At 37.0% G+C, this 117,526-nt stretch overlaps 2 protein-coding genes across 11 annotated transcripts; one reads left to right on the top strand and one right to left on the bottom strand.

Moving 5' to 3' along the window:
- Positions 1-14,693: 14,693 nt before the first annotated feature.
- Positions 14,694-25,794, bottom strand: Hepacam (hepatic and glial cell adhesion molecule). 3 transcript variants are annotated; one of them, XM_076843599.1, is made up of 7 exons: positions 25,710-25,794; positions 20,274-20,615; positions 19,089-19,370; positions 18,735-18,834; positions 17,845-17,918; positions 17,485-17,555; positions 14,694-16,956 (listed from the first exon to the last, which is right to left on the bottom strand). In XM_076843599.1, the coding sequence occupies exons 1-7, from the start codon at positions 25,792-25,794 to the stop codon at positions 16,654-16,656; spliced, it is 1,257 nt and encodes a 418-aa protein (XP_076699714.1). In that variant the 3' UTR covers positions 14,694-16,653. The 3 variants fall into 3 exon arrangements, with proteins under 3 accessions (XP_076699714.1, XP_076699715.1, XP_076699716.1); XM_076843600.1 differs by having other exon boundaries at positions 18,741-18,834; XM_076843601.1 differs by having other exon boundaries at positions 17,485-17,552; positions 18,741-18,834.
- A 21,822-nt stretch (positions 25,795-47,616) lies between these two features.
- Ccdc15 (coiled-coil domain containing 15) lies at positions 47,617-114,890 on the top strand. Of its 8 annotated transcripts, XM_076846209.1 has the most exons (15): positions 47,617-47,797; positions 48,121-48,309; positions 53,532-53,681; positions 54,694-54,885; positions 64,437-64,550; positions 67,878-68,000; positions 68,240-69,010; positions 69,236-69,391; positions 69,886-69,999; positions 72,461-72,583; positions 83,122-83,214; positions 84,982-85,085; positions 112,904-113,080; positions 113,404-113,552; positions 114,630-114,890. In XM_076846209.1, exons 2-15 carry the CDS (start codon positions 48,130-48,132, stop codon positions 114,749-114,751), a joined length of 2,568 nt encoding a protein of 855 aa, XP_076702324.1. In that variant the 5' UTR covers positions 47,617-47,797; positions 48,121-48,129; the 3' UTR covers positions 114,752-114,890. The 8 variants fall into 8 exon arrangements, 7 of the variants coding, with proteins under 7 accessions (XP_076702324.1, XP_076702330.1, XP_076702328.1 ...); XR_013090375.1 differs by lacking the exons at positions 113,404-113,552; positions 114,630-114,890 and adding an exon at positions 89,063-89,210 and having other exon boundaries at positions 112,904-112,927; XM_076846215.1 differs by lacking the exon at positions 68,240-69,010.
- Positions 114,891-117,526: the final 2,636 nt, after the last annotated feature.

The raw sequence follows: 117,526 nt of genomic DNA, 5'->3' as shown, positions 1-117,526 counted from the left end.
GTTTTCTTTCTTTGAAGTGTCTTTGTCTGGTTTAGGAATCAGGGTGATGTTGGCCTCATAGAATGAATTTGGAAGTTCTCCCTCTTTTTCTATTTCCTGAAATAGCTTGAAAAGTATTGGTATTAGTTCCTCTTTAAAGGTTTTGAAAAACTCTGCTGTATACCCATCCGGTCCTGGGCTTTTCTTAGTTGGTAGTCTTTTGATGGTATCTTCTATTTCCTCAATTGATATTGGTCTGTTTAGGTTGTCAATATCTTCCTGACTCAATCTGGGCCAATCATATGACTTAAGAAATTTATCGATGCCTTCACTATCTTCTATTTTATTGGAGTATAAGGATTCAAAATAATTTCTGATAATCTTCTGTATTTCTGAAGTGTCTGTTGTGATATTGCCTTTTTCATCCCGTATGCTGGTAATTTGAGTTCTCTCTCTTCTTCTCTTTGTTAGCGTGGCTAAGGGTCTGTCGATTTTATTTATTTTTTCAAAGAACCAACTTTTAGTTTTGTCAATTTTTTCAATTGTTTCTTTCGTTTCGATTTCATTAATTTCAGCTCTGATTTTAATTATTTCTTGTCTTCTACTTCTTTTGCTGTTGTTTTGCTCTTCTTTTTCTAGGATTTTGAGTTGAAGTATTAGATCATTTATTTGTTGGTTTTTTCTTTTTTTAAGGAATGAACTCCAAGCAATAAATTTTCCTCTTAGAACTGCTTTCAATGTGTCCCATAGATTCCGATATGTTGTGTCTGTGTTTTCATTTATCTCTAAGAATTTTTTAATTTCCTCCTTGATGTCTTCTATAACCCATTGATCATTCAGTAACCTATTGTTCATTCTCCAAGTGATGCATGATTTTTCCTTACTTCTTTTATCGTTAATTTTCAATTTCATTCCGTTATGATCAGATAAGATGCATGGTATTATCTCTACTCCTTTATATTGTCTAAGAGTTGCCCTGTGACATAATATATGATCTATTTTTGAGAAGGATCCATGTGCTGCTGAGAAAAAAGTGTAACTGCTTGATGTTGGGTGGTATATTCTATATATGTCAATTAAGTCTAGGTTATTAATTGTGTTATTGAGCTCTATAGTTTCCTTATTCAACTTTTGTTTGGAAGATCTGTCCAGTGGTGAGAGAGGTGTGTTGAAGTCTCCCATGATTATTGTATGGTGGTCTATTAGACTCTTGAACTTGAGAAGAGTTTGTTTGATGAACATAGCTGCACCATTGTTTGGGGCATATATATTTATGATTGTTATGTCTTGTTGGTGTATGGTTCCCTTGAGAAGTATGTAGTGTCCCTCTTCATCCCTTTTGATTAACTTTGGCTTGAAATCTATTTTATTTGATATGAGTATGGACACTCCTGCTTGTTTCCGAAGTCCATATGAGTGATATGATTTTTCCCAACCTTTCACCTTCAGTCTATGTATGTCTTTTCCTATCAAATGCGTCTCCTGAAGGCAGCATATTGTTGGGTCTTGTTTAGTGATCCATTCTGCTAGCCTGTGTCTCTTAATTGGTGAGTTTAAGCCATTAACATTCAGAGTTATTATTGAGATATGGGTTGTTCTTCCAGCCATATTTTTTTATTTATGTTACTAAACATGGTTTGTTTTCCTCTTTGATTATTCCCCCCCACCTTTACTGTACTACCTCCCGCTGTTGGTTTTCATTGATATTTTCCATTTCCTCTTCCTGTAATATTTTGCCGAGGATGTTTTGAAGAGATGGTTTTCTAGCTACAAATTCTTTTAACTTTTGTTTATCATGGAAGGTTTTAATTTCATCTTCCATCCTGAAGCTTAATTTTGCTGGATACACAATTCTTGGTTGGAACCCATTTTCTTTCAGTGTTTGAAATATGTTATTCCAGGATCTTCTAGCTTTCAGAGTCTGTGTTGAAAGATCAGCTGTTATCCTGATTGGTTTACCCCTAAATGTAATCTGCTTCCTTTCTCTTGTAGCTTTTAAAATTCTCTCCTTATTCTGTATGTTGGGCATCTTCATTATAATGTGTCTAGGTGTGGATCTCTTATGATTTTGCACATTCGGCGTCCTGTAGGCTTCTAGGATTTGGGATTCTGTCTCATTCTTCAAGTCTGGGAAGTTTTCTTGTATTATTTCGTTGAATAGATTGCTCATTCCTTTGGTTTGGACCTCAATACCTTCCTGTATCCCCATGACTCTTAAGTTGGGTCTCTTTATGTTATCCCATATTTCTTGAATGTTCTGCTCATGGTTTCTTAACAGCTTTGCTGAGCTGTCTATGTTCTTCTCCAGTTGAAATACTTTGTCTTCATTGTCTGATGTTCTATCTTCTAAGTGTTCTACTCTGCTGGTGGTATTCTCAATTGAGTTTTTAAGTTGGTTTATTGTTTCCTGCATTTCCAGGATTTCTGTTTGTTTGTTTTTTATAACCTCTATCTCCCTGTATAATTGATCTTTAGCTTCTTGGATTTGTTTATGTAATTGATTGTCAAAGTGGTCGAAGTGGTCTTTCATTGTCTGATTTTGCTGTCTAATGTCTTCCTTGAGACTCCAGATCATCTGAAGCATGTATATCCTGAATTCTTTATCTGACATTCCATCTGCTGCAGATATTACCTCTTCTAAAGTTGAGTTGACCTGCATTGCTTGTGGTCCTTTCTTTCCTTGTCTTTTCATACTGATCGCGTTTCTTTCTGCTTGGTGAAACTGTTGTGTTATTGATTTTTCCCCCTATATATTTATATTGCTCTTGTATAGCTGCAAAGTCTCCCTCGCAGGCTTTGGCGGTGGCTCTGCCCCTCGTCCAATTGAGGAATGTGCCTACCACGCCAGGAGGCCGCTGTACCTGTACTTTCGATGGGCCTGTTCTTTCGGTGGTCACCGGTCCGCCTACCTTGCAGGCGTGAGCAGCGGCTTTGCCCCTCCGCTGGCCACTAGGCCTGTTCTGTCTGTCGGTTGCAGGTCTGTCTACCTAAAAGGCGCTGGTGGCGGCTCTGCCCCTCCCCCGACCGGGGCGATGTATCTGGCGGGCCACTGGGCCTGTTTTGTCGGTGGTCACGGTTCCGCCTACCTTGCACGCGCGTGGAGCAGCTGTGTCCCTCCGAGAGTTGCTGGGCCTGACCTGCCGGTGGGTGGCAAGTGCGCCTACCTTGCAGGCGCGGGGGTGGCTCTGCTGTTCCGCGGGTCACTGGGCCTGAACTGCTGGTGAGTTGCAGGTCTGCCTACCTTGCAGGCGCCCGGTGGCTCTGCCCCTCCCCCAATCGGGGCGGGGCGATGTGTCTGGCCGGCCGCTGGGCCTGTTCTGTTGGTGGTCACAGTTCAGCCTACCTAGCAGGCACGTGGGGCAGCTGTGCCCCTCCGCAGGTTTTTGGGCCTGACCTGCCGGTGGGTCGCAGGTCTGCCTACCTTGTAGGCTCGGGGGGTGGCTCTGCCGCTCTGTGTATTGCTGTGCCTGTTCTGCTGGTGGGTAGTGGGTCCGCCTACCTTGCAGGCGCCCGGCGGCTCTGCCCCTCCCCCAACTGGAGCGATGTGTCTGGCGGTCCACTGGGCCTGTTTTGTCGGTGGTCACAGTTCCGCCTACCTTGCACACGCGTGGAGCAGCTGTTTCATTAGTGCCTGGGCACACTCTCCTTGTTTGCCTCCCTCAGACCCTAAGTTTGTAGAGCTTGGGGCTGAGAACCCCCAGCAACTTTGCTTACCTTCTGGTAGCCACGCCCCCGTATCTGGTGCAAGAGACCTCAGTTGTCAGCACTGGTGGGAGCGGTAGCTGGGAGACCCGCGCCGCGCGGCTCCAGCCGGCTCCTGCGTCAGCGCCGCCTCGGCTCCCGTCGGTTCCCGTGCCGCTGCCGCGGTTCCCGCCAGCTCCGGCCGGCTCCTGCGCCGCTCCTGCTAATTTAGAATCCGCTGCGAAGGAATCTCTTTGGCCGATCTTTGGTGACTTCCCCTCTCTGCTATGGCGGGCCCCTGGCTCCTTGCAGGAGTGACCGAAGGGAGAGGTGGAACTGGCTTGTCTCTTGTCTGACACAATCTCTGGTTTTAGATCCCAGTTCGCTAATTCATAGAAGCTTGGTTAGATTTCCTTCCCGTCCTCTCAAGGGGGGGAGCCCTTTCCCGGGTGGGCAGGGCCGTTAGCAGAGCCGGAAGGGCACGGGCCTTCTGTCGGGCCAGGCGGGGACCCTTCTGGCTGCGCTGGGCCACCGGGGGCGCCCACAGAGCCAGGCAGACGGCGCCCGCGTGGCTAAGAGCCGGGCGAGGTGACCCTTCGCAGAGCGGGTGGGCCGCCAGGAGTGCCGGGATGGTGGGAGCTGTCTGCCGGCCGGGCAGGGACCCTTCTCGACGAGCAGGGCCGCCGGGGGCGCTTGTAAAGCCGGGCGGCTGCAGCCTCGTGGCTAAGAACCAGGCGGGCGGGGTGGCTGTTTGCAGAGCAAGAGCGGGATGGCTGGAGCTGTCTGCCAGCCTGGCGGGGACCCTTCTCGCCGAGCAGGGCCGCCGGGGGCGCTTGTAAAGCCGGGTGGCTGCAGCCGCGTGGCTAAGACCCAGGCGGGCGGGGTGGCTGTTTGCAGGGCAAGAGCGGGGCCGCCAGGGTACCCGGGATGGCGGAAACTGTCGGCCAGGCAGGGACCCTTCTCGACGAGCAGGGCCGCCGGGGGCGCTTGTAAAGCCGGGCGGCTGCAGCCTCGTGGCTAAGAACCAGGCAGCGGGGTGGCTGTTTGCAGAGCAGGAGCGGAATGGCGGGAGCTGTCTGCTGGCTGGGCGGGGACCCTTCTCGCTGAGCAGGGCCGCCGGGGCACTTGTAAAGCCGGGTGGCTGCAGCCACGTGGCTAAGACCCAGGCGGGCGGGGTGGCTGTTTGCAGGGCAAGAGCGGGGCCGCCAGGGTAGCCGGGATGGCAGAAACTGTCTGTCGGCCGGGCAGGGACCCTTCTCACTGAGCAGGGCCGCCGGGGGCGCTTGTAAAGCCGGGCGGCTGCAGCCTCGTGGCTAAGAACCAGGCGGGCGGGGTGGCTGTTTGCAGAGCAAGAGCGGAATGGCGGGAGCTGTCTGCCAGCTGGGCGGGGACCCTTCTCGCTGAGCAGGGCCGCCGGGGCGCTTGTAAAGCCGGGTGGCTGCAGCCACGTGGCTAAGACCCAGGTGGGCGGGGTGGCTGTTTGCAGGGCAAGAGCGGGGCCGCCAGGGTAGCCGGGATGACGGAAACTGTCTGTCGGCCAGGCAGGGACCCTTCTCGCCGAGCAGGGCCGCCGGGGGCGCTTGTAAAGCCGGGCGGCTGCAGCCTCGTGGCTAAGAACCAGGCGGGCGGGGTGGCTATTTGCAGAACAAGAGCGGAATGGCGGGAGCTGTCTGCCGGCCGGGCGGGGACCCTTCTCGCCCAGCAGGGACGCCTGGGGCCGCTTGTAAAGCCGGGTGACTGCAGCCGCGTGGCTAAGAACCAGGCGGGCGGGGTGGCTGTTCACCGAGCGAGAGCAGGGCCGCCAGGGTAGCCGGGATGGCGGGAGCTGTCTGCTGGCCGGGCGGGGACCCTTCTGCCGCGCTGCTCTGGGCCACCTGCCGCTTGCAGAAGCGGCCGGTGGCCGCGGGATTGGACTCTGAGCCCGCGCTGCCGGTCAAGTTTCACTTGTCTGGGGCAAACTGTCACGTCTAATAAACTTACTAATTCTCGGCAGGTCTCCTTTCAACGGAATTTTGCTAGAAGATCCTCAGTAGGTAGAATGTAGCTGTTTTAATGGGTGTTTCTGATCCCGTTAATGTGGAGATATTGAAAGTGCTGCTTCCTCGCCGGCCGCCATGTTGGATCCCCCTCCTTTATATTTTTTAATATTTATTTTTTAGTTTTAGGTGGGCATAATATTTTTATTTTTTAATTTTATGCTGAGGATCGAACCCAATGCCTCATGCATGCCAGGTGAGCACTCTACTAGCGAGCCACAATCCCAGCCCTGCTTTTTATTCAGAATATTATTTATATTTGTTCCTTCTTTTTTTCCATCAATATTGCCAGATATTAATGTTTTAAATAATCTTGTCAAATAAATAACATTTGGTTTTGTTGATCCTCTCTACCATCGCTTTTTCTAATTTTACTAATTTCTACTTTTATCTCTATTTTTTTCTATTCTACTTCCTTTGGCTTTGTTTGGTTGTTGTAACACTACGTTGGATGCTTCACTTTTAAATTTGCAGCCTTTCTTCTTTGTTAACATAAGCATATAAGGTCCCAAACTTTCCTCTTAATGACATTTTTGCTGCATCTTACAAATTTTTTAATCTTATGTCATGATACATAGTATTTTATTATGGTTTATTTAAATTTAAAATTTTCTGTTGTGATTTCTTCTTTGACATATAAATTATTAAGACATGTGTTCTCATATATATATGTGTGTGTGTGTGTGTGTGTATATATATATATCTATATCTTTACTTCATTTATTTATTTTTATGTGGTGCTGAGGATTGAACCCAGTGCCTCACATGTGTGAGGCAAGCGCTCTACCGCTGAGCTATAATTCCAGCCCCAAAGATACATATTCTTAAATACAAGCAAATTTAATTGAATTTTATATGAATTTTTAGTAATTAATTTCTAATTTAATTTGTAGTCAGAAAATATAGTATGTATGATCTTAGTTCTTCAATATTGAGCCTTAATTTGTGTCCTAACAAATGGTCTAGTTTTGGAAAATGTTTTATACATTTTTCAGAAGAATATATGTTCTTTAATTGATATTGATTTTTACATATTTTTAGAAAACCAAGCTTGTACTTTGAACTATTAAAATCTGGTTAGTCTTTACTATCTTTTTAAGTCTGTTTGACAAATTGGTAATTGAGAGAGAGACACTAAAACCTTTCACTGTAAAAGTAGGTTTGTAGATTTTCTTCTACAATGCTACCTAAATTTTTTCATATTTTTGAGGCTAATTACAGTTGCCTCTAAGTATCTATGGGAAACTGAGTCCAAGAACCCTTTGGGCTAAGAAACTTTGAGACTGCTCAAGTCCCTTATAAATTTTTTAATAAAAAATTATAGTAAATAGATAGATAGTCCCTTATAATATTTGCATATAACCTACACACATCCTCCTATATGCTTAAAATTATTTGCTGATAGCTAATGCAATGTAAATGCTATGCAAATAGTTTTTATGCTGTATTGCTTGGAGAATGATAACAAGGAAAAAGTATATACATATTTAGTACAGATGTAATCTTTTTTCTGAATATTTTGAATCTGCAGTTGGTGAAATCTGCTGGTTGTGGAACCCATGAATGCAGAGGGCTTGTGTGTTGGAGGTCAAGTCCTCAGTGTGGTGATGTTGGCAGGTGAGATCTTTTAAGAAGTGGAACCTAGTGGAAGATCCTTAGGTCTTTAGAGTTATTGCCTTCACATGGGAATGCCGGTCTCCTGGACCGAGTTCTCCTGAGTGCAAGTTGTTACAAAAACCTGAGCCTGACCTCTGAGTCTCTTTCTGGCTTCCTGTTTGGTGATATACTCTCTCACTCCTGCAAGCACTGTCACCATTGTGATGCCATCCATCATGAAATTCTCACCAGTGCTGAGCAGATGTTAGTGACATGCCCTTGAACCTCAAGAACTGGAAGCTGAATAACCTCTTTTCTTTATAAAGCTTTCCTCAGGTGTTTTATTATAGTAACAAAAGCAAACTAATGCAAAAGGCATGTTAGTAATAATAATGGTAGAATGATAGGAGTAAGCCAGCACTTTCTCAGACAAAAGAAGAAATAAGGTCATGCTGCTTCTTATTCTAAAGCCTTTTTGTCTTATTAGTAGTTATCTGAGCTTCCTTTTGTTTAGTATTTTCCTGGCATATCTTTGTCCATTACTTTATTTTCAACTTTTCCAAATCATTTATTTTAAATGTATGTCATTCAAATAACATATGGCTAGATTTTAATAAATATAATCTGACAGATCTCTGCATTTTGATTGGCAAATTTAAGCCAGTTGTAATTTAGCCTTATTTCTACCATTTCATTTTTGGCTTTGTATTGCCCCACTTTTTCTATGTCTTTCCTTTATCTTGACTTGAAGATAAATGGATTGAGTTTGTGTTTGTTTCCTTAATCTATTTTCCTCTATTGGTTTAGAACCTATACATTTTCATTCTATTCTTTTAGTGGTTACTGTACTAATTTCCCCTGAATATTTAATAAAATATAAAGTTAACATCTTAACTACTTTCTTCCTTCCCAAAGAATTCAAGGACCTTAGGATAGTTTAATTCTGAGAGTGCCCCTCCCAATATAAGTCTTATTATTTTCCTGTCTTTTATTTCACATGTTTTGAAAAATCATAAATTAGGTGTTATTATCATTTTATAAGGTATTATTTAGATTTGCCTACCTATTTACTAATTTATTTGGTTATCATTCTTTCTTGCACACCAAGCCTTTCTTTTTTTAATTTATTTTTTTATTCTGATTTGTTATATATGACAACAGAATGTATTACAATTCATATTACATATATAGAGCACAATTTTTCATATCTCTGGTTGTATAAAGTATATTCACACCATTTGTGTCTTCATACATGTACTTTGGATAATGATGTCCATCACACTCCACCATCATTTCTAATCCATGCCCCCTCCCTTTCCCTCCCACCCCTTTGTTCTAACTAGAGTTTGTCTGTTCCTCCCATTCTCCCCTTCCCTACCCCACTATGAAACAGCTTAATGCTGGTTGTTTTGATGAATCATAATAATAGCCATTATTTATCAGGTGGTTAGTATGTGCCCAATACAGTTAAAATACTTCATGAACTAGATTTCTTTTTAAAGTCATGTTTGTTGAGATATAATTTATATATGGTACAATTTGCCCTATTTAGTTTTACAGTTATATGATTTTGATAACACAAATATAAAAAATGACAACATATAAATATGGATATATAGTACTACAGTGAAGATGCAGAATATGTTACTTTGTTCTCCTTTACTTCTTTTTTAAAATAAATAGATAAATTCATTTTAATATATTTTCTTTAAACCCAATGGATTGCCAACATAATTTGCAAAGAAAATAATTGTTAGTAAGATATGTTCATTTTCTTTGTCCTAGTAATTCTTTGGAATCTACTGTCTATTAAACACATAACACACCTCAATTCAGGCTAGACACATTTCAAATACTCAGTAGTCTCATGTAATCAATGGCTGCCATATTGGCTCCTTTCTCCATCTTTCACTTTTTGGTGAGAAATATGCTGTAGGCTGCACGATAAATCCCCTTGTTATGTGGTTTCTCATTGAGTTCCATCAGAAAGGGTCACCATAGAGATGAACTTAGAATATACAAGAGTAGAGCGAGGTGTTTTATTCCTCCCTATAAGACTTTATTAGACTGTGAGTTGGTTTCTTTTGTTTGTTTGTTTGTTTGTTTTTAAAATAATTTTTATTTTTAAAAAGTAAATTGTACATTAAAGGAAAAAAAAACACAAGCAAAGAACAAAGTCAATCAGTCACAAGAAGCTTAGTTGGACATGTTCCTCTAGGTTGTATGCATACATACACAATATCCCATTTTGTGTGATTGAGATTGTCTGAGAGTTGGTTTCTACATGCTTTTGGTGGGAATAATTTCAGTTAGATCACCTTCTCCTACAAGTTTTTCATAATGGCTCTCTCTTCTTTCATCTCCTACCTCTCCAAGTTTACAGAGGAAAGGTGCTTCACAAAATTTGTTAGTTTCCCTCAACCTTGCCCTTACCTTTATAAATACCTTATTAAACAATTTTTACTCTGATTGATCTTTTTAATCTTTGAATCTTAAATAAAGGATTTTTAATTATAAGAAAGTAAGATATACCTCATCTCATATCACAGGCAATGTATGTATACATATCAGATTAATTATGTATTAAAATATAATGTATAAAATGCTAAAACTTTTAAAGAAAATATTTGTGTAACTTTGTGAAGAGAAATGGAAAACAAAAAATACAAAATAAACAAAAACCAAAAAATTAGATGATATTGTAGTTAAATTTCTTTTGTGTAAAATTTTATCCAAAAGAGTTGAAAGAGACATGAATTGTGTTGCCAGTCATTTTTGTTTATTTTTGGCATTTAGCTTGACTTGGATTCTCCTTTGATTGGATTTTCATTTATTGAAGTTCTTCCCTTTGCAGCTTTTCATTGTTGTTTTTCATTTCCTCCTCATGGAATATTTTGCCAAGAATGTTCTGTAGTGCAGGCTTTCTTGCTGTAAATTCTTTTAGCTTTTGTTTGTCATGGAAGGTTTTTATTTCATCATCAAATTTGAAGCTTAATTTTTCTGGATGTAAGATTCTTATTTGGCATCCATTATCTTTTAAAGGTTGGTGTATGTTGTTCCAGGATCTCCTAGCTTTGAGAGTCTAGGTTGAAAAATCTGCTGAGATTCGAATTGGTCTTCCCTTACAGGTAATCTGATTTTTCTCTCTTGTGGCCTTTAAAATTCTATCCTTATTCTGTATGCTAGGCATTTTCTTTATAATATCTCTTGATGTAGATCTGATGTAATTTTGTATATTTGGTGTCCTACAGGCCTCTTCTATTTGATTTTCCAGTTCATTCTTCATGCTTGGGAAATTTTTGCTATTATTTCATTGAAGAGATTGTTTCATTCCTTTATTTTGAATCTGTGAAAATTCCTCTATCCCAATAAATCTTAAATATGGTCTTTTGATGGTATCCCATAATTCTTGGATGTTCTTTTCATGGTTTCTTACCATCTTCACTGTGAGGTCAACTTTATTTTCAAGATTGTATATTTTGTCTTCATTGTCTAAGGTCCTGACTTCCAAGTAATCTAGTCTGTTGGTGATGCTATCTATTAAGTTTTTAAATTGGCTTATTGTTTCTTTCATTTCAAGGATTTCTGGGTTTTTTGTTTGTTTGTTTGTTTTCCCAGTATCTCTATCTCTTTCTTGAAGTAATCTCTTGCAACCTGTATTTGTTCTCTTATCTCTTTGTTAGAATGATTGATTTTTGCCTGTATCTGCTCACTTAGGTTGTTCTTTAATTCCCAAATCATTTTAGTTATGTATATTCTAAACTTTTTCTCTATTTCACCTACTGAGCTATCTATGGATTCTATTATTGTAGTATCTTGGTTTGTTTGGGGCACTTTTCTCCCTTGTTTTTTTTCATGATGTCTATGAGTCTTCCTCTCTTGCATTGTAGATCCAAGGTATTACAGCTTCTGCCCTATTGTCTTATGGTGTCTCTATAAGTTACCAATATCTCACTTTTAAAGGAGAGATCAATATTACAGCACTCAATGTACGCAATGTGCAGCCATATATCAGTTAGCTTCTATTTTTACATTTACAGTTTTGTCACTATAATCAGAAATGATGAGTTCAGTTATCTTCTACCATATAGTCAATAGGTTTGTGTAATGGTAGAGGGGGCTACCTAATGGTAGAGGGGGCTCTGGAGGGTTGGCTGAGATGTTTATGAGGTAGGATGTGAGAATATGGAGGTATTAGATTATACGAGTAGTGAGAGGGTGATCATAAGAAGTTGGCTGTTAGTGGGAGAAACAAGAGATAGGAAACCTCATGCAAGATTCCCTGTTTCCTCAGGAACAGAATAACTGTTAGTACCCCTAGTAGAGAAACCTCTGGTGCAACCAGGCCCATAGGTACCTTGGTGACATCTTACCAAGTCTTTATTGTTGTCCCTTGATAGAAGCAGCGATATCCCAGTTTCGTGGCAGTGGCAGCCTCAAGCCTATACAAACCTTGATGTTGGGCTGAGGAGCCATGCTTTGGTGAATAAGGAATCCCCAGTGTGGGGTGGCTCACCAAATATATCCGGGGGGAAGGTGGGCCTCTTCTCTGGATCTCTGGGCAGCCGGTGGAGTGGACAGGCCTCTCTTCCAGAACTCCCGGCCTCAGTGTGGTGGGCCCAAACCTTTTTTTTGGAATTTTTTTTCTTGTTCTTGTCATATATGTCTAATAGACATATATGACAAGAACAAGAAAAAAAATAGGAAATATAAATTCCTAATTTTTAAATATTATCTTTATTTTATTCTCATATTTGAAAATTTGTTTTGTTAGTACAATACCAGTTATTTTTGCTTTGAAGATATTATTCTTCCTGATGACTATCTTACTTTCTTCTTCCTGATGACTATTTTACTTCCTGATGATTTTCACCATTATTGTCCTCTAAATGTACAAGATCCACTTTTCTGTTTAAGATTTTTCTTTTTGTGTTTAATATAACCTAGTTTTAGTACATGTTGTGTAGATGTGGACATCATTTTATATTTCTTGTTTGTTAACCTTCCTATATATGTATTTTTGTTTGTTATGAGTTCTAGCATATTTTCATTCACTAAATTTAAAATATAGCCTTCCTTTAATTATTTCTGTTTCCTCCTTGGAGATCTTGATTAAACGTACAACTTTTTCATTATATATACAATACCCTTAACTTCTTTCTAAAAGTGTTTTTTATTTCCTTGTCTATCTGTGCCTTATTCTGAATAATTTCTTCAGACTCATTCCAGTTAACTGACCTCTCTTTAGCTGTATTTATAAAATACAGCTAAATGTGCTATATATCCTTTTCAGTTACATTCGTATTTCATTATTTATATTTTAATTTATAAAGATTCATTATCATTCCTTTTCAAACTTGATCACTTTTTATAGTATCTTATTGCTTGTTTATTTTTTGTAATTTTGTCTTCTATTTCTTTACGTATTCCATAATTAGTTTCTCTGATATTCAATATCTCAAGGCTTCAAACATTTAAATCTATTGCCTCTTATATCTTCTGATGCTCATTCATAGTGATTTGTTTCCTTGTGTGTTTAATGACCTTTACTTGTAACTTATTTTTGGTTGGTCTTAATCTGTGAAAATTTTACGAGTTTTTCTTCAGGGAGGGTGTGTATTTTTATTTGTTAAGAGTGTGAGATGATGCCAACTAGGGACCCCTTTTTGGATTCCATCTTAATCTAGGAGACAGTTTGATTCTCCCACCTTGCCATTATACAGCAGGGAATGTGGCTAAGTGGTAGAGCATTTATCTGGCATGTTTGAGGCGCTGTGCTCAATTCCCAGCACCACTACTACCATTAAAAAAAAAAATTAAAAAACCCAATTGCTTTGCCATCTTGCTATTGCTAAAGTCTAGTCTTTCATTCCAATGACAATATGAACATATTCCCCAGGTGAATCCCACATTTAAAAAATACTTATTTATCTTATTTTTTAGTTGTTGATAGACCTTTATTTTATTCATTTATTTTTATGTGGTGCTGAGAGGCAAGCGTTCTACCACTGAGCCACAATCCCAGGCCCTGAATCCCACATTGTATAAATACAAAGTACTCTGAACTTGCTGTACTTCTTAATTTTGTTTTGTTTCTAGCCTCTGGGAAATATCCCCCATCTCTCAAAGGTCAATAATACAAAACAAATTTAGTTTAATCAAGACTTTGAAACACAAAGACCTCTCAGGTATTTAGCAGAACCACATATCAATCACTTCTCACCTATTGCAATCTAGTTCTAACTCCCACTATATGACTGAAACTACTTATTGATCAATTGATCAAACTGCTAAATTGATCAATGATCCCCCTTGCTGATAAATTTAATGTGGTAATTTTAATGTGTGTGTCTGTGGTGATGGGAAGCAAACTAGGGGCCTCCTGCATGCTGGGTAAGCACTCTACCGGTTAGCTATATCCCTTCCTCCTAATGTGAACACTTTTAATTCCTTTTCATATGTGACCCTCCTCCCCACACTCTGCAGTCCTGAATGCTCCTTCTTTCTGGAAACCCTCTTCTTTGATTGTGTGATGCCACTATCTCCTATATTTCCTCTTATCTCAGGGGCTATGCCTTTTTAGCCTCATTGGTGAGGTCCTTTTAACATCTTCACATATGATGTCTTTAGAGAAATATATTCAGCCTTCTTCACTTTCCACTTTATACAGCCTCATAAAAGAATCTTATCCACTGCCACAGCTTAGTACCCTAAATTCTCCATGTGTCTTATTCCCCCTCCCCACCCCGCAACTTTTTACCCTTTTTGGTACTAGTCCTTTTTATTTTTTATTTTGAGACTGAATCTCACTAAGTTGAGATTGACCTCAAATTTGGATCTTCCTGCCTCAGCCTCCTATGTCACTGTGATTACAGGTATGCACAACCAGACAGTTTCCCAAGCTTTTATATTTGCTTCCCCCTTTGTTTGAAATGTGTCCTCTCATCCTTTTTAATTAATCTGACTGGCTAACTAATCCTTTTAAGACTAAGCTCAGACTTGTTTTTCTCCAAGATATCTTTGCTGACAACACCTAATGTGGGTAGAATGACCTTCCCACGTTTGCAGAGCAACTTGGATCTCCTTGTGTCATTGCATCTTACACACTTTATTATAATACTCTACTTTCTTATCTGTCTTTCTCCAGGAGATTTTCTTATGGGTAAAGGCCATGGCATAGTTATGCCATTTTGCCCTACTCTGTAGTACAGGGTCTAGTCCATGCTGGATAAATAAATATTTGTTGAATAAATGAAAAACACATGAATGAAAGAATGAGTGATAATTTTGAAGTAGATAATTTGGGATTTAAAAAGAGGGTAAAGGATGATGAAAGAGAAGAAAAGAGAAAAAGGAAATATATGTTATTCATTTTGTTCTCCTTGATTACGCAGAATAAAGTCATTTCATCAAAAGTTTATTGAGCATCCAGTATGTGCTAGGCACTCTGCTAGATGCTAGTAATACAAAGATGAAGATCAAAACAAAACACAAACACAAAAACAAACAAACAAAAAAATACTTCCTTACTTATCCCCCTCCCAATTTAAGGCAGATTTGGCTTGAGCCTGGCAAGCCAGCCCCTCAAAGATTCAGCACCAGGGTGTGGTGTGCTCTCATCCCATCCTAACCTCCATCCCTGTGTCTCAAGGCTGACCAGCAGGTACCCCCTTCTTCAAGTCTTGCATTTCCCACCTACCTAAGCAATTTTCCTCTACATGCATTATCTCATGATGGATGAGGCACTGGGGAAGGTAAAAGGATGGGTTCTGGCTAAGGAAAGCTGCAAAGACACACTGCTCACAGGAGCCCGGGGAAGTGCACAGATACAGAAAACTAAGAGGAACCCTGTTGAGGTGAGAAGTGAGGAGCAAGAAATCTTATTGCCCTTGGGGCTAGGGCAAAGTGTGCCCCTGGGTGAAGGTCGTGGGTATAGGGATCTTGGGACTGGGATGGTGGAGAGTCAGAGCTGGATTTTAGGAGTTGGAAGGGGCAGAGGATGCTAGAGCCCCTCAGGTCATTAGGGAGGAGAAGGCAGAATACCCAGGAGAATGCCTCCTTCTCTTTCAACTTTTTCACTGTCTTCTCTCCTCACACAGTAGATTATTATTGTCTCTCTCTCTCAAACTGTTCTAAGAGACAGTGGCCTGGGCACGGCCTGGCTACACAGTGGCTCAGCTTCTCCATATTCAGATGTTAGTATAATTAAGGAGTTTGCCTTGTCCAGTGACTGGGATCTGAGCATCTGGGAGCCAGGTAGGCGGGGCAGGAGGACAAAACTTGGATCGCTGTTGCTCTGACATGCCGGGAAGCAACAAGCTTCTCCTCTTCACCCCTCCTCACCTCCTCCCTGCCCCGTTTTTTTCTGTAGATAAAAATCTTATTCTCTAATAGTTGGAGAGAGCTCAAGAACCTTCCTGGATGATGATTGTTTGAAAGGCTTGTTTTGTAAGGAAGTCAGGCAGAAGGCGGAGTGTGAAGTGTTAAAAACCCCACTTCGTATAGCTACTGGGTCAGAGGAGTGAGCATGTACTTATCTATAGAATGAACCCACCCGTCTCCTATTTTCATGAACAAGAACAGAAAGAATGTTTGGCATGGCATTCTGCTGAGGGAGGTTTGGAAAGAGGCCAAGCACGCAAGGCTTGAGTGCTTTGCCTTTACTAAGCCTCAGGTCCGGGGTCAAAGGAGTGTACTTGGGCTCCTCCACTCTTCCTCACCAACTTCAGGGACCCAGGAATCAGGCACCCAGAGGCCGTGCTCTAAGATGCTACCTTTGCAATGCTTCCTCCGTGCTCAGAGTTGCCCTTGTACACACCAGGAACCATCATCAGACTCCCTGCCCCCCATCGGACTTCTTAATTAAGGACTGTCGTGCGTTTTGGGCAAATTGCCTCTCCAATCTGGGCTGGTCAAAAAAAGAAAAAAAAAAAAAAGCGCGCCATCAGGCGCTCTTTTGGAGGAAAGGGAGGTGGGTGGAAATCAAAAGATCTCCCTAGAAATAGCACAGGACAGTCATGAGGGATAGGTTACTGTTGTTAGTTTTCATAAGACCCTTTCGGGAATTGGGCCAGAAATGTAATTATCTATATGGTCCTAAGAGGGCACAACTCACACCCACTGAGAACACAGCCAGTGAATCCAGAGCAAACGCAACCGAGTTTTACCCTCAGATCAACCTTCACCGTTCTGCGCCGACCAACCCCCATCTGCGCATGCTCACGTACCTCCGCACCCAGTACACCTGCCTCCCCGCCCAGCCTTCCCTTTTGCCCTGGCCCAGGGCACCTGGGCTTCCCGGCCCCGCACCCCAGGCAGTAAGCTTCAGGGGCAGGACGCGTTGCCGAGGTCCCTGGGGGGCTCAGGCGCTGATCTCCACCTGGCCGGCCTCGTCTTGCTCGCGGATTATGTGCACTCCCGCAGTCCTTAGAGTGCGCGAGGCGCTGCGCGAGCGGCCCGGCGAGCTCGGAGCCCGCGGTGGCGACGAGTGTGTTCGGCCCGCGGCCGGGGAGCGCGCTGGGGAGCGCGGGTAGCGGCGGGCTGAGCGGATGGGCATCCCTGGCGAGCGGCCCGGCACGGGAGGCGACACCGAGTAACCCGGAGGGCCGGGTTCTGTCGCGCTCCGAGGCTCTGGAGAGGGAGTCTCCTCGGGCTCCGGGGAGTCCTGCAAGGACACGCGCTGCAGGAGTCAGAGGCCAGCTGGCCCAATCTGGGAGTTAAGAGGGCTTGGGGCTACCAAGATGGAGTCTCAGTTTCCTCCACACTCCTAATCCCTGGAAGGCGGCATACATGATTTGGTTTTTCTTGGAACACTTCACACTTAGCATGGGATCTGGCACATCATAGGTGCTCAGGAAATGTTGACGTGCATGAATGCTTTGTCCCTTTAGTTTCCCCTTTCCATCTGCCTTGGACAGCCTGGGGCGTAGTCATGGAATAATGGGGAAATCTCCAGAAGTGGTGTCCAAAGATCTAGGTTTGAAAACTATAGCCCCTACTTAATTTACTTGTTTAATACTGTGTACATCATTTCACCCAGTTCAGCCTTATTTTTCAGTCTCTAGAACAGACATGACACAAAGATTTCACAAGTATTCCAAGTACTATAAAGGTATATGAATATGGTAAGGATCTCGAGAATGTGGTAGGAGTTCACTGCATGGGATGGGGCAACCACCCCAGAGCTGCTCACCTTGTCCTTCAGAATATAGAGGGCCATGGGGTTTTTCCGTTCCTGTTCTCCACTTCGTGGGAGGGTGTCTGCTGCACAGGGGAAAGAATGGGGTGGCTGTCCAGGTACAGACCCTCTCCACCAGCCTGCACCTATGCTCTTTGCTCCTTGTGGCTTGTCAAGACCCACCACAACCTCCACCAACATATCTGAATACTTGAGGTCCTACCTTGGCTGTGCCTCTCCCTACTCTGAAGTCTTGGAGCAGTTGGTGGAGGAAGTTGTGCAGAGCTGGCTTCTTGTTGCTCATTTCTGCCTTCTCCCAGCACCCTACTGCTCTGAGTGCCAATGGCATTGGTGAGTGAGTGGCTAGGAACTCACCTTCTGGTTTTAGGCGGTCATCATTCTGATCCATGTATTCCAGGGAGTTTTGCTTTTCCAACTTCCTCTTCTTCCTATGAAGCAGTCCAACCCCCACCAAAAACAGAGGTATTGAATAGGAGCAGGAAAATATGGGGAGTACCAAAAGATGGTTCTGAAGGCCATGAAAGAAACCTTATGACAGGAAGATGGGTGTGGTGGGAATAGGAGGCAGTCCATGAGCTTTCAAATGGGTCACAGCTAGATTTGCATCTTGAGGCTGTCACTAGCATTCTGACTAGGCAAGCCATTAGTCCAGTCTGAGTCTTAGTGTCTTTATCTGTAAACTGTAGGTAATTAAACTTAAAAGGTAGCTTGCTAATACCAGCCATAGTGCCTGGCCCAAAGAAGATGCTCAGCAAGTGAAACTATTGTGAATAGTGCTGGGTGGTCAGAAGTGGTGAGCACAAGATGCAGATCCATGCATAATAGAAGAGCACATCTCCTGGGAAGAGGTGCACAATCCTGGTAGGCAAGTCATGTAGAGAGACTTAAGAAAATAGGAAGGGAGCAGTGGCCTCTCCAGAATAAAAAATAAAAGTAGGGCTGGGGAAGTGGCTCAATGGTTCAGTGCCCCTGGGTTCAATCTCAATAATAATAATAATAATAATAATTACTATTATTATTATTATACATTACCATTTCCTAGTCATATCAAAACCTCCCCTATCCTTACCCCAGACGTATGGAGTATCTTCCTAGACCTTCCAGTGCAGAACAGTCCTGCAATTGGGTCAGTAGTTTGGGAAATTCACCCAATAATAATAATTATTATTACATAAATAATAGAGCTTGAGGTTGGAATGGACTAACGGACCAGGGAGCTCAGGGTGTGGAACTTGAAGAGTTACCTAGACTTTTTGGAGGGTTTCCAGCAGGCACAGACTGTCACCAATGTCACAAGGAGGAAGATGCCGCCTGTAGATAAGATGATATACAGGGAGCTTCTTCCTATGTGTAGACAGAAGAGGAGAGACTTCAGAGGGGCAGCAGATGTGGTACAGAGAGCAGTGGAAGGAAAAGAGACGGACCCTCAGGTAGCATGGTTAGCTGGTAGTGGTACTTGGATAGAGCCCTCTTCCCACCTGTTGTTGTTCTCCATGGATAGCTGACCCAATCTCTGTTCCCTCTCTCTCCCTCCAGGATCACTCTCTAGGATGTTCTTTGTCAGTGGGCACCTGCCTCTGGGGGGCAGAGAGACTCACTGTACACGGTGATCTTGACAGGCAGACTGCGGACCTGGCTGATGGGGTTCTCCACCACACAGCTGTACAGGTCGTCATCCTCCATGAGCACGCGGGTGATAGTGAGCACCTTCTGGTCGGGGGACAGGAGCATTCTCGAGTCATTGAGGAGAGGCTTGCCATCCTTCAGCCACGTGTAGCTGGGCTTGGTGCCATTCTCGTGGGAACAGTTCAGGGTGAAGGCCTCACTGAGCTCCAGCACAGTGGTTGAAGCCACTAATACCTGTGGCCTTGAAATGGGCACTGAGCCCCAAAAGGTGGAGGAAACAGTAATGGGTTAAAAAGTTTTTCCATTTTCCTTCTATACTCTCTGTCTTCCAACACACCATACCATAACTCATTCTGTGGGCTAAGTAGACCTTTCAGGAATCATCAGTCCAGTTCTCTTCCATCATTCATTCATTCATTCATTCATTCATTCACTCACTATTAGATACCTAGTAGGACCAGGCAAAAACAATGCTAAATGAGGTAGTCATGGTGTCTGCTTTTATCCCTGTTTCCAAATACATTTCCATCACCACTGGTATTTTGTGTGTATTTGTTTTTTAGATACTTGAGATTGAGCCCAAGGGCACTCTACCACTGAGCTATGTCCCCAGACCTTTATATTATTGTTTTGAGACAGGGTCTTGCTAAATTGTCAAGGCTGACCTTGAACTTGCCATCTTCCCATCTCAGCCTCCCAAGAAGCTATAATTAAAACCCAGTGGTGGCTAGATGTGTGCCACTGCATCTAGCAACCACTGGGTTTTCATGTCTTAAACTGACTCCACCTGGAAAATATTTTATTAGAATAATTGAGGCCCAACCAACAGGGTTCAAATTTTGGCTCTATTAGTTTTGTTAACTTGGGCAAGTTATTCAACCCTTCTGTGTCTTAGTTTCCTCCATCTGGGAGAATGACATTAACTATCCTTAGATTTTTATAAGCATTAAATGAGTTGACACATGCAAAACACTTAATATAGTTTCTGGCACATGGAAGGATTCTATCCATGTTAGCTGTGCCTGTGTTTAACTTGTAACATCCAGTGGCTCTCTCAGCTCCTCGGGACCTTTTGTGTTGTTTTTTACTGGGCCTAGCTAGTGTGCTGCCCCGTCCTAGTCTCCTGCCCTGCCTCCTTCCCTGCCAGAATGCTTTACCGTCGACAGTGAGGTTGATGGTCTTCTCCCCTGTGAAGGTGTCATCAGTGATGGAGATCTCCACTTCATAGGTGCCCTCATCAGCCAGCTGCAGGTCGCTGAGAAGCAGGGAGCCATTTTCAAAGAGCCGGATCCGGTCTCGATAGTCAGGCCGTAGGGTACCAATGACCTCTGTGCCAATGGACTGCACCACAGTCACAGGCTTGTCCCGCTTCAGTTGCCACTTCACTACAGGCTTGTCGCTGCTGGTGCTGCTGTACTGCACGGAAAGCAGCGCTGACTTCCCCACTGTGCCATGGATCAGACGCACGGGGCTGGTGATGTTCACCCCCTCCAGGGGGTCTGTGAACAGAGGCCATGGTGAAGAATACAGAGTAAGGCCTCCTCACTTTCTGGCTTCTCTTCGTACCATGTGATCTCTCCCTCTTGCATATACTCTCTGATTTGATATGTTATGATATATGATATATTTGGGGAGGGGCAGCTACCAGAGCTGGCACCTTGCTGTTTATATTTTCTGTCTCCAAAGTCATGAACTTTGTAAGATACATAGCCTCACTTATTTTATTACAGCAATAGAAAACTGACTAATACAAGTCTCAAGCATCAAACTTTGATGTTTCTTATTTCCTTCTTCCAGGAGGCCGGGCAATGACATTCCCCGTCTCAAGGACAACTGGAAGGGACTTTTATCTCTCTTCTGTAATCTCTGGCCTCCCTTGAGTTTCCCTGGCTTCTACATTTTTCTATCCCATTTCAAAGTTCCAGGAACCCTTTTGTGATGTTTTTCCCCCCTCAATTCTGATTTTCCCCCCCCAATTTATACTTGATTTACTCTCGGCGGGGAAAAATAGGGGGAGCTGCAGCCTAAGGATTGCCTTAGTCCTTACCCTCATCTAGGTGGGGTCCTCCATATGCCTGTAAACATGGGGGTACCCTTGAGTCAAAGGGACGCATGCACACATTTGTAAGTGAATGGAGCAGTCTTTCTCAGACACTGACAAACACTGTTTTGCTGAACAAACACTGTTTTCCAAAAGCTCTAGCCACAATCAAAATTCTATTAAGTTCAGGGTTCCACAACTTTCAAGGGACACAGAGAACTGGGACAAGAGCCAAAGCAGGACACAGAAATGAGGAAATGGCTAACAACTCCCATCCAGAGTGGAAATAAAAGAGACAAGAACTATTCAACCTGTAGAAGCAATTAACTTTCAATCATTGTCTCTGAGGCATCATTATGTAGAAAGTCTCCCGTTCCCACCAGAGGCTGAACAAAGGGAAATTAACATCTCAGCAAGCTGTTCCTATCAACATAAACAATGCTGTGCTGGCTTAGGTCAGAGGCATCCCCTCAAGTAGGATTTTGACCTGCTGTGACACGGAGGAGTGCCAAGCTTCAAAATATATAAAAAAGTGTGTACCTGCACAGAGTTCCCTTTTTAGCTTCTTCCCCTACGGGAATCAGCATCTCCTCTATTTTATGGACTCCCTTCGTTTCCTTTTACCAGCGTTTGTCTTAAATTTAACTTTTAAGAAAAGTGCCAGTGGGGGTTTGTTCTCTATACACCTCATCCATACTAACACTGACGACAGCAGTTACGTCCCTTTTATCAGAAGGATTTTTTGTTTGGGTCTATTCTCCATGACAAAGTCCCTCAAACCCTTTAGCCATCATAGATATTCTTGCTTGGGCTCTTGCCAACTATATTATCTTCCTTTTAAAGTGTAGTAGTTCTGGGCCAAAACTGTACATAATAATCTAAGGCAGCACATGGCTCTGTCTTCTGAAAGGAAAAATATGTTGTTTCTCTCTCTCTCTCTCTCTCTCTCTCTCTCTCTCTCTCTCTCTCTCTCTCTCTGTCTCTCTCTTTCTCTCTCTTTCTCTCAGTACTGGGGATTGAATCCAGGGACACTCTGCCACTGAGCTACATGCCCAGTTCTTTGTATTTTTTTTTTATTTATTTTGTGACAGAGTTTCTCTAAGTTGTCCAGTCTGTCTTTGAACTTACCATCCTCCTGCCTCAGGCTCTGGGATTACATGTAGCTGTATCCCTCAGTAGCTGGGATTACAGGTGTATGCACTGTACCAGGTTCTGCTTTTGGTTTTTAATATCCTCACTAATTAATGATGACCTGAGAAAACAACCTCCCTCCTCTATTATTACTGTATAGGTGCATCACTTATTTTGTAAATGTTTTGTGTTATTCTTAGGTCATTATCCTGTTGCAGCCTACAAGGGACCACAAGAATGTGAAATCATTTAACGTGTCAATCACTGAGGGATGTAGGAGAAATACAGGGAACAGAAACTATGAAGAAGGACTTTGAGATCCAGAAAGAGTAAGGCCACGGTTTTTAAAATCTATTCCTCAAGAGGAGTAGTTGTCCAGGAGTATGTATCTGGCTGATATGTACTAAGATAACACATGGAGGTTTACTATGTTTGTGGATTAAAACAATCACTATTGTTGTCTCCCAAACTGTTCTATAATTTAATACAATACTAATCAAAACCCATGAGGTTTACTTGGTAACATGGCATCAAGACAGATAATGGAACAGAATAGAGAACAGACTTAAATATTATTTCTCAACTTATGGCAATTTCTCTCTCAATTTATGACAGTGTTGTGCAGTAGGAAAAGCCCCTCCCTCCCTAATAAATAGTTCTGGGCCATATTGAAAAAAAAATGAACTTGATCATTACATCACATCTTATACAAATATCAATTCTAGATGGAATGTAGATCTAAATGTGAAAGGGAAAACAACACTTAAAAAAGAAAAAAATAGGAGAATATCTCCATTACTTGAGGGAAGACTCAGATCTCTTAAGACACAAAAGTAAAAGAAGCAAATGATAGACTGGGCACATAAAATTAAGAGCATTTGTTCATTAAAAGACATAATTTCACCATTTAGGAAGTGAAAAATCAAGCCATACCACAGAAGTTATTTTCAGTACATTAGTCTTATAAAAGGACTCATACTAAAACTGTATTTTAAAACTCCTACAAATCAATGATATTTTTAAATTCAGATAAATCCATAGAAAAATGTGCAAAAGACTTGAAATAGACACTCACAAAAAGGATATCTAAATGGTAATAAAAATATGAAAAAAATCTCAACCTGATTAATTATCATGGAAACACAATTTTAAGCCATAAAAGTACCATTAACATAACTAGGATGGTCAAAATGAAAAAGAGTAAATACTATTGTTAGTGAAGATATGGGTCACCTAAACTCTCATATATGTAGAGGAAGTGTAAATTGATACCACCACTTTTGAAAATGTGCTATATCTACTAAAGCTAAATTTATATATACTCTATGTTATGATTTGGATATAGTTGAAGAGCATTCCCTCAAAGGTGCATGTTTTGGAGGCTTGTTCCTCAGTGTGGTGATGTTAAAGCAGTATTGAAGCCTTTGGGAGATCCTTAGGAATTGGGGGTGTGCCCTTGAAAGGAATTAACATGATTCCCATGGGACCTCCAGTCATTTTTTTTTTTTTTGGCTTTCTGTCTCACCATGTAATCTCTCCCTCCTTATCCTCCCATACTCAATGATGCCCTCATCAGGGCTGAACTGATGCTGAAACTATGAGCTAAACCAACCTATTCATTTTATAAAGTTACCCAGCCTCAAGTATTTTGTCATGGTAATGGAAAATGTACTAATATACCCTAGAAGTCAATAATTCTACTCTAAGGTATATCTCTAGAAGAAATGTGTATACCAAAAGACATATACAAGAATGTTTTAACAACTGTATTCATAAGTCCAATGGGACTGAGTTGGTTGGGTTGGTTTAGAAACAACCAAAGTGTTTATTAAAATTGAATAGATAGCTGAGCATGGTGGTACATGCATGTAATCCCAGTAGCTCAGGAAGCTGAAGCAGGATAATTACAAATTCAAAGCCAGTCTCGGCAATTTTGCAAGGACCTAAGCAACTTAGTGAGACCCTGACTCAAAATAAAAAAAAGGGGGGGGCTGGGGATGTGGCTTAGTGGTTAAGTGCCCCTGGGTTCAATCCCTGGCACCAAAATAAAACAAAACAAAAATCCTAAAAACCCAAACTGAATAGATAAATAAACAAATTGTGCTATACTTTTACAGTGGAATAACATCACCCCATGTGGGAGCATCACCCCATCAATACCTTGATCTTCAATTTCTGGTTTTCAGAACTCCGAGACAATGAATTTCTGATGTTTAATCTATTCAGATTATGGCACTTATTATAGCTGCCATAGAAAGCTAGTAATAAGCTTTCTTTTTTATTTGCTTCTAGTTTCCCCTCCAATGCCCCCTGAAGATCAGGTAATATACCTGAAAGGTATATATGACCCAACCCATCTTTTAATTAAAAGCCACTTAATTCCCCTGCCCAATCCATCATTTGTAGATTTTATTCCAGGCTTCTGAATATGGTACAAAGATTTTTTTTTTTCTAACTAATTTCACACTTTTCTCTCCAGCATGATGAACTTCTAGTCTGTGCCTAAACACATGATGCTATTTCAAGTTATTGCCCTTTGCCCATTTTCCCTATAATAATATCCACTCCCACTCCCACCCATTTTTCTCATCCTTTAAAATTCAGTGCAGACATTCCTTCTACCAGGAAACCACCATGATATTCCCCCACCCTCATCCTGCGCCACCAGCACCAGCTTCCTGCATGGGAGTGACTGACCTTTTTGATTCCTGTGCATCATCTGTATATCTGACTCACAGTGTTGCCTGCATTTGATTAAAATGATCTTTACATCTGTTCGCTCCACTAAGTTGTGCATTCCTCGGCTCTTTGGAATTGTGCGTGTGTGCGTGTGTACACATAAATATATCTACGGTATTTAAAATAAGATCAATTCTCCAAGGAGATGGTAGGGGGCACTACAGGAAGTAAGTGTCTGGCCAGGAGTGAATTACGGATAGACTGGTATTTCTATCCTGAAGCAGGAGGCTTATTATCTCCAAAGCTTCTTTCATCTTCCATGCTGTTCTATACTCAGAAGCTAGAGTAGGGGTTTCAGGAGGCTCAAAACCAAGATTTCCCCTGCCCCTCCCTCCAAGCCCCACCATAATCCCTTGGAAAGAATGTTGGACTGGCCCACGCCAGAAAGTCATCCCATAAGAAATGGCAGAGTGCCCTCCATCTAATGCATTGAATGCCGTGGGAGCTTCAAAGTCATGCAGCCTTTGGGGGGAGCGGGCCAGCGAGGCTGTGCAGGAGGCACAGGGAGTGAAGAAATACATTCAACACTAATGCCTGAATTCACTGGGCTGCTTCCCACGACCGCTGAGCTCTCTCCCCTCCTCCCACCCCAAAGACATTCAGGCCCTTCACTCTCCCCTCCCTCTCCTTTCAAAGCCCCAGGGTCCCTTCTCCAGACCTTCTTACCCTTTGGGTCTCCTACCTGGCTGAATCAGAAGTAGGTAGACAAGAGGAGCGAGGTGCAGGGCCCTGGAGGCGCTGGACAGGGCTCCCCTTTCTCTCTTCATTTTGGGTGGCGTTCTTCAGCTCTGGTGCAGACAATTAGCATGATTTCTCCACTCTGGGCACGTCCCTTTGTACCACTCGGAGTTTCTCTGCCCGAGCACAACCCTGCCAACTTCCCTCTGAATACACAGAGCTCTGTGTATTGCTGGGCTTGTTCTTTCCTCTCTCTCAGACCTGGCATTTTCTAGTTTCCAGGCCCTACATCCCCAGTTTGGATGGGGGTTTCTACTTAGGACATAATCTCCAGCGCAGGTTCCATTGTGGGGGTGCTGGGGGGGCAGCAGTATTTTTGCTTGTCTGCACTGAGCCCCTCTCCCAGGGCAGACAAGGATCTGAGCTCTGTGAGAGCACTGGGCTGGAACACACACTCAGCTGGACCTTGTGTCCCAACCTAGCCTGTTTCCACCTCGTACTTCTTGTTCCTGAGGAGGAGGGTCCATGGAGGACAGACCTCCAATAAGCTCTGAAAAGGGAGGGAGAGGAGTTTACAATGCTGTGAAATGAAAGACTCCACCAGATTGCTGAAGAAATGGAAAAGCCCTGTTCTACCCCAAAGGAAGATTGGAAAATAGCTTGAATTCTGTTACTTTCACCCCTGTCCACGTCCTGCTTAGGATTCTCTCTATCATAGAATCACATAGATTCTGGGGAAACCTTTCCAGAAGCTTCTCTGTTTATTCCTCTGCCTTCAGCCAGTGTTCTAGAACATGTCAGAGCAGAGATGAAGGTAATAACCCTACAGCCTGCTTCCTGGGCATCTGTTACCAGTGCAACTGCCTCTCCATGCCCTTCTTTCTCAGAGCTGTACACCCTAGCTCTATCTTAACCCCACTCATGTGGCCACCTTCTCCTGAGGGCTTCCAGTGAAACAGATGCTTAATAAACCGTGCAATCTGGAGATGGGCTTATGCCTTTTTGAGCCTTTGATTTCACATGTATAAAATGGGGGAATCAATAGCCTCCTTGGAGGAATTGTTGGATTGGTGAATATTTGTATTGGAGAATGCCTGGCAAGTTTTTTTTGTTGTTGTTATAGAAAAAACATTTAAACACTTTTAAATTTATTTATTTATTCATTTAGCAGTGTTAAGGATTGAACTCAGAACCTCATGCTTGCTAGGCAAGTTGTCTATTACTGAGCTACACCCCTAGTCCTTTTTATTTTATTTTGACTCAGGCTCTCAATTAGTTGCCTAGTCTGGGTCTGAACTTGTGGTCCTCCTGCCTCAGCCTCCCAAGTAATTGGGATTACAGGTGTGCACCTCTACCTGTTCTTTTTATGCATCAGACAAAGCTTGACTGGTCCAAGTTTCTGGGACTGAAGCATCATTGCATAAACCATCTGTGCTCAAGCCGGGGGAGAGGAGTTGGAAGTGTTGATTTTGAACTTCATGGAAGAACTCCAAAAAGTATTCTAAAATCCACCAATAAGATTTTTCTTTTCATTTTGAATTTCCTTGTCTATGACTTTCCCCTAGACAACTCAAGGCACCTGTCTGCCTCTGGAAGACTGTTGTTACAGCAGGTACATAGAGCAAAATTAAAAGTCAGCATTTAGCTTCTGACCTTTAAAATCATATTTTAGAGAGAGTAGCAAGATGAAAGGCTTAAGAGCCAGTCTTTGTAAAGGACAAAAGGGTATTCAAATTTCTTCTGTCTTTCTCTTTGACATATTGAGGAGCAGCCTGTGAATTAAATCAGAGTTCTTCTATGGTATAGACAAATGGACACTTGCCTGTAATAGGTGGGCCTTGAGAATTATTGACAGGGGGTAAAAGGTAGATATGATCTTTAGGAAGTAGAAAGCCTGAAGTCTACCTGTTTTAGCCTGAAGAGCTGTGGAAAATTAATGTGATAGAGGGAAACCAAGAAGGATCTAAGTTCTCTCAACACCGCCTTTCCCCATCCTATGAGTGATACTTAGGCTCCTTATGCCTGCACAGAATTTGCAAGTATCCTCATGTGCCCACAAGCCCTTGAGAGACTCAGAGGTGCTGAGAGGGTAAAGAGCAAAAAGCAGAAGATGAAGCAAAGGGCCACAGTATCCAGAGATTTAGATGCCAGTGGTGATGGCTGGGAGGCAGCAAGGAGCAACCTGGTGGGAATCCTGAAAATGCCACATAAGTCTGTGGACACTGTTCTTCTTGTTACAAGGTCTTCTTAGTCATGCCACTCACCCACCTATTCTCACAGAACTGGGGTTGGAGGTAGAAATTGGGAAGTCAGCTTAAGCTGTCCTAGTAGAGACTGAGCCACCTGGAGGAATGCAAATATGGTTGGACTTAGCAGGTTGGATTGACCTTCAGTTTTCCTCACAGGAAACTGAATAAAAACAGAAAGATACTACCATTCCTTGGTTAAGTCTGAGCATAGAATGAAAATTTTATGACCCCTTTTCTGGTTGGTTTTGAGATTGGTAGACTTGTAGAAGCTTATAATCATCAGCTATGTGCCTGTCTCTCTTAATAAAGAGAGGGCTCTTTGATTTAAGGGCAATGTTTATGTCAGCTGTCCTGACTTACCTTGGGTTATCCTTCTGTGTGTTCTTTGGGTTTTTCCCTCTGTGTGTCTGTTGTTGATGTTGGTGATGCTGGCTATTTTTTTTAAAGGGATATCCTGATTATAAATATTATATATGTATTTTTTTCTCTCTCTTTTTGGCACTGTTGAGGATCACACCCAGAGCCTTACTCATGCAAGTATGTAAGGCCAGCACTCTTATTATTGAGCTCTACCCCCAGCCTCAATATTACCCTGTCTTTAACCTCAAAAATATGCTTACACTTGTTAGTTTGCTTGTCCAATTCTCGGGTCAGGTATTGCAGATCATGTGGCTGTCTCCTCAGGCTGGGTGGTTCTCCCAGGTAGGGATTGTAATTCTTCCTCTGGGTCTCCTCATAGGGCCCAATTTTGAGCTCTGAATAATGTGGCTTCCAACAATGGAGTAGACTGCCTGTCTTGCTGATGGCAGTCAACCCTTACTTAGCCAAGGCCATGGCCCCAGCTTCCTGTAAGCATTTCAGCAGATTCATTTCCGATGGCATTGTCCTCTTCTGAGCAGCACGGCCCAGTTTTCTTGGCTTCTGTGCTGAATGGGGTTGCTTCAGGCCCCTCCTCATTTGGCACCACCTCTGGGGCCCTGGGATCCGTATTCCTCACCCTGTACCAATGGCTGCCCAGGCCTGCCTCAGATAAAGCTCTGCCCTGTGCTCCTACGTGGAGCCCCTGCAATATGTACACACCCACCAGCTAAAACTCAAAAGTGTGTGTTTCAAGAACAGGAGAACTGAGTCACCATCCTAAATGGCTGTTTTGGGAATTGGAAAACAAACAAACAAACTGAAAAGCAGGCTGGGGAATTATAAAAGCAAGATCTGTCTTCTAAAAGCCAAAGGTCTGGTAGGAGTGGTAGGAAAATCACAGAGCAGTAGACTCACTCTACAGCAAGAGATGGCCTTGTCCAATTTCTCCATTTTTGTAAAGAAGGACAAGGGACGGGCAGTTTAAGTAATGGGCCCAGAGTTGATCTGCTGTCTACAGATGGATCTAGACTCTCAAGTTACTAAAAAACAAACAAAACTATAAAAGAAAAGATAAAGTTACTTAAAAGTAGAAAGCAAGAAAAGGTGAAACACCACACCAATTTCTTTTTTTAAATTTTTATTTGTTCTTTTTAGATATACATAACAGAAAAGTGTATTTTGACATATTATACATAACACAGAACATAATTTATTCTAATTAGGATCCCATTCTTACTGTTGTACATGATGTGGAGTTACACCGGCCAACACACACCAATTTCTGATAACTACCCTCAGATGTAAGAGCATCCCCAGCGAAGTCTGTTTGTCCAAATCTAGGCCCTGGGAAGAATGATAATACTACTAGAGAGGTTTTAGAATTGTACTTACTAACACCATCACATCAGTAGTTATTTTTATATTTAGCACTCTCCCCTTCCTCCCCTTCAGTTACTTCCTGCTATTATTTGAGTCATATCTGTCTCTTTCACTAAATTGTAAATAATCTTTGGTTAAAAAAAAAAAAAGAGAAAAAAATCTTTCAAAAAGTGACACCGAAATTCCCGAGAAAGGAAATTTTCTTTAGAAAAAAGAAAAAAAAATCTTTTTTTTTTTTTTTTACAGATAATAAAAAGAAAAAAAATCTTGATATGCCAGATGGAGAAGGTGAGGCCTTGAGCGTAAGGAGTAAAGGGATAAAGTAAAGGAAGTAAAGAGAGACAAATTGTTCTGCATTAGAAATAAATGATTTGGGGTTGGGGAAAGAGCAGAGAGGAGAGAAATGAAGACATTTGATGAGAGAGCAACAAGGTAGAGAGCTGAAGAAAATTTAAGAACAGTTTCCATCTTGTTTAAAACTTTCAGATAAGTTTATTACACTCAAATTCAGTAGGTGTGCATGCTTCTGGCCAATAGAATATGACCACAGTAACAGGCTAGACACTCCTTGATTGCATCATGTTATAGAAGATCAGACCAGAGAGAAATTGTCCTGCTGGCTTTGAAGAAGTACACTGCATGGTGGTGAGGGCCACATAGCAAGGAACTTGTGGCTGCCTCTAGGTTGAAAGCAACCTATAGCCAGAAATAGAAGAGGGATCTCAGTCCCACACCCACAGGAATTGAATTCTTCCAAACAACCGTATGAGTTTAGAGGAGAACCCTGAGCTCCAGACAAGAACATGGAACCGGTTGACACTTTATTTGGAGTCTGGTGAAACCCCTGGTAGAGGATAGATCTAAGGTGTCCTGGGCTTCTAACCTGGAGAAAATGTAAGATAATAAATATATGTGGTTTTAAGTTGCTAAATTTGCGATAATTTGTTATACAGCATAGAAAATTAATACAGAGTAGTGTGCATGTGTGTGTGTGATGCACGTGCTCATGCACATTTATACTGAGACAAAGGACGGTTTTAAGAGTCTGGTTCAACATGGTACGAAAAAGGGATAACATGTAGTACAGTAAATGATCTCTAAAATGTATTTAGCTGAAGCAGCAGTATGGTGTCAGAGGCAGAGGATCATGAATTCAAGGATAGCCTAGGTAACTTAGCAAGACCCTGCCTCAAAGAAAAAAAAGATAGTATATCAAACAAATTATTATAATGGATAGCTTAGAACTTAATCTTTCTGAGAACTCTGAGAGGTGGTAAAGAATATGCCTCAGAGTATCCCATCTGGGTCATGGTTGCTGGGATACTTATCTATGAACTTCCCTCAGATATGGACTACAAGCTTTTTTCAGGAAGTATGGGGAGGTTTGTATCCCAGACCTGTAACCTGACCCTCACATGGAGGTATCCTGCCCAAACCTTTGTCTAATTGATATGTATTTCTGTGGGTGTAAGCTAGTCTTTGTGTGTGTGTGTGTGGGGGGGTGGTATTGGGGATTGAACCCAGAGATACTTTACTACTAGGCTACATCTCCAGCCACCCTCACCCACCATTTTTTTCTGTTTTGAGAGAGGTTCTTGCTAAATTGTTGAAGGTCCTGTTTAATTGGCCATGCTAGCCTTGAACTTGGGATCCTCCTGCCTTAGCCTCCTAAATTGCAGGGATTACAGACATGTGTCCCCAGGCCCGATGGTAAGACACTCCTTACTTGACTTTGTCAGGCACTTTACATATATTTGTCCATTTAATTCTTCCAATATCCATTTTAGGTAGAGATTATAGCCCCATTTTATAAACAAGAAAATCTAAGCTTTCAGGAGGTTAGCTATTTACTAAGATCACAGAGCTACTAAATGGCAGGTTAATTCCTGGAACACAAGCTGATTAACAACAAATGTTTGACCACCCCCTAACTCACCCTGTACAGGAAGTCCTCCTCCTGTGTGCTTGAGCCTCAGCCCTGGTCCAGCCTTTTACCTCCAGCACCTACTCTGACTAAATTCAGATGTAAGGTGGCCCTCTCTGTCCACTCCTTTTGTGCCTGCTATTGCGGAAGGTATTTTTGCCTTTTTTTGTTTTTTGTTTTTTTGTTTTTGTTCTAAAACCTGTATATAAAGATGCTGGAGCTGTCCCTACCATGAGTTCAACTGGCCCTAATGGAGAGAGGTAAAAACCAGTCAGAGGATTTGTTGAGCTGTGGATCATTGCCTGGGAAACGAGGAATTTGTATGAAGCTTTGTGTTGTGAGGAGGCAGGGCACAACTCCTGCAGCAATTCTGAACAAGAGGCTGGAACAAAACAAGCTATTTTGTGGGCCTGACAGTGAGAAATAGCCCTTGTTGGGGACATTTTTTTCTTTTCTTTTTCTTTCTAAAATTCTTATAGGTGGTCCTACTTTGAGTTGCTTATAAGAAACATCAAGTAGAAAAAGTAAAGATAGGGGTCAAATGGCACCTACTACATTTCCAGAGACTTCAAACTGAACTTGGTTTTCTGCCTGGAGATTCACTAAGAGGAAAAGGGTTCCGTGAAGATGTGTGTTCCCAAAATGTGAGGTTTATTGGAAGAAATCTGTGGTCCCTGGGATGGTGTGGGGTCCTGAGTAAATTTTGAGGGGGAAGGGAGGAAGGGCTCCCATTTCCATACTTTTAAATGAAAAACTATCAAAGCCTTTTATGCTGAGAGTAAATATTTGATTTCTAAATAGAATTCTCGCCCCCTCAGAAACTGAGAGGAACTCAGGCTGTGTCCATGGTTGTTAAACGTGCCCTATTCAGCAACTCTCCAGAGGAACAAAGAGGAGAGATTAATTGGCCTCAAAAGGTTGGAAAGATCCTGCTTTTACTGGCCTATTTAAGATGCCATGAAGGCATTCTAGAGAGCATCTCTGAAGTTCTGTTCTTATAAAGCTTCAGTGCTCAAATACAAACAGGTTGGGAAATCACAGGGAAACCACAAATGACCTAATCTTGAAAGGCTCCATTGTTTCCCTCCTCCTAGTTTCTCAGATGGTGTCCACCCACCAGCTATGTCCCAGAGAGGGATTTGCTCTGGTCCCCCTGCCCCCACCCTCTTCCCAAAGAGGGAGGCACAGAAATGGAAATCAGCTGGGCAGCACCCAATAATTCCCTACTGTGTGAAGAGCACTCTATGTTCCAGACATTAAGAATGGTGGCATGTGGAAAAAGGGGGAAAGCGGTATGTTCAAAAGCAATGGCAGGGCTGGGGCTGTAGCTCAGGGGTAAAGCACGTGCTTAGCATGCGCAAGTCCCTGGGTTCAATCCCCAGCATCAAAAAACAAAAAAGTCCCTGGGTTCAATCCCCAGCATCAAAAAACAAAAAAGTTAATAGTTAACTCCATTCAGTCTATGCGCTTAAATAGAGTCAGGAAAGCTGCATCTATAAGCAAATGTATAAGCAAGTATTATTGATAGTACATTTGCATTATCCTTTGCAAATTATTATTATTATTTTTAAAATATTTATTTTTTAGTTGTAGATGGACACAACACACTGCCTTTATTTTTATGTGGTGCTGAGGATCGAACCTGGGTCCCGCCTGTGCTAGGCAAGCACTCTACCACTGAGCCACCATCCCAGCCCGGCAAATTATTTTTTTAAATATTATTTTATTTAGTCTTCTAACTATTCTGTGTGGGAGGATTTTCCTTCATTTTTCGTGAATACACATGAGGCTCAGAGAGTTTAAGCAACCTACTCAAAGTCACATGTTTTGTAAGTTGACAACTTTAACCAGGCCCAGAAGAAGGCAAGCGGGAAAAAGAAGGCTTGGGACAAAATGTGACAGAAAAAAGAAAAAGGTAGGTAACAAGATCTTAACAAACAAAGCTTAATCATTAAGAGAATGATCAGACTCTAATAGTGAGACCAGGAACACTAAGATTTGGATACCTAGAGTCAATGTAAAGGAAAACAATGTTTCTATGAAGAACCCAGCTAAGTTGGTAAGGGAGGTTCCCTTGCAGACAAGTCTTAATTTTTCACTCCTGTGGCAGAACTTACAGGATTCTGCTTTGACTTGCCTTCGGTTCTGGTCACAGTCAGACCTCTAGGATTCTGCCACTAATGTGCTATGCAAGAAGCTAAGGAACACAATTTATCAAGAGCCTTTGGTTGCAAGTGATAGAAATTTAACTTGAACTATTTGAAACAAAAACAGAGGAATTTCTTGCCTTGCTCAACAACATTTTGGTGAGAGCAGGAATAATTGGAAATAAGATACTTAAGTGCCATCATGGCTATCACTCATTTCTTGATCTTGGTCAGCTTATTTCTCAAACTTTCTTACACTTTTGTGATGGGGTTCATTGGTGAAGGTGTTCATGCCCCTGCTTGCTGTCTGACAGGGTCATAGTGTGGGGGATGTTGCGGCAGCGCTGACACATCTGGAAACCAAAACCATGGGGTGCTATGGCTGCTCTGATCCTGGGAATATTAATGTGGTAGCAGGAAGCATGTCAATACAAACTAAAAACAAGTTGTATGGGAAATTTCCCAGAATGAGACTAAGAATATGACAAAAAAATGCCCTGAGATTTAAGACCAATATTACCAAGAATATAAGTAAACACAAATACATAGTCCCAGACCAGGATTTTTGGGAAAATCTTAGATTACAAGAACTCTTTGCTCCACAGTTGACATTTTCTACTAGGTCTCTTGATCCAGAAGCGCAATCTGTGAGTAAGGCTAATTACAGGAAAAGAATTGTTGTGCCAACAGTGCAAGGCCCACTATTTATAACTCATTTAATTAAAGGAAGACTGTGGTACCCTCATAGGGCCAGGGAAACTAATAAGAATATGTTCCCTTCACCAACAGACCCTCCCTTGCCATTTACAGGGATGTATGATGAAAATGGAAGACATATAGTTAATGTCAATGGAAAATGGACTGACATGCAGAATCTGCCCTTTAGTCAGAGGTTACAAAGTTCAAAAATTGGTGTACCTTGACAAAGGAACAAAGACACTCTTTAGCAGTTTAAAAGGTTAGTCACAGTTTAGTAAAAGATCAAAAGGAAAAGCAAAAAATAGAAGCGTGGTCTATGTTCCATGTAAAAGTAGAATGCATGCTAAAAGGTTGTGTAACTCACAAGGAAAATATGTAAATCAGGAAAATCAGGCCATAAGGCCACCTGTTAACCATCTGAAAAAGTGTATTTAAGAATAAAAGTCTCCACAGGGAGCAGGAGATCTTTCTGAAGACTGCATGAAGTTGCAACCACCACAGTGTTTTGTCTTGCTTCTTTCGCTGACGCCATTCTTCCTTCAGGACTCCCTGGATCTTGCTGGGGCAGGACCTCGGCAGGTCATGGTTGCTAGACACTATGGTAACAGTGCTATTTAATATAGATTCCTGAGATAATGGGAATATTCTATATCTGTGCTGTCAAATTTGGTAGTTGTTAGCCCCATGTGGCTAGTGGGACTGAGGAAATAAATGATAAATGTTGCTTTGTTTTAAATAATTAAAATTTAAGTAGCCACATATAGCTGGTGATTAATTTATGAAAGAGTGAAACTTGTTATCCAGGAGGAGAAGACTCCTGATAGAGCTAGTTAAATTTTTTTTTTTTTTTTTGCAGGGGAGGTGAAGGACTGTGATTGGCTTAGCTTGGGTTATAAGCATAGTTTCGTATCAAACACTGAAGCCAGGAGAATAGAATACTGCGTCCTGTGCCTAACCCCACAGTACAGGTACAGCCATTACTATAAGATATGGGAGAAACAATACTAGGTGATTAAAGGGTTTATACATATATACATCTATATACATATAAAATGTATAAAAATAGATCAGTATATCAAGTATATTTATAAATGTTATATTTAGATTTGCATAAGTACATAAATATATGTATAAACATATCAATGCATATTTGTATATTATTTCATAATTAATATATTTATATACAAAATAATATGTTTGTTTAATATATATATAAATTACTTTTTTTTTTTTTCAGTGTTAAAGATCAAATCCAGGGCCTCACTATTGCTAGGCAAGTCCTCTACCACTGAGATATATCTCCAGTCAATGCCTTCTATTTTGCTTCCTAAAAATAACATAAGTAAGCATTTACTGAAAATCTATTATGTGTTTTGCTATTTAGATATGTACCTTAACTTTCACAACAAACAAATAAACCTTGAAAAGTAGTTATTAGCTCCCATATTGTCATATAGATGAAAAGACTCAAAAAATGTGACTTGATCACAGATAGTAAAGTCAAGAGTATAAATCCACATTTTTTTAAATATTTATTTTTAAGTTGTAGTTGGACACAATACCTTTTATTTACCTATTTATTTTTATGTGGTACTGACGATTGAACGTGCCAGGTGACCGCTCTACCACTGAGCCACAATTCCAGCCCCCCACGTTTGTTTTGAAGCCTCTGTTTTCTCCACTGTAATATGCTGTCTCTAGTGATTTTAAAAAAAAAGAAAATTACTGTTCATAGTAGATAATTCTAACAACCATAACTAAACATGCACTTGAAAATTTTTAAATAGTTATCTAGAAAGCCTTGATACATATTCTAGAAAACATTTTAAAAATTCCTCTTTTGACATTGCTGTTAGAGTCTGCAATGTATTTTTAAAGTACCTTTGATGATTACAATTTTTATACTTTAAGAGTACATTATTTAAAGTCAAAATTATGGCAAATAACATAAGCAATAAGGCTAAATAAAATCATTTTTACCCAAACTAAAGGCTGTTTCCTACCTTAGTCAAACTTTTGGCTTCAAAGAACAGATATGCCAGTGAGCACCCATCAGAGGAAAGGCATATTGCCTGGATACATAGGATACATAGGACCTAGATCTGGAATTGGAAAACCCAAACACTGAAACAGCTCTTGGAATTAATTTTTGTGGGTAGTTCTGATACTTTTTCCTCATCTCCTTCATTCTTCTATATTTACTGAGTGACTTCCTCTGTCTTGCTCATCTCAGGTCTATGTTACAAGTAACTTAAAAACAAATACAAATTAGCATTAATAATAAATAACTTTATTGACTCTATATTTAGAAAGTCTAGAGGAGGGGATTAAGAGTAAGTTCAATCTAGAGACTCCTATCATCAATAGAGAACATGAAGAACCACCTTTCTTTCTTTCTTTCTTTTCCTTCCTTCCTTCCTTCCTTCCTTCCTTCCTTCCTTCCTTCCTTCCTTCCTTCTTTCATCTTTGCAGTATTGGAAGTTGAACCCAGGCCTCTCATGTGCTAGACAAGCACACTAGCCAACATCCTCAGACTTATTTATTTATTTATTTATTTGAGACAGAATCTCAATAAGTTGCCTAGGCTGTTTTTGAATTTGTGATCCTCCTATCTCAGCTTCCCAAGTAACTGGGATTACAGGTGTGCATCACTGCATCTGGTTAAGAAGGAGTTTAAATTAGTTATACCATCTCCTTGAAATACTGAAGATCTCTCTGATGAAGAAGAATCATGATAAAAAAAGATTTCTACCCTGAAAGTTACATGGCTTGAAAACTGCCAGTGCCTCAGTGTCTGGGACCTACAAACACTCAGACGGTGTTGTAGCTGGATTTTCCCGGCAGCAGACTCTGTGACAGAATTTCATGTTCAGGATTTTTATAAGGGAGTGTTGCTATGGAAAGAAGGTGGAGGACGCAGGAGTAGACAGAAGGAAGAAATTGAGCTATGATGGAAGCCTGACAGTCTCACTCCCAGTGAGCTCAGGGGTTGAAAATGATGGCACATAAGGGCAATTCCAAGCTGAGCCCAAATCACCAGGTCTTTACACCCCCTTACTCACTAATCACTGAATGTAGCTACTCCTCAAAGGAATGGTGAGGCAATAAAATAAAGCTGAGAGAGTCCCTAAAGGAGTTGACAGCTGAAGGGACTATAATTCTCCCCAAAGGTGGGTTAAAGGCCTTCCTTGAAGGAGGATCTAGGCAACAAATCTTTCATTTCTAGATAAATATTTGGTAATGTGGAGATACACTGAGACCCATGTTATTTTTTTTAATCATACACAAAGTGAGAAAAAAAGACTTCTGTGTCCATGATAAAATTAGACAATCTTGTGCAAAATAAACTATAGCAGATGCCCTTGAGAAACTAGGCTTGAAAGGAACAATCTCTGTGTGTGTGTGTGTGTGTGTGTGTGTGTGTGTGTGTGTGTTTTGCTGGGCACTGAACCCAGGGCCTTGTGTATGCAAGGAAAGTACTCTACCAACTGATCTATATCCCCAGCCCTGGGAACAATCTTTTATTGGTGTCATTTACAGTGAAATGCTACCATGGAAAGCTGGTCTGCATAGGCAAGTTGAAGGAGCCCTTTAGATATTCCAGTTAGAAAGGTGATTTTGGAGGTAAACAGGAAGAGGAAGATCAAAGTACTGTGATCTTCTTTTTGGAGATAGCTCAGAATATTGTTTAGCCCTGGAAAACCCTGTTCTAACTTGGAGAAGGGGTAAAAGTAGGTCTGACTCAGTGCCTGTGGTTGTTTTCAACATCCAGTACCCCTGAGAGTAGGGATAGGCAGGTTTCTCACTTTTATACAGGATCTCCTTAGGACAGGCTCTGAGGACTGACATGCGACCAAGTTTTCTAATTTGTCACAGGTGTGGGTCAGCCACCCACAAATAGAAGAGTTGTGACCAAACAGCAAATTGCTCCCTAGTGCTTTACAATCAGTTCTGTGTGGAGTGGACTGCTGCCAAGGATCCAGTGACTTGGGGCTTTGTGCAAACATGACCAGGGATCCCCCAGCCACAGAAAAAGGCTTATCCAACTTCAGTGAGGATAGCTTAGGAACAGGGCCTCTACACTAGGGTGCCAACAACACTCATTAGTTTAACTTTCTGAAGAAGACAAACATTTCTAAGCAAATAGTTCCCTTGCTGAGAAACCAACTTGGGTCATAAAGAATACAAGCCTTGTTGAAGATATCAGAAAATGAGAGTAGGACCTTAGATGTGAATTCTATGGATTTATAGAGAGTATAGATTCTTACAAAACCACTGGCCCAGCTACTACTGGGAAACAGATCTGGAGAGGAAGGGTGGGAGAGAGCAAAGAGCTACATAATAACAATTTTTCAAAGTATTGTGAGGTATGCATATAGATGTGCAATTCAACCTCCCTCTGATCCTCAAATGATGGTTCTTTTCTGTTCATTGCCTCCCTGGGTGGAGTGGGATAGGTTTCCTTCTTGATACTCAGTTGTTCAGTGCTATTTCTAAACCATCTCCTCCCTTTTCCTTAATCTCACCTGTAACTTTGAATCTTACACCATCAGACTATATCATTCACTGCTTTCCAAGTTATACTCATCTACGAACCTCCAAACCTATCCTGTAATTCCTTGAAGATTGTTGTCCTTGGCTGTCACCAAAAATATTCTTTCCCCAAATCAGTTGATATCAGTATCTTTATGGATGACCCAGCTGATGCTCTGATCCTTTATTTCTATGATCTCTTTTTCTCCAGTGACCTTAGTCTTTAACCTACCTCAGCACTGTCTTCATTGGTCCTACCACATGCTCTTTTCCTCTCTAGTTTCTAAACATGACTTTCTGAGTGTGCCTTATTTTGCTTAACATAATGCTCTCAAGTTCCATCCATTTTCCTGCAAATGACATAACTTCATCCTTCTTTGTATCTTAATAAAAATCCATTGTATATATATACTACATTGAACCTACAATATCTTGATCCTACCAACTGTTTTTTACCTCCCACTTGTCTTCTCTTCCATCATTACCTACTGCTATGGTTTTTCCTCCAAGAGTTCATGTATTAAAATCTTGGTCCCCAGTGTGGTGATGTTAAGAGATGGAAGAGCCTTTAAGAGATGTGGTTTAATGGGAAGCAGTTGAAAGATATATTGGGACACTGGATTCTTCCTCTCCTTGTGTCTTAGCTGCCATGAGGCAGCCATTTGCTCCACCAGGTGCTTCCACCATAATGTACTCCCTAACTATAACTCCAAAAGCAAAGGGGCCAAATGACTATGAAACTGCTGAAACCATGAGCCAAAATAATTTTTTTTGTGTGTGTACCAGATGATAGGGAAAAGATACAAGTGGTGGGAACACAAGGTTAAGGTAGTAATGTATTTTTATTAATATTTTATTGTTGTCAATGGACCTTTAATTTATTTATTTATATGTGGTGCTGAGAATTGAACCTAGGGCCTCACACATGCTAGGCAAGTCCTATTCCACTAAGCCACAACCTCAACCTGCAAAGTAGTAATTTATAAACTGGGCTTACTGTGCTGACCTACGCCATTTTTTTTTTCTAAAAAAAGCAATTTATCTGCAGTCCTGCCTGACTCAAGTGGACAGAATATGTCACATTCCTCAACATATGGAATGCAGGAGAAACAGTTTGTTCTCCAAAGGTTCACCTGTTACTTGCAGAAGAAATGCAGGCTGAAATACTTCTGAGAAGAGGAACACAAATTACCCAAAAGGCTGGAGTGACAGAGGGGGGACTTTTGTGATACCTACACAGACCAGATCTCAGAATTCAGGGAGATAATGATAATCCTTTCTAACCATAAAATCTGGTAAGAACTATGGTTAAGAATCCAAATAGAACCAGTCAGCATGGGCCAAAGTAACCTAGAATTTCACGGTAGTGGGGACTTGAAAGTCTCATGTCATCCTGCTATTAGTCAAAAGTTAAGAAGTGGACCTGAGCAGGACTCTCTGGAAAATTTCTCTGGGATTCCCCAATAAAACTAGAATGTAGGAAAGATACACTGTTCCTTTCCTCTCTGAAAGGACCCACTCTCTCCCTTGACACTGTTCCCTTTTCCCCTTTCCCATTTCTTCTAATGAACTCATTGCCTGTAACTCTGAGTGACATGTCTGAAATATTTCTGACTTGATTGCAAGAACTGGGATTTGAAAAGACATCTTCATGCTGCCTCAATTTCTCAGAAGGCTCCAGCCCTGTAATATGGAGATTGAACACAGGAATGCTATACTATTAAACTATATCCCCAACCCTTTTTATTTTTTAAGATGAGGTTTCACTAAGTTGCTGAGGACCTCATTAAGTTGCTGAGCCTGGTCTCAAACTTGTGATCCTCCTGCCTCAGCCTCTTGAGTCACTGGGATTACAGACTTGTGCCAACACACCCAGAAAATCCTTCCTCCTTTTAAGTTGATTCTCTCAAGTATTTTGTATCAGCAATAAAAAGCTAACACAACTGGTCTCATTTTAATTTGTAATTATGAATTTTGCATGGGTCCTAATGCCATCCAGCCATTGTACATGTCTCTAGTTCATAATCCTGTTTTATGGAAAACTGTATTATACCTTCTCTTCCTTACTCAAGTCTCCAACATCTCTTCCTCTGTTTTATTAGCTGGTGAACTTTATTCTTATGTCTTGCTGTGTAACAAATCACCCCCGAATTTAACATCTTAAAATGATAAGTATTATCTCACACACTTTCTAATTCAGTGGACTGACTTAGAGTCTTTTATGAGATTGCAGCCAAGTTGTTAGTCAAGAGTACAGTTCCTGAAGATTTGATTGGGTTATGCTGGATGATCTAGTTCCAAGCGAATTCATAGGGATGTTGACAGGAGACTTCAGTTCCTTGCTAGGTGGCTCTCTTTATAGAACTGTTCATGGAATACATGGCTTCTTTCAAAGTGACTAACCCTCAAAGTGATATGCCATCACATTCTATTCTTTTCTATACATATCCACCCAGGCCCAATGTAGGAAGGAATAATATAAATACCAGGAGATGTATTTGTTCAATTATTAGTATGTATTCTAACTCTACTGCTGCTGTCATAATAAACATCCATCCTACTGTTGAAGTCCAATGCCTCCATTTGTTCACTAGATTTCATTTCCTCCTTTGTACTTAATAACATAACTGCAAACATTCTCCCACCTCTCTCCTGCATCTGTGATCTACTAGATCATTCTATGATCTACTAGATCATTCTCATCAACAAAAAATATACACTGTCTTAAAGAACATGTCGTAAAGACAGAGAAATGATTGGCTGAAAGGATAGGTAGGGTCATGACATATACATGACAGTAGAGTGTATTTTGACTTATTATACATATATGGAGTATAACTTATTCTAATTAGGATCCCATTCTTGTGGTTGTACATGATATGGAGTTTCACTGGTTGTGTATTCATATATGAACATAGAAAAGTTGTGATCACTTAATTCTGTCTTTCCTATTCTCATTCCTCTTCCCTTTCATTCTTCCCACCTTTGTCAAATCCACTTAACCTCTAATCTTCCCATCTGCCTTGTTGTATGTTAGCATTCACCATACATCAGAGAGAACTTCATACATATATATATATATATATATATTTCGGGAGATTGGCTTATTTTACTCAGCATGATAGTCTCCAGATCCATCCATTTACTGGCAAAAGTCGTGAAGTCATTCTTTTTATGGCTGAGTAATATTCCATTGTGTAATTATACTACATTTTAAAAATCCATTCGTATGTTGAAAGGCACCTAGGTTGATTCTATAGCTTAGCTATTGCGAATTAAACTGCTGTAAAAATTGATGTGGCTATGTCATTGTAGTATGCTGATTTTAAGTCCTTTGGGTATAGACCAAGGAGTGGGACAACTGGTCAAATGGTGGTTCCATTACAAGTTTTCTGAGGCCTCTCCATATTGTTTTCCAGAATGGTTGTACCAATTTTCAGTCTCACCAGCAGTGTATGAGTATACCTTTTGCCACACATCTTCCCAGCATTTATTGTTACTTTGTATTCTTGATAATTGCCATTTTGAGTGAGATGGAATTTCAGTGTAATTCTGTCTCTTAAATAAAACTTATTGAGGGGCTGGGATTGTGGCTCAGTGGTTGAGTACTCACCCTGGGCTCAATCCTCAGCACCACATAAAAATAAATAAATAAAGGTATTGTGTCCGACTACAACTAAAAAACAAACAAACAAACAACAAAAAAAAAACCTCACTGAAGGAGTTATATAAAATAATTGTCTTCAATTATTTCTCCCATTCTCTCTTATCTATCTATCCCATCAGGCTTTTGCTCTAATTGCTCCAAAGATACTACTCTTTTTAAAGAGTATGACCTCCACATTGGTGAATCCAATAGTCAATTCCATCATCTTATTTGACCTTTCAGATGGATTTAACACAGATGGTCTGTCTTCCTTAATGGAATTTTTTTTCCCCCCACTTAGTTTTGAAAGTCAATAAACTCCTGGTTTTCTTCCTTGGATTACTGACTGATCCTTTCCAATCTCTTGGCATTCTCCTCTTGGTCTATGTAATGTTGGACTAGGCATAAGAACCTATTTTCTATACTCAGCTTATTGATAATTCCATCCAATCTATTGGTTAATAACTCTCAGATTTATACTTTGGCCCAGACCTTTCTTCCAGACACTTTTCTCTTACTAGTTTCTTGGAAGTTGGTTGAATAAATAAAACTTACTCTGTCCCAACTGAATTCCTGGTCTTCTAAAACCTAGTTCTTTTTAAAAAATTTATTTAAAATTCTCTTTATTATTGAATTATAATTATACATAATAGAAAAATTCATTTTTACATATTCATACATGCACACAATATAATTTGGTCAATTTCATTCCTTGGCCTGCACTCATTTTTGAAGAGAGTAAAAAAAAAAAGAGTCAGTTACTTTCTCACTTTCAGTAAATAAAACCAGTAAATACTTCACAAAAATATAGAACCTAAAGTTTATGTGACTATGAGAGATTGTAAAAAATACAAAAATAAAGGAAAATAAACTCCCACTGCCTTAAACAAAACAGAACAAGTTCTGGGGCAAAGCATTATATTTTAAATCATCAGACTCTTTAATGCAATATTACATTCTCATGTGAAATGTTAGAGTAAACATACTGGACAATCCATATTCAGGAAGTCAAATTTAAAGTAAACCAAAAATTTAAAGGTAAGTCTTGAACTAATGTTATTTTTTAAAATTAAATTTTGCCTCATTCCTGGCCCCTGGATGAAAGGGAAGAGAAAGAAAAGATCATTGTCAGAGTGACCCTGCCTCACACAGTGTAATGTTCTCTGCTGGGTCTTGTGGTATACAGTAAGTGAGCTCTTGGTCTGAGACTTCCTGTGTGGTTTTAGTTCATATACCCCACGTAGCTTCAGCCACTTCTCTTCCTTTGCTGGGCTAGATGTGTTGTTAACCTGTAAGGAAGTGTCTAGGTCTATTTTTATGTTTTATTTTTATAGAGCATTGTGTGGACTGTTTTATAATGGACTTTGATTCTCATGATGTTAAAGGCTGGGATGGCATAGGCAAGTAGCAGGTGGTATAGAACTTGCTCATGTGTTATTTAATTATATTTTATGTTTTACTATTGATTTGAATATGCTTTGACAAAACAATATCAATTGATGGCATATGCTGAGTTTTAACAATGAATATCCAGTAAAAGTAGGCCAAGAAGGGTAAGGTGCCAATGGGAAGCTAGTTGGACATGAAAAAAAAATACTATGTAATTCCACTAAGTGAAGTCTTTGGAATATATCACTGAAAAGGAGTTCAGAGCCACACCTCTTTATAGGCTATGAGTTGACCCCCCCACCAAGTAACTATGCCTACTTGTGGTATTTTTACCTTCAAGTGAGGGGTGATGCTCTAGCCTAGACCTGGAGATTATCTTTTTCAGATATCAAAAGTTGGGATGAAGGCCAAGTGCTGTGGAACATGCCTGTATTCCTGGAGGCTTGGTAGGCTGAGCCAGGAGGATGGTGAGTTCAGAGCCAGTCTCAGCAACATATCGAGACCCATAGCAACTCCTCAAGACCCTGTCTCTAAATAAAATATAAAAAAAGACTGGGGATGTGGCTCAGTGGTCAAGAGCCCCTGGATTCAATCCCTGATACAATAAATAAACAAACAAACATAAAAAAAATAAAAATAAAAATTGGGATGAAGGAAGAAACATATACTTTAGTCTGATTTTCATTCTATAAAAAAATCCTGCTACTTGAGACAACATGGATGAACCTGTAGAACATTATACTAAGTTAATTAAGCCAGGAACAGAAAGATAGATATTGTGTTATCTCACTTATATGTGGAATCTAAGAAAGGTGAACTCATGGTAATAGGAAATAGAAGGATGGGCTATCTGGGGTTGGGGAAAATGGGAGCTATTGGTCAATGGCTAGAAAATTTTAGTTACAAGATGAATAGGCTCTGGAGACCTAATGTTTAGCATGTTGGCTATTTATAATAACATATTATATACTTGAAATTTGCTGAATGGGTTCTCATCACTCACATAAATGGTAGGTGAAGTGATATGTAAGCTTGATTGTCATGCTCATTTCATAATATATATGTATACCAAAACATGCACACTGTAAATATACAGTTTTTTTGGTTAATCATACCTTAATAAAGCTGAATAAAAACAATGAACCATCACAAATATGAGTCAACATATTCCCATTTTGTATTTAGGTTAAGAAAGTATTTTACATCCAGCTACATCCTTACTTCTCAACGAGGTCAACCTCTGATATTTAAATTGATAGTTTCTCAATTTTTCATTTGTTCCACAACAAGGTTTATGTTAAAGTTTGTGTTCTTCACAGCTGTGATTAATTTGCTTCCAGTGCTCATACCAGTGGATTTCTAACTTTAGTTTGCATTAGAAACACCTGTAGAGCTTGTTAAACTACCGATTGGTGGGTCCCTATCTCAGTTTCTGATTCAGCAATTTGCATTTTTAATAGTTCCCGGATGATATTTATGCTGCAGTTATGTGACCACACTTGAAGATCCTCTGGTCTATTTTATTTTTCATTATTTTATAATGAAAGTACTGATTAAACTTACCAATACCCTTTGGTCAATCTGAGAATTCCTTTGTTGGAATTGTTTTCTCTGTCAGGAGATGAGTACTGTTAATTTCCTTGAACTCCTAGTTGGCTTTTTCTTTTCAGAGCCATAATTCCTGGTCAGTTTTTTTCCCAGTAGAATCATCTCTCTTCCCTCATTAGGGTTCTCCCTTCAGATCAGTTCTATCCTGGTCAGGGGCAATTTGTGATTCCCAATCCCACCTGGGTGTCCCAATTTCCAACATTCTCTCCAGTGGAGGTTAAAAGTGTGCAGAACTATTAACTGGGACATTGTCTATGGGTGACAGATAGAAGGTAGGAAATGTGTGACCAGGACAAGTGGGCTGTTTCCTGCTCTCTAGAGGTTCAACTATGTTTTAGGTTAGTCTCTGCTCCCACTTCACCTCATACTCTGCTTCTCTGCTTTTCCTTTCTGGAGTCTCTGGGAAGAAACATCTGGTTCAACAAGTGAACATCTATTCAGACTGGTTTCAGAGGTCTCTGTCCATAGATAGCCAACATCATTCCTCAAGGCTTGAGGTAAGGCAGAACAACATGGCAGGAGACTGTGGTGTAAAAAAGCGGCTGAAGACATCACACCAGAAAGCAGCCTTTAGCATCTCTACCATCTCAGGAGTAAATAGTATACCATCCTTTTGGTTGCTTAAGATGAAGCCACTAGAATTTCCCTTAAGTCCTATCACATGCACACAATACACAGTCCATATCCACACATTCAGCAGATCCTGAAAATCTTGCCTCCCAAATATATCCAGAATCCAACCTCTTCTCACCATCTTCATTACTACTTGCTGATCCAACACTTCATAATCTCTGAATTATTGCCCATAGCCTCCTAATTGGTTTTTCTTCTATCCATACCTCTTCTTTTCTCAATACAGCATCTAGAATATTTTTTTTAATGCAACTCACATTATGGCATTCCTTTGCTCAAAACCTTCCAAATGAATCCCTGTCTCAGAACTTTATAGTGGCTTATAGTGTTCTAATATGTTCCTTAGCCCAGGCCTCAAATTTTGCCTCTTGTCTCACCTCTTCCCCTTTCACTCTGCTTCAGTCATGCTAACCTCCCTCCTTGTTGCTCCTCAACCAGGCAATGCTCCCACTTTGGGGCATTTGTATTTTCTGTTCCTTTACCTGGAACACTGTAAAACCCTCCCTTAAATACCACAGTGGTTTGTTCTATTATATCATTTAATTCTCCACTCAAAAGCACCTTAGTGAAACCTTCTCTAGACATTCTATGTAATATTTCATCTCCTGTCCTCCCCTAACACATTCCCTATCCTGTCTCCTTTCACTCCAAAGCTCTCACTAGAATCTGACACATTTATTAACTTTTCATGTTTATTCGGTTACTTCACTTTATTGTAAATCCCCTAACAAAGGATATTTGCTTGTTTTGCTCGCTATTTATCTTCAGTGCTGAGAGTAGCAGTGGTATATAAAAAGCATGTAATATTTTGAATGTGAATGGGTGACCCACAGGGTTAATGAAGTGTATATATTACACTGCATTACGTTAGTGTGGAGCAGAGAGGGAGACGACTCATGAGACTGCGATGTTCAAATACAAGAAGTATGAAACAGAGCTGCAAACATAATGAATTATATAAAATAATAGTATGAATTATTGTTGACTAGTCTGTTTCTCTAGGAAATCCCGCCGGGCCCTTCCATTCTTTTCCTGTACTTTCCTCAACTGCAACTGTGGCCAACCCAGTCGGTCAGATCACCAGCTCAAAGCTGCCCTTTCCTGAAGGTTTTGGAACGGCTTTAGGTCCACTGATCGGCCGCGCGTTATCTCGCGCGTTACACAGCAACCCCACACATCTACCAGTCGTGCTAGTCAGCAGGACAGGAAGCGGAAGTGACGGACTCCGGCACATGAAAACCCGCCCCTCCCACCTCCCCATCCTCCGGGCGGTGACGGGAAGCCCGGAAGGGGCGGGCACAAGGCTGTGGAGCGGTGGGGAGGGGCATCCGCCGAAAGTGGCGGTTTACTTCAGATGGTTTCCTTAGTGTCCAGCATAGTTTGACTCTCCGTCCGAGCTTAGGACTCGTACTGCACCAGTGCTATCTGGGCTGGAGTGGGCTCCCGCGTCCTCTGAAGCAGGCTTTTATCTGGCCCAGAACTTGTGGGTTCAGCATTTCTCTCCATATCCGGATACCGATTACGGTATTTGGACTCTGCCTCAGACCCAGATTCTGGCCTTCCAGCTCCCCGCGCTGTGTTTACCCCTAGGCACAGTCTTAAATTCTCCGTTTTCGAACCTTGTTTCTCTTTCCTCTCATCCTCATTTCTTCCAGAAGGAAGTTTTAAAACCTTTCCTTGCGTCTTTACTTTTTCCCTCGGCTCTTTTTCTTTCAGATTTCTCTAGAATCCCTAGTTTTCTGCTCCATGCCAGGTTTCTGTTTCCTAGGGCTTCTCTCTGCCCCAGAGATCTGTGACTCATGTATTAGGAGGTTTGAGCTTTTGACGCGTTTCTTTTTTCTCATCAGAAGTCACAGATGCAAGGACGTATGGCTCCCCTCAAGAAATCTCAAAATTCCACAAAGTTACCCCTGGCTTTAAACCCCACGAAGAGCAAGGACGTGTTAGCAGTGCTGGCCGAGAGGAATCAAGCTGTAATCCCAGTTGGGGTATGGGTGGAACCTGCCTCCCCAAATAGTTTGGAAATCCCAGCATCTGTGAGTGATAGTTTGATTCAAACATGATTCCCCCTTTGTTTTTATTAGTCTTTTCTAGTTTTTGGTACTTAAAGACGAACAGTTGGAGGATGTTGTTTCTGTTTTGTTGTAAATAGATTATATTTTTGCGTTAGCGTTATAGATCAAGTATATTTTTTGCCAAAACTTGCTGGAGCTTTAGTTGGTTCAATCAAAATACTATTTAAGTAGACCTACTGTGCAGGTGGTAATACATGGGACAGGATGTATATCAGTTTACTTTACAAACTTGATTGCTTGCAAAACAGTACCTATGTTTTAAAATGGAGATTTAAGCAAAAAGGAGAAAGAAATTAATTGATTGGGATTTTGAGACAGTTTTAACTATAAATTCCCTGAGAACAGCAACTTTTATTTCTTGTTCCTTCCTATTCTTGCACATAGTAGATCATGAGTGAGGAAATATGGTCTATTAGCCCTGAAAGGAGGTGCATTTCAGATGAAGGAAAACTTTTGCAAAATTTACATGTCCATGTTTACATGATGGTTCTCATATGAATTGGCATGAGGACAATTTTATAAGAAGGTTTTTTTAAAAAATCGTTTTTTAGTTGTAGATGGACATAATACCTTTATTTTATTTTATTTTATTTATTTTTTATGTGTCGCTGAGGATTGGACCTAGTACCTCACATGTGCTAGTAGACAAGTGCTCTACCACTGAGCTTCAACTCCAGCCCCATAAGAAGGTTTTTGATAGTGGTTCCCCAAACTGTGTGCCTTAGCTTTTTGTTAAAATTTTATTAAGGTAAATATGAAGTTGTATTATGGTAAGTCGTTATGTATCTACTTTTCCTGATGGAGTATAAGCTCCTTGTTTATAGGTAAGAAATCTTATTTATCATTACCTCACTTTTATCTTAAATAAATATTGCCTAATAAGTATAGGCATTCAGTAAATATTTATGGAATGCACAAAATGTGTAATGATCTTCTGTATAAATAGATTGGGTACTGAACATGTACCAGAGTAATGAGGCAGGAGGGCAGGAAAAGTATAGGTGGAAAAGTATTTTCCCTTTTCACTAAAGTATGTGCACTTTATCCTAGAGGAGAAATGAGACATTTTGAAGTAAATGTTAAATGACAAAGCAATGTAGTATATTTACTAAATTAATATTCATATGTATATGTATACACTAACTGATTTATTTCTACCCTATGTATTTTCTGAAAGAATTTTTAAGAGTCTCACTAGTCCATGATTAAGTGCTAAGAGATGATTGGGTTTATGTGAACCAGGAAAGTTTAAAAAGACTTTGGATAATCTGGGAAGAGAGTGGGATGATTCTCCTAAGGGAAATGGGGAGAGGTGGAAGTAAACAAGATGTGTTCAGGATTCTAAGAGTTGATTCTGTGGATTGACATGGAAAGTTAGGGGAATGGTGATTGGGAGGACTATGGAAAATAAGGGTGGTGAGGAACTATAGGACATTTTGGAGAAGGGATTGACTTTATTGTTTAATATTTCAAATGAATTTCATTATCTATGTTTTGGTTAAATTAATTGCTTCAAACTTTTTAAAGATTAGGGAGAGATTGGATCCAGGGGGACAGGTTAGGATATAATTGTAACAACTTAAGCATGAAGTATACCATCAAAACTTTTTAAAAATATTTTTTAAACATTTATTTTTTAGTTATATGTGGATACAATATCTTTATTTTTATGTGGTGCTGAGGATTGAACCCAGTGCCTCACGCATGCTAAGCGAGTGTTCTACCTTTGAACCACAACCCCAGTCCCCATCAAAACTTTTATAATGCTAAGAAATAAAAAGGAAAAGCCTCAAAAAAGGATGGTTGAAGTGGGGATGAAAAAAGATATATAAGAAATATCCCAGAAGAATCAGTTTTGGTGCAAGTGTCCTTCATTATTTAAGTTATTAATATAGCTTTTTAATGGCTTAGATTATGACATCTTTGTCATGTCACATGTCAGCATTATCAAACTGCCTAAAGTTTGACACCATTAAGCTCTTTTCTAGCTTTTTTTTTTTTTTTTTGTACCAGGGATTGAACCCAGGGGCACTTAACTGCTGAGCAACGTCTGCAGCCCTTTTTATTTTTTATTTTGAGATAGGATCTTGCTAAATTGTTAAGCCCAGCTTTGCACTTGTGATCCTCCTGCCTCAGCCTCCCAAGCTCCTGGGATTATAGTTGTGTGCTGCTGTGTCTGGCTTCTTTTTATATTTTAAGAAGAGTTAAATCTTATCCTGGGTGTGGTTGTGCACACCTGTAATCCCAGCTATTTGGGAGACTGAGGCAGGAAGATTGCCAGTTCAAGACCAGCCTGGGTAACATGATGACACCCTGTCTTAAAAATTAAAAAAAGAGCTAGGTGCTGCAGCACATGCCTGCAATCCTAGTGATTCAGGATGTAAGGCATTAGGAGGCTAAAGGAGGAGACAGAAGGCCAAGGATAGCCTCAGCAACTTAGACCCTGACTTAAAAAATCAAAAGAAAAAGGAGGGCGGGGACTGGGGATATAGCTCAGGGATAAAGCACCACTGGGTACAATCTACAGGACTCCCCCAAATAAAAATAATAATAAACAAAATAAAATACAAATAAATGAGGGGCTGGGGATGTAATGTAGTTCAGTGGTAGAGGGCTTGCCTAGTATTTGTTAGGCCCTGGGTTTGATCTCCAGTATTGGGAAAAAAAAAAAAAATTGAATCTTAAGTTCCTACACATTAATTCAAAATTTTAAGACTGGAACATGTATAAACATGTCTTCTTTCCCTCATTTAAAAAATTCGAATCAATTTTAACTGAAGGAAGTTTGGTCAAGTATCTAATACATCTCTTTATTACTTTAGCCTGTCTAGTTTGGGAATCCACTCTTATTTACAGAATAGCACTGTTGGTTCAGAGTAGATGAAAGTAGTTACTTCTAAAACTTGTTACACTAACATCATGTCTATTCTAAAGAGGAACTCCTATTCATTCCCCCCCCCCCAAATTTCAAGGAGTCATCAGGGTTCCTAAAAATAATGCCAGAGCTTAGATCTCCATTCCCTCCCAATAATTAAATTAGCATTAAGTGACGCTGCTGTCCTATTATCATGTATGGCTATTGCATTACTATATTTTCTAGTTATCTTTTGCTGAGAATCTATTGACAAAGCAAAAATATTGTGTCAGGAATTTAGGCAGAATACAGTGGGATGGCTTGTCTCTGCCTTCAAGTGTCTGGGGCCTCATCAGAGGTAGCTTAATTTGTCTGGGACAGCTTGACTGGGTTCTGGTTGTTGGTTGGATTCTTTGGTGCTTCTTCTTATGATGCTTGATAGGCTGTAATGTCTAAGATGGCTTTCTTGCTCACATTCTGGCACTTAGGCTAGGCTGACTAAAATGGCTGGGGACTGGTTGTATGTCTTTCTTTTTTCAGAAAGCCTATTTGGCCAGTTTGTATTTCCTCATGGCATGGTACTCTCAGAGTAGTGAGAATTCTTATGGTGCTGGTTTCTCCCAGAGTGAGCGAGCACTCAAGAGCTTCAGGTAGAAGTTGCTTTATGACCTTGCTTGGGAAGTCACAAAGCCAACGCTTCTACTTCATTCTATCATATGTTCAGGGCTGGATCAAATTTGGTGTGGGAACATACTAAACATGAGCATAAATACTAGAAGGCTTGATTTATTGAGGCTTAAATTTGTCTAGACTTGGTCTAATCTGCGTCAGTTCAGACTTTATTATGTAAATAATTCTCTTTGGGAATTATTTTCCTCCGTTGTTTCTTGCTATTTGTATTATACATTCCACTCTAGTTGACCATATTCTTGTAGAATAGTTTATGGGATAGGTTTCTTGAAAACCTTAATTTTATTAAAATTCATTTTATTTTTGAGAATTTAATGGGAGCTTATAATATAAACTGAGATACTCTTTTTTTAAAAAAATATTTTATTAGTTGTTGATGGATATTGGTTTATTTATATGTGGTGCTGAGGATCAAACCCAGTGCCTCACACATGCCAGGCCAGTGCTCTACCACTGAGCCATAACCCCAACCCTTGAGATACTCTTCAGATTGAAATCACTGTGGTATAAGAAACAATAGGAAGCAGGTATCATGACGATTTAATTTAATTTGAAAATTCCTTTTGAAGGAAGACCATATAGTCAGGAGAAAAGCAATACAGGATAGATTTAATAAAAGTTTTAAGAGTAACAGAAACTTCTAGCTCTGCTATTAGCCAGCTATAGAATCTCGGGCTTCTGCTGAAGATTAATCTTTCTGAACACGAGTGTCCTCATTTGTACCAAAGAATTACCTTACTACTGAAGGTAGTGTTGAGGATAGAGTGATATAATATAAAGTGCTTGCATATAATAGATCCTTAAAAATGATAATGGCTGTTATTTTCGTTCCTGTGGTTATTCAGAGCACTTAGAGGAGGTGAATGCAAATCAGGAACTCAGATGTGATGAAATATTCTAGATTGCTTAGAATTGTTGAGGGATAAAGCATTTTATAAATATTTATTCAGTACCTTTATAATCAGGGCTCTATACTATATTGTAGGGAAAACAAGTAGATATTAAATGCATTTCCTGTCCTTAAAGAGCTCATAATCTGATGGATGAGTCCATAAATGTTGAACTCAGTAAAATTAGTAAAATGAGAGATGCCATAGCATAAGAGCTCAGCGTGTTAGAGGTACTAGGGATGGATTTTAGATGGTCTTGAAGATTGAGCCAGGCCCTTTACTAGGTGGGTATGAAAGTAAGAACATACTATGTTAAAAATGGAGAATAATTCTGAGTATGAAGGAGTTTTACAGTAGGATATATCTGGTGAGATCTGAGCAGTCTGGTGTATCAGTACCATTTACTCCATTTAGAAAATGTATAACAGGAGTGGGTTTCAATTGGTTCATTAAGAATCAATGAAATGTGGGGAAAAAAGAATGTGGACATCTTTATTTTCAGTTTAATAAATAATTAAAATTTGAGTACTTACAAATTCTAATTTTTAGTTTATGATTTGGTTTAAGTACCTGGTATTTACTATGTAGATCATTGTCTCTGAATACTCATAATTTCCTTACTCTTCTGGCAGTTTTGGGTTATAGAACTGAATTATTTTTTCCAGGATTATATCCTGACTTCTTTGTCTTTGCAACAGCCCTAATGGACAAAACTTCTGATAGGCAAATTAATTCTTTTATCTTTGAAGACTTCAGCACATATGATTGAAGAAGAACTAAAGGAACAACTAAGAAAAAAACAAGAAGCTTTGAAACATTTTCAGAGACAAGTCAAACACCGAGTCAATCAACAAATTAGACTGAAAAAACAGCAACAGCTTCAGAAGTCTTTTGAAGCAGTAAGTTCAAAAGTGAACCTGGGGGCTGGGGTTGTGGCTCAGTGTTAGAGCATTCGCCTAGCAGGTGGGAGGCCCTGAGTTCGATCCTCAGCACCACATAAAAATAAATAAATAAAGATATTGTGTCCAACTACAACTGAAAAATAAATATTAAAAAAAAAAGTGGATGGGAGGGGAGGGGAGGAAAAGGGGGATAGGAAGGGCAGCAGAATAAAATAGACATTATTATTGCTGTATGTATATGGGTGACTGTATGACCAATGTGATTCTGCAACCTGTACAGTCAGAAAAATAAGAAATTATACCCCATTTGATTCAAATGTATGAATTGTCATGTGTAGCTAATAAAAAAAATTAAAAAAAAAGTGAACCTGAATAATGATTGAGTGCAAAGTATGTATACTGTAAGATAAACTATTAGGCACTAACAGTATCACTTTCTTTTAATTTCATGCTTTATATAATCTGATTTTCTAGTGAGTGCACAAGATTTTTATATAGAGAAATCATGTTTTATTGCTGTGTGTTCTGATGTGTTCTTTGCTTTCATCAAATAGTTAAAAACAATGTCAATGGGGCCGGAGTTTTGGCTCAGTGGTAGAGCACTTGCCTATCATGTGTGAGGCACTGAGTTCGATCCCCGGTACCACATAAAAAATAAACAAGTAAAATAAAGGTATCATGTCCATCTACAACTAAAAAAAAAAAAAAATCAAACAAAAAAAACACCAAGAATTTTGGGTTCATACTTGAGTTTGAATTCTGGCTATTTTACTTTTAGCTATGTGACCTTGGGTTACTTAACTTTTATGGTTGTACATATCTATAAAATATGGATATGATGCTTCTCTTACAAGATTGTGTGAGAATTAAGTGAAATAATATAAATGTTATTAATACAAACAGGTGACTGGTAAAAGTTAGTTCCTTTGCCAGCTAATTTCTCCCAACCATTATTTGATTACACTGGATTGGAGTGGCATCTCATATCCCTCCTTTGTCTTTTGTGTAGGCAGAAAAAGAAGGCTCTATAGCCATGCAATCTTCAGATTCAGCACACTTCACTCCTAAAGGGACAAGTATTTTTCCAAGCAATTTGAATGCTGCAGTTGGAAGTTCTGGGTTACCTGCTTCCCAGATGTTTGGGAGTGCAATAAAAGATGGAGAGAATCAGAATGAATTATTCCAACAACAAGCCCAAGCTGTAAGTGCATACTCGTTTTATCTTATATCTGATTTTTCCCCATCCTCTAAACTAAAAATATGACATTGATAGAATATGAAATAGGGATATATTCAACTTTACTTTTTATCACTTTTTTTTACTCTTTGTAAAAATGGAGACCAGTGGAATAATGCTTATTTTTACATGTATTTTTCTAATTTACATTTTAGTTTATTTTTGTATGACTTAGATCATCTAAAGAAAGGTGCTCAAATATTAGAATTCAAAATTCATTAGAAAGAGCTTCAGGCCAAAGAACATAGATTTTCTCAATTATAATGAAATTATATTCTGCATAAGTTACTATTACATTGTAGCATACAGACAGAAGTGATTCTTACCTTTGTTGCAAAAATATTCAGTTCTTCTAAAGAGTATTTCATTTAGTATTTACCTTTATATGTTTTTTCTTTTGTCTTAATCTTGTTATCATAATAAATGGATCTATGGTTGTAGGTAAAGTAATAATATAGGAGTGCCTAAACATATCCAGAATTTTTGTAAAATATGTACTTTTTATTTAATAACTCATTTTATATACCTAATTAAGAATTATGAATAGATTCATGTATTCAAATACTTGACTCCTAGACAGCTCCTTTCTTAGAGTACCTGAACTTTTCTTCATTTGGTATGTTCTTCACCTCTACTTTGGAAGTTGTTCTTCATCTTATTAAAAAAGTACTTTCCTGGGACTGGGGATGTGGCTCAAGTGGTAGTGTGCTTGCCTAGCATGCGTGAGGCACTGGGTTCGATTCTCAGCGCCCCATAAAAATAAAGATTGTGTCCACCTAAAACTAAAAAATAAATATTAAAAAAACAAAGTACTTTCCTAAGGATAGTGAGAGGAGGAGAAAAAATGTGGAAATGACTCTGAGAATAAAAGTTGTATTACTGCCTAAGTTAATGTACTTAGTCATAATCTGATTGGGCTGTTAGTATAAATAGAAAAGCTTTAGAGGTATATGAAATGTTGAAATTTTGTTTTTAAATTTCCTTTATCTAAAATGAACTTTTTGTTTGGTTTGTAGTAATAATTTTCATAATCATTTTTTGTTTTTTAATATTATGAACAGTTTGGCAAAATTTATTGAGCCAGGCACTGTATAAAATACAGGGATAGAACATTTACTCAGACATCTTCAGTCTTTGCTTTTGTGGTACTTATGGCTATGTACTTCATTTGTTTAAAGCATGGATTGAACACATTAGTCAACATGTATTTGAATGCATTATAGTTATTAAGCATTGTGGGGATACTAATGAAATGTGAAATGGAACCTTCCATGGACTCATATTTCCAGGTAGGTATACAAAGCTAATAGTCCCTAGTCTATTAAATAATATTATGAACCCATTTCCTTTATCTGGCAATTAAGTTTTGCCATGGGAGTTAAGAAATATTTAAATTCTGAGGAAATAATAGGGGAAGAATTCATGAAATAAATGGATGGGGTTATATATTTTGAATTGGTAAGCTGAATTGATAAGAGAATTTTGAAATGAGAGAAACAGTTAAAGACTTAGAATCTGCAATGTGGTTGGTATATTTGTGAAGAAAAGAAAAAGGCTTTCTAATTGATAGTTTATAAAGAACCAGAAAATGAAGTTAGATGAGTAAGAAAAATCAGATTATAAAAAGCACTAAATATTACAAAATTTTAAAAACTTTTTATGCCTTGTTTTAATTTTTTTTTTTTTTTTGGAAGAAGATGAATTTTCTAAAGAATATTTAGTGACTTAACTATTTTGGGCATGTGAACTTTTACCCATACAATTTAATAATAGATGCTTTTTAATCTTGCTTTTTTTGTTGCAGTTTTAATCCACTAGATGTCACTATGAAGCTAGGCAATAAAACTATCAGGCTCTAAATCCCTAGTTAACTAGAACTGATTGAACGCATGGTGAACATAATTCATTTTCTAAATGTTAGTGGACTTTTCAGTTTACTAGTATCTTGGAACTACAGAAGCAGAATCTTGTATTGGAAGTGGCTTTTTTTTTTTTTTTTAACTTTATTATTTATTTATTATTTGTATGTGGTGCTGAGGATCAAACCCAGGGCTTTATGCGTGCGAGGTGAGCGCTCTTCCGCTGAACCACAACCCCAGCCCTGGAAGTGTTTTAAAGTTCATCCGACATATGAAATATTTAAGGACAAATTGATTTGTCTTCTGAAGTATACTTCAGAATAATATAAGAGTGAGCCAGAGAAGGAAGTTTATGGATAAATAGTATTAAAACTGGGTAATATAGTCTTCTGTTTATTTCTGTTTAAAGTTTTCCATATGTTTAAAGTTATTTAAGCTTTTAATTAAATGTTAAAAAAAGATATTGGGATGGGTGTGGTGGCACACATCTATAATCCTAGTGACTTGGGAGGCTGAGGCAGAAAGATTGCCAGTTCAGGGGCAGTCTTAGCAACTTATCAAGCGTGTGTTCAAAGAATAAAAAGGGATGGGGATATAGCTAATTGGTAAAGTATTCCTGGGTTCATTCTTTATTATTCCCCTGCCTCCCCAAAAGATATCTGATTCAGTTTTTCTCTCTGTAAAGAGTTCTTTTATATTATTGTGTGTGTGTGTGTGTGTATTTATATTTATATGGGTGATATATATCAATTTAATTTCTGCTAAAACACTTCTATTGGATATCCTACTACTTTTTCAGAATGTTCAGTTCATTTTTAGAAGACTTGGAATTATTATAGCTGTTTTTTCAATATAATGGTCAAAAATTTCCTATCACTTTTTTTAAATAAAAAAATTTTTTTTAGTTGTTGATGGACCTGTATTTTATTTATTTATATGTGGTGCTAAGAATTGAACCCAGTGCCTCATACATGCTAAGCAAGCACTCTGCCACTGAGCTACAACCTCAGCCCTTTGGATCACTTTTATTTGTTGGTCTTAGTTTTGCCCTCTCAAATAATAAAAAATAAAATACTTTCTAAAAGGACTTCAAGTATTTAATTATAGTTATCATTTTTCTTCTTTTGGATTTCTACATTCTTAAAGCCTTTTGATTTTTTTTTTCTAAATGCTGCTTAGTTTTCTAATGTTCTTTTCAAATATGGCCCCCAAATCTGAACATAGTCTTATTATTTCAGATGTGGTTTGACCAGAATCTCTTAATACTTAGTATTACCTACTTATTCAAAGATCAGATACAATTAGGCCCCTAAAATTAGGAGCTGGAGTCATAGAACTGGAAGAAATTTTAGCTCATCACATAAAATAGAAAGAGCCATTTCTTTTGTTAGAACTGATATCTATCCTTAGGAATTGAGTTTCTATGGTGTCCCTTGATTACTTCATTTTGGTGGGGAAGTGAAGAATAACTTACCAGTTTCATTCTTACTATATAATATTTTTTAAATTTATAGACTATTAAGTTTACCACTGTTTCTTTCCTTGTAAGGTTAACTCAGCTTTTTATTTGTTTCTCACTGAACCTTTTATGCTCTTGTTTTTATTTTTATTCTCTCATTACAGTGCTAGTTTTCCAACTTTTTAAAAATACCTTGGGAAAATTATTTTCTGTGAAGTTAAAGTTTAAATGACATGAAACAACCAGCTAAATTTTCCTCTCTTCTACTATTGAAAAAATTCATTTTTCAATTACACTCTTTTGGCTGCAAGAATTTAGGCTAAACAAGCAAGGGGAAGTTTATTTCAAGCATCAGGGGTTAATAAAGTCAGAATCCAAATATTACACCTATCCCTAGTCCTTTCAAGAGTGTATAACTTGAAAGTTTTTCTGGATCTAAGGTAGTTCCAATGGCCCCAAGAGTGTGGAATCTTTGAGCTTTACACTAGTATTTAATTGTTAAAAACTTGAATCAGTTGATCCTATCCTTCCTTCTTTTTTCAGTATTGAGGGTTTTTCCCAGGACATGGGGTTTCCAGTGCTAAAATTGGAACAGTTCCAGGCAAACCAGGATAGGCAAACCTAGGTCATCTTATTTCTACACTTGTGCTTCTCTTATTAATTTATTTTTCTACTACTAACTGGTTTTCACTTATTATAGCTTTGTAATTTTGGCACACTTGAGGCTACTTTCATGTCTTTTCTCCAGTATAGGATTTAGGGCCTTTTAGGCTCAGGTCCTATCTCTGATTTTTCTCAGAATACTTGCTAGTTCATTATCTCTGATAAGGTATCTTTATTGTCCAGTTTGCCTTTTTTGCATTAGATCTAGGTTACTGGCCATCCTGTAGATTGATAGTGACAATTACAAAAGAAAGCTAATGCAATTGATGCATTGCATGGGGGTTTATGGACTATAATAAAGGGCTTTTGTAAGTTTTAACGCTAGTATTTTTGACCACTGTAAAAAAATTTTTTTTTTTTTTTTAACAGGGATTGAACTCAGGGGCACTCAATCACTGAGCCACATCCCCAGCCTGATTTTCATATTTTTTATTTAGAGACAGGGTCTACACTGAGTTGCTTAGCACCTTGTTTTTTTTTGTTGTTGTTGTTGTTGTTTTTTTGCTGAGGCTGGCTTTGAACTTGAAATCCTTCTGCCTCAGCCTCCCAAGCTGCTGGGATTATAGGCATGCACCACTGTGCCAGCACTGAAAAGTCTGAACATTTAAAAATCAGTATGATATAATTTGCAAAAAAGCTACATTGTATTTGAATAGAATTCAATTTTGGGTAGATCTTAGCTGTGCTTTATTCCCATGACCTATGTAGTATTATTGTTTCGTTTATGTAGTTACATAAATTCCACCTTTCTAAATCTTATTTGGCTAAAAAAATGCATGAACATTAAAAAGAACTGAAAAAATAAGAACAATGAAAAGAGTCATAGTAGATTATCTGTCAAATTTTATCTTATGTACTTGCCTGATATTTTAAATTTTAACATAAAATTTTATTTGCTTTAGATTTTAAGATTTAAATCTTGAAATTTGCTTATATAGTAAAATTTTTGTTTATCAGATAAAAGTCCCTTTGCTCATTGTTGAAATTATGTTTCTGTGAGTGGTTCAGACCTTTTGTTGTAAATGTATAAGACATTGCCTCAAGACCTGTATTTATTTGCTAACATCACTGATGTTGTTGCTAATCTAATCAGAAAAATCTAGGGATGATGTTGCCAAAGGCTGTCCCTCTATTAGGGTTTGTGGGGGTGACAGTTTTCCTTAGAAGGTACTATGATTAATTATCTAATATATCTGGGATATTGTCTTTAAGGGTCAGTGTCAGCCAAGTTTTGTTGACAATGATTCTTCCTACTGGATGAAAGAAAATACAGGCGTGTGTTCTCTAGAATATTCCTGAGGTCTGAAATAATTGCATTTATATATGCATTATGAAAACCCAAAATGATTCTACATGCTTATGTTGTTCATGGAGAGGTAGCTTTTTGTGGGAAATTGTAAAGGAATCTTTTTTTACATTTTATGTTTTGTTAAAATTATATATGCATATAGTTTAAGCAAGTAAAAGAAGTAGATATATACAGTATTTACAGTTTAAAAACAAATGTCTTTCACATTTTATCATTCCCTCTTCAAAAGGGAATGTTGTTGTTGTCGTATCATTTGGTATTAACTTTGATATTTCTAAGTAAGATGCTTGTGGTGTTCTTTCTTGATTTTTAAAAACAGTTCAGGCATTTTTATTGGTGTCTCTGAAACACGAAGATTTGGCTCTTTCTATCCCCTCTTGTTATTACACATATACCTTTTCCACCTTCACCCTCTCTATAGTTATGTAGTAATTTTGCTTAGATTGATATTCCACATTTGCATTGTTATGACTATGTAAACAGTACAGTTGAGCTAGGTAGTAAACTGTGATTACTTTTCCTTCTGTGTATGGCTTTTTGTTTTATTTGGAGTTATATTGATTTTTGATTTGCTAGATTTTCTATGCAGTTTTGAATGACTTATCTCTATAAGGGAATCTTTAAATTTTGGTCAGATTTAGTGTTAATCTTTGTTAAACCATTTAAATTCCACTGTCGCAGATGTGGGATACCTATAAAAACTTAAATTGAGCAACAAATATATCACTTATGGTAACTTTTGAAATAAAAATTATGAATTTAGAGTTCTATTATTTTGAGAAAAGTAATAAGTGAATGACTACCACGTTTGAAAAATAGGTATATGAAATATATTTATGTGTATATACATACACACATCAATATAAGCTCTAGATATGGATTTCCAGTCTATTTTTTTAAATATATTTTTTAGTTGTAGTTAGACACAATACCTTTATTTATTTACTTATTTTTATGTGATGTTGAAGATGGAACCTAGGGCCTCACACGTGCTATGTGAATGCTCTACCACTGAGCTACAACCCCAGCCCCTTCCAGTCTATTTTAATGTACTTGTGGCAGATTCATTGGAATAGTTGCAAAACTAAAAACTTGTGACTTAGTGGGTTAATAACAATGGCTATAAGAGAATGAATAGTGTGTCTGAGGTTCTAGTATTAAAAAGACTTAATTAAATTTTACTTTTTGAGTGTTCATACACCCATAGCATGTGCCCATAATACACATGTATTTTTAAACATACACTTATAAATATATGTTGCATGAATTAATATATAAACCACACAAACACTTAAGCATGTAATGATTAGCATCTTGCAGTGAGAGAGGTACACTTATTTTCTTGTTCATTTTATTTAGCACATAATTTTGCATAATTTTATAGTAATATCTCTTTATTGTTTCATTATAATTTTACATAATGGTGAGATTCATTGTGACATTCATACATGCACATAATTTGTTCCATTTTATTTTCTAATACTTTCCCTTTCCTTCTCCTCCTCTCTCCCCTGATCCCCTTTTTATACTCTACTGGTCTCCCTTCTATTTGTTTATTTTTTTTTAAATTGATACATTATCATTATAAATAAAGGTATGATTCATTATGATATATTCACATATATACATAGCATAATTTGATCAATTTATTTCCCCTTTTCTTCCTTTCTTCCCTCCTCCCTCAATCCCCTTCCTTTACTCTACTGGTCTCACATCTATTTTTGAGAGATCCCCTTTTTTAATTTCTTTTTTCTCTTTTGCTTCCACATAGAAGACAAAAATTTTGACCCTAAACTTTGAATCTGACTTATTTCACTGAGCATGATGTTCTCCAACTTTATCCAAATTCTGGAAATTGATATAATGTATTCTTTATGGCTGAGCAGAACTCCATGGTGTATTGTACCACATTTTCTTTATCCATTCATTTATTGATGGACACTTTTGGTTCTGTAACTTGGCTATTATAAATTGCATTGTTACAAACATGTATCACTATAGTATACTGATTTTAGTTCTTTTGGACAAATGCCAAGGAGTGGAAGAGCTTTTTATAAATTCTTATTAATATTAATTTTGATTCTTGCTATATTAGTTACATTTCTGGTAGCTTCTGTAATAAAATCACCACAAATGTAATGGAAATGCATTTTCTTACAGTTCTGGAGGCCAGAAGTTGAAAATCAGTTTCACTGAACCAAAGTCAAGGCATCAATAGGGCCATGCTCCCTCCATAGGCTTTAGGGGAAAATTTGTTTCTTTTGTCTTTTCCACCTTTAATTCTGCTGGCATTCCTTTACTTGTGGCCACAGCATATCAATGTTTGCCTGAATCTTTGTATTGCTTTCTCTGCTGTAGATTGAATATCCCTCTACTACTCTCTTATAAGGACACTTGGGATGGCATTTAATGCATATCTGGATAAATGAGGATCATCTAAAGATCTTTTACTTAACCACAACTGCAAAGGCCCTTTTCCTCTACAAATTAACATATATAGGTTCCAGGGATTGAGATTTGAGACCTGATTTCTTTGGCTGGCCATTGTTCATCCTTCTGTAGTTCTCATAGTAGTCATTGGAAAGACCTTTACAAGACTGAGGTTTGGTGAAGAATTATGGTGAAAAAAGAAATAGAAAAAGCATAAAGTATATTTTTATTGCCTGGCCAGTTGAAATAGCCTACTTAAGGAATTGTAATCAATCTGAATCTAATGGAGATTACGACTTTGATAGGAAATGAAGATTCTGAAGCCCTATTTTAAATTTATTACATTGGAACTTTTGAATCCTGTTTACAAAATGTGGGACAATAAAACCTACCATACATGGTAGAGAAAGAAGCAGGCAATTCATGGCTTTATATTTTTTTTTAATATTTATTTTTTAGGTGTGGTTGGACACATACTTTTATTCAGTTTATTTCTATGTGGTGCTGAGGATCGAACCCAAGGCCTTGCACATGCTAGGCAAGTTCTCTATTGCTGAGCTACAATCCCAGACCCTGTATTTTTTTAATAACTTCAGCTGCATGTATGTCTCTTTTTGCATTGTGAATAACTCTGTCTTAACCCCTTTAGTCATTCTGCAACTAACCTAATTTAGAAGTCCTGCCCTTGGTAAAATAAGGAGTAATGTTTCAAGATGATTTCTCTGGTTAGCAGTATGGATTTCTAGAAGGAAGGACTAAGCAGAGATGATATAATTGTTAGAAAAACTGGGCTAGTAATGAGAGTTTTTCCTTCTTAGCTCACTTTTAGTTAAAAATCATTAAGTATTTGTTACTGACATCTGTTAAGTCTTAACCATAATTTCCCCTCAAGAGAGTATAGAGAGCATTGATCTTTCAATGAATGGCTTACAAATGGTCCTGACTTTGCCAAAATGTTGCTAAGAATATGTAGGTTTGCTTGTTCACCGTGAGTTGCAGCGCTCATCCTAAAAAATGATACATGGTTCATTTGTTTCTTTTCCCTAATGGGGCATACCTTGCAGATTTGAGAGAGGTAAATAGGCTGTACTCCTCTGAAAAAGATATCAAAATAGGTATATACTGAAATTACTAGTTAGAGTCAAGGAATGAAAATAAAGTCAACGTATTTAATATTAATAGTCATTTATCAGAGATTATTTAGTGCAGTTGAAACAAATTGATTCTTTTGAGATGTGTTCTAAGTTAATTTAGGAAGGCATCTTTAAGGAAAGGAAATCTGAGAAAATACTTTAACTTGGTCTTCAAATGTTGGGTGTACAGAAGGGATTTGTATCAATAGGAAACAACCAAGAGTCTTAGGGCAACTAGGAATAGAGTCTTCTAGCAAGGAATGATGAAAGCAATTAGGCATGCAAAGACCAGTTGAAGAAATAACTCCTTATTGAAAAGATGGAATAGAAGGGAGTTAAGAATGTGTTTGTGCAACAATTTCTAAGTATATTGATTCAGACATTTAAGTTCTGATTTTGGCATTCACACTTAATATAATGTATATATTGATTAAAAAATTATGTGAATCACAGCCCCTACATTAGAAAGTTCAGTCTTTTAGAATAATGATAATAATATCACAAAATACTATATAGATCAAAATTTCCTTTTTAAGTAATCCTCTTATATTAGGTCCTTATTTTTAATAATGGGTACCTTTTTTCCTCTTGGAACACTTAGTGTATTTGGTATTAAGACTTTAACTTGTTTTTGTTTTCTTTTTTCCTCCATTCCCTGGCAGCTTAGTCAAACTATGAAACAAGTACGTCACCGGCTGGCATCCCATAAAACTGTGAGTAAAAAAAAGTCATCAGTGTTTCCAGATGGTATGAGGAAAAGCTTTTCTACCCAACAGGTAAATTAATTTCCATTATGTGGTTTTTAAAAATACAAATAAAAAATTTACTTATATTTCAGCATAGCTTAGAACTGTAAAATATTGGAAATAACCTGAAATATCCCACAGTAGGGAATGCTTGAGTAAATTGTGATGCATCCATATACAGCCATTCTAAAAGATAATTATGTTTTCAAAGAAATCTGAAGACAAGAGAAAACGTGAGGTAAAGTTAAATGAAAGAAGTAGGATACAAAATTTTGCATTGTGAATAACTCTGTCTTGACCCCTTTGGTCACTCTGCAGCTAACCTAATTTAGAGTGATTACAATATGATCTCAATTTAAAAATGTATGTATTTGTTCAACAAATGTTTATGGAATGTCTATAATTGGTAGATATGGTTCTAAAAACAGGACTTACAGTGGTAAAATAAAGACAATAAGCCTTCAAGGAGTTTCTGTTCTGGTAGGGAAGTATATAATAAGTAAATAATTATAGAATATAATTTCAAATAAAAAGTGCTATAAAGAGAAGTAAAGCAAAATAAAAGAAATGGCAGAGAATGCTTTGTACTTAAATGAACCCCTATATAAAAATGGCTTGAGAGGCTAATGTTGATTATTTCTGGACAGTATTATTACAGGTGATTTTTCTGTTTCCTTATTTTAAAAATTTCATCTAGTGTGTGTGTTACTATTATTTTTTTTAAAAGAAAATTGTTTCTTAACATAAAGTTAGAGTGAAAAATTGGAGTCTAAATGTGGAACTAGACCTAAAAGGATATTTAAGCCTACAGTTGTAAAATGACTTTTTTTGGTGTCTACTTATTTTAGAGTTCACAAATTTGGATGCTCAGTTTGTGTATCTTCTATGTTTACTTAATTTTGGCATTGATCTCAAGTTTTGTTGGTCAGCATCTAATAAAATATCTCCATTAGTCTTTTTTTTTTTTGCTTTATTATTTTTTTGCCACCATCAACTGTTTCTTATTTAGGTCTTTCCCAGTTTTATTTTCTTATGATACATTGTTTTACATTTTCATGAATCATATACATTCATGTGTTAATGACAGGGATACTTTCAGAGAAATATGTCCTTAGTTGATTTCACTGTGTGAAAATCATAGTGTATTTACACAAACTAAAGAGAGTTATAAAATCCTTACGTGACAGTCTTAAGAGACCACCATCAAATATGTTGTTCATTGTTGATAAATGTCATTGTGTAGCACGTTTTCTTTTTATGTTTTTCCCTTAAATATCTCAACAAACCATTAAAACATTTGCCTTTATATGTTTGCAACTTTATATGGTTGAATACTAAACTATAAATGTCTCCCTCTTCAGTAATAATTTTAAAATTTATAAACTAACTTTAAAAAACAAAAAGTAGATATATCTAAATATGAAAATCCATCGTACATGTAGTCAGTTTGGTTGACTTTTTCTAGCATTGTCTTGTTGTGACTTTTTGAAATACAGTTTCTTTTGTACCTCAGTTATTCTTAGAAGCTTGGGGGTTTTTTTTTTGACAATTTTCATACCTATTATGGGGTATTATAAAAATGATTCCAGGAAACTGTTGAAAGTGGTGATTGAACACTTTCTAATAAACCAGAGAAGAAAGGGTTATCAGGTCCTAGAGAGTGATATTTTATATTGTCTGGAATATGATCAGATCTTATGAAATTGGTATTTTTCCAGAAAGAATGCTGTTCATAGATCTGACTGAAATAGTTGTAAGGGAGGATTAATTCTGAGATAAGATCCTTGTATAAGCCAGGTTTATACGTCAGAGGTGCCATTTAAGTGTAATTCATTATTGTTATGATGATAATGAATTCAAGCTGGCCATTTGCTTCCAATGAATGCATTTGGGGGACAAGAGGTAAAATAGCAAAACAGATTCTTCTGTATAATTGGGAGAAATCTAAAATTCAGAGAAGTATTCTGATCACTTATATCAAATCTTTACCTCAAATCTGAACAGTTTTCTATTCTCTCAGCTGCATGAAGTGGGAATTTGCTCGGAAAAAACAATCTGTAATCCAATTGAGCTCTGCTTTCATTTCTTTGTTAGCTTTTAGCAATTAGACTCTTTCTGGTTGTAATTGTTCAAGGTGAAGAGATCCATGTAGAACATATACTTGATTGACTTCTGTCAGGTTTCCAGGACTGAATTCATGAGTGTTTTGAAATTGTTAGTGGTTAGGATGGTGGAAAGTTGTCATTTACGAAGTTTTTATGTTCCCCTACCAGTCATTTCATTTGTGATTTGTTTGTATATTTGAAATCGAAATAACTATTTTTTTCTTAATTCTATATAGGATTATTTTAATTTACTCAAGATCATTCTAAATCTTTCACAAAAACTCAGTTAGTATTGTGAGGATGTTGCCTTCCCTAGACCATTTATATTTGTATTGATTCTCACCCACCAACTCCCAGGGAGTACTTTGTAGGAAACCAGCATCCATCATGATAAATATAGAAACAAGAGAAAAGTACCCTCTTGAGATCCATCAAAGTTTTTTTTAACTACTGTATATTACTAGAACTTTATGGAAAATCAGATAGGGAGATGAGGTACAAACCCTTATTGCCCATTTGACCTTCTGTTGAGAAAAATGTCTATTCAAATGTGTTGCCTATATTTAAATTGGGTTGTCTTTTTATTGTCAAGCTTTATGTGTTCATTATATATTCTGGATATAAATCCCTTATTAGAGAGTGGTCTTATGTATATTTCTCCTATTCTGTAGGTGACATTTCATTTTATTAATGGTGTCATTTGCAGCATAAAATTTTTAATTTTGGTGTAGTGCAATTTATTGGGAAGAATGAAATCCCCAACTTCTTAATATATTTTTCAAGGATATTTTGTTATTATGGATCTCTTGCATTTCCACATGAATTTTTTCCTGTTAATTTCTATAAAAGAAAAAAAAGTATTTTGGTAAAGATTTTTGGCTCTCTAGAACAATTTTGGAAATATGTCCATTTTTTAAAAAAAATTTGAAATGGGGTCTTACTCTGTTACCTTGCTGGTTTCAAACTCCTGGGGTGACTCCTCAGTACATGGACTAAAAGTGTGCATTACTACACCCTGCCATCATAACAATATTTTCTTCTGATCCATGAATGTGAGATGTCTTTTCACATATTTGGATCTTTTTTTTTCCCAACAATGTTTTATAGTTTCTGTGTACATTTATCACAATCATTTAATACTGTTTGAATATGCTGTCTTCAAGCCTAGGATTTCATTGCAGTCACATTTTTTCTATCTGTAATAGCTACATTTGGTATTATTTTTTATTTGTTTTGTTTTGTTTCCTTTTAGGAATCTGACGGTGAGGAAGTATTATCTATTATAACAAATGAGAAAGGGAGAGACGATTTATTTTGGGGAGACAAGCAGAGTCTCTTTTCTGAAGACAATGATAAGCCTTTTAGCAGAGTTCAGGTAAAGCAATAAGAGTAAGTGAAATAATTGTGATTTGGAATAGGGATTGCCAGTATTGTTATACTGGTTTGGAATTGTAGAGTTAGATTCTTTCAAGTTGGGCAGACTGTGATTTCACATTTTATTTTAGTAATTTGTTGTACACTCTTGCCATTTTAAGATCATTTTAGGAATCTCATGGAAAACTAAGTGTTACTGTTTTATAACATTCTATATTTGTTGTTTATGTTCACTTTTAGAAAGTAAAATTCAAAAATCCATTATTTGTTGTCATAGAAGAGAAAGAACAAAAGCAGTCACATTTTCAGGGCCTTGAAGCCCAGGATTATCCTCTGGAAACCAAAGGTGATTTGATAGAAGTTCAGAGTATTGAGCCTGAAAAGAGTATTGAGCCAGATGTCCAGGCTGTTGATCTGGAGGTTCAAGCTATTGAGCCAGAATGCCAAGCCATTGAACCAGAAGTCCAGGCTTTTAAGACAGAAACTTGGAGTATTATGATAAAAGCCAGTAGTACTGAGATAGAAGATAGGAATATTGAGTTGAAAGCACAGGATTTTCTACCCGAAAACCAGGCTTTTCTGCCCAAATGTGAGGACCAAGATTCTCTACCCCAAAACCCCTATGTTCTCCCTAAAGACCAGAATATTCTACCCAAATATCAGGACCAGAATTTTCTGCATAAAGACCAGGATTTTCTACCCAGAGACCAGGATATTCTACCCAAATGTCAGGACCAAGACTTTCTACCTGATAAAGACCAGGATTTTCTATCTAGAAACCAGCATGTGTTCCCTGAAGACCAGAATATTCTACACAAATATCAGGACCAAGATTTTCTACATGATGACCAGGATTTTCTATGTAGAGAACAGTGTGTTCTTCCCAAAGACCAGAATATTCTTCTCAAATGCCAGAACCAGGATTTTCTCCCTAAAGATCAGTACATTCTCCTCTCAGATGAGAATCTTCTATACAAATGTCAGGAGCAGGATTTTCCACTCAAAGATCAGGTAAAATGGAATGAAAAAGAGAGATAAAGAATAAATAAGCTATTTAGAGTTTGGATTGGGATTTACAAGGATTATATTGCAACTGATTTGGAGGTCCATAGTTGGAGAATATACTTTCTTTCTTGTTTTTTTTCAAAGCTCCAGTGTTCATACTAAGCATTAAAATATTATCAGCATATTTTCCCTATCTGGACAATTTACTTTTTTATTTTTAATCTTCACTAGGAAAAATATATCTGGCAGCCATCATTGGCTTTGACAGTTGAAAGATGGAAAAAGGAGTGGCCCACAAGAACAGAACCATATCTTTCACATAGGTTCCAAGGCCAGCCCTCTACTGGGGATCAGTCAGAGCAAAAGGAGGAAGAGGATCAACAGGAAGTAAATTACTTAGGGTTGTGGTTGGGCTTTTGTGGAATAGAGTAGTTTTTTATTTTATTCTCTAAGATGCCTAGTCATATTCTGACCTCCGTGAAATCCAGAGTTCTCATTGAAGCATAAAATCTAAGTTAACCTGTATTTTTAACTGATATTTTCTGGTTTTTGTTTTGTTTTGTTTTGTTTTTTTAGAAATCAAATTTGAAGCAGCCAGCATCACTTTTGATAGGTAGGCAAGGAAGAGAAGAGTTTCCTGTGGATGTTGTATATCAGGATCTTCTATGCAGTCATCATCAGTCCTCCATCAGGGCCTAGGTAGAATGGAGAAAAGACAAGAGACCAGCAGGAACTGAATGTTTAGGGATTAATTTGGAGCTTCAGATTTTATCCTCAGCTAAACTGTAGAACTGACAAAAAGCCTGGTTTTGGGTTTTATTTCATAATATTTCATATTACTCTTACTGGACAGTTTATAGTTTGTGTTTTTTCTCTTTTAGAAAGTACATTTTCTGGAGCCATTTTCTGATGAGGAAGGGAGAGAAGAATTTTCTCTGGTGGGTTATCAGTGTCTGCCTCCCCAAACCCAATTCCAGGACTTCATCAGAGAACAGGTAGAACAAAATGAAAGAGAGAAAGAATTGGGAGATAAAGTAGCTGGGTTTTTTTTTTTTTCTTTTTCCTACTGTTCATTTTTAAAAAAAAAAATTTTTTTTATTAGCTACACATGACATTACAATGATCTTGGCAATTCATACAAGTAACTGGGTTTTACAAATGCTGAACAACTGGTAACTTAAAATATAGAATCAGAGACTTTGGAGCTGTAAGGACATAATATCTTTGCTTCCTTCTTACATTAGTGGGATTATAATTCTAAGTCCTATCAGAACAATACTTATGCTTCAAGAGGATAGGCATAGAGTGTTAAAGCCCAAACAGTTTGGTTTCTGCTGGTTTCTTTTTTTCTGTTCTGCCTAGAAGCTAATGATAGAAAACACCTTTGTCTACACTGATCAAATCAGTTCTGTCATTCAAAAGATTACTACATCAGTTAGACTCTTAATTTATCAGAATTATTCTCTAACTCTTGCTGAATCCCACAGTATTATCACAAGCATACTGCCCCTACATAAACAATGTAGGAAGAAGTAGCAGATCCTAAATTACTATAAAAGATTTGATGAATTTCTCAAGACTCTTTTTTTTCTGTTGTTTGGGATTAGGAATTAAAGTTTTTAGAGTTGCATTAGAAGTGTAGCATCCTCATTCTTACCAAAACATAATTAGGATATTCTTACTTGATGCTTTTCCTTAGAATTCTCATGAAGCCTGAAGGATTATCACTAACATCATTCTGTTTTAGATAATTTTTTTTCTGTTTTTGTTGTTTCTTCAGAACATGTTTCTCAAGTAACCCTCACCTTTTAGGACAGAAGAGAGAGAGTAAGGGAGGAGTTGCCTCTGAGTATCATTAGTATGTTCCACCTAAGATCCAGGACCAAGCCTCCCCTGGAGAACAGGTGGAGCCACATACAGAAAAAGGGCTATCACTTTCTAAAAGAGAAGACCAGTTACTTAAGATTGGACTGAGGTTTAGCAAGCTAACTTGTGTGGAGGATACATAGACTTAAGGTCTTCAGAGTGAGGCTAAGAGTAAAATGTCTCTAGTTATTTCAAAATGTACCAGAATAATAATTATTATTATTTTTTAATTTTTAGTTGTAGATGGACTATTTTTTTATATGTGGTGCTGAGGATCGAACCCAGTGCCTCACACGTGCAAGACAAGCACTCTACCACTGAGCCACAACCCCAGTCCCAGAATAATTCTTAATTTTCTTTAAAATACTCCTAAAAAAAGCTGGAGAAGAGATGAAAAAGCAAAGTGTTACTGATTGTTAAAGTTGAGTGATGGGTACCTTAGGATTTATTATTTCTTTTTTTTCCCTACTTTGGTGTTTTGAAAATTTTATGCTAAATACATGCACACATAGACCCCCTAACTGTTCTGTTATCCTTACTTAATATCATACTCTAGGATTGTTACTGAAGTCTGTAATGTAACTAACCCTTGATTCTGTTTGGATAATCACTTTTTTCTTTGATTGTTCATTTAGAAAAAGTATATCAAATAACCTGCATCTTTGGAGAAAATGGAGATTGGGAGAGGAATTGCTATTGGAGTCTCATTAGTATATTTCACCTAGTGATAGAAACCAAGCCTTTCTTGGAGAACAAGTAGTGCGAAATACAGTGAGAATAGGTAGCGAGAGTAAATTGTTTAGATTTGGACTCAAGATCAACAGGGCAATGTATAATTGCTTCAAGGATTTTGTGTTAAGGTTGGTAATAATGGGCAAAGAATATAATGTACTCTTGTTCTTAGATGTATCACACACGCATTTCTCATTGGTTTACTTTAGGCTTTTTCACTGAAGCTTTTATTTTTGCCACAGGCATGGTGCTCATCCTTGGGTAATTTATGTCAATGTTTATGTTGTCTTTTAGCACAGTAACTATGGGCAAGCATCACATGATATGACAGATGAGAAATGGAGAAGAGAGTTGCTTCCAGAGTACCACAGATATGGTTTACATAAAATCCAGGATCCTGGCTCTGCCAGAGATCAGGTAGAACACAGTACTGTAAAGAGTAAGCAGCAGAAAGCAAATTAGAGTTTTGTTTGGACTTGTCAGAGGTATATCACTAATGAAGATGATGATAGTGTTATTTTTTATTAATATTAGAAACATTATTATAAGTAATAGCTTGTATTCACAGAGCATTTATCATAGCCAAAATGGTTTTAGAAGTTTGTATGCATTATTCACGATGTCTCTGGGAGATAGATACTAAGATTATCCTTGTTCTATAGATGCGATATAAGATTGCTTTGTGGATAGTTAAGACCCTTAAGAGCGCAAAGAAATATAATATCTACTTTTATGCCATAATATATGAGAACATTTTGAACTACTTAGATTACTTTAGGGCTATTCCTAAAGCCTACAGTACTATCACTATTATTATATCACTGCTCACATAATTTGATATGTATTATTATCTTTTAGAACTTATACTTTAGGCAGCAGCCATCTGTTGGTACAGCTGAAAGATGCCAAGAGGACTTGCTTCTGAATCACCATCAGCATCTTCCACCCAAGCATCAGAGAGACACTTGCAGCAGACGACAGGTAGAGGAGACCATAGAGTATGAACTGTGGAATTCAGGCACCATTATCCATACCTCCTAGGCTGGGATGGTAAAGGTTGATAAAAAGGCAGATTTCTGTTTTATTTCATAGTGTACAAACCCAACCTTAAGATTATTGTAGAGCTTTTACTGAAACCTAGGAGATAGTTAGGAGCATTTTGTGCCTGTTTGGAAAAACTATATTTTATATTGATATTTATAAAAGTCCATTTCAGGTGGCCATTGTCTTCTTTGTTTGAAAAGGGAAGAAATGAGTAGTTTTTTGAGAGGGTTGCTGTCCAGCATTTCCACACAATGACCAGGTCTAGATCTCTGTCAGTAAGTTGGAAGAGCAAATATCATCAAGAAATAAGCTTGTGAAGTTTGGGCTGGAACTTGTTAGGGTTATGTTGTCTAAGGTTTCAGAGTCTCAAATTAAGAATTCTAGTTATTCAAGTCTTTTGCTCTTCTAGCGTTCTGCTAAGATTTCTTCATGACTTAACTGAAGTCTAGTTCATTCCAATTAAAATTTTACCACTCTGCATAATTTCTGTTTTGTGCTTTCATATTATTTTAAAAACAAAGACTTCAGGTAACTAGCACTGTTAGGCCACATGAAAGAGGTACAGAGAAATTTCCTCTTGGCCTTTTAAGATAGCAAAAATGAAGTACATGCCTGTAATCCTTACTGAAGCCTGAGGCAAAAGAATCACAACAAGTTTTAGGTCAGCCTGGGAAATTTGGCAAGACCCTGCCTCAAAATAAAAATAAAAATGAAAAGGACTGGGAATGTAACTCTGGTGGAGTGTCCCTAGGTTCAATATCTACTTACGCACCCTCACCCCCCCCCCAAAAAAAGAAAAAACAGAATGAAAAGAAAAAAGCAGAAAGTAAAATTTGGGCTGAGGTTTCAGGACTGAACTGCTGCTCTTTTATGACTTTTAGTTTGGGTTTATAAAGTTGGCCTAAAGGTATACTGTCATGTTTATTCAACATTGTCATTTATATAACCTGAACTGTGCCAGCATCTTGTCTACCTATTATCTTTATATCCTTTGCATATATTTTTTTCCTTTGCCTGGATAGCCTTCCCTTTTTCCTTCACAAATCTGATCTCTTCCTGTTCTTCAGTTTCAGTTTAAAGGTACCTCCTTAGAAGAGGCTGGCCTGAACACCTTCTCAAAAATAGATTCCCTCCTCTTCTCTGCCTTTCCATTGTTTGTTTTCTTCTCAATGCAGAACAACTTGTAATTATTTGTTTATTTATTTACATATGTTCTTATTGTCTAGATATTTTCCACTGGTCCATAGACTTCATGGAAGACGTGCCACATCTTTTTTTTTTTTTTTTTTTTTTAACTGTTGTATAAATAGCATTTGGCATAGTGCTTGGTACCTAGTAGTAAATATGTTTCAGATGAATTAGCCAGTCAATCAAATATTTGTTAATCACCATTAGGTGTTAGCCATTAGTTAAGTACTAACTAGCAAAGATGCAGCTGGGAAGAAGACACAGCCAGCACTCAGATCTAAGACAATCTGAAGAAGAGAGACTGACACATAAGCAAATAGTTATGAGGCAACATAATAGTGATAGAGGATACATGCATAGAGTATTCACAAAACACGTGAGAGGGGTTCCAACTTGTGACCATTCAATTCATTGTACTGCTTTGATGGTCTGCACCTCCTCCTCTTGTCCTGCCATATAAGCCCTGAAAATTGCCAACTCTGGAACAGTCCTACCCCTTTTGCATTCCCAAATAATCCAACGTTATTGGAGAATACATTTTAAGAGTGTAGATTAATATTGTGTTCATTCGTAGTGTTTTCCATGGCTGGATTCCCAGTACTGCTTAGCATTTTTCTTACTTCTTCCCTGCCAGCTTTCTTTCCAGCACCACATTGTCTATTCTAAACCTTAAACACTCCTGAAACTTCTGCTCCACTTTCATATTCTCAGACTTTCTAAAGAAAATAGAAGCATTCATATCATAAATGCTTCAACCATTTTCTTTCCTTCTTTCCTTCCCTTCTTCCTCCCTTCCTTTTCTTTTTTCTTTTCCTCCCTCCCTCCCTTACTTTCTTTTTTTCATTTCCATTATTACCTATTCTTAACCATCTCAAAGGAGGAATTGTCTCTTAAAATTCTTATCCTGGATTCTCTTGCTTTTATTCTTAGAGCCTTGCTCCATTAAGTGTCTGCTCCACTAAAAAAAAAAAAAAAAAAAAAAAAAAGTCTCCTTGAGTTTTATAGACGGTGATTTTGAACATGTATAATTTCTTCATGACTCTTCCAATTTTTGCTTTTTTCTGGTGCTGAGAATCAAATTTGGAGCTACACAATTGCTAGGCAGCACTGTACTACTGAGCTAAATACACCTCTCACCCATAATTATTCTGTTTTTGATACAAGTGTGATCATGTTATAAATAAAATTTTATGTGATCATTGCCAATTTCTTGAAAGAATAAACCCTGTTTACTATCCTCACTTAACTATTCACTGGTTTCTCACTTTACTATAATCTGACATCTATCCCCACCAATACTCTTGAACTGTTCTTTTTTTTCCCTTGACTGTCCAACATTGCACAGGTGAGGGATTGGGTGTGTGAACTGTTCTTTACAAGGTTACCACAGGGTCTTCCTCATTAATAAAATGAGAATTTTCACTTTTTATGTTAGTGACTTCTCTATATTATTTGAAACTGTTGACTGCTTATTTCTTCTTGAAATGTTTCTTCCTTTCCTTTTTGTAACACCAATCTCCAAATAAATTCTAGACATTCTTTCTTAGCCTTCTCTGCCTAAGTTTCTTTCTTGTTGGTGTTCTTTAGACTGTGTTTTGTTCTTCCCATCTCTTCTAACATTTTCTCTTTTTCAGTGATATTTTCTTTGGTTTCCGCTACTCCTTGTTATGGTGATTTTGAAACCTGTCTTTTGGATAGATCTTTCTTTACAACTCTAGGCTTCTTGCTACCTGTTGCTTCTCTAAACACCACAAATTTGTCAAACTGAAGGTGTTCAAAACTGAACATATCACCTATTCCAAAGGAGTTTCTCTGCCCATTTAATCACACAAGCCAAAATCCTAGGCATTATCTTTACATCCTCTCTGCCTCAGCCTTAAGGTCCTGTGATTATACCAGGTTCTGGCAGTATCTCATCTTAAACCTTTTTTTTTTTCTTGCGGGGGAGGGTTGTACCAGGGATTGAACCCAGGTGTGCTTAACCCTGAACCATATCCCCAGCCCTTTTTTATATTTTATTTAGAGACAGGGTCTTGCTGAGCTACTTAGTGCCTCACTTTTGCTGAGGCTGGCTTGAACTCTCAATCCTCCTGCCTCAGCCTCGAAAGCTGCTGGGATTACAGGAGTGTGCTACCACACTTGGCTGCAAAGTCGACTTTATTGGTTAATTATCTGGTAAATAAGGCATAGAGGAGTGAAGAAAAACAGAAATAGTGAAAAACAGACTCATTAGTGCTAAGAGCAAGTTAATCCATTTATTGGCTTTAGGTTTACAAATACCTGTTCGAGTCACTGCTTTAAATTCTTTTTGAGTATATAACCAACCATATATGAATTATTAGATCAGATAGGAATTGTTTTTAATTTTTTGAGGAATTACCATGTTGTTTTGCATCATGACTGTATCATTTTACATTTCCACTAGCATGTACAATGGTTTTTTTTTTTAAATGTCTGTACATTTTCACAAACTTGTTATTTTCTGAGATTTTTTTTCCTTTTCTCACATAATAGCCATCCCAACAGAGAAGTGATTTTTTTACTGTGATTTTGATTTGTGTTTTTCTAATGGTTAGGAAAGTTGAGCATCTTTTCAATGTTATTGGCTTTGTACATTTTCTTTAGAGAATTTCTATTCAGTTCTTTGCTTACTTGCTTATTTATTCATTTCCCAGTACTGGGGATTTAACCCAGGTTATTATACCACTGAGCTACATCTCTATCCCTTTTTATTTTTTATTTTGAGACAGGGTCTGGCTTTGCCCAGGCTGCCCTAAAACTTGTCATCTTCCTGCCTTAGCCTCATGAGGGCCTACAGGTGTTTGCCACCATGCTCAGAGCCTTGTCTTATTTTTAAGTCAGGTTGGTTAGTTGTTGACATATAGGAGTTCTATATGTATTCTGGATATTAACCCTTTATGAGAAGTATGATTTACAAATATTTTCTCCCAGTTCCTGTGTGGCCTTTTCACTCTGTTTTAATGTACAAAAGATTTCAATTTTAGTGTAACCCAGTTTATCTACTTTTTCTTTTGTTATCTGTGTCTTTGATGTCTTATTCAAGAAATTGCCAAATTCAGTGTCATAAAACTTTTCTCCTGTGTTTCCTTTTGAGAATTTTATAGTTTCAGCTCTTATGTTTGTGTCTTTGATCTACTTTGAGCTAATTTTTTATATGGTGTATGATAAATACCTAACTTCACTTTTTTACACATGAATATCATTTTTCCCGATATCACTCTTAGTAGATTGTCTTTCCCCTCACTGAATGTTCTTGGCTTCCTTGTCTAGAACATTTGACCGTGTATGTCAATGTTTATTTATGGACTTTCAATTCTATTCCATTGGTTTGTCCATCTGTATCATATCAGTACCACCCTGTTTTTATTACTGTAGCTTTGTAATAAGTTTGGAAATCAGAGGTTGTGGATTTGCAGCTTTCTTTTTCAAGATTATTTGGCTATTGGTAAACTGTTGAAATCCTGTATTAATTTGAGGAAGGATTTTCCAATTTACAAGAAAAAAATCACATTGGAATTTTATTAGGGATTGTGTTAAATCTGTAGAGTGCTCAGAAAATTATATGCCATAATATGACATTTCAGGCCTCAGAAGCAAGCCAAGCCCTGCAAAGCAAGTCTTTAATTTTTTCTGTCTCCAGTTTGCCCTTTCTGTTCCCCCAGGCAAACCATAGAAACTAAAATTTCTATTCCCCAATGCAGGTCACAGAAACTAGAACTACCTTTCCCAAAAGCAAGCCAGAAAGCCTAAAATTATTACTCTAATCTTTGCCTGCCTTTCTGTCATTGAGCTGATGACCTCCCATGTCTTACAGTAAATCATAAGACTTCCATTTCAGAAGGGGTTCTGCCCTATACTTAGGAGAATGAAATCCTACAAATGACCAGGAAGAATCTGAGCAGATAGGCCTTTCTGGGTTTCCCCACTCAGTCTGTTAATTTTAGGTCTAGTCATTTCCATACTTCATTGAACCTAAGCATAAAAATTGATGGTTCACCCTAGGTCTTTGAGTCTTCATTCTGAAGGTTCTTGTGCACATAAAACTTTGATTAAATAAATTTGTTATGCCTTTCTCTTGTTAACCCATTTTTTTTTTTAATAGAGGCATTGGCCATGATCCTATGACAGGTGAGAAAAGATATTACCACTTTCCTCCCATCATTTCCTCCTGACATCATAACAATAGTAGTAAGTCTTCTAATCTGTGAAAACAAGTCTTCTTCTTTCAGCAATGTTTTCTAGTTTTCAGTGTAAAAAGTCTTTTGAGGAGAACATGGGGTGCTCTATTACTGAGCTACACTTCTAGCCCTTTTCAGTTTTTGAGACAGGATCTTGCTTATGTCTTGCAGAGGCTGACCTAGTGCTCCTCCTGCCTCAGCCCCCTGAGTAGAGATTTGCTGTTTTTTTTTTTTTTTCTTTAGAGAACTGACTTCTGCTTGGAGGACTCATGAATGGGCTGACAAAAAGGCAAAGCTTTTGTTTTGTTTATAGCAAAATGTTTATGGTCTGAGACTCAGGGCCAGGTCCAAATCCAGGCTCCATCCCTTTCTTTGTATAAATTATTTAACCTCCCATGCCTTTATTTCATCTACTGAATGCTTGTAACAACACTGTAAATATGAAGGGCTATTGTGAGGATTGAATTATTGAATACTGACTGTGTGGCACAGAATTAAATGATCATTATTTCTGTGTTCCCAGCCCTAGAACATCTTACCTTACTTGGTCTGTTGGTGAGGATTGAAAGAAATATTAGCTGAATGAATGAATGAATGATGAGAACAGTCCAGTAGAGAGAACTCTAAATGGGCAAGTGTACATAATTAATACCAGGAGAAATTATAGATAATGTAGATGCTTGGGTCCTTACCTTGGCTTCTTGACTCCTTCTCTTCCTGGTCCTCTTCTACCTTACTCTGGAGTCTATTCTGTTTCTCTTGAGCTCCTCCTTCTCTGCTCAACCTCCTAATATCAGAATGTCCCAGAGATTAATTTCCTAAATTTTTTTTCTCTTTAGTACTATTATAAATGTTCTTCTCTTCTTAAATTTCGTTTTGGACCCTTCATTGTTACTGTATAGAAACAACTAATTTTTTAAATTTTTGTGGTACTGGGTATCAAATCTAGGGTCTCACTTTACTCTGAGCTAGATCCCTAACACCAATATAACTGATTTTTATGGTGATTTTGTAATCCTGCAATTTTGCTGAACTTGTATACTACTTCTAACAGTTCTTTTGTGAAATCTTTAGGGCTTTTATAGGCACATTTTTATCAACCCCTAACCTTTTTGTCAAATGATTAATATACATAACTTTGTTTTATAGATATTTCTGTTTAAAGAACCTTACTTAATACATACCATTGATCCATTAAGTTTGATCTCAGCTAGTAGCACTATTACTCATGCCTGAATGCAGCTTATCTAACACACATTTTCTCTGTAAGCACATCACAGCCTTTGTTGGGTGCTGTGAATTTCAACCACATCACAGCCTTTTGTGCTTAGGAATATTAGTATGTCAGCACTATTTCTGGGACCTTCTTAAAACAGTGGAATCACCCATAAAAAGCAAAAAATACAAAAAACATGGCACTAAGTAGAATGTAAAAAAGGATACTTGTGGCCTGGGCATGTAGCTCAGTGGTAGAGTGCTTACCTAGCATGGGCAAAGCCCCAGGTTTGATCCCTAGCAAAAACAAACAAGAAAAGACACATTTTTTTACAATATGAAAACAGAAAAAGGCAGAACATCTCCTATTGGACTTCAGTTGTCAACATGCTTGTTGGATTACTCAGATTTTCATGGCTATTCATGTCTGCAAAGGTTTGCCTAGCATTCTGAGTACTGGTATTACATATAAAATTTAATGAATAGGAAAAGTTAGCAAATATGCAAAAAATGATGATTAACTGTAATTCATAAACCATACAACTAACCTATTTAAAGCATACATACAGTGTTTTTAGTATATCCACAGGGTTATGTAAATATTTCCACAATCAATTTGGGAACATTTTATTTTTTATTTTTTTTTGATAGTGGGGATTGAACTAGGAGTGCTTTACCCCTGAGCTATATCCCCAGGTTTTTAATTTTTTTTTATTTTGAGAGAGGGTCCTAATAAGTTGCTGAGGCTGGTTTCCAACTTGCAGTCTTCCTACCTTATTCTCCTGAGTTGCTGGGACTACAGATGTGTAACTTGAGTTTTTATCATCTCCAGAGAGTCCAATTCCCAGTATCAGCTATTACACTTTTCCCTTAGCCCCACCTCTAGCCCTCACAACTACTAAGCTATTCTTTTTCCATAAATTTCCTTAATCTGGTCATTCTATTTAAATGAGAACATGTAATATTTGGTCTTTTGTGACTGACTTCTTTCACTTAACATAATGTTTTCAAAATTCATTGATGTTATAGCATATAGCAAGACTTTATTCCTATTAATTGCTGAATAATTCCATTTTGTTTATATAGCACATTTTACTTATTCATTCATTGATTACATTTGGCTTGTTTCTCTTTCTTATGAATAATGTTGCTGTGAACCATTTGCATACCTGTTTTTCTATGGACTTATGTTTCATTTTTCTTGAGTATATACTTAATAGTAGAATTGCTGGGGCAAATGATAATTCTGTGTTTATTAACCTTTTGAAGAACTAGCAAACTTATTTCCAAAGGGGCTGCAACATTTTTTGTTTGCATTAGCAGTGAATAAAGGTTCACATTTTTCTGCATCCTCCCCAGCACTTGTTTATTTTTTTGTTTCTGGTTGCAGAGAACTGAACTCAGGAATCTTGCTGCCAGGCAAACACTCTACCACTGATTTATACTCCCAGTCCCCATATCTTCATTTAAAAACAAATTTATATATATATATAGAAAGTTGTTAGACACAGTACCTTTATTTATTTTATTTTTATGTGGTACTGAGGATCAAACCCAGTGCCTTGCACATATTAGGTGAGCACTCTACCACTGAGCCACAACACCAGCCCCCCATGTCTTCATTTTAAATTATTTTTCATTCATATGGGTGTGAAGTGCTGTCTCACTGTCCTTTCAGTTTACATCTTCCTGATGGCTAATGGCATTGAGCACCTTTTCATGTACTTATTGACCATTTGTATATTTTTGGAGTACTGCTATTAGATACTATATCCATTTTGTAATTGGGTTATTTGAGTTCTGATCATTGAGATATGAGAGTTTTAAAAAAATGTTTTATTAATGCATTATAACTATACTTAATAGTGGGGCTAGTTTTCTCCATTTCTATCCCCAGTACCTTCCCTTTCCTTCCCACTTCCCTCCCTCAATTCCTCTTCCTCTACTCATCTCTTTCCTGCTTATTTTTTAATTGGCATATTATAATTATACATAAAAGTGGGATTCATTGTGATATATTTATACATGCATAATTTGATTGGTTTCATTTCCCAGTACCTCCCCTTTCCTGCCCCTTCACCTCTTTCTTTTATTCTACACTCATGAGAGTTATTTTATTTTATTTTATTTTTGGTATAGGAGATTGAACTCTGGGGCACTAGACCACTGAGCCACATCCCCAACCCTATTTTATATTTTATTTAGAGACAGGGCCTCACTGACTTGCTTAGCATCTCACCATTGCTGAGGCTGGCTTTGAACTTGTGATCTTCCTGCCTCAGCCTCCTGAGCTTCTGGGATTACAGGCGTGTGCCACTGTGCCCAGTGAGAGTTCTTAATATGTTTCCTTTTTAGATTCAAGTTTTGCAATAAATTCCACCATTTTGTAGATTGTTTTTTTCACTTTTTAAAATGGTTTCTTTATAGCACAAGTCTTTTTTAGGTCTAAGTTATTTACTTTGGCAGCTTATGCTTTTGGTTTCATATCTAAGAAACCATAACTTAACCTGGGGTCTTGAATATGTACTTCTTTTTGTTTTTCTAAGAATTGTTTTAGGTGTTACATTTAGGTCTATGATTCTTTGAGTTAATTTTTGTATGTGGTATAAGGAAATGGTTCAACTTTATTTTTTGGCATTTGAATAACTGGTGTTTCCGCATCATTATTGAAACACATTTGTTTAAAAGACTGTTGTTCCCATTGAATTGTCTTGGCATATTGTAAAAAATCAGTTGATTATAAATATACGTGTTTACTTTTGAACTGTCAGTTCTATTCCATTGATCTATGTCTATCCTTATGCCAGTGAAATCTGTCTTGATTACTGTGGCTTTGTAATGAGATGTTGGGAAGAGTCCTCCAGTTTTGTTCTTTTTTCAAGAGTGTCTCAGCTGTTCTGGGTCCTTCACATTTTCATAGAAATTTTAGGATCACCTTGTGAATTTCTGCAAAGAAGGCAGCTGAAATTTTGGTGGAAATTATGTTAGATTTGTTGATCAGTTTAGGGAGTACTGCCATCTTAGAAATATTAAGTCTTCTAGTCTATGAATGTGGAATGTCTTTCCATTTATTTAGGTGTCTTTTTAATTTCTTTCAACAATGTTTTGTATGTTTCAGAGTATAAATTTATATTTCCTTGTTAAATTTATACCTGTTGTAGTCTTTTTGATGGTATCGTCAAGAATGTGTCCTTAATTTTGTTTCCAGATTGTTCATCACAAATATAGAAATTCAATAGATTTTTACATATTGATCTTTTACCCTCTAACCTTGCTGAAAGATAAATAACTTTTAAACTAAAGAGATAAAAATTTTAAACATTATTTCTAAAAGGTTAGAGATCACAGTTTGGCCCATATAATGTCCAAGTAAGTATACTAACTTATAAAGTTTGGCTAGTAAATATGATGGGAAATTAGGCCCAGTGTTCTCCATGCCATCCCAATCAATTGATATGTTTCCAAACTCTTATTCTGAATTCATGCTCATCAAGAGAGTTATGTAGATTGAATGTGATTATACATTTGAGATACTAAGGGATCTGGCTTTATACCTGGATTCAAGTCCAAGCATAATATGATAGTATTATTTCAAATGACCACTTTTAAAGAACTTCTATTCTGAACCTTTTGATTTGTTATTTGTTCATTCATGATTTTTATCTGAAGCCTTTTGTCTATTATTTTTCTCTTTTTTATTTTTTGGTTGGTTGGTTAATTCATTCTGAAACTATTTTCTTTCCTTCCTTTTTGCTTTTACTCTTTTATAGCTTGAAGTTTGAGGAGAAAAGAATCAATAGATAAAAGTATCAAAAGGGTTCGTATGGCTAGCTTTTGGTAATTTTGTCACTGTGTGACTGGATTCTTTAACAGGTTTATAATGATTATCAGTCAGGACTAAGCAATGAATTCCAAACTCCATTGGCATTTCAGTCTGGAATAGATAAAGAGGAAGAAAAGAAAGAGGTATGTAACGATGTTGCTTTTGAACATTATTATTTCTTCAGTGATGCGATATATGAAATTAGAAACAGTTTCTGTATCTTTTTTTTTTTTTTTTTTTAAAGAGAGAGTGAGAGAGGAGAGAGAGAGAGAGAGAGAGAATTTTTTGATATTTATTTTTTAGTTATCGGCGGACACAACATCTTTGTTCGTACGTGGTGCTGAGAATCGAACCCGGGCCGCACGCATGCCAGGCGAGCGCGCTACCGCTTGAGCCACATCCCCAGCCCCAGTTTCTGTATCTTAATAGAGCTAATACTACAATTCCAAAGAAGTTACTTGAGTATGTCAAGCTTGTCTTTCAAGTTCCTAGGATTTAGGGTGCATTGATGTGAAGTCAAAGAGCTGATCCAAGTAAATTTCTCCAGCTATTATATATTTGCCACTATAACTTATTTAAATGAACATTTTAAATTTATGATTTCTTTTTTTTTCCCCCTTTCAACTTAAAGTTATTTTAAACTAATTGTTCTTAACCCTATCCTTGTACCAGAACCAGATATGAACCTTTTTTCCAAATCCTTATGCTTGCTGGGCATGGTGGCACGTGCCTGTGACCCCTAGCAGCTTGGGAGGCTGAGCGGGAGGATTGCAAGTTCAAGGTCAGCCTCAGCATCTTAGTGAGACTCTGTTTCAAAACTAAAAAGGACTGGGAATGTACTTCAGTGGTAAAGCACCCCTAGGTTCAATCTCCAGTAGCCCTCCCCCCAAAAAAAATCATATGCCTGGATTTGTAGATATACAGAATGTAGATATGTAGTATGCAGAATCAGTATCTGAAAAGGTAGGGTTTTTGTTTGTTTGTTTGTTTTGTTTTTAATGTGTTTTAAAAAATACCAATGGTGGGACTGGGGTTGTGGCTCAGTAGTAGAATGCTTGCCTCACATACATGAGACACTCGGTTTGATCTTCAGCACTGCATAAATATAAATAAATAAAATAAAGATATTGAATCTATCTACAACTAAAAAAACTTTTTTTAAAAAATACCATTGGTGATTCTGATGCATCTTCAATTTGAGAATTGCTATTTAAACTTTATTTTTTCTTTCTTTCTTTTTCTTTTTTTCCCTCCCTTTGGTACTGAGGATTGACCCCAGAAGCAGTCTCTTTCTGAGCTACATCTATTGCCCATTTTATTTTATTTCAAGACACAATCTTGCTAAGTTGCTTAGGATAGCCTCAAAAATTTTAATCTTCCTGCCTCAGCCTTCCAAGTAGCTGGGATTATAGGCATGCTCCATCACGTCCAGCCTATTTAGACATTTAATAATTTATACCAAAAAGTTGTACACTGCTCTACCATATGCATAGATATGCTTTAGCCATTTGAGTAGCCTGTATCCTTAAAAGAGAATATATAAATTCAGAGCTATGAACAGATCCACATAGTATAGTAGCACTTACTTTACTAAACTTGTTCAATTTATGAGTGTGATACTCTGATGTACTTCAACCCTTCTATTCCCCTCCCTGCCATGTCACACTGGGCTTAGAGTATGTTTTTGTGATGTGATTCTGATTTTGAAAGGTTAAAGGAACCTTGTTCTGTTACAAAATAACTCCTACTTTCTTTCTGTTGCCCTGCTTTTATGGTACTTAGTACTTGGGAATATAGGGTAAATACGCTATCTATTAAATATATTAAATGTAATCATTTCATTAAGTACTATTAATAAGAAATTGTACTCGTGACAAACGAAATTAGTGTTGCTATCAACTTCTTTTTAGCGTCAAAAGCAGTACCTGAGACACAGAAGACTTTTCATGGATATTGAGAGAGAACAAGTAAAAGAACAAAAAAGACAAAAGGAACAAAAGAAGAAAATTGAAAAGTAAGTTCTTTGATTTGATCCTCATTCTGAGTCTTAAATTACCTGTTAAGATGTTTTTGGAGACTATTTTAGAAATAATCAGGTATAGGTTTAGTGATGTACCTCAGTGGTGGAGCATGTGTTTAGCATATACAAGGTCCTAAATTCAATCCCCAACAACATACCCCAAAGGAAAAAATACAAAGAATTAGGCAATGATATTGCCTTCCGATTCTTACTGGAAAACGACTATTTTTGATCTGGGTAGAGTACTGAAGATGGTCAACAGCTTTGCAGTTTTTGTTTGAGTTTTTGATAGATTTTTTTTTTTTAGAGCAATTTTAGCTCATAGCAAAATTGAACAGAAATAGAGTTCCCATATACCTTCTTTTTCCACACCTGCACATCTTTCTGCACTAGTACAGTTTGTTACAATTGATGAACCTTTATCAACACATTATTATTATTACCTAAAGTCCATATTAGCATTAGGATTCACTCTTGGTTTTATATTTGATAAATATATAATGATTATGTCCATATACATCATACAGAGTAGTTTCCTCTGTGCTCTGCATGTTTCTCCCTGTCTCTCTCTTATATCCTAGCAACAACTTATCTCTCTACTGTCTCTGTGGTTTTGCCTTTTCCAAAATGTTATATCAGAATGTTATAATGGAATCATATAGTATATATAAACATTTTCAGATTGTTTTTTCTACTTGGTAATAGGTATTTAAGATTCTTCCATGCCTTTTTATGGCTTGTTAGCTCATTTCTTTTTAGCACTAAATAATGTCCCATTGTCTGGATGTATCATAGTTCAGTTATCCATTCACCCACTAAAGAATATCTTGGTTGCTCCCAAGATTGTCAGTTAAGAATAAAGCGACTATAAACATCTATGTGCGGGTTTTTCTGAGGCCATGTTTTCAGCTCATCTGGGCAAATTCCAGGGGGTGTGATTGCTAGATCATATGGAAAGAGTATGTTTATGGAGAGAATGTGTTTTAGCTTTGTAAGAAACTGCCCAACTGTCTTCCAATGTGGCCCATTTTTGCATTCCCCCCAACAATGAAAGAGAGTTCCTGTTGCTCCACATCCTTGCCAGCATTTGGTATCATTAGCATTTGACTGTTCTAATAGGTGTAAGAATAGTGGTATCTCATTATTGTTTTAATTTTCACCTGCCTCAGGATCTATGACATGGAGCATCTTTTCATAGGCTTATTTGCTCTCTGCATATCTGTGAGGATACATGTAAGGTCTTTTGCTTATTTTTGTTGTATGTATGTATTTATTATGTGGTACTGGAGATTGAACCCAGAGCTTTGTACATGCTAGTCAGTGCCCTACCATCCACAACTCCCTCTTGCCTGTTTTTAAATTGGGTTATTCGTGTTCTTATTTTTGAGTCTTAAGTTCTTTATATATTTTGAATAATAGTTCTTTATCAGACAGATATTTTGAAAATATTTTATCTCAGTCTGTGGCATGCCTTTTCATTCTCTTGATAACATCTTTTGCAGAACAAAGGTTTTTAATTTAATGAAGTCCATCTTATAATTCTTTTTCATGGATTGTGCCTTAAGTGTTATCTTTCAAAAATCATTGCCATAACCCAAATCACCTAGATTTTCCTCATATATTAATTCTAGAAGTTTTATAGTTTTGCATATTACATTTGCCTATTCCTTTTGGGTTAATTTTTGTGAGAAGTGTAAGGTCTGTGTCTATAATTTTGTTTGTTTGCATATCTATGTCTGTTTGTTTCAGTACCATTTCAAAGATAAGTTGACTATGTTTACATGTTTCTATTTTATAAATCTTTTCTGTTCTATTCATCTGTTTGGCCATTCTTTTGCAATGCCAAATGTCTTGATTACTGTGACTGTGTAGTAAGTCTTTAATTCAGGTACTTTCAGTCCTCTTTGTTATTCTCCTTTAATATTATGTTGGATCATTTGCCACTGGAGATCAACTTGAGAATCAGTTTGTCTGTTCCACAAATTGCTAGGATTTTTATTGGAATTGTATGAAATCATCAGATCAAGTTGGGAAGAACTGACATCTTACCAATTTTTAGCCTTCCTATCAGGGATCATGAACTATCTCTCCATTTGTTTTCTTTGCTTGAGATTTCTTTCATCAGTTTTATAGGATTGTTCATATAGATCTGGTACATATTTTATAGATTCATACCTAAGTTTTTCACTTTTTGGGTACTAATATAAATGATATATTATTTTAAATTCTGAATTTCACCTCCTCTTTTTGAATGTTAACCATGCTGTTATTGTGGGATTTTTTGTTTTGTTTCATTTTTTGTGGTGCTGGGGATTGAACCCCAGGGCTTTGTGCATGCAAGGCAAGCACTCTACCAACTAGGGATATGTATATCCCTAGCCTTCTTATTGTTAATTGTTTTTTTTAAGTCATTCTTTTGGAATTTCTAAGTGGCTATGTCATCTGTAAACAAAGTTTTATTTCTTCCTTCCAAATCTGAATACCTTCTATATCCTTTTCTTGTCCGATTGTATTATCTGAGTCTTCAGCACAGTGTTGAAAAGGAATGATGAGGGGAGGCATCCTGTATTGTTTATGATCTTAGCAGGAAAACTATAGTTTCTCCCCACTAAGTGTGATGTTAGCTGTGAATTTTTGTAGATGTTTTTTATTAAGGTGAAGAAATTCTTTACTCTGGTTTCATTTTTGTTTTGTTTTGATGCTGGGGATTAAACTCAGAGGCTCACACATGCTAATCATGTTGATTATGCTTTATCACTGAGCTACATCCCTAGCCAGGTGTTTTGTATTATACAGATTTTTTGCTGAATTCCTCTCAGAACTCAACCCCAGTTGCCTTCATAGGACAACTTGACTTTGAAACAATGCATAAAAAATTATAATAAAGCTGGGCATAGTGACACTGTCTATAATCCCATTGACTCTAGAGGCTGAGGCAGGAGAATTGCAAGTTTGAGGCCAGTCTTAGCAACATAGTGAGGCCCTAAGCAACTAAGTAAGACCTAAAGGGCTGCAAAGTAGTGGTAAAGTGCCCCTAGGTTCACAATCCCCAGTACTTCCTCTTCCAAAACAATATTATAATAAAATCTCATGGGTTGAATGTGAAGATTCATGTGATCAGATGTCATTCACCTATTATGCATAAGAAACTAAGCAATTGCCAGTATGTGAAAATACTCCGAAGGTTGTGAAGTGCTTTAAAATATAAGATAATAATATTATTATATATAATCTTTAATAGAAATTGCTATTCAGTTTCTTGTGAAGTGTTAGATTGGATTCAAATAGCCTGATAGGTAGTCTTTGGACCTAAAAGTTTCCTAATTTTTTTTAATGCTATGTTCACTCAATGAAAGGAAATTAACCTTTTATTTAGTAACCTTTTTCTTTTCCAGTATTAAGTTTTTCTTCATCTTAGTGGATGAATATTTTTGTAATAGAAGTAGTCTTTATTTAGAAGAATTCTTTTTTAAAAAAGAAGAAGTACTGCCCTTAATGTTGCAACATGGCAAAGGAAATGTTTATTGAATTATTTTTAAGTACTTTCACTTTTATTTTCATTTATTTATAGTTTATATACATGATCATTCAATCTTTCCTCTTAACATTTGTAGGGCTGGGCTAGAGACAAACTGCAAACTTACATAATTACATCTAAGTATTTAAAGGTCATAAACTGAGCCATAAACTGTTAAATGAATTATGTTTTCCTACCTTGACAAATTTGATTTAATTATGACCTGGAAAATCAGGTTTTAATTTGTAATTACTGAAGGCCTCTGAATTACATGCAGGAACATGATAGTATTAGAAAAGACAGCCTCAAGCCCTCCCCATTTTTCTTTCTGCTCATTGCTTTATTTCATACCTTAAAGAATCTTAAATACATGTATGTTAAGCCTAGCCCACATATCCAAGTTCTGAGCACATGTCCTGCAAATATTCATCCCTTAATATTCCACTGAACCTAGGTATTCACATCAGAGATGCAGTCTGCTCTCAGGAAGACCTATGTGGGGAACAGAACTATCTAGGCCTTGAAAATGGAAAGTTGAAATACAGAACTCCAGGGGCCTCAGTACCTGGAGCAGAGTCTAGAAGAGCAGGCATAGGCTTCAGGTAAGCTTTTCCCCCTACCTGATGAGTCTCTGTGGCCTATGTAAAGTAGTGTGGCCAAAGGAAGGCCAAAGCAGGACTGTCAAAACTATGTGCTCCAAGGCAGGTACTCCTTTCTTATCCAGGTCTAAGACTGATTTTGCATTTATTTAGAAAACATTAATTTCACATTTTCCTTACCATAGGCACTCTATTACACTCAGTTGATATAAAGATAAACAAAATATATTTGCACTTCTTGAAATACTCAAATTTTAAGTTTGGTAAGATGACTGAGAAACATGTATGCAAAGAAATAATGTAATTTGTACAGTTGGAGAAGTAGGTACAGGGTCCATAAGCACATAAAAGAAGGAATTACTAATTCTATCTGGGGAGTTAGAGAAGTAATTATATTTCAGCTGGGTCTAAGTAGATAAATATATGTTTATTGGTGATGAGGATAAGATTAGTAGATTAGAAAACCAACAGAGTCAGGGTGAAAGGAAATAACATGAGTATTTCTGCAGTTTTGGAACTTAAAAGGGCCTTTATATGTTATCTTATTCTGTACTTTTCAATAGCAAAAACCTTTGATTGAGAATCTACTACATGCCAGACATTCTACTGTTATTTTGAGAAAATAAAACATGCATACATGGCAAAATAGTGGTTCATAGCATGGATTAGAGACAAATTGACTTAAGTTTGGATGCACCCCTTATTGGCTATGCAACCTTAAACCTTAATATTCTTAATTATAAAATGGGGCCAGATATGGTGGCATGTACCTTAATCCCAGCTCTTCAAGAGGCTAAGGCAGGGGCTGGGGATGTGGCTCAAGCAGTAGCGCGCTCGCCTGGCATGCGTGCGGCCCGGGTTCGATCCTCAGCACCACATAACAACAAAGATGTTGTGTCCGCCAAATACTAAAAAATAAATATTAAAAAAAAAAAAAAAAAGAGGCTAAGGCAGAAAGATCTCAGGTTTGCAGGCAGCCTGGGCAATTTACCATTTCCCTGTTTCAAATAAAAAAATAAAAAGGGAGGGCTGGGACTGTGGCTCAGTGGTAGAGAGCTTGCCTCGCACATGTCGGGCACTGGGTTCGATCCTCAGCACCACATAAAAATAAATAATAAAAAGTATTAAAAAATAAAATAAAAAGGGATAGGAATGGCTCAATGGTAGAGTGCCCTTGGGTTCAATCTCCAGTAGTGCAAAAAAAAATTTTTTTAATAATATTTAAATAAATAAATAAGTAAGTAAATGTATGTAAAGTTCTTAGCATTGTATCTGCATTTAATAAAAATCACAATAAGAAGTACTATTACTACCATGATAGTGGAGTGGGGTGATGATTAATAGGATGAGCACCAAGGGAGAATAGAAAAATGAATATATGTAGGCCAGATTTATTCTACTATTACCTAAAAATCTTTTAGCCATAATTTTGATATGATCTGCATTAAAAAATTCTTTTAATTCTTTATGCCCTTTATAGAAATATTTTCAAGGTCATCAGGTTAAAGAATTTAGTTTAGTTCATTTAAATGAAGCTAATACACCCCTACTGAGGGTATTTTATGTCAAACCTAAATCTTCTCATGACATGCCTACCACATGGCTCAGTCAGTGGGGGATTCTTTAGCAATACTACTGATCTTTGAAAGCTTGTTTGCTTAAGGCTTTTTTTTTTTTTTTATTCCCATTTCTTGCTGGATAATATTTTTCTTTTTAGATTTATATTCTTGACCTCAGAAAAAGGTCTGATTATTACAGAAGGGCTCTGATTATTACAGATGGTATCAGAAGACTTAAAATTTGTGTTTGATAGTTGGCAAATAATTAAACTTTTTACTTTTTCCTTCTTGAAGAAACTAAATCACTTATGCCTTCTTTATATGGAGGTTATATGATTTAATTTGAAAACAAAACTCATTTTACCAGTATTTAAAAATATTAGTAAACAGGAATGATAACTGCTTTACCTCTTTCAGTTATTATAAGAATTAAACAACATGGTTTCATTAGTTTATTAAGTAACTGTCATTGGGTTTTCTACTACTTGGTAGACGTACTAGATTTAGGATGTAGAAGAAATAAAAAGCATGATCCCAGTCTTCAGGGAACTGGTTAAATAGATTTGATTGATTAGTGGAGAAGAAGATAAATAAATAGATAATTATAATACTTTATATTAAAGTCCTAGCTCTGCTACCTGACAGCTATGTGACTTTGGGAAAGCTAACTCTGCAATCCTCAGTTTCCTCTTTGTAAAATAAGGGTAATAATGCTACATACCTCATAAAGTTGCTGTGAGGATTAAATGAAGAAATATGTAAATGTGGTTAATACTATATGTAAATGTGCTTAACTTATCTGGCACATAGTATATGTTCAGTAAATGTTAATTGCTACTCTTTTCACTAGAAGAAAAAAATTCAAGAATATGTGGGAGAATGGGGTTAGAAACCAAATTTGAAGGTACATAGTGTCAGAAGGAAAGGCAAGACTTCCTGAAATGAGTTTTGAGCTATTAATAGGAATGGCATAAGACAAAGTAGGGATTAGATTGAAGAAAGAGTGAACAGAAAATTCTAGGCAAAAGAAATAGGCCTGCCAAAAGCAATGATTTGTAAGAGAACATGACACTTCTGAACTTGATGTGATTAGAACTGAAGAAATGGCAGAAGTGAGCCTTAAGAAATAAGGAAAGAAAAGATCATAAAGAGATTAATATGTATAAAGAAGGAAGTTGGACTTTATACAGAAAAGGTTCAGAGCCCACTAGAAAGCATTGTAGGAATAGATGTGACTAAATGTGAGGAGATTATTGAAGTAATATCCTTAGAGAAGAGAATGAAATTAATTATTTTAAAACATATTAAACCTTTACTGTGTGTCCACTGCTTTCCACAGATTATTCTCATTTAATCAGTACAACCCTGCAAGGCAGTAGTAGCTACCATTTGGAGAATGTTTACAATGTTGAGTCTTCAGAGGCATTAGCCCATTTAATCATTAATTATCTTATAAGGTAGATTTTATTGTTCTTTTTTATTTTATAAATGCGAAAATGAGCTTCAGAGAAATTAGGTAATGGGATTTAATCTCATATTTGACTCCATCACCTTAACTTTTAAAATCTGTAATGTGTCCTGTCACATAAGTCAAGCAAAAGTGGCAAAGAATGGGAAACAGTTTTAAGAGAAGAACTGTTAAGAGAGCTAATAGGATTTTGTCTGAGGAGAATTTAAGGATAAGTCCCAGATTTATGGCTCCTGCCACCAGATAAATGGGGTACTGCTATTAAACAGATTTGCTAGGAAGGAGGTGGAGGTGGAGAGGATAAGTTTAGATTGGAGCATATTGGGTTTGAGGTACTTAAAGGAAATCCAAGTAGAGAGTCCAGTAGAAAATGTTTAATTATTCTTAGTAGTGATTTCTGAAATCACTAAGGAATAATACTGTCAGAATCAGGGATCAGGAGACAGAAACAAGACCAGCAGGCAAAGATTTAGACTATACTAGATTAGGACTTAATCCTATTGTGTTAACGAGGCAGATTTCTTCTGCCTCCTTGAGAAGTCGTTTTTCTGACAGAGCACCTCTTTCACTACTAATGTATATGAATCAGTTTTATATTGTTCACATAGGAAGAATCCATGGAATAAAAAGATAGCCCTCAGTTTTGATTCTAGTCTCCATTTTAGTTAACTTTGGAAAGGGTAGTGTTATGACATTCTATGGAAGATGACTGAAAAACAAGAAGAATTTATAGGTTGTTGGAATTATAGGAATATATTTTTATATTTTTTTATATACAATTTCCTAGTGATGTCATTTTGTTTATAGGATTCTCTTCAAAAATGCAAATATTCATGTCTATTGTTTAATTGTGAATATCTAGAATACTAAGTTTATAAACCAATTTGCAATCTCTTACACTCTTACTTCTCTTTTATTGAAAAATATGTGCTGGTTTCAAAATACCTTTTAGCATAACTAGAGAAGTTAGAATAGTATTTCTATCATTACTCTGAGAGAAACAGATGAATTGACATGTTAATTTCTGACCTAGACTGGTTTCCATTATGTATCAATAGAAGGTATATTTACATAAGAGAATAGAAACTTGTTTTTAGAATAATTATTTGTATCAACTTTTGTAGTTAGAACTGTCATTTTGGATTTTATCGTCCCTTCTGAAACTACTCTAAAAGACAGTTGTTAAGAACAACTTGAGAATATGACCAAAGCTGTGGATTCTTTTCCCAAAAAGTTTCTGTGAGACATTAAGTTGAGATGTCATATTGGCAGGTAGATAAGTAGTTTTGACTCTCATGGGAATGACCTGGATTGGAGTTTAGCTTTATTCGTTAGTTACAGGTGGTTATGTGTGGGAACTGGAACAGAAAGTATATATATTAAGTCACCTATGGAGAATATATAGGTAAGGAGAGGAGAGTGCCTAGAATTGAACTTTGGTTAGATGGGCTTATAAAAGAGACAGAGAAGGATGGTCTAAAGGATATATGAGGAAATCCAGGGGAAAATATTGTGTCACAGAGGCTGAGGAAGAGGAAAATTACAAGAAGGAAGGTGTAATTAACAATGTTAAATATTTCTTTTTCTTTTTTAAAAAAATTTTTTTGGTACTGGGGATTGAGCCCAGAGGCACTTAACCACTGAGCACGTCCCCAGCCCTTTTTTTATATTTTATTTAGAGACAGGGTCTCACTGAGTTACTTAGCCTTGCTAAATTGCTAAGGCTGGCTTTGAACTTGTGATCCTCCTGCCTCAGCCTCCTGAGCCGCTGGGATTACAGGTGTGCACCACCGCACCGGCTTAATATTAAATATTTCTCAGAGGGCAAGTAAAATGAAGACTGAAAAATGCTTCCTCAATATTTCTCAACCTTCATTATGATGCCTTTACAGAGCTTTTTAAAGACTTTTTTTTTCCACATTGCTCCCCTTAAAATTTTAATACACAGATAAAATGCAATTTCTGATTATGTACTGTGGCTTTTTGGAGGGCAGCAAGTTATTTTCATATCTAAGATTCCCCCGTCCTTGGGAACAATATTGTTCCTGTTGAGAAGGTAAATACTAAATGAATTAAATGTTTGTAGTCCACCAGTGACCTTAGAGCTGGTTTGGTGAAATAATGGATCTTAGAGCTATTTTGGAATGAGTAAGGAAGTGTGAAACTAAAGACAGAAAATCTAGATAACTCAATCATGATGTTTGACTACAAGGAGAAGAATAGTTGTGAAGAGAGGAAGGGGAGCTGGAATTGTGGTAAAGCGCTCATCTAGCACGTGTGAGGCCTTGGGTTCGATCCTCAGCACCACATAAAAATAAATAAACAAAGATATTGTGTCCCACTACTTCTAAAAAATAAATATTAAAAAAAAAAAGAGGAAGGGACTTGATTTCATCATTTCTAGTACCTGACTGTCCCAGTACCAAGATTTAAGGTGTTGACACTTAAAAAACAATCCTCTTAGTTTACTGATGTAGAGAGTAATTGGTATAGAGAATTATTCTGGTAAGTAAGAACTTCATATGAAATTGTTTATGCTTTTGCTTGTAGTGTACAAATTAAAGTATATTTTGAATTTGATGGTTCATCTTTTCTGTTGTCATCCACTGGGTTCCATTTATATTTCATTATTGAAAACCTCAATTAGTTCATTACCTTTTTCACAAGGTCAGGAGTTATTAAATTTAACAAATATGAATGTCCTCAAATATTTTTCCTTTACTGGCTTTTTGGGATAAGATCTTTGTGTGTTAGATTCCTAGCAAAGAGTAACTGTGATCTTAGGCTCAGCTTTAAAAATCTGTAGTCTTTTAAACTTTTCCATTTATTCTCTAGCTTATTTTAAGAAAGCAAGGCAAAATATATTTTAAGGTTAATTATAAAATGTATCTGCCTATTTTGGCCTTTTTCCACATTCCCTTCTCACACTCCTAGTACCCTGCCTTATATGCTTTTAAATCTTGATCTTTACTAGCATAAAAAGATATCCCTCTGCCCAGGTTAAGATAATGAAATTTCTCTCTCTACCGTATTATAATGTTATGTTGCATTTGAGTTTGAAATATGCCATAAAAACTGTTTTTATGTTCTATACTCTTTGAGAAATACTCAATTTAGGTTTATAGTTGTAGCTTAGGAAATACTAGCAAGTATGGGGAGGGCAGTTGTAACAAAATCCTTATTTAAGATGACCTTGTTTCTCCCGGAGGTGGCCAGTGATTAGCTGTTGGAATATGGACAGATTTGGTTCCACAGTTATCATAACTTACCTGATCTTTCAGCCTTTGTAGGATGTCTTCCAGATTTTTAACTTATACCTTGTTAATCTAACAAAATGGAAGACTGATTACCCTGGAGTTCATGGCCTGCCACAAATGGATGAAAACCCAGAATTCTCAGTAGTCCATGCCTCATTGAACAGGTATGAATGAGAGTTGGTCTCATAGTATTGTTTAGGAAATAGTAGCTCATTTGTTTCAAAATAACTTTTAGTACTTGGCCTTTTCAACGTGTATTAATAAGTTCTAATCTTTAATCAATTCTGTTTCTTTTTGGTGTTAGGAATTGAACCCAGGGCCTTGTGGATGCTCTCAAACAGCTTCACAGCACTCACAAGGAAATCTTTTGTGAAAGGAAGAGTCAACTGATAAGGCAAATTTCATTATTGTCGTATTTTAAGAAATTGCTACAGCCTCTCTACTATAGCATGCACTCCACTACTGAGTTACATCTCCAGCAAATCATATTTCTTCACAAAAGCTCTTTTCTTATGCCTTTTCTTAATTACTCATTTCCTATCTACTCCTAAGTAGGTATTTTTAATGAGTATAATGAGCAGATACATAATAAACTATATATACTTAAAGTACAGAATGTAGTAAGTTTTGGCATATGTATACACACATGAAACCACCACTAAAGTCAAGAGAGTAAATATATCTAACATCCCCAAAAGTCTTCTCATGCATCTTGCTAACCTATCCTTCCTGCCTCCTCTACTAAGTCTTCTGCAGGCAACTGTTTTGCTTTCTGTCACTGTAGATTGGTTTGCATTTTTTAGACTTAAATATAGGAATACCTTGGAGATATTGTGAGTTCAATTTCAAACCACTGCAATAAAGTGAATATCATAACAGAGAGTCCCATGAATTTTTTGATTTCCCAGTGCACGTAAAAACTATATTTAGGGGCTGAGGTTGTAGCTCAATGGTAAAGCACTTGCCTAATATATGTGAAGCACTGGGTTCAATCCTTCCACACCACAAATGGATACAATACTAAATACAACTAAAAAAATTTTTTAAATACCATGTTTATACAATACTGTAGTCTATTAAGTGTGCAATAGCATTTTGTCTATAAAATGTATGTAATTAAAAATTCATTGTTGCTAAAAAATGCTAAGGTTCATCTGAGCATTTAACAAGTCATAATTTTGCTGGTTGAGCATCTTGCCTCACTGTTGATTGTTGCTAACTGATCAGAGTGGTGGTTGCTGAAGGTTGGAGTGGCTGTAGCAATTTCTTAAAATAAGACCATAATGGAATTTACCACATCAAGTGACTCTTCCTTTCATGAAAGATTTCCCTGTAGCAATGTGATTTTTTTAAATAGCATTTTATCCACAGTAGAACTTTTTTCAAAATTGTAGCCCATCCTCTTAAACCCTGCTTCTGCTTTATCAACTAAATTTGTGTTATATTCTAAATCCTTAGTTGTCTTTTCAACACTGTTAACAACATTTTCAACAAAAGTAGATTCCAACCAGGTGCAGTGACACACTGCCTGTAATCCCAGCAGCTCAAGAGGCTGCAGCAAGAAGATTGCAAGTTCAAAACCAGCCTCATTAATGGCGAGGCTCTAAACAACTCAGTGGGACCCTGTCTCTAAATAAAATACAGAAAAAGCCTGGAGATGTGGCTCAGTAGTTGAGTGCCCCTGAGTTCAATCCTTGGTATCCGCCCCCCCTAAAAAAAGTAGATTCTGGTTCAAAAAAAAAAAAAAACAAAAACATTTTGTTTGCTCATCCATGAGAAGCAACTCCTCATCTTTTAAAGGTTTTTCATGAGATTACAGCAATTCAGTCATATCTTCAAGGCTTCATTTTGAATTCTAGTCCTCTTACTCTTTCTACCATATCTGCAGTTACTTCCTTCACAAAGTCTTGAATCCCTAAATATCTACCACAAGAGTTGTGATTAACTTCTTTCAAGTTCCTGTTACTGTTGATATTTTGACCTCTCCTGTGAATCATAAATGCTTTCAGTGGCATCTAAGAAGGCTTACAGTTTATTTTGCCCCAGTGCATTAGAGAAATAAGTATATATGACAATCATAGCCTTAAAAAATATATTCTGCAAATAATAAGACTTAAAAGTTGAAATTATTCCCTGTGCCATAGAATGGATGTTGTGTTAGTAGGCATTAAAATAGCATTACTCTTATTGTTCGTCTCCATCAGAGTTCTTGGTTAACCAAGTGCATTGTCAATCAGCAATAATATTTTGAAAGAAATATTTTTCTTTGATCAGTAGTATCAACAGTGGGCATAAATTATTTAGTAAACCATATTGTAAACAGACATGCCATCATCCTAGCTTTGTTCCATTTATAGAACTCAGGACTTTCATTGCTAAGAAAAGCCAGTGCCTGGTTTCAAAGCTTCAAAGGACAGGCTGCCGTATCTTGTTAATGGCTAATGCAGCTGGTGACTTATGCTGAAACCAGTGCTCATCTGCCATTCCCAAAATTCTGGGGGCCTTAAGAACATACTAACATTTCAGCATTTTATATTTATATTTTATATTACAGCAGTATATGAGGGTTCAAGTTTCTTTACATTCTCACAACTCTTGTCATGATCAGTCTTTTTTATTTTAGCTATTTGAATAGGTGGTTGTGCAGTGATATCTTATTGTAGTTTTAGTTTGCATTTCCCAAGTGATGAATGACTTTGAACTTATTTCCATGCGTTTCTTTGCCATCTGTGTGTTGGTTTTGGTGGTCTGTTGAAAAATCAAATTTTATTATTTTATTTTTTTCATTAATATTTATTTCTTAGTTTTTGACGGACACATCTTTGTTTGTATGTGGTGCTGAGGATTGAACCCGGGCCGCACGCATGCCAGGCAAGCGCGCTACTGCTTGAGCCACATCCCCAGCCCGAAAAATCAAATTTTAAATTTGGATTATTGTCTTACTGTTGAGGTTCAAGAGTCCTTTACTATAATGTGGATACAAATCCTTTATCAAATATATGCTTTGTGAAGATCTTCTTCCAGTCTATGGCTTGTTTCTTCATCTTCACATTGTCTTTTAAAGAGAAGTTTTTACATTTTGATGAATTCCCGTCCTTCAGTTTATTCTTTTATAGATTGTATCATATTTAACAAATCCTTGCCTAACCTAAGGTCACAAAGATTTTCTTCTATGCTTTCCTCTTGAACGATTATCCTTTTAAGTTTTATATTTAGGTCTGTGATCTAGATTGAGTTAATTTTCATACATGGTGGAAGGGCTATTTTTGTATGGTAAAAGGCTATATTTTTTTCGTACTGCATTGCTTTTGTGTGTTTGTCAAAAATCAGTTGTGGGGGGGCTGGGGTTGTGGCTCAGTGGTAGAACGCTTGCCTAGCATGTATGAGGCACTGGGTTCTATTTTCAGCAGAACATATAAAGAAATAAAAATAAAGGTCCATCAATAACTAAAAAAATATTTTTTAAAAAAATCAGTTGTTCAACAAACAATAAAAAAGAAGATTGATAAATTGGACATGATCAAAATTTAAAAATAAAGTGAAAAGACAACTATGAAATAGTAGAAAGTATTTGTAAATCTATATCTGATAAAGGACATACCTAGAATATATAAAGAACTCTAGCAACTCAATAATAAAAAAGACAAGGCTGGGGGTATAGCTCAGTTGGTAGAGTGCTTGCTTTACATCACAAGGTCCTGGATTCAATTCCCAGTGTCATCAAAATAATAATAAATATAATAATAATAAAAAAGTTAATCTAACTTAGAAGTAGGCAAAAGGTTGGACATGTAGCTTAGTGTAGAGTGCCTACCTAACATCTATTTTTATCCCTAGCACTGAAACAAAAAAAGTGGACAAAGATTTAGATTGATATTTCTCCCAGGAAAACATAAAAATAGCTAATATATACATGAAAAAATATGCTCAACATTATTAGTTATTGGAAGTGGAAATCAGAACCACAGGATACTAGTTTACAACCATTAGAATAGCCATGATAAATAAAAGATAATCACAAATATTGGTCAGGATGTGGAGAAATTGTAATCCTCCTACATCCCTAGTGGGAAATTGCAATAACATAGGCACTTTGAAAACTAGCATCCACATTGTCTGAAAACTGATAAGTAGAGAAAATAACATGTAGCATAGTCATACAATGGGATATCAGCAGTAAAAATAGAAGTACTACTATAACATGGATAGACTTTGAAAACATTATGCCAGGTGAAAGAAGCCAGTCACAAAAGGTTAACTACATATTGGATAATCCCATTTATATGAAATGTCTAGTGAAGGCAGATCTATAGAGACAGGAAGGTTAGCGGTTGCTTAGGTTTGTGGGAGAAAAAGAGAGTGACTACTCATTGGTACAATATTTCCTTTTGGAATGATGGAAATGTTCTCTAATAACATTATAGTGGTGATGAAATTAGTGGTATGTAAATTATAACTCCCGTAAATGTGTTTGAGAATGAGTTGTCTGAGTGTGTATAGGGGGATTATTTCTGACTTTCTCTTCTGTTTCATCAATCTGTCTGTCTCTCTTTATATTAATACCATGAAATTCCAATTAGTATAGCTTTATAATAATGCTTGAAATCAGTATTAGATTTCCAGTTTTTTCTTTTCAGTTATCTTGGGTATTCTAAGCCCTTTACATTTCCATGTGAATTTAATAATCAGATCAGTGTTTCAAATTCCACAAGAAAATCTTCTTGGTTAATTGGGATTGTGTTCAATCTCAAGGGGAAATTTTAATATTGATTTTATAACAATATTGAGTCTTCCATCCCATGATCAGGCATATCTCTCCATTTATATAACTCTTTAATTTTCCTCAGCAATATTTTTTAGTTTTCCATGTATAGGTAATTCATGTCTTTTGTCAGATCTATCCCTAAGTATTACATATTTTTGATCTATTTTAAATGGTACTGTTTTAAAATTTCACGTTATGATAGTTGGTACTATGTAGAAATGCACAGTTGACTTTTGGATATTAATCTTGGGCCATGTGACCTTACTAAAGTTATTTATAAATTCCTCTTGATTTTTACATAGCTGTCAACTTCAGTTAAAGACTGTTTTACCTCTGTCTTTAAATTGTATGTATTTTATTTCTTTTTTCTTGCCAGAATGTACTGGCTAGAACTTCCAGTACAATGTTGAACAGAATCTATGAGAGTAGACAGTCCCTGATCTTGGAGAGGAAGCATTTAGTCTTTCATCATTAAGTACGACATTAGCTGTAGATTTTCAATAAATGCTCTTTATCAAACTAAGGAAGTTCTCTTCTCTTCCTAGTTTTTTAAGAAATGGGTGTTGGAGATAGACATGGGGGGACATACTTGTAATTCTAGCGATTCAGGTGACTGAGGCAGGAGAATTGCAAGTTTCAGGACAGCCTCAGCAACTTAGTGAAGCCCTAAGCAACTTAGCAATGTCCTGTCTCAAAATAAAAGATAAAAAGCATTGGGGATGTAACTCAATGGTAAAATGTCCCTGGATTCAATCCCTCATACAAAAACAAAAAGAAAAGGTTGTTGGATTTTGTAAAATTCTTTTTCTGTTGAGATAATTGTAGTTTTTCTTTTTGTATTTTGTTAATATGTTGAATTACGCTGTTTGACTTTTGAATGTGAAACCAATTCTATTCCTGGAGTTTACCCTACTTGGTAATAATATATTATCCTTTTAATATGTTGTTTGATTTTATTTCCTAAAATTTTGTTTAGAATTTTTTTGCCTTTTTAAATTTTTTTATTTGTTTTAATTATATATGACAGTAGAATGCACTTTGACACATCATACATAAATGGCATATAACTTCTCATTCATTTGGTTGTACACAATGTAGAATCACACTGGTTGTGTAGTCATATATGAACATAGAATTTTTATATCTATGATTTGAGAGATATTAGCTGGTACTTTTTCTTTCTTTCTTTTTTAAAAAAATATTTATTTTGTTGTAGATGAACACACAGTATCTTTGTTTTCATGTGGTGCTGAGTGAGGATCCCAGTGAGGATTGAATCCTTTGCTTTACCACTGAGCTAAAGCCCCAACCCCAGTACTTTTCTTTGTCCAATATCTTTGTCACGTTTTGGCTTCAGGGTAATGCTAGCCTTATAGAGTGAATTGGGAATTATTATCTCCAATTTTATTGAAAGACTTTATATACAATTGGTATTAATTTTTGCATAAGTATTTAGTAGAATTTGCCAGTAAATCCATCTGGTTCTGGACTTCTCATTGTCCAGAAAAATTCTTAGCTATATTTTCAATAGTCATGAATATAGGGCTATTTGTGTTACTAGTTTTTTTCTTAAATGAGCTTTTTTTTTTTTTTCTTAAGTGAGCTTCCAAATAATTTGTCATTTCATCTAAATTGACAAATTTAATATCATAAAATTGTCCTTAGTCTTCTTTTAATATTCATAGAATTTGAAGTAATATCAACTCTTATTTTTTATATTAATAATTTTTATCCTTCCATAGTCCAACTGACTCAAGATTTATAAATTTTATTAATCCTATTATAATGTTTTTTTGGGTTTCATTAATTTTCTTGTATCATTTTTCTGTTTTCTGATTCACTGATTTCAGTTTCAAATCTGTTATTTCTTCTGATTACCTTGGGCTTGATTTCTTCCTCTTTTAAATTTCTTAAGATAAAGGCTAAGATCTTTGATTTGAGACCCTTCTTTTTTATGTTTTTTTAGCAGAAGCATTTAGTACTATAATAAATTTTCTACTAAATATTCTTGAGCAGCATCTAATAAATTCATTTTCATTTAGTTCAAAATTTCTTCTAATTTATGCTTTTTATTTCTTCTCTGATCATGGGTTATTTAGAGTATGTTACTTAGATTCTAAGCACGTGGGGATTTTTATTTAATTTTCAAATACATGGCAATTTTACAAGTATCTGTTTGTTATTGATTTCTTATTTAATTCCATGTGGTTAGAGAGTACTATGCTATGAGTTGAATTCTTTCAAATTTATTGACATTTGATTTATGGCTCAGAATATTGTCCATCTTGGTAAATGTTCCTAGTTCAAGAGCCTTACAATAGAATAATGTACATCCTGCTCTTTTATAAATATAGTGTTACATAAATGTCCCTTAGATTGAGTTGGGTAATGTTAGTCAACTTTATTACAGTCTCACCATTTTCTGCCTACCTAACTCTTTTAGTAATTTGGGGAAGGGTATTGAAAGTTATGCCTGTAACAGAATTTGTTTGTATCTCCTTATAGCTCTCTCAGTCTTTCCTTTATTTTGAAGCTGTTTTCAGGTACCTAAGTGTTGGGGTTGTTATGTCTCTTTTCCTTATCCCTGATAGTTGTTTCTGGTTGAAATCTGCATTTCTGGTGTGTGTGTGTGTGTGTGTGTGTGTGTGTGTGTATGTATGTATGTGTGTTGTGTGTGTGTGTATGTATATATACATACACACATGTACATATATACGTACACATTTATATTATATACATATTTTATATTACATACATATATGCATATATATGTATGTATATATACGTGTCTGATGTATGTGTATATGTCTGGTGTATGTGTGTGATTCTAGCCTTTTAACTAGTATGGCATAATATATCTTTTCTTCTATTCTTTTGTTTTAAATTATTTGTACCTTTACATTTAAAATACTTTTTTTGTCCACAACATGTAGTCAGGTCTCAAATTTTTGCCATAAGTGACAATCTCTGCCTTTAATTAAGTTGTTCAGACCATTTTACATTTAATAGGATTATCAATAGTGTTAGAAATGAGTATATCATTTGCTATTTGTTTTCTATTGTTTTACCTGTTCTTTGTTTTCTTTTTCTGCCTTGTTTTGAATTACTTTTCAATTTTTATGATTCCATTTAATCTCCTTTGTTGTTGTAACTCAATCTATAGTAGTTGTAACTCTTTGTTATGTTATTTCATTGAATATTCTAGAGTTTATACTATACATCACCAACTTTTCACTGTCTGCTTTAAAATGGTATTGTACCACTTCATGCATATAATAATATATTTCCATTTTTCCCATTCTGTCCTTTATATTCATATTTTCATGCATTTTACTTTTTACACATAAACTGCATTGTTATTTTTTTTTTGGCTTAAGCAACCAATTTTAAAGAGATTTAAATAGTGAGAAATATCATAAATATATAAACCCATAGTACCATTTTCTTTTTCCTGAAAGATAGCTTTTAACATTGCTTAAAGTTGTGAGTCTACTGGAGATGAAATTTATTTCAACTTTTGTATGTCTGAAAACAACTTATTTTCATCTTTTAAAACTTATTCATTTATTTATGTGACACATTTTTAAAATTAGGGTAAAAAACACATAAAATAAAATTTTAGGAGTGTTAAGTATACTTACACTATTGTGAAACAGATCTGCAGATCCTGAAGATTTGAAATCTGTTCTCTTGAAACAACTTCTCTTTTCTCCTTTTCCTCAGCCCCCAGTAACCACCATTCTGCTTTGTGTCTCTGTGAATTTGACGTTAAACCTTACTATAAGTGACATCATATACTATTTGTCTTTTTTGCCTGGCTTATTTCACTTAGCATACTGTCCTTAAAGCTCATCCATGTTATTTCATGTGATAAGATTTGCTTTTTTTTTTAAAGGCTGAATAATATTCCATTATATCTATATATCAAAATTTGTTTATCCATTGATCTGTCAACTTACATTTGGGTTCTGTCCACCTCTTAGTTATTATGAATTAGTGCTTCTCTGGAAATGAAAGTATAAGTATGTTTTTGAGACATTCCTTTTAATTCTTTAATTCTTTTGGATATGTACATAAAAGTGAGGTTACTGGATCATATAGTTGTTTTTCATAATGACACACTACTTTATAATCCCAACCATGCACAAAGGTTTCAATCTCTCATATCCTCATTTTTTTTTTCCTTGTTTGTTTTTTTCTTTTCCTTTTTTTTTTTTTTTTTTTTTTTTTTTTTTTTTTTTTTTTGGTGGGATTGGGAATTAAACCCTCAGGGGGCTCTGCCACTGGAGCTTACCCAGCCTTTTATTTTTTGAGACTGGTTCTCACTGTTTGGCCTTGAACTTGCAGTTCTCCTGTCCCCGCCTCCTGCATGGCTGGGATTACAAGTGTGTGCCACCATATGTGTTTTGATAGTAGCCATGCTGGTGGATAGGCAGTGATCATTTCATTATGACTTTGGTTTGCATTTCCTTGATAATTAGTGATATTGAGCATCTCTTCATTGATTGATTATTTTCCTCATTTATGAGTTTTATGTGCCTGGTGGATCATTGATGGGATATATGACATTGTGAATTTTACTTTATTGGTTGCTAGATGTGTTGGTCAACTTCTGTTGCTGTATAAAATAACTGAGATAATTTACTTAACAAAGAGAAAAGGTTTATTTTGGCTAATGGTTTCAGAAACTCTAGACCTTGATTGGTTAACCCTGCTACTTTGGACTTGTGGCAAAGCACCACATTATGGCAGAAGGCTTATGGTGGAGTGCTTACCTCATGGCCAGAGAGTAGAAAGAGAAAATAAGAAAGGGGTTAAAATTTCACAGTCCCCAAAAAACTAAGGACCTCCTATTAGGCCTCATTTCCTCAAGTGTCACCTTCCAAGAGCACCAAGCTGGGAACCAAGCTTTTGTAATACCAGATTCATGGGACCCCAATAGACCTTTAACATTTAACTTTTAGTGTTACAGATGTCCATCCCCATAAGATATAGTTAAATAATTTAATGTCATCTGATCTTGCAAAATCCTTTTACTAGTATGACCTCTGTGTCTAATAGAGAAACCTTTAATTCTGTTTCTTAGGGCTCAATAATCATACTAGCAAATACCATGTCTACCTGTATAGGTTAGGAATATCTGTAGGCCTTAAATTAAAAAATACTCTGGCAGTTCCTCTTGATAGTTTTTTTTTTTTGTTTGTTTTTGTTTTGTTTTGTTTTTGATAGTTATCAGGCATTTCTGCCTAAGAATCTCTTTTGTAGCCTCCAGTCTTACTTCTTAGGGGCGAACACAAGGTATATACCTTAACTATTATTATTTTTAAATGCCCAGGAATGGCTGTGTTTTGGTTTTAACTGTTTTTGCTAGGTGTTTAAGATGAAGCAGACAAGCTGACTTTTGTTTCTATCTATTGTTAATAGTCAGCTGAGTTTCCAGGGAAGTCATTCCTGGGGGAACTTTAGAGAAGCTTCTTAGTTCTGCTAGTGCCATTTGCGCTAGGATGGGACCAGGTCTTGCTTGACCATGTGGCTTCCCTTGGAAGCATCAGGGATGTCTCCCTTCTCTAATGACCTTTCTCTTTATAGCAAATGCACTGATTGGCTTTCTGTTCTCCAAGGATCCCATTAATCTCCCTGATCAGGAGGTTATGTGGCCCAAAAATAACAGATTTGAAACTGAAATCAGTGAATCAGAAAACAGAAAAATGATACAAGAAAATTAATGAAACCCAAAAAAACATTATAATAGGATTAATAAAATTTATAAATCTTGAGTCAGTTGGACTATGGAAGGATAAAAATTATTAATATAAAAAATAAGAGTTGATATTACTTCAAATTCTATGAATATTAAAAGAAGACTAAGGACAATTTTATGATATTAAATTTGTCAATTTAGATGAAATGACAAATTATTTGGAAGCTCACTTAAGAAAAAAAAAAAAAAGCTCATTTAAGAAAAAAACTAGTAACACAAATAGCCCTATATTCATGACTATTGAAAATATAGCTAAGAATTTTTCTGGACAATGAGAAGTCCAGAACCAGATGGATTTACTGGCAAATTCTACTAAATACTTATGCAAAAATTAATACCAATTGTATATAAAGTCTTTCAATAAAATTGGAGATAATAATTCCCAATTCACTCTATAAGGCTAGCATTACCCTGAAGCCAAAACGTGACAAAGATATTGGACAAAGAAAAGTACTGGGGTTGGGGCTTTAGCTCAGTGGTAAAGCAAAGGATTCAATCCTCACTGGGATCCTCACTCAGCACCACATGAAAACAAAGATACTGTGTGTTCATCTACAACAAAATAAATATTTTTTTAAAAAAGAAAGAAAGAAAAAGTACCAGCTAATATCTCTCAAATCATAGATATAAAAATTCTATGTTCATATATGACTACACAACCAGTGTGATTCTACATTGTGTACAACCAAATGAATGAGAAGTTATATGCCATTTATGTATGATGTGTCAAAGTGCATTCTACTGTCATATATAATTAAAACAAATAAAAAAATTTAAAAAGGCAAAAAAATTCTAAACAAAATTTTAGGAAATAAAATCAAACAACATATTAAAAGGATAATATATTATTACCAAGTAGGGTAAACTCCAGGAATAGAATTGGTTTCACATTCAAAAGTCAAACAGCGTAATTCAACATATTAACAAAATACAAAAAGAAAAACTACAATTATCTCAACAGAAAAAGAATTTTACAAAATCCAAAATGCAAAAGCTCTTTAGAGAATTCCTCTATTCCCTAGATTCAGACTGACTCGGAGGGCAAGAGCCAAATATTGATTTTCTTGGCCCTTTTAATTTAACTTTAATTTTTAAGTCTTGATCTTAAACATCTAGCAAATCAGTCTCATTAGTCTTAAATTAAGTAAGTACTGGGCTTTAATGTCTCTCTATCCTGTAGGTGATGACTTATTATCTTAAATTAACCCAGGTTGTGTGTTCTTAAAGCAATACCTCTGCAAACATTAACAGGCAATCTTTAGACCATTTATAAGAAAACTACAAAATAAAATTAACAAGAGTAAAAACATATTTAGTTCATGTAATAGCTGAGTTATACATTATATCCCCTGTTTGATATCCTAGTAATCTTGACAAAAAACAACTTTTGAACACAAGTTTAAATAAACTGAAATCTGGCCTACTTCTTTCGTAGTCATTCTTACATGTAGTAAGATGGGACACAGAGCCTTATCTCAGGTAAGGCGGGGCTCTTTATAAATCTTAAATGCTCTAATTCTGAAGCTGATCTTTGCTTCTTAAATATCATTTTACAAAGTTTACATAAATTGTTTGAGGTCACATGAATATTAGCTAACACAATATGATATCACATTTAAAACATGAATTAAAGAAAGGCTGAAGCTTTTAACCTTCTGTGGAAAAGTAGCAAAGAACTTTTGTGTTTTACTATATTAACCTTTACATAGATTAGGCTCTCATTAACTTTAAAAAAACATAAATTGAACCTCAGTGTAAAAAGTAACATAAAACTTTATATATCTTATTGATAACAGGTCCAGTTATAGAACATTAAATGATATAAGTAAATCTCCAATATGTTTTTCTTTTAACCCTAAAATTACCATACAACTTTAGAACACCAGTTTGATACAACGCTCTTTTAAAGCTTCTCCCTTAGAGACTTGTATACCTGGAATATATGAGCACATTAATTGCACCACAATTACATTGATGTTTTTATGTTAACAGTTCTTGTTTACCCAGCTGTTTAATTTCTTTAAGATTACTTGCTCTAGAAAAAAGAAACAAAACTTAACTTTTGGGCCTTTGTATATTGAAATCTTCTATAAACCTTTGTATATATAAAACTTTGTATATAAAATCACGTCTGTTTACCATTTCATGAAAACATAATGTCTAAGTATATAGAACCTGTTGCGACTTTAAATTTCAGTAATCTTTTCAGTGATGACAAAGCAACTTTAAACCTTTTTTTCTTATTTACCAACCTATGAAAATATCAATAATGTTACCCAATGCAATTCAAGGAGTTAAGAGTACTCGATGGTATATTTAACATTTAGCATTTTAACCTTGTAAATCAATCAGATATCTAACAAAATTACTCATAATAATGAATAATCCCATGTCAAATCTACTTTTACTTATTTTATCAAAATATCAGACAAGTGTATTGAGCAGTGTTAGCCATTTTTTCCTTGTTGAAGGAAAGTCCTAGAACCAAGGCATATCAGGAATTTCATAGACATCAACATTTTATTTGGTTTTTTTTTAACACCTAGAAAAACTTGTAAGCTTAATTTTAAAGGCATTTTTATTTTTATCTGTTCATCCAATTTAAATCGAACTATTTAAATCACGTGAATTAAAGATATTTGGATCCATTTTTAAAAAAATTTTATAATCATTCCTTCTATATCTGCCAATTTTCATATCACGTATATGATATATGGACATACGCACATCCAGACATACAATACATAACACAAGTGTGCACACATAACACAATAGTAAAGGCCTTGTAGCTTTTCACAGGTGAAATCTCCATTGCGATGTTTAAAAACTCCACAGTTGAATAAAAATAGAACTTATCAGAAAAACATTAACCTAAGTCTATAGTATCAAAATCATGAGCTCAAAAAAAATACAGAATCTAAGAAAAAGCAAGAGTCCTGGAAAAAATGACTGGCCAGTAATTAGTATATACCATACAATTTACTTTTTGGTTTAGTCTAGTTTGAGTTCAGGTAAAAGACACTTTTACTTTTTTTCCCCCTTGAGCCTCAGATCAGTCTCCTACTGAGCTTGCAGGCTTCTTCCATTTGCATTTCAATTTAAGTCTTGGTTGAGGTCTGGAAGGTGCAGGGAAAACTGCTATTCTGAGGGGAAACCTCATGCCTAAGGCATTTTAACCATTTTTAGTCCGTAATTAGATAGGTTTGGATGTTGAAAACTATGATACCTTATTTTCTACCATGCACTCCTTATTATTTTATCTCTGACAACCCAACTTTTAACTGCAATGCTTCAAAAACCCATTCAGATACCAGGTTGTTAGTAAAGCATCATCTTTTAGACACATTTACATTTGTAGGTAGCCCATTCAGCCAAGATCATTCCCAAGAAACAATTTATAATATCAACACATTATTGCCCATGTCTTAAAGGGCCAGAAACAGATACAAACAAAGACACAATGACAGACAGAAAGGAGCTCCAGACTATGGCTGATGGACAGGAACCTTTAAAACAGATAGACTAGATAAGAGAAAAATCTCCTCAAGTTTCCAACTCCCATTTAATTATGACTCCTACACCAGTGGCACCATAGATGTTCTCACAGAGGGGCAATCAGAAGTGTAAAATCAAGGGTCTCAGTGTGGCGACATTACTGCATTTAGTATCCCCCTTTTTTTTAAGTAGACAGAGATGGAGTAATCCTTACAGTGCAGAAAAGGAAGGCGGGAGTTCCCCGAAGCAAAAGGGGCTTTGGTGGCTGCTGGGAGTCCCTCAGTCCTTCCTTTTATTTATAGGATTAGCTCCTCTGGTTTGGTTCGACCCCAGGCACACTCGCATATCTCTTAACTTTCCAGTAGTCAGCTCTCAAAAAGTTCATCTTACATCCTCAGCATGCAGTTGTTTGGAGTGCTAGGTAGACTTCCCCAAGAAAGTGGGGGGGGGGGGCTCCTCTAGAGTCCCCCCTGGGGTGTCAAAATTTGTAACTGAAAGTTCGGTTCCTGCCCTCAAAGCCAATTAATGCCAATTTAATAATGAGGACAGGATTTTGAGAAAAAGAAAAAGGGAGATTTATTGCTTTGCTAACAAAGGAGAAACACAGGGGATTCCATCCCAAAGGTTGTGACTCTCTTGATCTGGAGGGACAAGGGAGTTTTAAAGGAGTTTCACTTGTTAATTTGGGAGATATACAGTTCTTAGATCCCCAGCAGGCATTTCCCTCTGCAGTGGGTGTACTCAAGGCAGCCAACTAAAGGAAGAAAAGAAAACATTGCTTCCCTAATCCCGCTTAACAAAGGGGGTTAAAGTTTATCAAAGTTCTTTAAAACACAACTCAAAGGGGTGTAAGAGGTGAGAACAGAAAATTGACATTTTGATTTGCAGGGAAGCTAGAGAAGCATACTAGGAACATTTTTAGGCTAAAATTTGGCTCAAGTTACTCCACACATCTAAAGTAGATCAGAACTCGGGACACTGCATCAGTCCAAAGTAAAACAATGCCATCACACTTAACAGAGACACAGACAAAAAGCCAAAACACAGATTCCCTTTTCAGACTGCAGACAAATACGGAAGTAGGGTGCTGGCCACAAGCTAACTGTGGTGGGAGCAACTCGCCTTCCCCTAAAATCAGACGAACAGATTGGGGGATTCTATATCCCCCTCTGATTGAGTTGGAAGACTCTCTGATGGGGGCCTGGTATGTCTTCCAGTAGCCCCAGCTGGCGACCCTATAGCAAGTCTGCCAAGACCAGTTGCCAGCCCAGAATACAGATTCTATGGGCCGTAGTCAGAACAAAGCAGACAACAGACACACCAATAATAAGACTCACGGATGTTAGACTCTGGTTCAGAGGTCCTGGGGTCTGGGAGATCCCAGATGAGCCCCTAGATGTAATACCAGATTTATGGGAACCCAATAGACCTCCAGGAGCTGAATCCTATGCAATCACACAAGAGTCTTTATTGCAAGCTTGAGCCTAGACTCACAATCATTTCCGACGCAGCAGTCCTGGGAGTGAGTCCCCGTCCTTTGTTCAGTGAGTTTTTACAGGTTTGTGGGGATACTCTAAGCATCACACAGCAAATCATTCCACACCATGGGAAAATCAAACAACAACTCTGACATTAATTAGCACATTCACTGGCAGGAACAAGTTGGGTAAGGGTGATTGCTTAGTTCAAGAGGTGGATACATTTGAACTGATTGGTTTAAGCCACAAGGGGTATATGTGCTAAACTACATGGTTTCCTAACATGTTGTCAATCACCGAAACAACTGGGAGGGTCACCTGGCATTTCAGGTATTTTCCCTGTCTCACGCTGATTGGTGGTTGCTAAGGGGTTGCTATGGGTCACCGTCAGGCATTAGGCCCCATTCTTTGGTCTTTCCAGGAACTAGCATAACTGAGTCAGGGACACCTGGCCGCACAGATCTCTTCTGTTATTTACAGAGAAACAACTCAGCAGGGTGGCTATGTGCCTGGGAGTGCTCTGTGGGTTTTTTCAAGGACAAGGGTCATGCCCCCTCCTTCTGGACAGACCTTGAGGTAGAAGCTGGTTTCTCAAAAATGGGATTCACATCAGTTTCTCACCTTTAACACATTGGGTCTATGGGGAACCTTCTGGATCCAGACAATAGCACTGGCTATCTTTTTATTCCTATAAAATTTCTTGAGTTTTGTTTTGAGAGGCAGTTAAAGTACTTTGAGGATTCATTTTTACAATTTGCTAAGTGGGTCTAAAGCAATACTCAGTCTAAGACTAAATATTATTGCCCGTTATTGAATTAAGATCTTCCTGAATTATGAGTTTTTCAAGTCTGACTGGTGGGAAAAGGCATTGTGCAAACCCTAAGCACTGTTCTCTCTTATTGTTTTGAATGGTTATTTCCCTAGCCTCAGGTCATTTCCTCACATGCATGCACTAGCCAGTACTCTGCTATATATTAGGTGACTATCTCTGGGTTTCTCTGAGCAGCTCTGTCCCCTCTGGTATTTTGTCAGGTAAGCCCTAGTTGTCTTTGTCTACATTCTGAGCTCCATCTTCTTAACTCAGGGAATTTACGAGGCTCCATTTGAATTCTCCTGTCTAGTACCACTGTCTGGAAACTTTCAAGGCAGAAATGCCCCGCACATGTCTAGAATCTTATAATTCATTGTTTCTTGTATTTGTCTGTTTTTCTCCTTCTCCCCATTCTTATATAACAAAATTTTCATGGTTACACTATACTGATAATAGTAACATTCTCATGGACCATTCTTACAGAGTTTTCAACTTCAAAAAGACTTTACAAACGATATGTCATTTGATTTTCACAACTCAATGCAGTATTGATTTTTATTAACATGCATTAATTATACAAATTAATGGGTTTCACCATAACATTTCCGTACATGCGTATATTATGCGTTGATCATGTCCAATATCCCTCTACCCTTTCTCACCCTCACCTCTCTACACTCCCCCATCTCAGTTCCTAATAGTCACTCTTCTACTTTCAGGTCCTCTTTTTTGGTTTGTTTACTTTTTTGCTTTTTCAGTTTCTTTGGTCATTTAAGGTGGGAAGAAAAAATTCAGTCCCTATACTTCACTCTAACCAGAAGCAAAAGTCCTGTCTACTTGTAGTTTTAACTTGAGAGGTCTCTTGTGCTATAATTCTTACAGAAAATAATTTAATAATAGTCACTTTTCATTTCCCTTTGAAAAGCTGTGTATACCGATGACTGTAGGATAAACTCAAATCAGCAGTATCTTGAAGATACTGATTATTAAACTGATTTCCTGACTCTTGTTTCTGGGAGTTTCTTGAGTTATTCGGATGTGGAACCTAACTTTAAATAACAAATTTATGAAATTCCAAATTACATTATGATTTTATTCTCAGAATTAAGAAAAAGAAAGAGCAACAACGTTATGCTGAAGAGCAGAAGATTGTAAGAATGAACTTTAATGAAGAACCATGTTCAGGGGAAAAAATGAGTGGTATGTTAGCCCAGTTACAACTTGAAGAACTGAAAGAAACTAGAGAAAAACAACAACAGAGAGAAAAAGAACACATAAGGTAATTTGAAAAGTTTTGCATGAAATTCTGATTCTAGAGGAGACCTAGTAGGAAGTTAGTTCTCTTTTTCATTAAAGAAAATGGACTGTGTTTTCTAATACTTGTCCCTATTTAGGGTACCTAACTTCACTAAATATCTTAATTGGCTAATACCGCTTGTGAATAGCCATATAGTTTTCCTAGTGCTATTTCCCAGTACAACGATGAAGAATCAAGGTATAGAGACATGAAATAATTTTAACAGTTAAAGCTGGTTGTAAAATTAGGATTCATTCTTACTTTTTTCTCAGTAGTTCACCTTGCCTGATCATACTGTTTTATAGATATGTGGAAGCATTACGTGCCCAGGTCCAGGAGAAAATGCAGCTGTATAATATTACTTTACCTCCTTTGTGCTGTTGTGGTCCTAATTTTTGGGATGCTCATCCTGATACCTGTGCCAACAATTGTATTTTCTATAAAAACCACAGAGGTAAGTTTCTCAAAGGAATATTTAAATGGGGCCTAGTAGCAATTAGCAATTAAAGAAACCCAATAAAAGTAGTAATAGTAATAATTTAATATTTATTGAAAACATTATAACACCTTTACAAAACAAAAGTGATGAAAATAATTATAGTGAGTTTTTATTTCTCTGTGAAGTTTATTATCTTTCTCTCTGTCGTGGTGGGGAAATATTTCCAGTTCATTCCACTGTAAAGGGACTTGGGTTCCAGGTCCTTCTTTAACTGAAGACTATTAGAATTTGAATTTGTGTTTTATGTCCAAGTTAGGACTCTGTCCTGTTGAATTTCAAAAAATGATAAACTCTAACAAGAGTTCCAGTTAGATAAAGTGGCATCATTCCTGTAACAATAATATTTCTTTTTCTTGTCTGTCCTTAAATATATTGATTTACATAGTATAGAGATTATATAGGTCTCACATAGGCACTAAAAAATATGCTAGTATTTGTAATACTAGTGTGTCTCATTTGTGTGATAAGAGCTTATTATCAAATCTGTTATATTTTCAAAAACAGATCTGATAATGCATTCCTATTCTGAAACCTCTAGGGCTCCTTTAACAGTAGAAAATGCATGGTGTATTTTGCATATTTTCTCTCTGGCCTCAGGTCACACTCCTATTTACTATTTCCAATATTACATATTTTTTATACCTTTTACATTGCATACACTCTTCTTTACTCCTGTTAATCCTTAAAACCATCTTAAGTTGTACAACTTCTGGAAATCTTTTCGATCCTCCCTAGAAAGTTATTCATTCTGTGATGACATTTTATATAAGCCACTGGTTTAGAAATATTACATTGCTATTTAATTATTTTTGTGTTCATCTGCTCTTTTTTCTGTTCTCACCATGTATTAAATACTCAAAACATATTTAAATATTTTCTTAATATGTATACATTATTAATGTTAATATTTACTCAGTGGAAAAAATTAATACTTATGAGACTCTGGGTAGAGAAGCAGTACTAAAAGAACAGGGAGTGGGAGAGTTATTTAAAATTTGACTTTATTCACTGCTGTGCATACCTTTATTGTAGCATATCATCGGGCACTGCATTCAGTCATCAGTTCCTCTGATATCTCCGAGGGAAATTCAACTCTTCGAAGTGCCATTCATAATTTTGCTTCTGCACACAGACGGGCTTTGAAAAATCTGTAATATGAATTTGAAATCAGCTGAATCAACTGGTGGTATTTGAATCTTCATTTAAAATCAAACATGAGAAATTGATTAGGAAAAACCATTAAATTGTATCAGCTGTATTGTCTGGAAAGAAATAATATTCTACATAATAACCGTCTCTATAATTAGATATGTGCCTTGGGACCAAGGTTGAAAGTTGACTTCTAAACTTGTCTCTTCTTTGGTGTAAGCCAGGGAAACTATTATTTTAAAAAATGATCAGACAAGGAAGGTCTCTTTGTTTACTCTGCTCTGATCAGAGCAAAGTCTTTGAAACTGTGAGAAGTCTTCGAGATCATCTTATTTATGATCTTTCAAAAAATGTATCTTTGAGTTTGGACAATATTGCAAATGTCTGAATGAGGCAGAAAAGAATGAAATGAGCATCTGAGCACCAGTGGCCATCTATACAGCCATTGGCTTTTCTAGTTGTGTATAGCAAGTAGATATGAGAATAGTCTGAATTTTATGCACATTTTCTTCTCAGAATTTTCTCTCTCCTAGTTTTTTGTTTTGAATTATTACCTCTTTCCCCATTCAGTGACAATGGACATGAGTGTTTTTTAGTTATATTTTGTATTGCAAAAGAAGTCAAATAAACTATCTTTTAAATATCTTTTATGTGAAATAATTAATTATGAGTGACATTTCAAAATGTGAATCTGAAGGCAAAGTAACTTCAATCCTGCCTTATTTTCCTATCTTTAGATAACTGGTAAATGATATGCCTAGGCAAACAAAGTAAAAATTGCCATAGTTGTTATGAATTTGTTATTTTTTCATACTATTTCTTGACACAAAATATGAGAATGTTTAATAATCTAAATTTAAAAAATTATTTTTCTTTCTCTTTTGTACAGTGCTGAAGAAATACTTTTTCTCTCTAAAAATGCCTGATCTTCTATCCAGGCCATTGAAAATAAGAGTCAAAATTACCTGAATGACAAGACTGACTGGTTATTTATTTAACCAGATTAATTATCCAGGTCAGTCAGAATCCTTGAAGTAATTATATACTTGATTCAGTCTTTTTTTTTCTTTTTTTTTTTTTTAATGTTGTAGTTGTAGGTGGACATAATACCTTTATTTTTATTTATTTTTATGAGGTGTTGAGGATTGAACCCAGTGCCTTACCCATGCTAGTAGGCAAGTGATGTACCACTTAGCCACAACACCAGCCCCTTTTTTCCCTTTCTTTTGGAGTACTGGAGATTTAACCCAGGGGGACTCAACCAGACCTTTTTATTTTTTTATTTTGAGACAGGATCTTGCTAAGTTGCTTAGGGCCTTGCTAAGTTTCTGAGGCTGGTTTCAAACTTATGTTCATCCTGCCTTAGTCTCCCAAGCCACTGGGATTACAGTGCAGTTGCTTGCTTTGAGGTAGATTGTCACCTCCGCTTTTTTCTGCTTGTCTGTCTTTCACAGCCTCATCTTCCTTCAGAGCCATCATTATATGGCAAGAGTCTGTTGTAGGGTCCCCTAAACTTTGCTGAATGGCTATTACAATAGGAAAAAAATGTAGTGGTAAATTATACCCTTGTCTCACTTCAGCTTGCCGCACATTTGCCATTATCTTGTCTCATATCCTAGGTTCAGAAACAGCAGCAGCACTTATCCATGGGCTTGTGTCAATCACAGCATTTCAGAACTTTTAGACTTCTCTCTTATTCAGGGTTAAACCTGAATATCTAAGTATCTAAGAGAGTGCGCAACACTTACCTACCAGGTAAGTGGCCTGCCGCTCACGCATCTAGCAGGAGGGGAGTGGCCTGTCACTCAGACGCAGTACTCCATGCACCTGTCCCCACATTACAGGTATGTGCATTGAGCCTGGCTTGATTAAGCCTTTAACGGTTGTATTTTTTAGCAGCACTGTTGAAATATAATTCATATATCATACATAATTCACAAATTTAAAGTGTACTTTATTATTTTTTAGTGTATTCACAGGACTATACAACCACCACAGTATTAAATTTTAAAGCATTTGTATCACTTAAAAACCCCTGTGATTTCGCAATCCCATTTCTGGGTATATATCCAAAAGAATTAAAAGGAATATCTGAAACAGGTATTTGCACACCCATCTTAATAGTAGCATTATTCACAATAGCCAATAGGTAGAAGCAACCCAAGTGTCTATCAATGGATGAATGGATAAACAAAATGTGGCATCTAATTAATAACAGGCTTAAAAAGGAAGAAGATCTCTTCATATACTGCAATATTGTACTAAGTGTAATAAAGACAAATACTATAGGATTCCACTTACGTGAGATCCTTAAAGTAGTCAGATTCATAGAGACAAAAATTAAAATAGTGGTTGCCAGGAGCTGTGGTTAGGAGCAAATGAAGAGTTATCATTTAGTGGGTAATTTAGTTTCAGTGTTGCTAGGTGAAAAAGTTCTAGAAATCTGTTTCAGAGCAGTGTGAACATACTTAACACCAGTGAACCATGCACTTAACAATGGTTACAATGGGGCTCGGGCTGTGGCTCAGTGGTAGAGTGCTTGCCTGGCATGCATGAGACACTGAGTTCCATCCTCAGCACCATAAAAAAATAAAAAAGATACTGTGTCCATCTAAAACTAAAAACTAAATATTTAAAAACAAAACAAAACAAAAATTTGGTTACAATGGGGGCTGGGGTTGTGGCTCAGCAGTAGAGTGCTCACCTTGCATGTGCGAGACCCTGGGTTCAATCCTCAGCACCACATAAAAATAAAAAAGTGAAATAAAGGTATTGTGTCC

The sequence above is a fragment of the Callospermophilus lateralis genome, chromosome 2 (assembly GCF_048772815.1).
Source record: "Callospermophilus lateralis isolate mCalLat2 chromosome 2, mCalLat2.hap1, whole genome shotgun sequence".
Classification (NCBI taxonomy): Eukaryota; Metazoa; Chordata; class Mammalia; order Rodentia; family Sciuridae; genus Callospermophilus; species Callospermophilus lateralis.
The sequence above is the reverse complement of the archived record's forward strand: the minus strand, read 5'-3'. Positions and strand labels throughout refer to the sequence as shown.

What these genes read in the sequence shown, in the direction of transcription:
- Hepacam (XM_076843599.1), bottom strand. Translation starts at nt 25,794, where the DNA reads ATGAAGAGAGAAAGGGGAGCCCTGTCCAGCGCCTCCAGGGCCCTGCAC. An exon ending in TGACCGCCTAAAACCAGAAG is followed by an intron (nt 17,556 to 17,844) that starts GTGAGTTCCTAG and finishes TCCCCTGTGCAG; the next exon opens with CAGACACCCTCCCACGAAGT. An exon ending in TCTATATTCTGAAGGACAAG is followed by an intron (nt 16,957 to 17,484) that starts GTGAGCAGCTCT and finishes GTGTCCTTGCAG; the next exon opens with GACTCCCCGGAGCCCGAGGA.
- Ccdc15 (XM_076846209.1), top strand. Translation starts at nt 48,130, where the DNA reads ATGCAAGGACGTATGGCTCCCCTCAAGAAATCTCAAAATTCCACAAAG. An exon ending in AAAGCTTTTCTACCCAACAG is followed by an intron (nt 64,551 to 67,877) that starts GTAAATTAATTT and finishes GTTTCCTTTTAG; the next exon opens with GAATCTGACGGTGAGGAAGT. An exon ending in AGGAAGAGGATCAACAGGAA is followed by an intron (nt 69,392 to 69,885) that starts GTAAATTACTTA and finishes TTTCTCTTTTAG; the next exon opens with AAAGTACATTTTCTGGAGCC.